This window comes from Kogia breviceps, chromosome 3, assembly GCF_026419965.1.
Source record: "Kogia breviceps isolate mKogBre1 chromosome 3, mKogBre1 haplotype 1, whole genome shotgun sequence".
NCBI lineage: Eukaryota > Metazoa > Chordata > Mammalia > Artiodactyla > Physeteridae > Kogia > Kogia breviceps.
The window spans coordinates 28,815,378-28,937,894 of record NC_081312.1 but is presented as its reverse complement, the minus strand read 5'-3'; the positions used below and the strand labels follow the sequence as shown (position 1 = coordinate 28,937,894).

The following is a 122,517-nucleotide window of genomic DNA, read 5'->3' as shown; positions in this document are numbered from 1 at the left end:
GCAACAACGAAGACCCAATGCAGCCAAAAATAAATAAATAAAATAAATTTGTTTAAAAAAAAAAAGAAATCTCAGAGAATTTAAGTCACTCACCTAAGGTCGCATAATTAATAAGCAGCAAAATATTTGGACTCAGGTATGTTGACTTCCAAAGCCAGTGTTCTGTTCACTACTCCACACTGCACAGCATCCTACAGTTGTGGGCCTTTCACAGTCACAAAAGCCTTTCGATTTAGATTTTTTAAAAACAACCAAATTGAGGTACAATTAACATACTATACAATTCACCCATTTAAAGTATATGATGCAATGTTTTTTCATTATATTCACAAGGTTGAACAATCATCACCACAATCTAATTTTAGAACATATCTGTTCCCCCAAAAGAAACCACATTAACAGTCAATTCCTATTTCCCTTTCCAACTCTCCCTCCCCCATTCCCACCTCTCCCAGCCCTAAGCAGTCACTAATCTACTTTCTGTTTATATAAATTTGATATTTTGTAATCTACTGCAGAGGAGGCAAGAATATACAACGGAGAAAAGAGAGTCTCTTTAGCAAGTGGTATTGGAAAAGCTGGACAGCTACATGTAAAAGAATGAAATTAGAACACTCCCTCACACCATATACAAAAATAAACTCAAAATGGTTAAAATGCCTAAATATAAGACATAACACCATAAACTCCTAGAAAAGAACATAGGCAAAACATTCTCTGACCTAAATGGCAGCAATATTTTTTTGGACCTGTCTCCTAAGGCAAAGGAAACAAAAGCAAAAATAAACAAATGGGACCTAATCAAACTTATAAGCTTTTGCATAACAAAGGAAACTATCAACAAAATTAAAAGACAACCTATGGACTGGGAGAAAATATTTGCACATGATGCAATTGACAAGAGGTTAATATCCAAAATGTACAAACAGCTTATACAACTCAATATCAAAAATAACCCCAACCCAATCAAAAAATGGGCAGAAGACCTAAACAGACATTTCTCCAAAGAAGACATTCAGATGGCCAACAGGCACATGAAAAGATGCTCAGCATCACTAATTATTGCAGAAATGCAAATCAAAACCACAATTGGGCATTACCTCATACCGATCAGAATGGCTATCATCAAAAAGTCTATATAAAGATGTTTAAAAAAGAAAAAGTCTATAAAAAAAATGCTGGAGAGGGTGTGTAGAAAAGGGAACCCTCCTACACTACTGATGTGAATGTAAATTAGTGCAGCCACTATGGAGAACAGTATGCTGGTTCCTCAAAACACTAAAAATAGAGCTACCATATATCCAGCAATTCCACTCCTGGGCATATATCTGGAAAAGTTGAAAACTCCAATTTGAAAAGACATGTGCACTCCAATGTTCATAGCAGCACTATTTACAATAGCTGAGACATGGAAATAACCCAAGTGCGCATCAACAGATGATTGGTTTAAGAAGGAATAGACAAATAAAAAAAATTTGTCTATTCTGGAAATTTCATAAAAATGAAATCATACAATATGTGATCTTTGGTAACTGGCTTCCTTCACTTAGCATACTGTTTTCAAGGTTCAGCCATGCTGTAGCATTTATCAGTACTTCAGTGTATTGATTTATAATGTGTTAGTTTCATGTATACAGAAAAGTGATTCAGTTATACATATACATTCTTTTTCAGATTCTTTTCCATTATAGGTTATTATAAGATATTGAATATAGTTCCCTGTGCTATACAGTAGGTCTTTGTTGTTTATCTATTTTGTATATAGTAGTGTGTATCTGCTAATCCCAAACTCCTAATTTATCCCTCCCCACCCTTTTTCCCCTTTGGTTACCATAAGTTTGTTTTCAACGTCTGTGAGTCTATTTCTATTTTGTAAATAAGTTCATTTGTATCATTTTTTTAGATTCCACATATAAGTGATATCATATAATATTTGTCTTTCTCTGTCTGACTTACTTCACTTAGTATGATAATCTCTAGGTCCACCCATGTTGCTGCAAATGGCCTTATTTCATTCTTTTTTATGGCTGAGTAGTATTTCCATTGTATATGTGGGTATACATGTATATGTGTGTATATGTATATATATATATATATAAAATCACATTTTCTTTATCCTTTCATCTGTCGATGGACTAGTACTTCACTACTTTTTATTGACAAATAATATTTTATTGTATGGATACACCAAAGTTTATTCATCCATCAGTTGATGGACATTTGGGTTGTTTCCACTTCTTGGCTATTATGAATAATATTGCTATGAAGATTCATGTTAATTTAGGTTTTTGACAGTTTCAAAAGTTAGTCATTGTAATTTTTTGTGTCAAAAGCAATAATTTAAGTGTATACATTAAAAACCTACTGTATTTTTAAAAATTTCATTTTGGCACTTCGTTTTTAAAAATATAGCTGAAGTCTCAAAAAAGTTAGGGTTTCCCTGGTGGCGCAGTGGTTGAGAGTCCGCCTGCCGATGCAGGGGACACGGGTTTGTGCCCCGGTCTGGGAAGATCCCACATGCTGCGGAGCGGCTGGGCCCGTGAGCCATGGCCGGTGAGCCTGCGCGTCCGGAGCCTGTGCTCCGCAACGGGAAAGGCCACAGCAGTGAGAGGCCCGCGTACCGCAAAAAAAAAAAGTCAGAGTATCCAGCTCACTCTTGACCTCTGAGAGGCCCTGATGCTGCTGCCTCCAACAAATGAGCCTCTTTTATCCAGTAAGAATACAAACTCCTCAGAGTCAGAAAAACTGTCTTACACTTCCTGGCACAGCCATGATGCCTAAATACAATACATGCATTTGGTAACTATTTGCTGACAGTATAGCTCTTCCAGAAAGGATGCGAAGGAGTGGGAGGATAGATAACCAATGGGAAGTTGTGGGATGGGAGAGAATAAATTCTAACGCAGGTGTTTTCCTTCTGACCCACCACCCCCTCTTTGCTGTTAGTCTGGCCAGGAAGATTTCTGTTGATGTAGTTCACTAAGGGATGCTAACTTAGATGGAATATGCAAACTAATAAGGACATGAATCTTTGTTGAAAAATGGAAAATTTCTCTAGATCTCGACCAAGAGAAGGTCAGCATAGTGTTTCTCCCACAAGCTGGGCCAAACAGAATCTTCCTTTGAAAGGAGAAGAGGCAGCAATCCCTTGTCTAATCAACCTGTGGAGTTAGCGAAGGTCTGTGGCAGAAGAAAGGAGACGAAAAATGGAAAGAGGAGCAATGGAAAGGAGACAGCCAAAACGTTCTGTGCGGGAAGACTCTACAACTGCCTCAGTCTGGAGGGACAGGCAAGGATCTCTGGAATATTTTGTCATTATAACAGTTTATTAATATGAATAGATACAGCTAGAAAGCACAAGGGCAAGGAGAATGGATGACCTGCTTTCTTTATTGTGAAGCAACAAGTGAACCGATTTGGAAACACAGGAGGAAAATGGAGCTGTCGCGGAGCCCTGCCGAGTTCCTTCCTCCAGCTTTTCTCCTGTCCTTTCCCCCACCTGGAAGATCTTCCCTTCTCCCCTCACTCTATCTAAGGCTCATGCTATCCCTGAGACCCATGACTACTCCAGCGCCCTTCTCCCCTGGACTCCTACAACACATCTGCTGTGTACCCCACAATGCCTACTAGATTAAGCATACTGTCTTTCAAAGGTTCTTATATGTGTGTTTTATAGAACCCTCTGTACACTCCTCAAAGACAAGGGCCATTCTGCTGCTTCTGCTACATCTCTCAGAGTGCCGAAGGCCTAATAGACCCTCTGTTTGGCCTTGCTGACTGACTGAAGGGTTCCGTTCAGGCTTCTTGTTCCTGCCGGTGATGCAGAGAGCACAGTAAAGTCCTTTCATTATGAAATGACAAAGTCAAAGTTAGAGGGGCTGAGAAAGTACTCACACAGAATTATTTATTGTCTCAAATGTCTCATGGCAGCCAGATCTCAGAATCTTCAGACTTGATAGATGTGGAAATAATTTTGATGTATGTGATGGTGCTTTTTGGATTAGTATTTAACTTGGATGAAGTGTGTAAATTAATAAATAAAAACATGGGTTACATGAGTCAGGAAAAGGGAAGATTTTCTTTTACATACTTAATTGATATCCCCCAAAGTTCTTTTTTCCCCCATGTTCAATAGCTGCTAGGTGTTCATAGTGGAAATTATTGCTTTTTATATTTCTGATCGTAACAGTGCAACCAGAAGAGAGGATCTGCTTGGGGGAGAAAAATGGAGAGAGAGATTCATATTGGCTTTATTTTATTTTATTTTATTTTTGCGGTATGCGGGCCTCTCACTGTTGTGGCCTCTCCTGTTGCAGAGCACAGGCTCCGGACGCGCAGGCCTAGCGGCCATGGCTCACGGGCTTAGTTGCTCCGCGGCATGTGGGATCTTCCCGGACCAGGGCACGAACCCGTGTCTCCTGCATCGGCAGGCGGATTCTCAACCACTGCGCCACCAGGGAAGCCCATATTGGCTTTATTTTAATCACTGAATGTCCCAAAGCTATTTAGGGTGTAAACAGCAATCAATATTTAGGAAAGAAAGCTGGATGCACACTACTATGAGTTCTGGATCTTTCCTCTTCCATGGCAATTTTTTGGGTATTGTGTGCTCTTACAGGATCCCAGCTTAGGATACAGATACAGTTTGTAACTCTCCCATGATGACTTAATCTTTTAAGCATTAAGTACATTAAGGAGGCTCATGAGAATTGCTAATCTGCCTTGTGAAATTGCAGCAACGCTTCTTAGGGATCTAAAAGTGTTCACACCCACCCACGCAGTACAAGGTGGAAAATATTGTACTAGCTCTGTTTTCTTGTAACAGTCCAGTGACATGGCTTCCTTATTGCCTTCTGGGCTGCAGTTAAAGAACTTGCTCTAGAACAAGGCTAGACTTGTAGATAGAAAACATCACTTAAGATTTTCTTTCCTAGACTGATGGGATTCTAGTTTGGGTTTCAAAGGGCTCTTTGTATAGCTTACAAAAGATTCTGGGTCTTTGAATATTTCTATTCTAGTAAAATTTGGAGTTCTGATCTATATTTAGTATATGACTTTTCTGGGTTATGGAAAAATATGGACTGTCACCTAATGTGATGTCAATTTTCTTTAACCCTCTGTGTAAATGGTGCACATTTAAAGAGCCAGGTTTACTGTTAAACAGATTTTTCTTTATAAACACAATGACAAAGATATTACACAACATCAGTTAAAGAGAAGAATGTGACCAGGTCCACTGCTGCCTGTGTCTTGAAGGAAGAGAAGGGGTCATCCTAGAAATAATGTCCTTTCCTTCTAGGGGAAGAGGACATGACCCTGGAAAAAACTTGAGTTTTTACTTAGCTAGAGATCTTGGTTGTCAGATCCAAATGGTCCCATCACAATCCTTTTTTCCCCGGCAGTGCGTAGATCTTTGACAAGTGATGAATGACCTCTGCTTCTTGTGTCTAGGCCCAGGACTGGACTCTGTGACCAGGGATTTGGTGTGCGGGGCCTCACAGGCTGCAGAGAGATATTAACATGTGAGCACATGTGCAAAATGTGGTCTCATGTGACAAATTCCAAAGAGAAAGCCTCTTCAGCCATGGTTTTATCAGAATAGCTCTGTGAACTGCCATAATAAATAAAAGAATAGAATCTATGAGTCTAAGACCTGCCTCTTTTGATTGCAGTCAGCAGCCTAATGTGGAGAATATGCCTGAATTTCCCACCCAAGGCTTGGACCTCCACATGGTGATCTTTAGGGTTAGCCTGTGTTTTCTATGTCTTTATTAATATGTAGTAGTAGCAGCAGCTATGGGAACTGTAGTAGCAATGACTAAACAGCTTTATTCTTCATGTGTGCTAAGGTGGATTCACTCAGGGTGACACACTCAGGTGTGTCCCCCCTGGGGATACAGCGCTACTCTATTTTCACCTTATAAACCAAAGTAGTGATGGCCACGGTTGAGTTTGTACCTAGGTTAAACCGTTCCCAGGAATCTAGGCTGTTCTAATGTTAATCTAGGTTTCTGTATTACTCTATGGAATAGTAAGAGAATTATCTATCTCATTCTCAAATGCGTTCTTAGCTTAGGGCCGAAGTACAAATGGAATCCCATTTACTAAATGTCTAAATATTTAAACGTTATAAATCAAGCTAGCGGGGATTTCCCTGGTGGTCCAGTGGCTAAGACTCCAAATGCAGGGGGCCCAGTTTGATCCCTGGTCAGGGAAATAGATCCCGCATGCTGCAACTAAAAGATCCCGCGTGCCTCAGGATCTTCTAAGACTGGGCGCGGCCAAATAAATTTTTTTTTTTTTTTTTTTTTTTTGCGGTATGCAGGCCTCTCACTGTTGTGGCCTATCCCGTTGCAGGGCACAGGCTCCGGACGTGCAGGCTCAGCGGTCATGGCTCACGGGCCTAGCCTAGCTGCTCTATGGCATGTGGGATCTTCCCGGACCGGGGGCACGAACCCGTGTCCCCTACACCGGCAGGCAGACTCTCAACCACTGCGCCACCAGGAAAGCCCTAAATAAATATTTTTTAAAAATCAAGCTAACAGGGCTTCCCTGGTGGCGCAGTGGTTGAGAGTCCGCCTGCCGATGCAGGAGACACGGGTTCGTGCCCTGGTCCGGGAAGATCCCACATGCCGCGGAGCGACTGAGCCCGTGAGCCATGGCCGCTGGGCCTGTGCGTCCGGAGCCTGTGCTCCGCAACGGGAGAGGCCACAACAGTGAGAGGCCCGCATACCGCAAAAAAAAAAAAAAAAAAAAAAAAAAATCAAGCTAACAAACTGTTTTTTAAAATATATATATATTTATTGACTTGGCCGCACCGGGTTTTAGTTGTGGTATGCGGGATCTATTTCCCTGATGAGGAATTGAACCCAGGCTTCCTGCATTGGGAGCACAGAGTCTTAACCACTGGACCACCAGGGAAGTCCCCAAACTGTTAACTAAAATACATACTATCACCTACATTGACAAAAAGACCAGGTTTGAATTTGGAATTTTTGCAGTCTTTGGAGCTCCTTACTAGAATGTGGCAGTGCAGGAAAACTGCATGATAAATAAATGCACCATGTTTTTCTTTTGTGATAGGAATCAAGCAAAATAGAATACATCAGAATTGTGTATTTGCAGGGAGCAAACCTGTAGTGGTACTACAAATGGTGAATTTTTTAAAAATTTAATTTAATTAATTTATTTTTTGGCCATGCTATGAAGCATGCAGGATCTTAGTTCCCCAACAAGGGATGAAACCTGTGCCACCTGCAGTGGAAGCATGGAGTCTTAACCACTGGACTGCCAGGGAAGTCCCTTGTGTATGTATATATCTTCCTCCTTCATTAAATAAATAGGAAAAATTTTATTATGATGTCTAATGAATTTAATGGGATTATTTCTGATTTTTTATATTGGGTTGGCCAAAAAGTTCATTTAGGTTTTTCCCATAAGATGCTAGAAAAACCCGAACGAACTTTTTGGCCAACACATACTTGCCTATTCTTTAATTAATCTCAAAAGCCTAACCCCAAAGTTTGATATATGCCCACTTACATATATGCAGAAAGAACACCATGCCTTGTATAATGTTTCTTACTTCACAAATAACTTACAATTGCAGCTACATATTATATTGTATTTTTGCTATTTAAGTAATAAGAACCAACACATTATTTATTATCTTGTTTTTCATTACTTAAAAAATTGAAAAAATCAATTGTGATGGGCCATATCATTTTAATTTTAACTTTTAATTTTGACGTTCAAGATGTATTTCTCTGTCAATTACTTGTATTATATTCTTTGAATATTATACTTGAAATGAAAAATGAAGTCATAATAAAGAGTAAGTCTCACCTGCACATGAATGTTTGTAGCAACTTTATTCATAATCATTAAAAACTAGAATCAACCTTCCGTAGGTGAAATGAAAAACAAACTGTGGTACATCCATACAATGAAATATTGTTCACCAACAAGAAATAAGCTCTCAAGCCACAAAAGACTTGGGTGAACCTCCTTGAATATGTATTGTGAAACAGGTTAGCCTGAAAAGGCTACCTATGTATGATTTTAATTATATGACATTCTGGAAAAGGCAGAACTACAGAGATAAGAAGATCATTGATTGTCAGTTGTTTGAGGGGAGGAAGAGAGGATGGAAAAGAGGAAGCACAGAAGATTTTTAGCATGGTTAAACTATTCTGCATGATACTGAAATGGTGGATACATGGCATTATGCATTTGTGAAAACCCGTAGAACTATACAGCACAAGAATGAAACTTAATGAATACAAATAAAAAAAAAATCATTTAGGTCAGGGAATCCCAGGAAAAACCCAGACTATGACAAGAGAATATAACTGTGACCTCAATTTAAATACATATTTTTGTTACAGACAGTGTTATGATGATGAAAAATATGTTCAAGCATAAACATATAGTATATTAGAATAAAATTCTGTCTGGAAGTTATTTCAAAATGGAAATGTAAGCTTAAAAAAAGATTAAATTTTCAACTTCAAAGAAGAGCTTGTTTATTTTATAATTTTTTAAAATGGATGATGGTAGGTATCAAACTGTTATAGATTTAGTTGGATGCATTTTAAAGTAATGTAACAGTTTTAATTTAAAATATCAATATATATAAATGCTGTACTATGTAGATGTTAGAAATTAAACGCTTTGTGTCTATTTAAACTTAAAAAAATGTGTGATGTCAATGAAAAAAGGTGAAGAGGTGACATAGCTTTTCACAATTCTTTTAAAGCATACATGAGCAAAAGAGTTGGAAGTTCAACATCCTAGACAGCATCTTATATGATGTACTGCAGAACTTGGCAGACTTCTGTTAAGGGCCAAATATTAATAGTATATATTTTAGGCTTTGTGGGCCTGATGGCCTGTGTCAAAACTGCTCAGCTCTGCTATTGTAGTATGAGAGTAGCCACAGACAGTTTGTAATGAATGAGTGTGGTTGTATTCCAATAAAATTTATCTGTGGGCACTGAAATTTGAGTTTTGCACAAATTTTATTTCAGAAAATATTATTCTTCTTTTGATGTTTTCAACCATTTAAAAATATGAAAATCGGGGCTTCCCTGGTGGCACAGTGATTGAGAATCCGCCTGCCGATGCAGGGGACACGGGTTCGTGCCCCGGTCCGGGAGCATCCCACATGCCGCGGAGCGGCTGGGCCCGTGAGCCATGGCCACTGAGCCTGCGTGTCCGGAGCCTTTGCTCCGCAATGGGAGAGACCAGAACACAGAGGGGCCCGCGTACCGAAAAAAAAAAAAAAAAATATGAAAATCATTCTTAGTCCACAGGGTGTGTAAAAACAGGAGTCAGGCCAGATTTGGCCTGAGAGTTATAATTTGTTGATCCCTAATTTACAGTAATTTGGTAAAATAGTTTTACAAATTAGTGAGTCAGTAGTCTCAAAGTTAGACTGTAATCTGTCTCACATTTGCCAAAGCAAATTCCTATATCCTTGAGGTCTTAAGCAAAATTATTCAGAAATGTATAAAGTTAAACATGAAAGTTCTTCTATTGCCAATAATGCCATTCCCCAGAGGCAACCTCTGACTTCAGATATTCAACCGTGCAGTCACACACACAAATACAACATATGTGGTTTTAAAGAAACTATATATAAATGTATATGGATTTTTTTAAAAAGGGACAACATATATATTGTTCTGCAATTTAATTTTTCAGTTTATAATACATTTTCAACAAGAATTCTTGAAACTTAGTCGACAATTGAGTCATTTACAATTTTGAAATGATAAGCAATGAGCATCTGTATATATCTGTCTCTATCTCTCTCTCTATCTCTGTATCTATATATGTTTGTACACATGGGTGAATATTTCTGTAGGATAGATTCCTAGAAGCAGTATTACTGGATCAAAGATATTCACATTTTTATGTTGATGAAGTCATCCAAAAGTTTATCCTAGGGTTTCTCAACCTTGTTACATTTAGGGCCAGATATTTCTTTGTTGTGGGGCTGTACTGTACATTGTAGGATGTTTAGCAGCATCTCTGGCCTCTATGCATTAGATGCCAGTAGCATCTCCCCTGTTGTGACAACCAAAACTACCTCTTGATATTGCCAAGTGTCCCCTGGAAGGGAGGGGGGGCAAAATCATCTTGAGCTAAGAATCACTACCCTGGACACTTGTTTTTCTTTTTTCTTTAATTTCTTTTTCTCCCTATCCCCCTTTCAATAACTTATCATGTTATCCTTCCTTCAAAAAGGAAAAGTGCTTAAAGGAATTTGTGACTTAGTATATATCACCCCTCTGTTATGGGATAAATTGTCTCCCAAAATTCATGTGTTGAAGTTCTAACCCCCAGTACCTCAGAATGTGACTGTATTTGAAGATAGGGTCTTTAAAGAGGTTATTAAGTTAAAATGAGATTGTAAGAATGGACCCTAATCTAATATGACTGATGTTCTTATAAAAAGAAGTTTTAACAAGAATTGTACAGAGGGAAGACCATATAAAGATTGGGAGAAGGCAGTCATCCACAAGCCAAGGAGACAGGCCCCAGAAAACAGCCCTGCCAACACCTTGATCTCAGACTTCTAGCCTCCAGAAATTGTTGTCTGAAAATAAACTTTTGTTGTTCAAGTCAGCCAGTCTGTGGTACTTTGTTATGGCAGCCCTGGCAAATTAATACGCCTTCCCAGTGTATTTGAATTTTAAATAAAGAATGAATGAGAGCTTCCCTGGTGGTGCAGTGGTTGAGAGTCTGCCTGCCGATGCAGGGGACAAGGGTTCGAGCCCCGGTCCGGGAAGATCCCACATGCCGCGCAGCGGCTGGGCCCGTGAGCCATGGCCGCTGAGCCTGCGCGTCCGGAGCCTGTGCTTCGCAACAGGAGAGGCCACAGCAGTGAGAGGCCAGCGTACCGCAAAAAAAAAAAAAAAAAAAAAAGACAGAAAAAGGCAATGACTTACCCAAAGGTATAACTATCTAACAATGGGATTTGGTGGGGGAGATAACTTTTCTGAGAGGATTCAGATCATTCTATGTAGATTTAAACATGGGATTGGCTCTATTCAACCTCTTTTCTACAGCAGCTTCTCTGATGAACAATTAGTAACTTCTATAATCTCAATGTCAAATTTCTTTCATTAAACAAAGATAATATCAATTCAAAAAAATAAGAGCAAGGCAAGCAATGATTAGAGATCAGAAGAAATGAAATGAATTAGGGAGAGTGAAGTTTGTTGTTTAAAAAAACATTATATATGTTTTTCTTTTTTTTTTTTTTTGGCCATGCCCCACAGCTTGCGGGATTTTAGTTCCCCAACCAGGGATGGAACCCATGCCCCTACAGTGGAAGCACGGAGTCCTAACCACTGGACTGCTAGGGAATTCCAAAAAAACACTATACTTTTAATTGCACAAATGATATGTACAATGTAGAAAACCCAGACCATGCAAATATGCAAAGAAGAAGAAAATAAAAATCACCTGGAATCCCACCATCTAAAGACTCTCACTGTTAAATATTGTGGCATAAAAACTCCCAAACTTTTTTCAGTAGTACGTATATATGGATGGATGTATAGATAGATAGAAATACACATACCTATCAACACACACATATATATCTCCCAAATGGGATCCTACCGTAATACTTATTTTGTCTGCTTTTTTTCTTTTCTTTTTTTTTTTTTTTTTTTGCGTTACGCGGGCCTCTCACTGTTGTGGCCTCTCCTGTTGCGGAGCACAGGCTCCGGACGCGCAGGCTCAGCGGCCATGGCTCACGGGCCCAGCCGCTCCGCGGCACGTGGGATCTTCCCAGACGGGGGCACGAACCCGCATCCCCTGCATCGGCAGGCGGATTCTCAACCACTGCGCCACCAGGGAAGCCCTGCTTTTTTTCTTATTCAGTGATATATTGAGAACATTATTCCATGTCAGTAAATGTATTTCTTTTTCTTTATTTTTTTTGGCTGTGTGGGGTCTTCGTTGCTGTGCACGGGCTTTCTCTAGTTGCAGCGAGAAGCGGGGGCTACTCTTCGTTGTGGTGCGCAGGCTTCTTGTTGCGGTGGCTTCTCTCGTTGTGGAACACGGGCTCTAGGTGTACAGGCTCAATAGTTGTGGCGCTCGGGCTTAGTTGCCCTGTGGCATGTGCGATCTTCCTGGATAAGGGATCGAACCTGTGTTCCCTGCATTGGCAGGCGGATTCTTAACCACTGCACCACCAGGGAAATCCCAGTAAATATATTTCTGAAAATGGTTATCAATAGCTGCTTTTGTTGAACTAAGTAGAGCCACAGGAAAATGATGAAATTAAAAGTAAGTCAGTCTCCAAAAGGTGTTTCCCAGTCACAAGGGAAACTAGAAGACAGATAGCAACAACATTCTTTACTTGAGGAAATCACAAAATGTTGAAAAAAGAAAAGGATGAGGTCACAGGAAAGACTAAGAAGAGGAGATATTGTACAGGATGTGGAAAAGACACATTTACAGCTCTCATCTAGCTAAGCCCAGTGTTTCCCAGCTTTGCCAGCAGAGAAGCATAGCTCATCCCCCCAGTTCACTACAGGATGTGTTCCACTGCCTGTTGAAAACCGTTCCCTTTGAAAAAGCAATGAAACCTCCCAGTGACATCCTTGACCTGCCCTTTGCAACATTTCCCTGGGGAATCTGATATCAGGGTCTGGCCAGCACACACAGCCTGTATGTCAATTAGGAAGAGGGCTCCCCCTCTGCTGGCCCTTCCTCCAGACACTGCAGCCCTAGAGTAGGGCACAGGACTTTTGAGGATAACATCGGTTGGTTTTAGACCCTACTCTGGCCCTTGGCCAGGTAACTTTGTGCAGAGCGATACCTCACACGATGGCCTTGACTGAAACAGTCCCACTGACCATGTAAACTTCCACAGGGCACAGGCAAAAATAATCTTAATCTTCCCATCCCATGCTGTCAGCCTGGCCAATTCAAGAACTTCTCTGACTCCCCCACTCCTAGTTTCTCTGAACTAGGCCAGAGGCACAAAAGCCATCATACAGGTCCTTGCTCCATAATAATAAATTATAGCCACAATTTTTTAAGTGTTTAGATCTGTACCAGATCCTGTGCTAAGTGCCTTGCATGCATTATTTTATGCTCACAACAAAACAATATTTTCTCCATATATCTATGAAGAAGTATGTTCAATGACTATTCCTACTTTACAGATGAGATTACCGAGATCTGAGAGAGTAACTTGACTGAGCTAATGCCACAGATAATGAGTAGCAGGGACTCAATTCTGGTTGGTCTGCTTCCCACAAACATTTCCTGTGCATCTTCTCTGTGAAGAGCAGTGTGCTAAAAGCAAGAGAAGGAGGCATAAGGAAGTCCTTTGCTTGAAGGAGTTTACAGTTTAGGAAGTTTAAGAAGGAATCTGACAAATATATAATACACCAATACATGCACAATATGCTAAAGCAATGTGAAAGGGCCAAAGTTCTCCTGTGACTAGGGAGATGGGAGAGCCTTTGGGGAGGAGATGGAATGTGAAATGGGTTTTAATAAGGGTATTATTTTAATTTAAGATTTGTTTGATGTGGACCATTTTTTTTAAAAAATCACAAACATTTATTACTTTCCCCAAAGCAGTTTGCAACACATTTGGGAGGCAATGTAGAAGGCCCACTAGGTAGAATTAAAAGGCTTCTTTCTTTCCTTTTTTTTTTTTTTTTGAAATATAGTTGATTTACAAGGTTGTGCTAGTTTCTGGTGTACAGCAAAGTGATTCTGATATATACATATTCTTTTTCAGATTCTTTTCCATTATAGATTATTACAGGTATTAAATATAATTCCCTAATTCCCTGTGCTAAACAGTAGAACTTTGGTGTTTATCTATTTTATACACAGTAATGTGTATAGTAATCTTAATCTCAAGATTCTAATTTATCCCTCTTTGCCCCTTTCCCCTTTGGTAACCATATGTCTGTTTTCTATGTCTGTGGGTCTATTTCTGTTTTGTAAATAAGTTCCTTTGTATAATTTTTTTTAGAATCCACATATAAGTGATATGTGATATTTGTCTTTGTCTGACTTACTTCACTTAGTATGATAATCTCTAGGTCCATCCATGTTGCTCCAAATGGCATAATTTCATTCTTTTTTATGGCATATATATATACACACATACACCACATCTTCTTTGTCTATTCATTTGTTTTTGGACACTTAGGTTGCTTCCATGTCTTGGCTCTTGTAAATAGTGCTACTATGAACATTGGGGTGAATGTATCTTTTCGAAATAGAGTTTTTGTCTTTTCTGGATATATGCCCAGGAGTGGGATTCCTGGATCCTATGGTAACTCTATTTTTAGTTTTTTAAGGACCCTGCATACTGTTCTCCATAGTGGCTGCACCAACTTATAGTCCCTCCTACAGTGTAGGAGGGTTCCCTTTTCTCCACACCCTCTCCAGCATTTATTATTTGTAGACTTTTTTTTTTTTTCCGGTATGCAGGCCTCTCACTGTTGTGGCCTCTCCCATTGCAGAGAACAGGCTCCAGACGCGCAGGCTCAGTGGCCATGGCTCATGGGCCCAGCCGCTGCGCGGCGTGTGGGATCTTCCCGGACCGGGGCACGAACCCATGTCGCCTGCATCGGCAGGCGGGTTCTCAACCACTGTGCCACCAGGGAAGCCCCCATAGACTTTTTGATGATGGCCATTCTGACTGGTGTGAGGTGATACCTCATTGTAGTTTTGATTTGCATTTCTCTAGTAATTAGTGATGTTGAACATCTGTTCATGTGCCTTTTGGCCACCTGTATGTCTTCTTTGGAGAAATATCTATTTAGGTGTTCTGCCCATTTTTTAAAAAAAGATTTATTTATTTTTATTTATTTATTTTGGCTGCACTGGGTCTTAGTGGCAGCACACGGGATCTTCGTTGCAGTATGTGGTATCTTTTAGTTGTGGCATATGGACTTCTTAGTTGTGGCATGCATGTGGGATCTAGTTCCCCGACCAGGGATCGAACCCAGGCCCCCTGCACTGGGAGTGCCAACTCTTACCCACTGGACCACCAGGGAAGTCCCTCTGCCCATTTTTTGATTGGTGTTTTAGTTTTTTTAATATTTAGCTGTATGAGCTGTTTGTATATTTTGGAAATTAAGCCCTTGTTGGTCACATCATTTGCAAATATTTTCTCCCATTATGTAGGTTGTATTTTCGTTTTGTTTATGGTCTCCTTTGCTGTGCAAAAGCTTATACGTTTGATTAGGTCAAAAGGCTTCTTTCTTGAACTGAAGTTTCTCTACTTTTGATCAGGTCTCTTGTTTTGAGTTCCAGAGAGTATGGCAGGTGAAACCAGCAACATTGTTTCCCCCATCAAGGCCCAGTATAAGCCCACATGTTGAGCTGCCTGGAGAGTTTGCAATTTCTTTCTTTTTTTTCTCTTAATCATTATTGGAGTATAGTTGCTTTACAGTGTTGTGTTAGTTTTTACTGTACAGCAAAGTGAATCACCTATATGTATACATACATCCCCTCTTTTTTGGATTTCCTTCCCATTTAGGTCACCACAGAGCATTGAGTAGAGTTCCCTGTGCTATACAGTAGGTTCTCATTAGTTATCTATTTTATACATAGTATCAATAGTGTATATATGTCAATCCCAATCTCCCAGTTCATCCCACCACCACCCCCATTTCCCCCTTGGTATCCATAGGTTTGTTCTCTATGTCTGTGTCTCTATTTCTGCTTTGTAAATAAGATCGTCTATACCAATTTTTTCAGATTCCACATATATGTGTTAATATACGATATTTGAAAGTGTTCCCTGGGGAGGCAAAATTGCCCCCACTTGAGGACCACTGTAATAGACCATGTGAGATATTAAAAGGGTAGATGTGACACCTGGGTAGGGGTAAAATCTAAATGGTTTCTCAAGGGTTTGGATAGGAATGTGAGGAAGAGGATTGAGAGATCAAACAGAACCACAGAAAACGTCCTAGAGCCCATGTAGTCTAACCTGCTCATAATTGCTTGCAAGGTTGTAAACTCTTTGGGAGGGAGTTTGGTAAAACCTATAATAATCACAAAAATTATCTTGCCCTATAATAATCACAAAAATTAAATTGACCCAGCAATTCCATTCCTGGTAATCTATCATAAATGATTCAAGTGAAGACAAGTAATCTTTATGTATAAAGCAACAATAGTTACATAGGGACAGTGACCATGTGCTCGACAATTGCACCCTCATGCCTACCACAGTGCCTGTTAATGAGAGGCCCAGATCTAAGAAGTCGATTTAAGGTTCAGAGGAGGTGAGTTTGAAGATTCTGGAGAGAGAAGTTGTAGCTAATAAAACAAAATCCCAGAGCGGGTGGGAAGGGCAGTTACCAAGAATACAAGAATGGCCCCGATTCCCCTGAGGAGGCACAGGTCGGCCCCCTCCCCACCCCTGCTGCCTGAGTGAACTGGCTTGACGAGGGACCAAAGTTCCCCTGGACCAAGACGCTGCGCGCAGCTTCTTCCTAAACATCATGGGCAGCTCGGAGAGAACACGTGGGACTCAGAGTTGGTCTCCCGCAGCAGCTCGGGGACGCAGGAAATTTCTTGGATGGACGCTCAACTGCCACCAAAAAGAGTGAGGGTATCGCTCACCTCTGCATCCCCGGTGTCTACAAGAGCGCCTGGCATATGGTCACCTGTCAAGACCTTCTGAAGTAGGATAACACTAGACGTGGACTCTAAAAAGAATCTTAGGCAGCCAGTCTGTATAGTGAAGCTCCTTTGAGTCACTTTGACTGGAGAAACTTGGGTCACTTGGTTAAGCACAAGCCAACCATTGTGGCCTTAGGATACAGGATTCCACTGATGCTCCAGGCCTTCCACGGTCTGGGAGCATTCACTGTGTTCTGCAGCACTTCTGGAGACCAAGTGGAGTCCCAGCACAGGATGGTTCTCCAAAGGAAATTCAGTGTCTTTCGTTGGGGGCGGGGGGGGATGGCCGGGATGGATGCTGGGCAGGTAGAGTCAGCATATGTTCACTGAATATGGAATTATTAAGTCAGAAAATATGCCTTTCCAGTTTAATTAAGAAGTAGCCTTGGAGATGAACTTGAAGTTTGAGCTAGATGGAAGTAGCAAAGATGAAGGGAAGAAAAAGGAAAGTGTGCATTTATTTGCAGGTTGATCGTGTCCTCTGAAAGGTTAAGTCCCATGAAGGCAGGTGACAGTCTGTTTCATTGTCTTGTTTATGATTGTTACCCCGATGCCATCGCAATGTCTGTCACTTACTAGTCAGTAAACATTTGTTAAATTAAAAATATAAAATAAAATAAGAATACAAGTAGAAAAGTCTGTAGCTTCATTTTCAGAGAGAGAGAGCAATGACTGAAAATTTGTAATGGAGAGAGGAGGAAGGGAAGTTAGGCGGAGGAATTTAGGGCTTCAATCAGTCTGTAAAGAGACCCAGGTGGACCGAAGTTTGAACCTAGAACTTTGCCTGAGGGCATTCCTTGAAACCAAGAATTGTGCGCTTTCTCATACAAAGCTGCTGGGGAACATGTTTTTCAGAAACGGGGACCTCCCGAGGAACACTGCAATTTGCAGTGTTAATGAAGGAAAAAGTTCAGTAGCTTTCTATCTCCCGGAGTCCCTGGCAACTTGATTTGTAAACTGCCCCCTAAATATGGAATCCGCGTTAATTTGGCAGGGACTACGCCGCTCTAGGGGGAAGCCATGCATTTAATTAACTTTTTTTTTTTGGAGGTACGCGGGCCTCTCACTGTTGTGGCCTCTCCCGTTGTGGAGCACAGGCTCCGGACGCGCAAGCTCAGCGGCCATGGCTCACGGGCCTAGCCGCTCCGCGGCATATAGGATCTTCCGGGACCGGGTCATGAACCCATGTTCCCTGCATCGGCAGGCGGACTCTCAACCACTGTGCCACCTGGGAAGCCCTGAATTAATATTTTGTCACGGGGCCAGCCGGAGGCGCCGGCGGAAGAATGGTGGGCGGGGACAACCCAGAGGCGGCTGGAGGCCTACCCCCTTCCCAGAGTACACTGCGGAAGCCGCCTGTCTGAGCCGGCTTCTCGCTATCTCCCGCCGGGCTCGGGAGAGGGTTGGACCATGGACGGGCTCCGGGCTAGCGCTGGGCTGCTGAGGCGCGGGCGGTTGAGGCGCCGGCGCCAGCCACAGCCACATAGCGGGTCGGTCCTGGCCCTGACCCTGAGGCCCAGGAAGATCCGAAGGCAGCTGAGGAGAAGTGTCGCGTCCCGGATAGCCGCGCTGAGGGCCCAGGCGCTGCCGAGCGAGGACTCGGAGGACTCGAGGGTGGAGTCGATGGTCGACGATCCCAGGGACACACCAGCTGGAGGGGCGGCGGCCCTTTCGGATGTGACCCGGCGGGAGCCGTACGGCCACCTCGGGCCCGCGGAGCTGTTAGAGGCCTCGCCCGCATCCCGCTCCCTGCAGACTCCCCGCGCCCTGGTGGAGGCGCAGACCCTGCCGGCGCGCTTAGTGGAAGCGCAGACCCCGCCGGCGCGCCTGGTGGAGGCATCCGCCCTGCCGGCACGCCTGGTGCAGGCCTCGGGCCCCCCGCCGCGCTTGGTGGAGACCTCGGCCGTGCTGTGCTCTGCCCAGCACCTGGCGGCCGCCCCGTTGTCCGTGGCTCCAGCGACGCTGTCTGGGCCGCAGGGGGAAAGCGCGGGCGGGGAGCTGCCCTGGGATTCCCCGCTGCAGCGCGTCTTGGCTGAGTTGAACCGCATCCCCAGCAGCCGGCGGCGCGCGGCGCGCCTCTTCGAGTGGCTCATCGCGCCCATGCCCCCCGACCATTTCTACCGGCGCCTATGGGAGCGCGAGGCTGTGCTGGTGCGGCGGCAGGACCACACCTACTACCAGGGTCTTTTCTCTACCGCCGACCTGGACTCAATGCTGCGCAACGAGGAGGTGCAGTTTGGGCAGCACCTGGACGCCGCGCGCTACATCAGTGGGCGGCGCGAGACCCTGAACCCACCCGGCCGCGCCCTGCCGGCCGCCGCGTGGTCCCTGTACAGGGCTGGCTGCTCCCTGCGCCTCCTCTGTCCGCAGGCTTTCTCCACCACCGTATGGCAGTTTTTGGCTGTGCTCCAGGAGCAGTTTGGAAGCATGGCAGGCTCCAACGTTTACCTCACGCCCCCCAACTCGCAGGGCTTTGCCCCCCACTACGACGATATCGAAGCTTTTGTGCTGCAGCTGGAAGGTAGGAAACTCTGGCGGGTCTACCGACCGCGGGTTCCGACCGAGGAACTAGCCCTGACATCCAGCCCCAACTTCAGTCAGGACGACCTAGGAGAGCCGGTGCTACAGACGGTGCTGGAACCTGGCGATTTGCTCTATTTTCCCCGAGGCTTCATTCACCAAGCCGAATGCCAGGATGGAGTGCACTCTCTGCACCTGACCTTGTCCACATACCAGCGCAATACCTGGGGCGACTTCCTGGAGGCTGTACTGCCTCTGGCAGTGCAGGCTGCAATGGAGGAAAATGTGGAGTTTCGTAGAGGACTGCCCCGAGACTTTATGGATTACATGGGGGCCCAGCATTCGGAGTCTAAGGATCCGCGAAGAACTGCTTTCATGGAGAAAGTGCGGGTCTTGGTTGCCCGCTTGGGACACTTTGCCCCAGTCGATGCTGTGGCTGACCAGAGAGCCAAAGACTTCATCCACGATTCTCTGCCCCCTGTGTTGACTGAGAGGGAGAGGGCACTAAGCGTTTATGGGCTCCCAATTCGCTGGGAGGCTGGGGAACCTGTAAACGTGGGGGCCCAGTTGACAACAGAAACAGAAGTGCACATGCTTCAGGATGGTATAGCTCGGCTGGTGGGTGAGGGAGGCCATTTGTTTCTCTATTATACAGTGGAAAACTCCCGAGTTTATCATCTGGAAGAGCCCAAGTGCTTGGAGATATACCCCCAGCAAGCTGATGCCATGGAACTCCTGCTCCGCTCCTACCCAGAGTTTGTGAGGGTAGCGGACTTGCCCTGCGACAGTGTGGAGGACCAGCTATCCTTGGCGACCATGTTATATGACAAGGGGCTGCTGCTCACCAAGATGCCTCTAACATGAACTAGGTACTCTTTGATTGCCAGAAACAAGACAGTAGTGATTCTCTCCTACCACCACCACTTTTTTGGGGGAAGAAATTCGTTCTTACCTTAATAACCATCACTGTGCTTACATTTACCTTTATGACTGCTTCAATGTCACAGAACTCAGACAGTCTTCTAGGAAACACCACCTCATCTAGGCACAAAAGTAAAAGCAGAAAAGTTGGAGGTGGAAGAAGGAGCTTTTTCTGAAGTAACCTTGATTCCTGATCATTTGAGAGTACCAACTTCATCATCATCCTCAGGCTTCCGTGTACTGTGTGGCATTTGCTGTGTTACTCTGCTTGAGACATTAGAAGTTTTTATTTGGAATTTGCATCCTTCATATGAGTTCTCTTTCATCAGTTTGGGGGGAGGGTTGGGGTCAGTATCCTGTTTGTTACTGTGAGTTTGTGTGAATGTTAGAAAAGTTATTAAAGTGCCAGAGAATGTTTTCCTTTTTCTGGGGCTAGATTATTATGTGGCATGGTTTGAAGAAATGTGGGAGGAGGGAGGAGGTCGATAGGGAAAATCAACAGCTGAGGTGAAAGGTAACTTGGGGCGGTTGTAGGATTGGGGCCAATTCTGCAACTTTGGGGGTAATTTATTCATTTTAATCATGTTACTCAAACCCCAAACAGCACAATCCTATTGGAAAAGTTATGAGTATATTATGTTTTTAAAAGTGTATTATGGTTTTGCTCAGTGCTTGCTTGCATCAGTGGCTGGCACTGCTCCCAAAGAGACAGAATGTCACCTAGTTGTGCTGTCATAGGCCTCAGTCAGCCAACTGGTAGCAAGCTGGCCATGAGGGAAGGCTGGTGTTCAAGTTACTTTCCACTCTCATTTTTTTCTGGCAGTTGGAAGAAACTTTCCCAAATCTGGCAAGTGAATATTCTCATGGTTGGTGGAAAAGAGCCTGGTGTACCAGAGAGAGCACTGGACTTGGAACCAGAAGACCTGGGTTTGGGGTGGTGGCTGGTGGGCAGCTGGCTGAATGACCTGAGGCTGCTGCTACGCCTGGGCACACTGATTTTGTAAGTATGTTTTGGTACAGCTTGATGTCTACACCTCATCATTTAGGTTGTATCTGGAACTTTTAAGATCCTTTCACCGTAACTGATAGGTTGAGTTATATAAAGCTGAGAACTTTATGAAATCGTTTTTTTTAAAGTTGCAAAAGTGTAGATGTACGTATAATCTCACTTTCCAGAGGTAATATTACTATTCAAGGTTAAGCTTCAAGGATTTTTCTGAGTGCTTAACCAGACATACAAAGGCAGTTTTTTGTTTTGTTTTTCTAAGGCATCCTTTTTTTGACCTAACTTTCAAATTGGTTCAGACAGAATTACATTATTCTTTTTTTAAGGGGCAGATAGCAAATCAGAGCCTGGGGGAGGGGGACAAGGAAAAGATAACAGAAGGACTGAGAGGATGGTGGCCAAGAAGAAAAGAAAGTGTCCTTTCCTGGCTCTCCCTACAGGGCTCACAACTAAGTCCCCAAACATCCAATCCTGGAAAAGGCTTGTTAAAGGAGTCAAGGCATAGGATTCACCCCTAGAAAACTTACCCTGAAAAGTTTCTTGGAGAAAAGTATAGAATTTCAGTGGTTTTTGCCCCTGTTTGGGTTGCATGGAAACACGTTTTGCTTCCTCCTTCATTTTTCCTATGACTGTCTCAATCTTGAATATTTTCTGTATCAACAGTTCCTTTTGGCTTAGTGTTTGAATCTGAATCAGAACAAATGTTGAAAAAAACAACTCTACTAGGCTGTAAATCATCAAAAAGCGTTAATAAAGTAGCATTGCATCATGCTTATTAGTATTAGGTGGTACATAAATGCCTGAACATTGTTTTCTGGTGATATTGGTTGGACATTTTTCATATCTGTTATTGAAAAATTTACTTTAGCTTTGTGGGCATGATGAAAGGAATCTGCTAAGAAATGCTTGCTTGATGTGAAATTGGTTTTGTGAATTATATGAAGAATCTTTTGCCTTTTTAAAGTTCTTTTCCCTTGATTTCTTCATTTCCTCTAACAGCTTTGAAAAATTAGAACCACCTGTTCAGCTAGAGTTCCTTTGGTGAAAGAGCCCAGATTGGGAATTAAGGAAAGTTTAGAAGGAAAAAGAAAATCTGGGGACTTACCTGGTGGCGCAGTGGTTAAGAATCCGCCTGCCAATGCAGGGGACATGGGTTCGAGCCCTGGTCTGGGAAGATCCCACATGCCACGGAGCAACTAAGCCTGTGCGCCACAACTACTGAGCCTGTGCTCTAGAGCCAGCGAGCCACAACTACTGAAGCCCGTGTGCCTAGAGCCCATGCTCCTCAACAAGAGAAGCACCGCAATGAGAAGCCTGTGCGCCGCAACGAAGAGTAGCCCCCACTTGCAGCAATTACAGAAAGCCTTGCGCAGCAGCAAAGACCTAACGCAGCCCCCCAAAATTAATTAATTAAAAAAAAAATCTAGGGGGCCAATTCCAGTCCCTCATTCCTTCTTTATGCCTATCTGCAAAAAAGAAAGAACTTGGGTTTAGAGGATGGTGGTGAAAAAAAGGGAAGGAAAGGAAACAATATTTCAGAAACAACTGATTTTGAGGACTACTTGATAGGACTAAGGGGATTTTTGCTTTGTTTTACTTTTTACTAGTAGGATTTTATAATCGTATCTTGCACAGATGTATTTTATAGCTTCAAGTGAGATATTGTATCTGGGGCTGTAGAAAGTATTTCTGTGTTGGGGAAGAGGGGCTTAGGGGGTAAAAGGGGCCTGAGGAACTCTTGAGAGCCCTGAATTTTTTTCTCGAAAACAAAGCTTGTACTTATCTACCCTGTTCTTGACCTTCTGAAGCATTTCTTGGTTTCCTTCATTTTCTAAGTTGAGTATCTTCATTGCATGGTGAATTTCTCTGAAAGGTAAGAAGGACTTCTTAGGTTGTTTTTCCTATCCTTAAAGCATTGAGGTGGAAAATACAGGACTTGGAATCAGACAAGAATCCTAAGTTCCAATCCTAACTGTGCAGTTTTGCTGAGCTTTATTTGCAAAAATGGTATGATGCTTAGCTTGTAGGGGTGTTCTGTAGTTTTTGAGATGATATACTTGAAGGTACTAGTAGATATTATTTATTGAACACCTTTATGACAGGTACTAACATGTGATCTCATTAATCATCACCACAGACCCATAAAGCAGACTGCCGTCTGCATTTGATACATGGAAAAATGGGCTCAGAGAATTTAAGTAACTTACCCAGACTCACAGAGCTAGCACATGTCTGAGCTGGGGTTCAAATCCCGTTTTTTTTTTTTGTTTGTTTGTTTGCGGTACGCGGGCCTCTCCCGTCGCGGAGCACAGGCTCCGGACGCGCAGGCCCAGCGGCCATGGCTCACGGGCCCAGCCGCTCCGCGGCATGTGGGATCTTCCCGGACCGGGGCACGAACCCGTGTCCCCTGCATCTGCAGGCGGACTCTCAACCACTGCGCCACCAGGGAAGCCCCAAATCCTGGTCTTTTTGATGCTAAAGCCTATCGTCACTAAGTAGGCACTTGATAAATGTTAGTTGAATAAAAAAAACCCACCTGGGGGCTTCCGGAGCCTGTGCTCGGCGACGGGAGAGGCCACTACGGTGAGAGGGCCGCGTACCGCAAAAACAACAACAAAATAAAACCCACCTGGGATGATGAACAAGTACGTAAACTGCATGAGCTTGACTTTTAATCTAATTCAGGCCAGTTTTTCTGTTACCCACTTGCTAAGTAGATGAATGGCCCAGGTGAGCCTGTGCTTTTTACAGCCATGAAGCAGCCTGGAAAGGCAGGCACATACTCTGTTAACAAGGTTGGGAGAGCTGGCAGTACAAGAGGTCATGGCAGGAACCCGAGGGTTAGTGCTTACTTTAGAACAGCATCATGGTTCTCTAGGAGCAGCACGTCTAGGAAGGTGTCCCTGACTCGGTCTCCTTGAAGTTTGAGGGCTAGGATGCTACGGCAAGCCTCTAGTCGTACACCTGGTGATGCTTCATAGTGGATAGCCCAGAGCAGGAGGTCTGTCAGTTGGGGACTCACGTGGCCAATTTGTCCCAAAGCTGCAGAGATTAGAGGGCAGCGTGTTCCACTGTCACTTAAGATTGAGTTTGCTATATCCTAGCATCCAGAAATGGCCTTATTAATAAATAATAATAATAAGGTATAGGCAACCACTTGCTAAAGTAAATATTGCAAACACTAAACTAAGTATTTTGTCTTTACCTTCCCTTTTAGATGACAATTACCATTAGAATTTTAGGAATGGGTTAGAATAGGACATTATCCCCAGAGAATTCCCAGAAGGGGGGTATTCCATGCCATCCTTGTCCTTTAGGATGTGAGAATATACTAATTTACCTATTTATCTAGGAATGAGATATGGGATAGATAACTCAGAAGACCAGCCTAGTCAAGGCAGGGTGATGGGGAAAGAAGGCACAATTACTTTGCAGCTTAACCCAGGGCTGATTCTTATAGGGACCTGCCAGACTGTCAGAGAGAAACAATGCCAAAAATCCCTAAAAAGAAACTCTAGGAAATTTGAGGGCAGGATTTTAGGTTTGTAGCAGTCTTGAATCTGGTCTGACTTTTACAGAGTCCTATGGTTGAAACCTCCAGAGAAAGCAAGTATATCTAACAGTGGATACCTACTTGGAACTCATACCTAATTCTTTTGGCAGGGATTGTCTTGTCAGCCCTTTGCCTTAACACGTTTGACATAGACCTAGATGCCTTAACTAAAAATTAAAAAGAACAAGAAAATAATCTTTAATTTCTCAGGCAAGGAACTTCTGAGAAGCTGAGATTATCCCCTCCCTTACACTCTATTCTCTTCCTAAAGAGATTCTGGGGATCATCTATACTAAAATATGGGAAGGTATTAGAGGTGGAGGAGCTGGGGCCACTCCTGTAATACCTCGAATGGCAAAGGCCTTGATTTTCCAGCAGGGATCTGTCTGTATGAGATTCAGAAGGCATTCAAGGACCTGGGATGGATAAAAGGCAGTGCTGAGTAGAGAGAATCAGAGCAAGAATGAACCAGAGACAGGGACCTCTCTTGTCTAAATGTGCTTTAACTGGAAAAGTGGCCTTCTATCAAATCTAGTGAAAAAATGAGCTGGAGTCAGAAGTACTGGCTTAGGCACATAGCGTTCTTATCTCCTATCTGTAGATTGATTTTCTCAGCTCACAGATCTATGGCCATATAGGCTTCTTTTGAATACCTCCATCAGGTTTTCCATTAATAACTAGGGATTATAACTTGATTCACTGGAGTTGATCCCTAAGCCTATCAGCACCCATGTAATGAGAAGCTAGTTAACTGAGGTGAGAACAGGATTCACGGGTGTGCTCTAAAGTGAAGTCTAGGCTGGCTTGGAGCTAAGTGTGGTCCTAACTGTTGGTGTGGCCTATATATCTCCTCACCTTCCTGGTTCTGATCTCTCATTCTGTGTCCCCACAGAATGGTGAGTATACTAGGTACAAATGAAGCACAGGGTAATGCCCTCTTGGGTTAATCAGGTAAGATGGGTACATGTTTCCCTGACTCACCATATTATCATGGATCTGCAGGGCACCAGCAGCCAAACAAGCTGCCTGCCGAACTGCCGTGAAGTCATCTGAGAAGCAGTTCAGAAAGCTTGGGAGAAGTTTGGCGGTCATGAGCTTGAGCCCACGAATCAGGGAGAGGGCTTCCACACGCTCCTGGAAGTTTCCTTGGCCCAGCTTGACTCTGTAAGGCACAGTTGCTTCTATTTTCCCTCCTTAAACTTTCGGTCCCTCTCCGTACGCCCACCTCCAGTGCCCTCAGGATAAAATCCAAGTTCTTTAGGCTCTCCATTATCCATTCCCACCCTTTCCTACTTAGCCTTATGCACATTAATTTAAGTTTCACCAGGTAGAGAGACCCCAACTGTTTTATTTACTTGAATCCCTGTTACCTAGAGTATGCTAGGCGCTAAACTATGTTGAATGACTGACTAAAGGAAACTTTAAACATGGATCTCTTGCTACAGTCAAGTTCTCTTCCCCACTGCCCTCACATGTGCCATGTACATTTCTGTATTTGGCTCCCAGTGTGGAAGGTCTTACCTTCTCTCTGCCTATGTAGTCTTACCCATCCTTCATGAAACTTGACTTTGCTAGGCACTTGTGTATCTTGCCTGTATAATCAGAATCCTGTCATACATTTGAACTCTCAAACATCTAAAACAGTGCCTAACACCTAGTGGGCATTCAATTAATGATTCTTCCCTTAGCCACATTGTTAGTGTCTGAAGGGGCTGTTAATGTTTTATTTTATTAAAAAAAAAAATTCTGCAGTGGGATCTATACAATGCTGAGCAGACAGAGCAGCTCAACAAATGCTGGCTGGCTGGAGCCCAGGCTCCCTGAACACTTTAAGAATAAAAAAGCTTCTTTCTCCATGTTGACAAGGTCTTACCTGATTGTGTCATGCACCTCTTTCCCAAGGCTCATTTGCCCCAGAGCTTGGGCAGCTGCTTGTCTCACTTTCTCATTCCAGTCACTCAACATCAGCTGGATCAACTTATGTTTCATATCCTACACATAGGTGTAATAATTAGCTACCATTTATTACCAAGTCAATTTTGTACTTGGCACTGTGCTAATAAGTATTTTTACCCATCACATAATCCTCCCAAACAATCCCATAAGGCAGATATTACCATTTATAGGTGATAGAATGGAGGCTTAGATTTCTTGCCCAAGGTTAACCTGTTGAGTGCTGGAGCCAGGACTCAGACCCAGGACTGTTTTTGAAGTTTATGCTTTATTTATTCATAAATTTATTTATATTTATTTATTTATTTGTTTATTTATGGCTGCGCTGGGTCTTCGTAGCTGCATGCGGGCTTCAGTAGTTGTGGCTCGTGGGCTCTAGAGTGCAGGCTCAGTAGTTGTGGCGCACGGGCTTAGTTGCTCCGCCGCATGTGGGATCTTCCCAGACCAGGACTCGAACCCGTATCCCCTGCATTGGCAGGTGGATTCTTACCCACTGCGCCACCAGGGAAGCCTGAAGCTCATGCTTTAAACTACTATATTATATCGGGGCCAGCATAATCTGTATTTGAGACTCTTAAAATTTGAAAGTGATACATTAGTAGGGTGACCAACTCATTCCAATTTGCCAGGGACTTTTCCTGCGTTTAGTACTGAAAGGGGAAGGGACGAAGATTACTAGTTGGTGATTATGTAATGTGCCCAAAGCTATTGTCCCTGCCTGAAACATCTCCCTTTTCCACCCCTATCTGATACCTGTTTTCCTATTCTTTTAGGATTGAACTCAAAAAGCATCTCCTCAGTGAAGTCTTCTCTGCCTTCTGTAAGCAATAGGAAATCCCCATAATACTTTACAGCTACTTCTGTTATAGCTATTTACATGTAACATTTACCAAGACGTGTTATCTTTGCATCCCCAATGATAGCATGCTGCCCAGCATGTAGGATGTGGTCAGAAACTGCTTGCTTACTGAATGAGTGAAATGACTGATGGACATATTGCTTAACCCCAGCAATCTGATGTGAAGTTCTCATCTTTACCCCGCCCCCTGCTTGCTCTGCATGGCTTTTTACTTTCAGTTGGCCATCCTGAGTAACAAGTGCTGAGGAGGTGAATGTGCAAATTAATCAGACGTTGTTAAAATGGTATTGTTAAATGCAGGTTCTGATTGAATTGACCCGAGGTGAGATTTTTCATTTCCAGCAAACTCCCAGGTGACACCTATGCTGCTGGTCCAGGATTAGCAGCAGGGCACTACTATGGCAGTCGAGGCAGAATTAACCCAGACTAGAATTATACTGCTTACACTGAATGGCCAGGTTTTGTGCTTCCCACATCAAAATGTGAGGGTCAAGAGGGAGGGTGCTCTCTTCTCGTGGGAATGGCAGTGTTCTGGGCCATTTTGGAGTTACTCAGTGTTCTAAGGAAAAGATAGTGGCACATAGGAAGAAGGGAAAAAATCCCATTTGGACAGCTGAAGTTGATTTTAAAATAATGGCAAGAAGGAGGTAAGGTGAAAGCCTAAATGATGGTCAGGGTTTCCCATGCCTGGAAGTCTTTTTTTCAGTTCTGTCCCAAGTCTTGCTCAGCTGACCCACACTCCTTCCTTCACAGAACTTTAACTGATAGGTTCACCCCACACTAATCTCTCTCTGAAAAGTTTTGAGTACATTACATTTATCACTTGTTCTTGAATCATTTGTGTATGTTAGTCTTGTTACTCTAATGTCAGGTTTTTGAAAGTAGGGACAGTACTGACTGATACTTATAAAGTACCTTGATGTGGAGGCAATGTCAAATTACTATAAAAGTTTCTAAACTTTTCTCTTTTTTTTTTCCTCGCTTACTTCATTGTAGGTAGGTTACAAACAGTTTGTGGACTGCCACCAGGCTGTGAAGCAGTGGCTTAAGTAACAGAACAATATGCTGGCATTTGAAGAGAATTCTGGGTTAGGAGTAAGAGGTGGCAATATGGGAACAGAGATCTGTTTGGCAAGAATGGGATACTAGATAGCAGCAAAAAAGTGGAAGAGCTCCCTAGCTCAGTTTTGCTTAGACTTTCTGTCCTGGAAACACAGGAAGAGAAGGCTTACCACACTGACATTTCCACCAATCTGGGAGAGAGCTCGGCAGGCTACAATCCGGTCTTTCCACTGATGGCTATTCAGCTCCACGGCAAGCATGGTATGTATCAGGGTCTGAGGAAAAGGAAGACGTGTATGTATATCCATGATCACTTTTAGAGATGCTGGAAGCTTGAAGAAGTTATATCCTAACCTGGCATCCAGCATAGTTACTGTCACAAACACATGAGATGCCCGTTGCTAGCAAAGGAAAGAGTGGGTTTACAATGGGGCACTCTTCCATCCAAGCCAACTGATTTCTGGGGAACAAATCAGGGAATAAAATACAGATTTAGTAATCTGAACAGAAAATTCCTTAGTTTAACTATCTTTCCCCCCAAAATGATTTGTATATGCCTCAATCTGTGAGTTTCACATTTCTACTGGAAGTAAACAGAGTTGTAGGTCTGTGTGGTTTTCAATGGTAAACTTCTAGCAGAAGCAAATTCTGCATATCACAACTTTTCTTGCCTACACAGTTAGAAACCATTTGCAGCCTACTTTTCTCACCTTTCTCAGCTAGCTGTTGTCACTTTTCCTTGTATACACCCTGGTTCACCTACACTTAGTCCGGTTTTACCTGTGCTTGAGATTATCCCTACCCAACCACCTGCATTTTCAGTTCCTTACATGCACCGACCTCAAAGACCCAATTGTTCCCCCCACACTTGGTTTCTTTCTCTGACCCTGTAATGGACACATACTGTCTTCCCAGTCAGATGGCTCAGGAGCATACAAGACTGTTGCTCAGTGTCCTCATTCTTCTTGTTAAACAGCTGATGGAGGATCCTCTTAATCACGGGGTAAGTGGCAGCACCTTCCAGAGCCAGGCACTGAGCTGCAGCCCAGCTGTCCACGCTATTACCTGCCACAGTGGGGTGAAAAAGGAGTCCAGAATGGAGATCTCTTCTCCCCACAGAGAGAGCAGCCTTTGGGTTGGTACACAAGGCTGCTACCTGCCTGATACCTCACTGCCCTCTGCCCACTGTCTCGAAATTCAATCCCTTATTTAAATCACATTTAAATGGATTGTATCAAGGTTCTAAATATAGACTGAAAATCCTAACCTGAAAAGTCAAATCCTAATGTTTTTGTTAGGTAACAGCAGGAAGGCACTTCTGGCCTGGGTGAGAGATACAGTTGTCCCTCTCACTAGAAATTGGGAAGTCTGGAGTGGAGGCTTCCTTAAGACAGATGAATTAAATTGTTGAGTATCTCCATGCCGAAGGCCAAACTGGTCAGCCAGTTGTCCTCCACCCCTGCCGCCACACAAGGAGCAGGTACATCTTTCAGACAGAGCATTTGGGCACCTTGGGCCTATCATCTGACAGAACCTTATTGCTTGTATTACTCCAACAATGCTTGTGGACAATGCCTGTAAGTTAATGTGCAAAAATGGAAGCAAGATGTGTTCAAGTGGTGATTTAAAAAAATTTTAGGACGTATTCTTTAATATTATTACATTATCTTTTCAACTGAAAATCTGGTTGTATGAAAGGGGACATGGTTTCTGTTCAAATGCACCTAGGAAACGTTTAGCCCAGGTACCACTAGGTGGCAGTGTACCTATTTTGTAAAGTATCTGGGAAGAACAAATCTCTGAGTATCTAATGGAAGCCCAGACCCAATACAGTAGACATCATAGAGCATGATGGTGGAGAGGAAAGGATTAGGAAAAGCTGATGGTGAGATGTCCTCTCTTTACCCCATATTTCCAGGTCAGAAGTAACAAGGAGTTACTCACCCTTCAAAAGGGCAGTCTGCATGATTTCCCGGGCAAGAAGATTATGTGACTGTATGGCATATTGGCATACTGCTGCTGCCATCCGCACATTGGCATTCTTGTCACAAAGAGCAGCCTTTAGCGGGGGCTGTAGAACCTCTGGCAAGTCCTGGATAGATGGAGCTTTGATGGTTTCCTTGTCTGTGATCAAAAGAAAGCCAGTAAGAGGGTGCTAGCTAGACCCTTTTCTCTGAAACACAGCTTTTTCCTGTAGTTACATGGTGGCCAACCTCAGTCTCAGTTGAAGATCCTTACTGCTTCTTAATATAGAGTTTAGCTGAGCCCCTACAATGGGCAGGATTTTAAGGCTGACTTTTGTGCTGGGTATTCCTTTATCATCTGGCCTCTACAGAGCTGTATTCAAGCCAAAGGAGAATGTTTCCAGCTAGTCTATGGTGACCATCACCATTAGTTTTAGTGGTGAAAATCAACCTATTTATGTATTTTTGTATTTTTAATAATAATAGCAAATATATTTAGGTAGTGCTTTGCTGCTTATATAGTGTTTCATATTCATTATCTCATTCAGTCTTCTAACCCTCATTGAAGTAGGCAAGGCAGGTATGACTGCAGAGCTCACCTGAAATATGTGTATTGCAGGAGTCCTTTTAGGTTTAACTAAATAGTCTCACAAGACTATCACAGGCCACACATGGCACTAATCTTTGGAAGGAAATAGGATGGAAGCATAGTTTGCCAACAGGACAGCATCAGGCGTTCCTTTTGGCAAGAGTTCTTGAGGTTTGTCTAGCATTCCATGGAGCCTTCTGGGGACAGCTCAGGAGCATGGAATCGATCCTCAGGTATGTGTTATGTTCCACCAGAGTTATTATCTCTCTCTTTTTTTTTTTTTTTTTTGCAATACGTGGGCCTCTCACTGTTGTGGTCTCTCCCGTTGTGGAGCACAGGCTCCGGACGCGCAGGCTCAGCAGCCGTGGCTCACGGGCCTAGCCGCTCTGTGGCACGTGGGATCTTCCTGGACCGGGGCATGAACCCGTGTCCCCTGCATCAGCAGGCGGACTCTCAACCACTGTGCCACCAGGGAAGCCCTATGTCTTTTATATAACAACTCCATAGATATAATTCCAAGGTCCTCAAAGGGCATGCTTTGATAAGCTACAGCATGCATGGGAGCCCAAAGGATGGTGCCTCCTTCAGGCATGTATATTTCACTTACAGTTCTTCCCAGTCCAGATGTAATATATCAGTCAGGGTTCATTTTTATCATAAGAAATGTTGCCTACAAAGATAGTTCCTACCCATATCAGGTTATCGAGACAACAGGTAGGCATTTAACTAAAGCTCATTTCTCAAGTAGGAGGGGAAACTGTTTTGTTAACCTTTTGTCCACAACTAGTTTCATTTTATAGATAAGGAATTTGAAGTTCAGAGAGGTTAACTGACTTCCCAAGATGTAGCAGAGCTGGTTCTATAGCTAAGGTTTTAGAATTTCTAATCTGTCCTTTTTGCTACTACTGTGGGCCACTGTACCATCTGTTAAGAATGGGCTAGGTGGAAATATGTACATTTCAGGGGAACAGATAGAAGTCAATTATTTCAAGAAATAAAGAGTAAGATAATTTTCTTTGGGAAGTTGTGGGGAGGAAACAAGACAAATCAAAATCTAGACACCCAGGAAAGGGATCACATGAAAGGGAATGACAAAGGTATTCTCTAATGTATGTGGAAGATTTGGGGATAAGATAATATCTCTTGCCACATATTGAAGGTTTTCTCTATGTGCCAGGGACTAACACACATCATCCCATTTAATACCCAAGGAAATAAGCATTTAAAATAAAGAATGTGTACATGTGGAAGCATATAGTAGGCACATCAAACCAAGTCTGGGTGGTGGGGCAGGGAAGACTCCTCAGAGGAAGTGATACCTTAGTTGAAAATTGAAGGGCATGTATAGAAGTTAATCAGGTAAAGAGGGAGAGGTAGAGTTTCCCAGCAGAGGGAGCAGCAAATTTGAAAACCTGGAGTTAAAATGCCCATATCTGGAACTCAGAAGACAGGAAATACGTGAAATGAAACTTTAAAAACCTGACAACTTTGTAGAGATAAAATTAGTTCCCACCTCTAAGAAGTTCCTTGTTTGGTAGAGATGGCAGAAAAGTAAACAGACAATTATAACAGAATGATAAATGCTAGGGCAGAATAATATCAGGATGCTACCAGACTTCCCTGGTGGCACAGTGGTTAAGAATCTGCCTGCCAGTGCAGGGCACACAGGTTCAATCCCTCGTCTGGGAAGATCCCACATGCCGTGGAGCAACTAAGCCCCTGTGCCACAACTACTGAGCCCATGCGCTGCAACTACTGAAGCCCATGTGCCTAGAGCCCATGCTCCATAAGAGAAGCCACTGCAATGAGAAGCCTGCACGCCGCAGTAAAGAGTAGCCCCTGCTTGCTGCATCTAGAGAAAGACCTCACGCAGCAATGAAGACCCAGCGCAGCCAAAAATAAAAAATAAATAAATAAAAATTCTTTTTACAAGTATGCTACCATCAGCAGAGAAGGAAGAAGTATCAGCCCAGGCTTCTCACAAAAGGTGGTATCTGAGAGGGCACTTGGGGGTTAGTAAGAGTCAGTTGGTTTTATGTCCTTTCAGCAGCATTTTATAGTTTCTGTCATCTGGGTCCTGTGTCTTGTTAAGCCAGCTCCTTGGTAGATTACAGTTCTGGTTCTTGTAGATGGGAAACTTTCCTTTTTAACTGCTTATTGCTAGCAAAGAAAAAACTATTGACATTTCTTTTTCAAAAGATTACAGACCATTGGGAAAAATGGCCAAGTCCTTAATTCATTTTACAAGGCTAGTAAAAACTAAAACTTGATAAAGATAGTATAAACAAACACAAAACTACCGATTTCACTTACAAATATAGTAAAACATTCTAAAATATTAACAAATCAAACCCAGTAGAGTAGTAAAAGAAAGATCCATTAGGATTTATTCTAAGGGTTTAACAACAGAATTCATTATATCCACAAATTAAAGGAGAAGAAACTAGAAAATGGCTGGTAAAATTCAACACTCATTTTTGTAATAAATAGAAAAGCTCACGTTTGTTGGCATATGTTTGTAAAAGCATAGGGAAAGTGGTGGAATGCCAAACTAAACATTGGTTACCCTGGGGAATGGCATGGGGGTGGGATTGGAACTGGGAAGTGAGTTGGGGGAAGGTACTCACCTCTTTTTTTTTTTTTTTTTTTGTGGTACGCGGGCCTCTCACTGCCGCGGCCTCTCCCGCTGCGGAGCACAGGCTCCGGACGTGCAGGCTCAGCGGCCATGGCTCACGGGCCCAGCCGCTCCGCGGCACGTGGGATCCTCCCGGACCGGGGCATGAACCCGCGTCCCCTGCATCGGCAGGCGGACTCCCAACCACTGCGCCACCAGGGAAGCCCTTTTTTTTTTTTTTTTTTTTCTTTTTTTTTTTTAATTATTTTGTCTGCGTTGGGTCTTCCGTTGCTGCGTGCGGGCTTTCTCTAGTTGTGGCGAGCGGGGGCTACTCTTCGTTGCGGTGCACGGACTTCTCATTGTGGTGGCTTCTCGTTGTGGAGCAGGGGCTCTAGGCACACGGGCTTCACTAGTTAAGTGGGCTCAGTAATTGTGGCTTGTGGACTCTAGAGCGCAGGCTCAGTATTTGTGGTATAGGGGCTTAGTTCCTCTGTGGCATGTGGGATCTTCCTGGACCAGGGATCTAACCCATGTCCCCTGCATTGACAGGCAGATTCTTAACCACTGAGCCACCAGGGAAGTCCCACCTCTTTTTATACTCCTGTGTGTTGACTGATGACACTTTATATTTCTTTCGTAATAAAAAAATGTTTAGGAAGCAGAATCTGTAGAATTTGTTGGTCGGTTGTGGGAAGAGGAAAGATTTTATCCAGGATGACTCCTAGGGTCCTAGCTCAGGAACTGCGTGGATTGTGGGGATGCTGATTGCGATGTGGAATGTGGGGAGGGGTCTATGGAGAGGGTGATGAGTTCAGTATGGGACATGTCGAGTTTGAGATGTGCTGTCAAAAGAAGAGCTAAAATGGAGTCAGGAGAAAAGTGTGTGCATTCACACACACATACACATATACTTTTTGGCTATTATGAATGGGATGTCTCAAGGTAGAACTTACTTGTAAGCTACTGAGCATCAAAGGGTGATGAAATTTGTGCAAAAAGCACTAGACTAGAAGTCAGGAATTTTAAATTCATCTCTATTGCTGATAAGTTGTGTATATTCAGGCCAGTCTCTGGGTCTTGGTTTCCATTTTGTGAAATGATCTCAGATAAGCTTCAGGGTCCCTGCCAGTTCAAAATTTCTATGGCTCTGTGAATTGCTTATATTCTCAAGCAGTCCCATTCTGGCTCTCACCTGAGTCCCCCTGGCTGATGGCAATACGGGGCCATTCTAAAGCAGCTGTGGCACAAGTGATGATGGCTTGGATCCGGATGTCATCGTGGATGTCCACCAAGCTCTGCAGCAGGCCCTCTATTGTCTTATGGTGCCACTCGACGACTATACCATGAGGAGGAAAATTAGAAGAGAACCACCTGGTTAGGGCTAGATATTGTGCTTCAGGTAGGTGACAAGAAGTCCCCTTCCCCTAGGACAATTCAAGCAAAACAGCTCAGAAGAATAAAGGGCTCCAGAGATGGAGTCCTGTCCTGAGGGAAGTTATTTCTCTGATGATCCATGTACCCTCTTAGGTAGTTCCCAAACAAAACTCCTAATCCCATCCTATATATATATTTTTTTGGGGGGAGGGGGCTTAAATAACTCTTTATTGTTATCACTTGGTAAATAGTTAGGTACAATAAAACACAGTGGTTAAGGGTACTTTGTTGTCAGACATACCTGGTTTGGAATCACAGTTACTAGCTATGTGACCCTGGACAAGTTACTTAACCTCACTGGGCTTGAGATTTCTCATTTGTAAGATGAGAAAAATGCTGGAACCCATTGTATTGAGTTACGCTGAGTGTTAAATGAGTTAACTGGACAAAGTGTTTAGCAAAATGCCTGCAGGATAATAAGGGCTCACATATTAATGACTGTGGTTATCATTAGTTTTCCTTGACTTCTGGGGCTCTTCCATCTGGCTTTCAAGGGCTTCTTCCTTTTACTGCTAACTGCTCTCTTTATAGCTTTGGAGCTTTTTTTTTTTTTTTTTTTTGTGATACGCGGGCCTCTCACTGTTGTGGCCTCTCCCGTCGCAGAGCACAGGTTCCAGACGCGCAGGCTCAGCGGCCATGGCTCACGGACCCAGCCGCTCGGCGGCATGTGGGATCTTCCCGGACCGGGGCACGAACCCGTGTCCCCTGCATCGGCAGGCGGACTCTCAACCACTGCGCCACCAGGGAAGCCCCTTTGGAGCTTTTATATCAGTGCTCCCACCACCTGTTGATGCTCCCTGCTGGTAGCTTTTACTCAGAATCTCTTTTTCAACCCTTTTTTTTTTGTTTACCTGAACCAGTTTATGTGATGGACCACCTCTCTTTTTCCTGCACTAACTAGTTTTTCATGTTCTGAAAGCCAGCAGCCCTTGAGTCCTCAAATCTTGCAGCTTTCAGCACTCCTTACTGGGCCCTTCCTCTGTCCCAGGCACTCAGCCTTCTATTCCCATATCGCTGAAGGCCAAGTAAATATATGATAATCCCAAATTTACAATGAATTTTGGAAAAGGGTTGTATATACCACAGCCAACTGAAGTTTCTTTTGAGCACTGCATTTCCATTGCTTGGGCAGCACATTTCACCCTTTCTTTCATGCATCATTTATTGAGTGTAAAGTTTCAGAGGTCAGTAAGATAGGGTCTCTGCCTGTGAAGAGTTCTCAGCATAGTGAGTTTCCACGAATTCCTGATGTAAAACCTGCCCATGCAAAAAGTATCTAGATAAATGAAACTGTCGTTGTGTGAAAAGCTCTTATCTAGTCTAACCTTGATGAGGCAACCAGATTTTTATGTTTCACAAGAGAGGGATGGATTTTCAAAGATTGAGAAACACTAGTCCAAGGTGAGAACCTCCTCCTTCACAAATAACATGCTGATATGTCAGGACCCCCACCCGCCCCACCCTCTTCACTCACTTAGAGCCCAGGCCATCTTCCATTCCTGCAGCATCCTCCGCAGGACCACTAGTTCCCAAGTCACATTCTCCGTCAGTGACTCTGCCTGCTTCTTCAGTCTCCTGGTCTTCATGGGCATGTCCTCCTCACCGACCTCCAGCAGCAGATCCTTGGCCGGTATGGGCAAAGCTGTCCAGCGTATGGCTCCTTTCAAAGGCCTGCAAGCTGTGTGGGGCAGCAGTATGAGGTATTCTGCCCACTGCCCTAAGCGTGTGCTCCCAGCCAGCATCACATTCCTATTCCTTGCTAGCACTAAGGCAAAACAAAACTGTCAAGAGCCAACTTTCCTGTGATTATGTAGGAAACTGAGTACAAGTCCCATAGGGAGTTACGACAAGTCCTGACTACAAACATGATAAAGCCATGATGATGGGGCAGAGAAATTTGGGGAAGAAAAGTTGAGATACATATAAGCCTTTTTATAAGTTTAATAAATCTTTAGGAATATAAATATGTTTATATGTAACAACATTTGCTCATAAAATTCAATATTTGATATATTGCCATTTAAAGTAGAATGTAATTGGCCATTAATTCCTAATTTATTAAGTTTTCTTTTTAATGTTTTTAATTTGGGAGGAGGAATGGTGCTATAAGCTGCTAAGTGTTTACAAGTGCCTTGCTGTAGGAATGATTAGTGTCTCAGTTACAATGAGGCAGCTGAAGCCCTGGAAGGTGACTTGCCAAGACCCAACCCAAGGCTTTGCTACATGCTTTCCTCACTGCTTTATAATGGTAGCCCTCAACAAAGGAGGAGGCTGTGTGAGTTTGGTGGAAGCTGCCCTCACCTGCCGTCCTTAGCACCTCCTCTGCTCTAGTGGCTATTGCCTCTAGAGCCAGGCAGCACTAGAGACAGAGGTTTGGGGCTGGTGGGAAAAAGAATGGTTCACTACTGCTGCTAGTTTCTGCACACCAGGGGGCCCATCTGAACGGTGACATTGCAAAAAAAAAAAAAGAGTCATGGGGAATGGAGACATAGTCTCTGGAGGATGGGCACTTTTTGTTTCATAAGTTTATTTCTTGGTTAACTCCTTTCCCTCTACCTTTCCTAACTTACAGAATGAAGGATGATGTACTCATGAAACAGAAATTTGAAACACAGGTTGATTTTAGAGCCTGAAGCAGGTATGGGCCTGAGAATGGAGTGGGAGGGTAGAGCCAGCCCAAGGAAAAAGGGCAGCGTGATGTACTTCCTTTGGAAGCACTAAGGTGGGATCTGTCTTATTAGTAATTACTGGCCCTAAACTACTTGGTTACAACTAAGTTCTGTCTCATTTCAGCTGTATGGGCCACAAAGGCTTTTCCTGTTACAATTAGTATTTTATAATTTTATGAGATGATTTTTAGTTAGTAGGAAGGGAGTCCCCTAGATGCTGGTGGTGTCCCAGCCTATGAAACAGGGGCCTTAAAGAACTAACCCCACTTCCACCTTTACCCCCATTATCAGCTTCCTACTTACATGGTTCAGGAGCTGGCTGGGAAGTCCACCTTTCTGGGGTTTCAGGGAAGACCTTAGATAGCTGCTTGTTGTATCGATTGAGGTTTTCCAGGAAAATTTGGTCTCTCTTTGCACCAGTCTGGTGGATGATCTGGACTTTATCTGTGAACAGGTAAATAATGAGCCCCTAGAACCCGCCTCCTTCCTCTCTTCCTGGGTTTTTGGTCACCAGGATCAGACCCAATTTCCTTTTGCCCTACTCTAAGCCTGTAGGACTCATGACTACCATGCTCTGGGGGCATCCCTTGAAGGTGACTGTTGCTTGGAAGTATGACCTGGTGGCCTCATAAAAGCCTGGAAGCCAAGTCAGAACCTAACTTACAGGCATTGTCCCCTATAAAAAGCTAGATACTAATGAAGGGTTACCTAATTCATCTCTTATCGGTCATAAATACCTTTGTCTGAATAATTTTGTTAAACATTTTAAGAAGACTTTCAGTTGAAAGCGGTTTCGGAACAAGATGGGGTTAGGGAAGAATAAACAGCTTGTTGGAACATGCAGTTCTAGATTGTGTATCCTGGAAGCCCAGGCATCTAAAGGATAGCAGGATGGAAGGGGAAGGTAGTGGACACTCATGGGTATTGGGCAAGAAGCACTGTATTTCTTGTCTACTTAAAGTGCATTTTTGTTAATATTGTTTTACAAATAAGGTATGTAAGGCTCAGACAGCTTATATAATTTGCTGAAGGTTAGTAGGAAGGGGCTAAGCCAGGATTTAAGCTCAGATCTCCAGAGCCGGTGATTGTTTTTTCCAACATAGCACCTCATTGGGGGAATTATCTCAGTGAGAGAAGGGAGAACAGAGAAGAGGTAAGTTGTTCCCAAAGCTGAATCTTGCTTACTTTGCAATCCTACCCCCACTACCTCTTTAGTAAACATAAAGGGATAGAGAGAGGGGAAAGAGGAAGAAGAATTTCCTTCCTATCAGATACCTACCCCTTGTCCCCGGCCCCCACCCCACAAACCCCCCCAAAATCTCCTGTGCTAGTAACTAGGAGGTGTTAACATGAACACTTGGTTCATCCAGGGCCTCTCATCCACACCCATGACTGTTTTATCCCCCAGCTACCTTCCACCTCCCTGCTCCATGTCCCCCTCGGCCCCCACTACAGGGCCCCAGCTCCATTACCAAAGTAAATCTCCTGTTCAAAGGTGTTGTCTGTGGAGTAAGCAAACTTTCCAGCTCGGGGATTCACCTGTCGGAGGTGGCTCTGCCTTGGGGGCTGGTAGATGCTCCCCTTTCCATCGATGTCCTCAGCAGTCTTATTGATGCCAGGCATGCTTTCAACTGTCTGCACTTGCGGCAAGTAATTGGGCAGTCTTGGAATGAGTGACATGGGGAGAAAAGGGGGGACAGGTAGCTTTAAAACTGGTGCCCTTAGAGGGTGCATGGACTTGGGGAAGGGAACCCACCTCCTACATTACCTCACTTTACCTATTTATGTGTGTGGTTATTTAGTGGACAGACTGGAAGCTCTTTAAAGGATAGGTCCATGTCGGTTTCATTTACATTGTATTCCCAGCACTTTGCAGAGTGCCTGGAAAGTGGTGGCAATGCAATTTATATTTGTCCAATAAATGAATAAATAAATGTTTCCACTTATCTTTAGTTCACTTTTAGGAATCAGGGATGTTATAGCTCCAGTCTTCCTTCCAGTTATAAATGAAAAGGAAGCAACGTGAGAAACGTGCAGTAATCCTCTTCTCTAAGCTTGTTTAGTTCTCCATCCTGCTGCCAGTCAGTTTTCGAGTCAGTTGACACACTGGCTCCTTATTCATACTGAGGCAGGACCGAACCTCACGAGGTCTCTGCCTTCCTCACTCCCACCATGGATTTGTTTCTAGGAGCACCTAGATAGTACCTGGAACAGCAGAATGGCTCAGTCTGCTGGGAAAGGCTGAGAAGCCATTCCTTTAAAGGCAGTCGTTCTCAGCTGGGAGCAGCTTTGTCCCTCAAAGGGACATGTGTCAATGTCTGGAGACATCTTTGGTTGTCACACCTGGAGAGTGCTACTGGCATGCAGTAGGCTGCTGCTAAACATCCTACAGTGCACAGGACCAGCCCCACAACAAAGAATTATCCAGCCCAGCACGTCAGTAGTGCTGAGGTTGCAGAACCTTACTTTGTGGAAATCTTAGCAGGTTGGTGGTGGAAAACACAAAGGTTAATGTGACAGTGTGTTCTGAAATAAGGAGTGTGAGGCCACCCAGGAGTCCTTGAAGGGGAGCCAGGGATTCTCAAAGGCGCGCCCGAGGCCCCAGCCAGTCTACCTATAATAGACAGGAAGCAGCAGCTCTGGCTTCTTTTCTTCCTGGGTAGGCAAAACGACACTTCGGTCCTCAAATTCTGCTGTCTCTTCTTCCTCCAGCTGTTTCAAGAGCTCCAGGTCGCTGGAGGAAGTGAGCTCATCCCGGATGTGGCTCCAGTCGTATTGCTGGTGCAAGAAGCTCTGCCACTTACTGGGGGACACCCCAGCCCTCAGAGGATGCTTGTTCTGGATCCATCGGGCAGTGCGCTTGTTAAGCTTTTCCAGCACGACAGCCTGCCATGCTCTGGCCTCCTTCTCAGGAGGGAGAAGCCAGGTTTCCCTCTCCTCCAGGTTCACATCTGGAGAAAGTGACAGATCCAGCATGTCTAGCTCGCTGCTTGGATGCAGATTGAGACCAGATGCTTCCTGGACTGCGCTTGCTGGCTTTGATTTCTTCAGCTTCTTAAGATTGGCAGAGCTTTCCGCCTTCATAGCCCGGGAGGTGACCCTTGTTGAGGGACCTGAAAAATCCAAGAACTTGAAGCTGACGGGCTTCTCAGGTCGGGGCTTCCTGACTTGGGGAGGCTGGATGATGCCATCTGCATCATAGAGATGGTCAAAGCTGTTTTGGCAGTAAGGAATGCTGGCCAGCCCTCGCTGCTGCACCACCTCCTGAGAAAAGGTGAGGTTTGCAGCTGCCTGTTTCAAATATTGGTTCTTGAGGTTTGCACAGTGCTGCGGGCTGGAGTGGAAGACTGGAGGCACACTGGAAATGGAGGCGCACTCCTCCTTGTTTCTTGGTTTTAAGTAGGAGAAAATCATGCCCCATCCCAGCCGTGGGGGGAGTGACTGACGGAAATGCTGGGAGAGAAAGGTCTTTCCCTTCTCGGTCTTAGTCATTGTTTCCCAGCAAATGCTTTGTTCCACACTGCCTGGTCCAGAGGAGGACCTGGAGGTATGACCAGGCACCTGTTAAGGGGATGGGAAGAACTGGTGAGAGCTCTAGGTCAGTAGAAATTGGCAGCCCATAGCAGTCAGTAAGAAAAGAACTTGGAGAACAGGTAGGGGAGGGGGGAAGCCATGGGAGTTAGAAAGACAAAAGAAAGAAATGCTGCAACATTTGAAATGGTCTTTGTTCAGACCTTTGCTTCCAGTTTTCACATTTGTCCCAAAGCTCAGACCCTCATCTCCTTATGAGGGATTACTGCTTTTCAGCAGTATCCCAGGTTTCCAGTTTTTCCCCAAAAGTTGCTTTCTCCCTGTTCAAAGAACTTACAGTGTAAAGTTCAGACAACTCAGCCTGGCATTCAGGGTTCTCCCTGAGTAGGACCCCAGTTTATGACCTTGTCCTGACATGTAACCTCTCCTCTCGACTCTCCTAGCTCTTCTCCGGGTGTTCTTCCCTCCACAAGTAGATCTTCCTTCTGTGCCATCTGAAGCCTTTCTTCCATACTTGACACAAATCCTGTCCATTCTTCCAGGCCCAGCTCAATTCCTGCCTATTCTGTAACTCTTTCTTGACCTATCCAGGCCTCCGTGTCATACACAGATTTACAGATCACTCCTAGTCCATTCCAGTTATTCTAACTTTTAACCCTGTGACACCTCACATAGTTAAATATTTGGCTCCTTAACTGTCTGTTGTCCTTCAGAGTCACCCAGTACTTTTCCATATTGTTACATAGTCTTCATTGTTAAAATGTTTTACAGCTACAGAATATTTTATCAAATAAGGTATGTCACCTTAGCTCTTAATTATCAGGCAAGTTGTTTCTAGGTTTTAGCTAGCATGGAAAACACTGTAGAGAACAAATGCCTGGAGTTAGTGCTTTAAAAAAATTTTTCCTTCTGAAACACTTCCTTGGCCTAATAATGATAATTGACAATTATGAGTACTTTGCTAAGGGCTTTACACTGGGATGATATTATGGTCTTTATTGCCTGTGGGAAGAAGCTGAGGCTCAGAGAGGTAGGTAAATTACTTCAGATCACATAGGCCATAAGTAGCAGAGTCAGGCTTCAAAGTCAGCTGTCAGATTCCACCCCAGAGCCTTAACTTCTGTGCCACACTGGCTTTGGCTCCCTACCACTCATTTTGCTGGCCTTGCCATTCCCAGGGACAGGTGACACTGCCCCCCCACCTCTGGCCCAGGCATGAAGGTGAGACCATTATTTTGTTGTGCTTAGTACCAACTCCTGCCTTTCCTGCCCTGTGCACAGGGTACCCCTTAAGCCTGGATCTGACTCTTCTCTCTCTCTTTCACAACACCCAGAACAGTACCATCTCTTTTTAGGGCTTGATTTACTCCATTGTCTTCTGTGTATTAAATCTGTCCTCTTGGTGTGTCTTTTTGTTAAGGGTCAGCTTTTACCTAGATGTCACTAGGCCAGAATTAATGACCTAACTCACATTAAGTCACATGATTAATGTGATGTCCCTCCAGGAATTTTTGCACATAAGGTTAAACTTAGTTGTTCCGTCTCTTCACGATCACGAAGACAACATGGCCCCCGGGCACTGAGTATTTTAAAAGTCAGACTAAAAAAATTAGGGCAAGGCTAGAGGGTGGTCACAAGGTGCTGTTTTTCTTTTAACAGTGTCTACTCTCACTGGTTGAAAATGAACTGCGAGATGAACACAATATTAGTGTCCTCCTGCCTTGTGTATTGCCTAATAGAACATCTTATTCTTAAAATATCAGTGTGTCAGCATCTTGCTCCTAAGTCAGGGCGTTTTGAGCCTAAACACTGGAAAAGCAGAATGAGGACGGGTTTCACCCTAAGATGACTATGTATATGGAATGATTTGGGATGTCCCCAGATATATGCCCTTTAGCCTGTGACATACAGAATCTTTGGTTACAATGCTATCATCACAGAAAGAATACCATGTTATCATTATCAGTTATTATACATTCTCAAGGAATAGTTATCATCATCTAAGATAATGGCTTGTTGAAAAAGGATGAAACACATGATAGATATGTTTTTGTAAAGGAATTGGGACAGGACAAAATGTTCTAAGGTCTGGTCAAAAGAGGTCTGTCCTGGACGGACTTAGAGTCAGAAGACAAGTGTCAGGCCAGGTTTTGCACTTCCCAGCCATGTTTAAATGATTTAATATCCCTGATTTGCCTTAGTTTGCCAGTCTGAAAATAGAGTCTGATACCTGTTCTAATTTAGTGTTGATATGAAGCTCAAAATTAGGGAACATGTATGAAAGTTCTCTGCAAGCTGCAAAGTATTACATAACTGTGAGGAATTGTTATTGATTTAGAGCCTGGAGTATTGTCCTTAGAAGGCAAGTCTCTGGGGCCCCATAGGTAGATGCACTGGACACTTAGGGAAAAGTTTAGGAATACTGGGGCCCTAGGCAATTAAGAGAGGGAAGAAAAGACCTACAAAGAGTTTGGAAGCTCCATATTATCCAAACTTAAATGTTACTTGGACTAACATTGAGGCAGGGTCCCCTCCCAACAAACAGCCCTTAAGAACCAAAAGCAGAGTAGCAGGTTCCAGGTGCTTTTGTGCACTGACAGCATGAGAAATTGAATAAATTGCATCCTACAGTTATTCAAACCTGGCATAACTGCAGATCAGGCCCTGTAATCTGGTAAATAGCAACCACCAGATTATCTCTTGCACTTCTAGGAACTTGGCTAGACAGGCAGGAGTGGGGCTGGAAGGTTTATGCCACATGTGTCCAGTTAAAACCTGATATAAAAATCCAGACTCAAAATGGATGCTATCTCAGAGGTTCCAAATTTAGATCCACTTTTCTGTTTATCTTCCCAGTCCCCTACCCTCACCCCCTGCTCTGTTGCCTTTATTCTGCAGAAATAGTTGAAGTGGGCCAAATAATGCATACTGAAAGGAGAAATATCTTGTTTTCCTTCTGTTACTAAAGCAGTGGAAACTGCCACAGAAGAAAAGGCTGTATACCTTGGCACAGTATCTTCTGAGAGGTTTTTTAAAAAAATATTTATTTATTTAATTTACTTTGGCTGTGCCGGGTCTTAGTTGTGTCATGCGGGGTCTTCATCACAGCATGTGGGATCTTCTTAGTTGCAGCACTCGGGATTTTAGTTGCGGCACGTGGACTTCTTAGTTGCGGCAGGTGGGATCTAGTTCCCTGACCAGGGATGGAACCTGGGCCCCCTGCATTGGGAGTGTGGAGTCTTATCCATTGGACCACCAGGGAAGTCCCATCTTCTGAGAGTTTTAGACAAGTAATACACTCTGATCTACACCCACAGATTCTGAAGTTCTGAGGAAGGGCCCAAGCAGGTACAGTCAGCTTCTGTGACAGTGCTTGTTAGATACAGTTAAAGGACCTTCTGCATCAAGATCACCTGGGAGGGGGGCTTCCCTGGTGGCGCAGTGGTTGAGAATCCGCCTGCCGATGCAGGGGACACGGGTTCTTGCCCCGGTCCGGGAAGATCCCACATGCCGCGGAACAGCTGGGCCCGTGAGCCATGGCCGCTGAGCCTGCGCGTCCGGAGCCTGTGCTCCGCAACAGGAAAGGCCACAGCAGTGAGAGGCCCGCGTACCGCAAAAAAAAAAAAAAAAAAGATCACCTGGGAGTTTGTTAAAATGCAGAATTCCTGTGTCCCACACTCTAGAATATTGATTCAGTAGGCTGCAAGTGAAGCCTGGAGATCTTCATTTTAACAAGCTCTCAGAGGTTTTTATACATATTAAATTTAGAGAAGCCATAGCTCCAAAACGTATCTGTCGGATTTGTGAAGGAAGTTTGGTTAGTGGGGAGAGTGGGATCAGGGAACACAGCCTCTTAACCTGGCTTATTTCAAATATCCTCTGCTGCCTCTTTCATTTTTTTTTTTAAGTTCAGTATTTTTTAAATTAATTAATTAATTTATTTTTTGGCTGTGTTTTATTTTTATTTTATTGGAGTATAGTTGATTAACAATGTTGTGTTAGTTTCAGGTGTACAGCAAAGTGATTCAGTTATACGTATACATATATCTATTCTTTTTCAAATTGTTTTCCCATTTAGGTTGTTAAAGAATATTGAGCAGAGTTCCCTGTGCTATACATTAGGTCCTTGTTGGTTATCTATCTATCTATGTATTTATTTATTTTTAGCTGCATTGGGTCTTCGTTGCTGCCCACAGGCTTTCTCTAGTTGTGGCGAGCGGGGACTACTCTTCGTTACAGTGCACGGGCTTCTCATTGCGGTGGTTTCTCTTGTTGCAGAGCACGAGCTCTAGGTGCACAGTCTTCAGTAGTTGTGGCACGTGGACTTCAGTAGTGGTGCACAGGCTCTAGAGCACAGGCTCAGTAGTTGTGGCACGCGGGCTTAGTTGCTCTTTGGCATGTGGGATCCTCCCAGACCAGGGCTCGAACCCGTGTGCCCTGCATTGGCAGGTGGATTCTTAACCACTGCGCCACCAGGGAGGTCCCTGCTGCCTCTTTCTTAAGAGAAAGTTCCCTTCATTTTTTTCCCCCTCTACTTTCTTTTTTCTTTCTTTCTTTTTTTCTTTTGGCATGCCCAGTGGCTTGGGGGATTTTAGTTCCCATACCAGGGATTGAACCTGGGCCACAGCAGTGAAAGTCCTAACCACTGGACTGCCAGGGAATTCCCTCCCCTCTACTTTCTAATTCCCATTCTTTGCCATGCACTCATACGGATATACTGCTGTCTCATGACATTACTCTGGAAGTGCTGCCATAAAGATAATCTGTTACAACTCTTTTATATTAGGTTTCAAAACTAAGGTCCGGAGAGCAGACATGTGCCTAAGGTCACAGTACTGCTTAGTACCTGAAGCAACACACTAACACTTTGACACTTAATCCAAAATATTTTCAACTACTTCTGTCTGCCTCTCATCATTCATCTGATGCTAATAAGCTCCTTTCACATACTGATGAAGCAGCAGTGTTTTGAAATTACCTTCAAAGTGGCTTCCCACACACAGTCTTCAAAGGGAAGCAAGCTTCTTCCATCTTAAACCTTCCTTAAGTGTTTTAGGTTCCAAATCTGCTTATATTGGTTACTAGGCAGCCACCTCTTTAGAATTCCATGAGTATACTCAGAGAACCTGTGGGTTCAATCAGGAGTATCTTCAGCTATTTATTAAATTTCCTTCTTTGTAAATTGAGCTTTGGAAGTTGCACTGTATTTACTGATTGGTGGCAAACTGGATTTCTTGGTCATCCTTTGAAAAATAAATCTCTAGGTCTATGCAGCTCAATGTGTCCCCCCCCCCCCCCCCCCCGCTGCCCCATTCGTTCATAAGTCCTGCTGAGAAAGAGACAGAGCAAGGGAACACACGAACACCCAGCTCTGGCATGCTTCAGACCACCAGGTTGATAGAACAAACGGTAAAGCAGAACGAGTGTCTTTGGGACCTTTCCCATTCCCCTTTCATCTCTGCCCCTGCTTAATCTCCTTCCTTCACACAGTTCAGTTCCATCTCCCCTGCTTCCCAAACTTTGGCTAGGTTGTCAGCCAATAACACTATTTTTTTTTTTTTTTTTTTTTTTTACAAGGGGACTCTTCAAGTCCTATATTTTTAATAATAAAATTCTAGGCCTACAGAATACTGGTCTTCAGGCTTCCCCTTGTGAAAAGAACTAATTTGTCCTGACAGTAAAGAAGATTTCTGGCCATAAAGTTCTGTCTGTCTTGTTGATCTGGGGCTGTGCTATTCAGGTGGTCACCATCTCTTGCTGACCAACCTAAGCACTAACTTTAGTGCCCGAGCTCAATTTGTGCTCAGACCCTGGGTCCCTCACAAAAGAGTGAAAGGACATGTTCTCTGCGATGAAATGAATGAAAGAATTTAAAAATTAAATATTAAAACACTGGTTAAGGCTCCTCAAGAAATTAAAATTACCATGTGATCCAGCACTTCCATTTCTGGGTATATACCCAAAGAATTGAAAGCAGAGGCTCATACAGATGTTTGTATGCCCATGCTCATAGCATATTCACAACAGCCAAAAGGTGGAAGCAACCTAAATGTCCATTGATGGATGAATGGATAAACAAAATGTGGTATATACATACAATAGAATATTATGCACCTTTAAAAAGGAATAAAATGCCGATACATGCTACATGTATGGGTGAACCTGGAAGACATTATGCAAAGTGAAATAAGCCAGATGCAAAAGGACAAATACTGTATGATTTCACTTATCTAAGGTACTTAGGATAGTCAAATAATAGCTCCAGAAAGTGGAATAATGATGTCCAAGGGGCTGTGGTGGAGAGGGAGGAATGAGGAGTTGTTTAATAGGTACAGAATTTCAGTTTGGGTGATGAAAAAGGAGATAGGGTTAAAGGTTGCACAACAATGTGAATGTACTTAGGTAACTATGCATTTTAAAATGGTAAATTTTATCTTTGTATATTACCACAGTTTAAAAAAACCAACCCTGTTTAATTATAAAAGCCATGTGTTTTTTGGTGATAGAAATTCTGCACAAAGAAGAAAATTAGAACTACTCATGGGGGCTTCCCTGGTGGCGCAGTGGTTGAGAATCTGCCTGCCAATGCAGGGGACACGGGTTCGAGCCCTGGTCCGGGAAGATCCCACATGCTGCGGAGCAACTAAGCCTGTGAGCCACAACTACTGAGCCTGCGTCTCTGGAGCCTGTGCTAAGTAACAAGAGAGGCTGCGATAGCGAGACCTGTGAACCGCGATGAAGAGCAGCCCCCACTTGCCGCAACTAGAGAAAGCTCTCACAGAGAAACAAAGACCCAACACAGACATAAATAAATAAATGTTTTTTTAAAAAAAACTACTCATGATACCCCAAAGCCTAAGAGACAACAGTTTAGGGTAGCTTTCTACTAGTCTTTTTTTTTTTTTTTTAATGTTTATATATATATATATATATATATATATATATATATATATATATATATATATATATATTTAAGTTCTACAAACTGTTCTCTACCTGCTTTCAATGTCATGAAAATTTCCTCATTATATTCTTCTGCTATATCATTTTTAATGGCTACATCTCTTCTGTTGTATTACTGCATCACAATTAAATTGACTAAACCAAATTTATGTTGCTAGTTTCTTTTTCCTCTATTAAAACAACGATATGGTAAACATTGTTATAGCCAAATATTTACACACATTTATGAATGTTTATTTAGGCAGAGTTTCTAGTAGTGGAATTGTGAGTCAAAGAGAATGCATCTTTTAAATATTTTTAACCAGGTTGCTCTGAAAAGGTCATGCCAGTGTATATAACCACCACCAACAGTATATGGATGTCTGTTTCCCAAATCTTCTCAACTAGGACATCATCATGTGAGAGACAAAGCATAATGGTTCAGAGCACAGGCTCTGGAATTGGATTGCAAAGGTATAAATCCTAGCATTTCCACTTTCTAGCTGTGTGATCTTTGGCAAATCAATTCACCTCTCTGGGCCTTAATTTTCTCATAAGGTTCTTGTAAGGATTAAGAGTTAGCTATTATTATTTACCGTCTTTAGTTTGAGTCTCTTGTGCACAAAATACACTGTGAAGTATTCCACAGAACCAGTACAAAAGTAATTAGAGCTAAAGGGAGTTGCGTGATTAATGACCAGCAGGACAGGAGAATATTTGAAACTAGGTAAAAAGTCTTGTCTGGGAAGCTCGTGGGGGTGGCCTTATTAGGAGCAGAGGCAAACAAAGGTTTTGTGGGCTTGAAGTTATACAATTTGCAGGTTTCTCTAATAGAAAGGATATGAATTCATGAATGTAAAACAAGTACAAGGCCTTGGAAGGGTCCTGCAGTTAAGTCTGATGAAAAATTCACCACTGGATGGAAACCATAGCTTATGAAATAGTGGGAAAAGGTGAGCAGTCCAGGGCGAGAGGGAGATAACTTTTGCCTAAATGGAGCAATATAAGAGTCCAGATAACAAAATAACTACTATTACCTCATTTGGCTGTTTTTACACCCATAAGGAATGAAAGTGAGGTCACACAGCTAGTAAGATGCCAGGCCCCTTAGTTGTGGAATGGTGTGTAAAAATAATCATAATAGACAAATAACATACAAGCAAAACACCATGGTGCACATTTTCTTTTTCTTTTTGGCTGTGCTGCACAGCATGGAGAACTTCCCCTAACAGGGATTGAACTCATGCCCCCTGCATTGGAAGGGCAGTGTCTTAACCACTGGACCGCCAGGGAGGTCCTTTTTTTTTTTTTTTTTTTTTTTTAATGGTGCACATTTTAAAAGAAAAGACCTATGATTATTAGCTGATGTGAATTACTCAACAAAGTGACAAAACTCAATTCCAGTACACTCCTCTGGCTATTAATGTTATCGAACATAAGTCCATGTGCCTGACGCACAGTGAGGCCAAACAATACCAAAACGTTGGAGTTTGGAACAGAGAAAGGATTATTGCAGGGCCATGCAAGGAGATTGGTGGCTCATGCCTTAAAAATCTCAAACTCCCCTAAAGTTTTCAGCAAAGGCCTTTTATAGGAAAGGTGGAGGGGGCGTGGTTGTTGCAAACTTCTTGATGTTAGATCCTTTTTTTAAAAAAAAAAATTATGTATTTATTTAGTCTGCGCCGGGTCTTAGTTGCGGCATGCTTGCGGGATCTAGTTCCCCGACCAGGGATCGAACCCCGGCCCCCTGCATTGGGAGCGGGGAGTCTTACCCACTGGACCACCAGGGATGTCCCAGATCCTTTGTTCTTGAGGTCAGGTCAGTTCAAGGTCAGGTAAAGATGTTCTCATAAATCTCCACCAAATGTTATTCTCTGTTCCGGCCTGAAAGGGCAAGGTCCCAAGGCACAACTTTCACCCTCAGGGCCGGGTCCCCAGACCCTGCCCAGCCGTCATCACTGAGGGAGCAAGATGTCCAGGACTCTCAACTGGCCCTCAGGCCGCCCAAAAGGCGGGCGTCAGGTCCCACAGACTGCAACCCAGGCCGACTACCGCTGCCATTAATTATGTCGCAGAGACGGGCATGGGGGAGAGGTTCACCACTGCCTCAAGGCCTGGGCCCCGCCAGTGGGCAGCCTTGGCAAGGGCTCTGAAGACCTACAGGACACAGCCCCCAGCCTGTCCTGGGGCTCCCCAGCGCACCTGCTGGCAGGAGGCTGCGGAGGGCCTGGAGGGCCCCAGGGAGAAGGCCGTGATCTGATCCACCTCTTACCTCACTCTCCGCTGGAGGACCACCGCCGGTCGGAAAGTTGGAGCAGGACCGCTAATCGCCTCTCTAACCTTCCCGCTTTGGGGTTCTCACGGTAACCGGTCGCCCAGGGTAACTGCGTGCAGCAACGGCTGCGCGCCAAAGGCTGCTCGTTGGCCCGCTCCACCACAGGATCCCGGGCAGGCTGAGGGGCTCGGTCCCGCCGAGGGGCTGGCGTTGCCTCAGCTGCCGTCTGCCTTAGCAGCTGGGCTGGGGGCGGGGGCAGAAACCGGGGTCGCCCCGGTCGGCCCGGGGCCCGCGTCGGAGCCAATTGGGCGGCTGGCTGCAGGAGGCGGTGGCGGCCGCACGCTCCTACATCATGGAGGCCCCGGGGTCCGGCCTGCGCGCCCTGCCCTATTACATTAATTTTGGAGACTGGACACTGTTAAGTGCCAGGTTCCTTCAGGGGCAGCCCAGTCCAGCCCACACTGCACGAGCCAAAGAGCTTTTGAGAGGCAAAACTAGGAAATTTTTTCCCAACATAAAGTTCCTGTGTGTCTGCTTTCGCTCTTGCTTTTAAAGGTCGGCCACTGTTTGGCAGGACTTGGAGGCCCTCCGAAGAGTTATAGCAGGCTGCTCGGCCCCATTAGGCCTTAGGCTGCAGATAGGCAGCCTGTCGCTAGAGGGACTCTAACTAGTTTCTAACTTTCTTCACAGCCCTCTGCAGTTGACCCGAGATCTGAAAAAGGCGCAAAATGGTGGTCTCATTTCCGGCTCTCTTGCGACCCTTCCGACTCTGTCGATGGGACCCGACACCCTGGGCGCGGTTGGCAGGGCCTACAAAGCTGAGGACCGGTGACACAAACTCTTGGGCCCCTGCCAGGATGGCGGTGACAGTGACGCTGGAGCCTGCAGGCCGCTGCCGCTGGGACCAGCCGGTGCGCATCGCCGTGCGCGGCCTGGCCCCGGGGCAGCCGGTCACGCTGCGCGCGTCCTTGCGCGACGAGAAGGGCGCGCTCTTCCGAGCCCACGCGCGCTACTGCGCCGACGCCCAAGGCCAGCTGGACCTGGGGCGCGCGCCCTCGCTGGGCGGCAGCTTCACGGGCCTCGAGCCCATGGGGCTCCTCTGGGCTCTGGAGCCCGAAAAGCCCTTGCTGCGGCTGGTGAAGCGGGACGTGCAGACGCCCTTCGCCGTGGAGCTGGAGGTGCTCGATGGCCACGACCCGGAGGCGGGAGGGCTCCTGGGCCGGGCGGTGCACGAGCGCGACTTCCTGGCGCCGGGGGTGCGGCGCGAGCCCGTGCGCTCGGGCCGGGTGCGCGCCACGCTCTTCTTGCCGCCGGGTAAGCCCCCTGCTTCCCTGTTTGTCTTGTCTGTGAGAGAGAGGCACTAAGTAGGTAGCTCCCAACATTCCGAAGGTCTGTGGGGCCTGAAAATTTCGAGGAGACAAGAATGGAACGTAAGGCCGGCTGGGGAGGTGGCTCTGCTGCTCCAAGACAGAGGTCAGAACGAAGACATTTCAAGGAAAGGGTAAAGACAGTTGTAATTAAAAAAAAAAAAAAAGTATAAGGAGTTTCCAGTTTTTAAAGCTTTCTTTCTAAAGTTTCTCAGTTTTACAACTTTGCTTCTAACTCCCAGAGTATATTAAGATTTAAGAAAATTACCGTGAAGGAAGAAGTCCTCTTGCTATCCACTGGAAATCTTCTGAATTATTGGTTAATTTTGCCATTACATAAAAAGCAACAGGCCAATGAAAAAGTTAAAAGATGCTTACCCTGATTAGGATCAGGGAAATGCAAAGTAAAACTAAACACTACACTCAACACCCTCAAAATTTATAAGTCTAACATTACCAGTTTTTGACCAGTATGTGGAAGAAAAGGAACTTCCATACACTGCTAAAAGGAACACAATTGGGGCTTCCCTGGTGGCGCAGTGGTTAAGAATATACCTGCCAATGTAGGGGACACGGGTTCAAGCCCTGGTCCGGGAAGATCCCACATGCTGCCAAGCAACCAAGCCTGTGCACCACAACTACTGAGCCTGCGCTCTAGAGCCCGTGAGCCACAACTACTGAAGCTTGCGCTCCACAACAAGAGAAGCCACCACGTTGAGAAGCCCATGCACTGCAAAGAGTAACCCCTGCTCACCACAACTAGAGAAAGCCTGCCAGCAGTATCAAAGACCCAACACAGCCAAAAATAAATAAATAAAATAATTTTTTAAAAAAAGGAACACAATTATTCATCTACTCTGAAAAAAATTGCTTTTACTTAGAACGTTGGCTGTCATTCTACTCCTGGTGCACCAATAGGTATTTATGTTTGTAAGAGCAAAAACAACTGGAAACAGCCTAAATGTCCATCAGCAATAAAACTGATTAATAAATTGAGGTATATTTATAGCACAAAAGTGATTGAACTATAGTCACAAGAATCAAGGGACTTCCCTGGTGGTTCAGTGGTTAAGAATCCGCCTTCCAATGCAGGGGACGTGGGTTCGATCCCTGCTGAGGGAACTAAGATCCCACATGCCGCAGGGCAACTAAGCCCGCGTGCCACAGCAACTAAGACCCCACGCAGCCATAAATAAATATTTTTTAAAAACCAAGAATCAAAATGGATGAACCTCAAAGACAGTGTTGACGGAAACATCAAGTCCCCAAAGAACACTTTCAGTATCATTACATTCAGATAAAATTCAAAAAATAGGCAAAATAAACAAAATGCCATTTAAGGAATACTTACAAGTAGTAAGACTGTAAAGAAAATCAAGAGATTGATAAAATTCAGAATAGTGGAAAGTAAGGGAAGGGGAACAGGTACTGACAGGGCTTTGATGGTTAGTACTGAATTATTAAAGTTCGTATAAAGTATTTGCCTTATAAATAGTCCTTAAACTTCGCACATTAAATACAAACTTTTAATGTAAATAGTGAAAATGTGACATAACTAGACATACACAGTAGGTAGCTTTTTGAGTCTAGCGTAATGTATTTGAGATTCATTCCTGTTGCTCCATATATCAGTAGTTCCTTCTTCTTGTGTCTTAGAAGTTTCCCATTAGATGGATGTGGCACAGTTTGTTTATTCTTTCGCCAGTTGGAGGACATTTGGGTTTCAAGTCTTTGGAGATTAAGAATAAAGTCACTGGAAACGCTTGCATCCAAGTTTAAGTTTTCATTTTTCTTGGGTAAATACCAGGGAGGGAGATTGCTGGGTCATAACCTAAGTGTATGTTTAACTTTATAAGAAACTGTAAGCTGTTTTCCAAAGTGATTGTATCATTTTGCATCCCCACTGTTGCCCTTAAAAATAAAAGTTAGTCATTTGGCTAACAAAAATGGGTTAATTTGGGAATAGCAGAGAATTGCAAATTGGAACAAGCAAGCTAAGGCAAAAGCCATAGGCAAGTGCAACAAAGCAAAGAACGCTATTTTATAGAGAAAAAGGAGGAAGCTGGGAGGGGTTGTTTTGAACAAAAGTCCATCAGAGAAAAGAGAGTTTGGGATAATGGTGATTTTTCATTGCTGAGTTGCTATGGTAGTCAGTTTCTTGGAGGGGAGGCCATTTACATCTTTTGCTGTTGGGGCCTGTAGTTGATGATTCTTTCCTGTTGATGATCCTTCTGTTGTGATCTGTAATTGACAATTCTTCCTATAATTGACATGGAGTGGTACTGCAGGAGAGCTCCCTAGTTCTGTCCTCCTTATTCCATTGTAGTGAGGTTTCCCTTCATTAGTTTTCACATTTCTCCCTTTTAATCACGATCTTTCTCCAAAACCATCGATGATCAAGAATCACGGGAGTGGCTTTTTGTCCTTCTGTGTCAGGAAGGACCTTTCCTGGGTGTCATGTCCCTTGTTAGAGGGCAACTGCACAGAGTGGAAACCTATTGAGGTCACATTTGAGTAACAAGGAGGGGTAGGAGGGAGAACTTTCAGGAACTTTCCATCTATAGTCCATATTTCTCAAGACCCTAAGAACTAGAGATCATCTCTTTTGGTATATATCATTTTTATAGAGGTTTCACAGGAAACAAGTATAGAATCAAAAGTAACATGACAATTCCAAATTGTATGATGGTTCTAAACCAGGATCCTAGGCCTGAAGATAGCCAACTGAACAAATATTTATTGGCACTTATTCTGATTTTGGGGAGAAAAGTTCTCCCTACTGAGGCGAACCCAGAGCCATGGATGCCTCCTGGAAGTCCCCATTTAAAGCAACCGGGAAACCAAAATAGACTAGTGAATACAACAAAGGCACAGTCAATCTAAAACAATTAACCAAGTGCATTCAGGAAGGTACAGTGCAGGCATAAACATGAGGCAACAGCTAATGAACCTTTCATGAAGATAGCAAAACTTCAAAGACATTTAAAAACAGTATTCTTACCTTAAAAGAATCATTTGTAACCAAATGTGTTATTAGTGGCATAGCATGTGAGGTTTCAAGTTCAGTTACCCTGAATTTGGATAAGAATCCAGAGTCAGTTAATAGTCCAGATGAAAAGACTAATGTGAATCCTGAACTTTCTAACAGTACTGGCCCTGACATCTTAGCAAAACTGTCTGGTCAGATGTCATGTGCTTCAATTCTGGGAAATCTTTACTTTCAGGTCATCCTATGATGTGAGGTCCAGTGAGGGTTTGGTGCTTTTATTAGATGTATCATGTGAAATGAAGAGTCTGCTCTCTGAAGTTTGGCAGCACAAGGGTTGATTAGCAGTACTTGAAAGGGGCCTTCCCAGTGGGGTTAAAAAAGTCTTTCTGGAGGTGTCTTTTTCAAGAGGAAATCTCCAGAATACAAGGTATGATGCTTAAGGTCTTCATCTCCTGGGATTGCTCTGTGACAAGATTGCTCTACCAAAGCATGATTATTTTTAATGGAAGCAACGAGGTCTTTACAGTATGAAATATACCTCCTTTTATCAGCTGTGAATCAAAAGAGGCTGGGGCCAGGTGAATTGGATGTCTTGGGACTATCTCAAAGGGTGAGAGTTTATGAGTTCCAAAGGGAGTGAATCTGAGATTTAGAAGGACCAACAGCAATGCTTTTGGCCAAGGTATTTGGAGGGTTTGTACGAATTTTGCCAATTGAGTCTTTTTTTAAAAAAAATTTATTTATTTGTTGGCTGCATTGTGTCTTAGTTGCGGCACTTGGGATCTTTGTTGTGGCATGCAGACTTCTTAGTTGCAGCATGTGTACTGTTAGTTGTGGCATGCATTCGGGATCTAGTTCCCTGACCAGGGATTGAATCCCTGCCCCCTGTATTGAGAACGCGGAGTCTTACCCCCTGGGCCACCAGGGAAGTCCTGCCAATTGACTCTTTGTTGTTGTTGTTTGTTTGTTTTTTTGGCTGTGTTGGGTGTTTGTTGCAGGCTCTAGAGCGCAGGCTCAGTAGTTGTGGTGCACGGGCTTAGTTGCTCTGCGGCATGTGGGAATTTCTGGTAAGACCAGATTGTTGTTTTATATAGGGGCCGGGTCATATGAAAAAATTTGGAATCCAATTTTGACAGTTGACAGCTAGCCTGAGAAAACCTCATAATTGGCACTTAATTTTAGGTTTCGGGTAGTACAGGATGCCCCAGATCTACTTGGAACCAAATGTAGTCCTTCTTCCATAATCAGGTGTCCTAAATATCCAACTTGCATTAGAGCAAACTGCAATTTTTCTTTGGAGACTTTGTGTCCCTTGAAGGCCAAAGTTTTAACAGGTGGATGCTGTCTTCCCATGAAGAGTTTGTTTTTTTTTTTTTTTTCCTGAGGTACGCGGGCCTCTCACTGTTGTGGCCTCTCCCGTTGTACAGCACAGGCTCCAGACGCGCAGGCTCAGCGGCCATGGCTCACAGGCCTAGCCGCTCAGCGGCATGTGGGATCTTCCCGGACCCGGGCACGAACCCGTGTCCCCTGCATCGGCAGGCAGACTCTCAACCACTGCGCCACCAGGGAAGCCCCCCATGAAGAGTTTTGAGGCGAGCAGAGAAGCAAATCATCTGTGTATTGTGACAAAGTAGAGCCTGCAGAAACGTTCCTATCACCCCAATCAGCTTTCAAGACTTGTGAAAAGTAGGAGGGACTCTCTGTGAAAACCTGGGGCATTACTGTCCAGGTGTATTGCCTTTCTTCCCAAGTGAAAGCATGTATTGGCTAGGCTAGGCTCGTCAATTAAAATACTAAAGAATGCACTGTATAAATCAGTTACAGTGAAAAAGTTGCTGGGACTAGATGTCAGTAGTGTGTGTGGGTTAGGAGCAGCAAGGTGTCAAGGGGTGACAGTGTTTATTGCTTCTAAGTCCTGGACAAACCTCCTGGCCCAGCCATTGGGTTTTCTCACAGCTAAAATAGGGGTGTTCCAGGGACTAGTACAGGGGATAATGAAGCCCTGAGGATTGTAATCCTCTATTATGGGTTTGATACCTTGCAGGGATTCTTTATTTCTAGGGTACTGATTAATTTTGGGAGAGGTTTTGAGAGATCTGTTTGAATGTTGATAGGAGTTGCACTGTGGATTCCTCCAATATCACTTGAAATTTTGCCTGTAAAGAGGATGATGTCAATCAGGACAATTGATCAGTGTCTCCCAGATTCAGTTACCGTGCCATCAGTAATGGCGCCAATAAAGGATGTCAAAGAGTCATTTAATTCACTTGGTTGGCTATTTTGATTGCTACTGTCAAATTCCAGAATTATTTCCCTGTTGTGGGATAGAGAAATTCCAGTATAAGCCTTTTCTGAGTCTCAGCCTAATAAATGAATAGGGACAGAGAAACTCAGGAGAAAAGGGTGTATATCTGTCAAGGGCCTATACAAAAGGGAATAGGTTCAGAGACGGGAACTTCTTGAGATTCATTAGAGAGCCCCACAAATTGAACTATTTTAAAACTCCAAAGCAGGGGCTGCTTTATAGCAGTGGGGTTGAGCATGGAGAGTGTAGCTCCGGTGTGTCATTAAGGACAGAGAGAGCTTCATCCCCAATCTGGAGAAATGTTTCTCCAAGTGGATTAAGAAGGAGGGTTGGGAAGGGCCCCTGTAGTTCCTCAGAGCCCCGTCATTGGAAATTAGGAGGACATTGGAAAGGCTGGCTAGAGGCCAGCCTTTAGTGCTGGCCTTTAGTGCTCTAGCCTCCAGGCACCTGGAGCACTAATATTTGTAAAAATCTTTTACAATATCTGGGCTCTTTGCAATAATAGAAAAAACTAGGAGGGATTTTGCCTGTTTAGGGGACTTCATTTGCCAGAATTGAAAATTAAGAAGTCTAGTAGTCTTTCTTTTAGGTGACTCATCTAGGGTGCGAGTGAGATGATTTGCCAGATTAACTGAATCTGGAGTGGACATAGTTTCCCATTCCACCCTGCTTGTTTTAACTAAAAGAGGAAGATCCTGGCTCAGCACATAAATACACATAGAGTCAAAGGCTACCTGAGTGGATTCACCATGTGAAGGAAGACCAGAATTTGCTTTGAAGACAATCTGAAATCAATTCTACTAGTCATGAACAGGTTCATCAGATTTTTGTGTGTGCAAGCCTGAATTTTGCTCCAATCAGTAGTTTTAGGAAAAGCTACTGTAATTGCTCGGTAGAGATTTTCAGCAAGTATTCTAGCATTTTGCCAAAAGTTAGGGGTTTGTTTTTCCAAATCCTGTTCAGGATGTTCTCATCGGGGAAGCTTCATCCAGCATTTGGGTTGACCCTCACCAACAAGCAGGTGGACTAACTGATAGAAATCTAAGCAACCAGCTTGGTAAGTTTGAATAACTGTGTTAAACTCTTCAGCCAACCTATGAGGGTCCTCAGTTACTTTAAAAACTCTTCAGCTATGGCTCCCAATTTGGCTTTAGTCCAGGGAACATAAGAAATTTGGGGTTGGGGCTTCCCTGGTGGCACAGTGGTTAAGAATCTGCCTGCCAATGCTGGGGACACGGCTTCAGGCCCTGGCCTGGGAGGATCCTACATGCCGCAGAGCAACTGGGCCTGTGCGCCACAGCTATTGAGCCTGTGCTCTGGAGCCCGCAAGCCACAACTGCTGAGCCCACGTGCCGTAACTGCTGAGGCCTGTGCACCTGGAACCCGTGCTCTGCAGCAAGAGAGGCCACCGCAGTGGGAGGCCTGCGCACCGCAACGAGGAGTGGCCCCCACTCACCACAGCTGGAGAAAGCCTGCACACAGCACCAAAGACCCAACACAGCCAAAAATAAATAAATTTATTTAAAAAAAAAGAAATTTGGGGTTGACTTGGGTCCTCAGAAGACATAATTTTACAGGGGCAGATTCTGATAGGTTCAGAGGAGGAGGGAGTAGAGAGAAGTTCAGGGAAAAAGGGAAACTCAGCGAGAGCATTAGAATGGGGAAACTGAGGCATAGAGGAGGTGGAGGCAGTGCAGCAGGGAAGGAGGGGAGTGGCATTAGAGGTGGGGCCTGAACACAGTAAGGTGGCTGCCATGTGCATGGAGTCAAAGAAGGGGAGAGGGAAAGAGAGGCCTCAGAAGACTTTTGACTTCTTTAGTTTGTTTGCCTCAGTTAACTTAGAAATTGTAATTTGCAGAGAGGTAATTTTACATTCCCAATATTGTTTGGAAGCCTCAAAATGCCAATTAAAATGGGTGTCCAATTCAGTTTTAAGAAAAGTAAGTAGGACCTCCCTGGTGCCACAGTGGTTTAGAGTCTGCCTGCCAATGCAGGGGACACGGGTTTGAGCCCTGGTCTGGGAAGATTCCCACATGCTGTGGAGCAACTAAGCCCATGTACCTCAACTACTGAGCCTGTGCTCTAGAGCCTGTGAGCCACAGCTACTGAGCCCATGCACCACAACTGCTGAAGCCCCGGCACCTAGAGCCCGTGCTCTGCACCAAGAGAGTAGCCACCACAGTGAGAAGCCCGTGCACCACAATGAAGAGTAGACCCCGCTCACCCCAAGTGAAGAAAGCCCACGTACAGCAATGAAGACCCAACACAGACAAAAATAAATAATTTATTTTTTAAAAAAGAAAGAAAAGTAAGTTTGGGGAGCTCAAAATTCCCCATCATGTCGATTGGTGTTCTAAATTATGTTTCTTAGGGCTGTCCATTTAGTTAGAAATGCACATGAGGAGGGACCAAAGTTTTTAAACATAAAACCAGCTGGAGTCCCAGAAGCGGGGTCATCATCAAAGCATTTTGATGACTGGGATCCCATTTCTTAAAGGTTTTTCTCTAGAGCAAAAAGAAAAATTCCTAAACAGCACAGTCCCAATAGGAATAGCCCAGTTCCTAAAGAAATCAGACCCAAGGCTAAAGGAATAAAGGACAAAGCCTTTTTTAAAAAAATTGGAGTATAATTGCTTTACAATGCTGTGTTACTTTCTGCTGTACAATGAAGTGAATCAGCTATATGTATACCTATATCCCCTCCCTCTTGGACCTCCCTCCCACCCACCCTTCCCACCCATCTAGGTTATCACAGAACACCGAGCTGAGCTTCCTGTGCTATACAGCAGGTTCCCACTAGCTAGCTATTTTACAAATGGTAGTGTATTTATGTCAAACCTAATCTCCCAATTCATCCCACCCTCTCCTTCCCCCGCCCCATGTCCACATGTCCATTCTCTACGTCTGCATCTCTATTCCTGCCCTGCAAATCTGTACCATTTTTCAAGATTCCACATATGTGTGTTAATATACAATATTTGTTTTTCTCTCTGGATTACTTCACTCTGTATGACAGACTCTAGGTCTATCCACATCTCTACAAATGACCCAGTTTCATTCCTTTTTATGGCTGAGTAATATTCCATTATATATATGTACCACATCTTCTTTATCCATTCATCTGCCATTAGACATTTAGATTGTTTCCATGTCCTGGCTATTGTAAATAGTGCAGCAGTGAACATTGGGGTACATGTGTCCTTTTGAATTATGGTTTTCTCAGGGTATATGCCCAGTAGTGGGATTGCTGGATCATATGGTAGTTCTATTTTTAGTTTTCTGAGGAACCTCCATACTGTTCTTCATAGTGGCTGTATCAATTTACACTCCCACCAACAGTGCAAAAGGCTTCCCTTTTCTCCACACCCTCTCCAGCATTTATTGTTTGTAGATTTTTTGATGATGGCCATTCTGACCTGTGTGAGGTGATACCTCATTGTAGTTTTGATTTGTGTTTCTCTAATAATTAGTGATGTTGAACTTCTTTTCATGTGCCTCTTGGCCATCTGTATGTATTCTTTGGTGAAATGTCTATGTAGGTCTTCCACACATTTTTAAAATTCGGTTGTTTGTTTTTTTGATATTGAGCTTCATGAGCTGTTTGTACATTTTGGAGATTAATCTTTTGCCCGTTGCTTTGTTTGCAAATATTTTCTCCCATTCTGCAGGTTGTCTTTTCATCTTGTTTATGGTTTCCTTTGCTGTGCAAAAGCTTTTAAGTTTAATTAGGTCCCATTTGTTTATTTTTGGTTTTATTTTCATTACACTAGGAGGTGGGTCAGAAGAGATCTTGCTGTGGTTTATGTCAAAGAGTGTTATTCCTATGTTTTTGCCTAAGAGTTTTATAGTGTCTGGTCTTACATTTAGGTCTTTAATCCATTTTGAGTTTATTTTTGTGTATGGTGTTAGATAGCGTTCTAATTTCATTCTTTTACATGTAGCTGTCCAGTTTTCCCAGCACCACTTATTGAAGAGGCTGTCTTTTCTCCATTGTGTGTTCTTGCCTCCTTTGTTATAAATTAGGTGACCACATGTGTGTGGGTTTATATCTGGGCTTTCGATCCTGTACCATATTTCTGTTTTTGTGCCAGTACAATACTGTCTTGATTACTGTAGCTTTGTAGTATAGTTTGAAGTCAGGGAGCCTGATTTCTCCAGCTACATTTTTCTTTCTCAAGATCGCTTTGTCTGTTTGGGGTCTTTTGTGTTTCCATACAAATTGTAAAATTTTTTTGTTCTAATTCTGTGAAGAATGCCATTGGTAGTTTGATAGGGATTGCATTGAATCTGTAGATTGCTTTGGGTAGTATAGTCATTTTCACAATATTGATTCTTCCAATCCAAGAACATGGTATATTTCTCCATTTGTTTATGTCATCTTTGATTTCTTTCATCAATATTTTATAGTTTTCTGAGTACAAGTCTTTTACTCCTTTGTTATGTTTATTCCTACGTATTTTATTCTTTTTGTTGTGGTGGTAAATGGGATTGTTTCCTTAATTTCTCTTTCTGATTTTTCATTGTTAGTGTATAGGAATGCAAGAGATTTCTGTGCATTAATTTTGGATACTGCAACCTTACCAAATTCATTGATTAGTTCTAGTAGTTTTCTGGTGGCATCTGTAGGATTTTCTATATATAGTTCATGTCATCTGCAAACAGTGACAGTTTTACTTCTTTTCCAATTTGTTTTCCATTTATTTCTTTTTCTTCTCTGATTGCCATGGCTAGGACTTCCAAAACTATGTTGAGTAAGAGTGGCGAGAGTGGACATCCTTGTCTTGTTCCTGACCTTAGTGGAAATGCTTTCAGTTTTTCACCATTGAGAATGATGTTTGCTGTGGGTTTGTCATATATGGCCTTTATTATGTTGAGGTATCTTCCCTCTCTGCCCATTTTCTGGAGAGTTTTTATCATAAATGAGTGTTGAATTTTGTCAGAAGCTTTTTCTGCATCTGTTGAGATGACCATATGGTTTTTATTCCTTAATTTGTTAATATGGTGTATCACATTGACTGATTTGTGTATATTGAAGAATCCTTGCATCCCTGGGATAAATCCCACTTGATCATGGTGTATGATCCTTTTAATGTGCTGTTGGATTCTGTTTTCTAGTATCATGTTCAGGATTTTTGCATCTATGTTCATCAGTGATATTGGTCTGTAATTTTCTTTTTTTGTGATATCTTTATCTGGTTTTGGTATCAGGGTGATGGTGGCCTTATAGAATGAATTTGGGAGTGTTCCTCCCTCTGCAGTTTTTCGGAAGAGTTTGAGAAGGATAGGTGTTAGCTCTTCTCTAAATGTTTGATAGAATTTGCCTGTGAAGACATCTGGTCCTGGAATTTTGTTTGTTGGAAGATTTTTAATTACAGTTGCAATTTCATTATTTGTGATAGGTCTGTTTATATTTTCTAGTTCTTCCTGGCTCAGTCTTGGAAAATTGTACCTTTCCAAGAATTTGTCCATTTCTTCCAGGTTGTCCATTTTATTGGCATAGTCTCTTATAATCCTTTGTATTTCTGAGATGGCAGTTGTGATTTCTCCTTTTTCATTTCTAATTTTATTGATTTGCTTCCTCTCTCTTTTTTTCTTGATGAGTCTGGCTAAAGGTTTATCAATTTTTTTTATCTTCTCAAAGAACCAGCTTTTAGTTTTATTGATCTTTGCTATTGTTTCCTTCATTTCTTTTTCATTTATTTCTGATCTGCTCTTTATGATTTCTTTCCTTCTACTGACTTTGGGTTTTCTTTGTTCTTCTTTCTTTGGTTGCTTTAGTTGTAAGGTTAAATTGAGATTTTTCTTGTTTCTTGAGGTGAGATTGAATTGCCATAAACTTCCCTTTAGAACTGCTTTTGCTGCATCCCATAGGTTTTGGGTTGTCGTGTTTTCATTGTCATTTGTTTCTATGTATTTTTAAATTTCTTCTTTGATTTCTTCAGTGGTCTCTTGGTTATTTAGTAGCACACTGTTTAGCCTCCATGTATTTGTGTTTTTTACATTTTTTTTCCTGTAATTGATTTCTAATCTCATAGTGTTGTGGTCAGAAAAGATGCTTGATATTTCAATTTTCTTAAATTTTCCAAGGCTTGATTTGTTACCCAAGATGTAATCTATACTGGAGGATGTTCCATGTGCTCTTGAGAAGAAAGTGTATTCTGCCACTTTCAAGGTGGAATGTCCTATAAATATGAATTAAATCTATCTGGTCTAGGGACTTCCTTGATGGCACAGTGGTTAAGAATCTGCCTGCCAATGCAGGGGACATGGGTTCAACCCCTCGTCCGGGAAGGTCCCACATGCCACGGAGCAACTAAGCCCGTGCACCACAACTACTGAGCCTGTGCTCTAGAGCCTGAGAGCCACAACTATTGAGCCCATGTGCCACAACTACTGAAGACTGAGCACCAAGAGCCCATGCTCCGCAACAAGAGAAGCCACTGCAATGAGAAGCCCATGCACTGCAATAAAGAGTAGCCCCCACTCGCCGCAACTAGAGAAAGCCCTCATGCAGCAAAGAAGACCCAACGCAGCCAAAAATTAATTAATTAATTAATTTAAAAAAAACCTATCTTGTCTATTGTGTCATTTAAAGCTTGTGTTTACTTATTTATTTTCTGTTTGGATGATCTGTCCATTGGTGTAAGAGGGGTGTTAAAGTCCCCTACTCTTATTGTGTTACTGTCAATTTCCCATTTTATGGTTGTTAGCATTTGTCTTATGTATTGAGGGGCTCCTATGTTGGGTGCATAAATATTTATAATTGTTATGTCTTCTTCTTGGATTGATCCCTTGATCATTATGTAGTGTCCTTCCTTATCTCTTGTAACAGTTTTTGTTTTAAAGTCTATTTTATCTGAAGTATTGCTATTCCAGCTTTCTTTTGATTTCCATGTGCATGGAATATCTTTTTCCATCCCTTCACTTTCAGTCTATATGTGTCCCTAGGCCTGAAATGGGTCTCTTGTAGCCATCATGTATTGGGGTATTGTTTCTGTATCCATTCAACCAGTCTGTGTTGAGTCTGGTTGGAGCATTTAATCCATTTACATTCAAGGTTATTATCAATATGTATGCTTCTCTTACCATTTTCTTAATTGTTTGGGTTTGTTTTTGTGGTTCTTTTTCTTCTTTTGTGTTTCCCGCCTAGAGAAGTTCCTTTAGCGTTTGTTGTAAAGCTGGTTTGATGGTGCTGAATTCTCTTAGCTTTTACTTGTCTGTAAAGCTTTTGATTTCCCTGTTGAATCTGAATGAGATCCTTGATGGGTAATCTTGGTTGTAGGTTTTTCTCTTTCATCACTTTAAGTATATCCTGCCACTCCCTTCTGGCCTGCAGAGTTTCTGCTGAAAAATCAGCTGACAATCTTATGGGGATTCCTTTATATGTTATTTGTTGCTTTTCCCTTGCTGCTTTTAATATTTTTTCTTTGAATTTAATTTTTGTTAGTTTGATTAATATGTGTCTTGGTGTGTTTCTCCTAGGGTTTATCCTGTATGGGACTCTCTGTGCTTCCTGGACTTGGGTGACTATTTCCTTCCACATATTAGGGAAATTTTCCACTATAATGTCTTCGAATATGATCTCAGACCCTTTCTTTTTCTCTTCTTCTTCTGGGACCCCTATAATTCGCATGTTGGTGCGTTTAGTGTTGTCCCAGAGGTCTTCAAGATTGTCTTCAATTCTTTTCAGTCTTTTTTCTTCATTCTGCTCCTAGGCCGTTATTTCCACCATTCTGTCTTCCAGCTCACTTATTCATTCTTCTGCCTCAGTTATTCTGTTATTGATTCCTTCTAGTGTATTTTTCATTTCATTTACTGTGTTGTTCATCTATGTTTGTTTAGTTCTAGATCTTTGTTAAGCATTTCTTGTATTTTCTCAATCTGTGCCTTCATTCTATTTCCAAGACTCTGGATCATCTTTATTATCAAACTGCTCTGAATTCTTTTTCAGGTAGGTTGCCTATTTCTTCTTCATTTATTTGGTTTTGTAGGTTTTTTTTTTTTTTTTTTGCGTTACACGGGCCTCTCACTGTTGTGGCCTCTCCCGTTGCGGAGCACAGGCTCCGGATGCACAGGCTCAGCAGCCATGGCTCACGGGCCCAGCCGCTCCACGGCATGTGGGATCTTCCCGGACCGGGGCACGAACCCGTGTCCCCTACATCGGCAGGCAGATTCTCAACCACTGCGCCACCAGGGAAGCCCTGGTTTTGTAGGTTTTTACCTTGTTCCTTCAGCTGTGACATATTTTTTTGTTGTCTCGTTTTGTTTTTTTGGGTTTTTTTTTTTGGTGGGTGGGATTGTGTTCCTGTCTCACTGGTTGTTTGGCTTGAGGCTTTCAGCACTGGAGTTTATAGGCTGTTGTGTAGAGCTGGGTCTTTGTGCCGAGATGAGGACCTCTGGGAGACCTCACTCTGGTCAATATTCCCTGGGGTCTGAGATTCTCTGTTAGGCCAGTGGTTCAGACTTGGAGCTCCCATCGCAGGAGCTCAGGCCGGACCCCCAGCTCATGAACCAAAATCTTGCAAGCTGTGTGGGGTGGCAGAAAAAGAAAAAAAAGGAACAGAAAAATAACAAAGAGTAAATAATAAAATTAGAAAACTAAAAGAGGGGCTTCCCTGGTGGCGCAGTGGTTGAGAATCCGCCTGCCGATGCAGGGGACACGGGTTCGTGCCCTGGTCCGGGAAGATCCCACATGCCGCAGAGCAACTAAGCCCGTGAGCCATGGCCGCTAGGCCTGCGCGTCCAGAGCCTGTGCTCCGCAATGGGAGAGGCCACAGCAGTGAGAGGCCCGCATACCGCAAAAAAAAAAAAAAAAAAAAAAAAACTAAAAGATATGTTAGAAAAAATAAAAATATAGATGAAACAACAACCAGAAGGTAAAACAGAACCACAATAGCAAAAAAGAGAGAAAAAAAAAAGGCCTTAGCTGGGGGAGGGGGGCAGGGTTTAAGCAACAGTGGGGTTTAGGTGGTGGATAGGGCCTATGCTTAGGACCCAAAGGGCTGGAAAAGGCCCTGCGGGGGTGGGGGGTAGGGCTTAGGCAGGAGGGGCCCAGCAGTGCCTCTGGCCTTGGAGAGTGGAGGACCAGTCCAGGACCCCACAGGCTCCCTGGGCCTGAGTGTGTGTGTGGTGGGGAGTTAGGTGCATTCCCCCCCATCCTCCAGTCCCAGAGTGTCCATCCCCCATTGGCCTCTCTTTTTCTTCCCCCCTCCCTCCCTCTTATGCCCCTAGGACACACACAGCCGGAGGGGGCCCCGGAAGGCAGGGGACCAGATCCAGAAGCCCAACAGGCTTCCTGGGGTTGAGTGGGTGAGAGAAACGCCTCCAGTGTTTCCCCTGATCCTCTGATCCTGGATGGCCCCTCCCCACCGTCAGTCTCTCCTCCTCTTCCCCTGTCCTCTCTCCCTCCCACACCCCTAGGACCCACCTGGCCAGAGGGGGCCCTAGAGAAGGAGGACCATGCTTGGGAGTCCAGCAGGTTTTCCAGGGCCTGAGTGGGTGGGGGAAATGCCCTCTGTGCCTCCCCTGATCCTCCCATCCTGGAGGGCCCTTCCCTGTTTGCCTCCCCTCTCCTGTCTCCACCCCCCCGCCCCCCCACCTCCTGTGCCCCTAGGACCCACGTGGCCTGGAGAGGGCCTCGGAGGGTGGAGGACACGGCCTGGGAGCGCAGCAGGCTTCCCAGGGCTGATTGGGCATGGGAAACACTAGGCTCGCTCCCCTCATCCGAACCCACAGGGTCCCTCCAGGCATGGGAACCCCTCCCCTCTCCCAGCCACCCCTCAGGGGCGCTGGTCCTGTCGGGGCTCCACTTCTCCTCCCCCCCCACTCCCCCTCAGTGTCCCAAAGCCTTTAAATAGATCCTGAATAAAGATTGGAGAGCTCAAAATGCAGAGTGGAGCTTGAAATCCAGGAGAGACTTACCCTCAAACTCCAGGGTCAGCTAGAAGGCAGCAAGCTCAGTGGGCTCTGTGGGTACTGGCACCTGTGTCCTCACCAGCCTGGGAGTTTTGTGGGGTCCTTTTTGGATCCCACTTCTGAACACCAAGTGATGTTGACCTTAAAAATAAAACAGTGGTTTTACCAGCAAAAATGGGTTAATTCTACAATACCAGAGAACTGCAGTTCAGGACAAGCAAGCCATAGCAAAAACTATAGGCAAGTCCAACCAAACAAGGAGAGGAATGTTGTTTTATACAGAAAAAGGAATTTGGTAGGGGTTGTTTTTAACAAAAGTCCATTGGAGAAAAGTGACAGTTTAGGGTGATGGTGATTTCTCATTAGCTGAATTGCTGGGGTAGTTGATTTCTTGGAAGGGATGCAATGTACATCTTTTCTTGTTGGGGCCTGTGATTGATGATTCTTTCCTATTGATGATTCTTCTGTTGGGATCTGTACTTGACAATTCTTCCTAAAAATGATGTGGAGTGGTACTGCTGAGAGTACCTTCTGTCCTCTGGATCTGTTGTGAGGTTTCCCTTAATTAATTTGACATCACCAGCAGTGTGTGAGGGGTCCAGCTGTTCCACATCCTTGCTAGCATTTGGCATTGTTGATTTGGGGGCGGGAGGGTGGGAGAGGGCAATGATTTGCTGTTTTCATTATCTGTAAACTATTATTATTTTTTAAAATAAATTTATTTTTTTTCGGCTGCATTGGGTCTTCGATGTTGGGTCTTAGTTGCTGTGCGCAGGCTTTCTCTAGTTGCGGCGAGAGGGGGCTACTCTTCATTGCTGTGCGTGGGCTTCTCATTGCAGTGGCTCCTCTTGTTGCAGAGCTTGGGCTCTAGGCACACGGGCTTCAGAAGTTGTGGCACACGGGCTCAGTAGTTGTGGCTCGTGGGCTCTAGAGCGCAGGCTGAATAGTTGTGGCACATGGGCTTAGCTGCTCCGTGCTATGTGGGATCTTCCAGGACCAGGGCTCAAACCCATGTCGCCTGCATTGGCAGGCAGATTCTCAATCACTGCGCCACCAGGGAAGTCCCTTTAAATTATTTTTAATCACAAAAATAGTATATGCTCTTTGTAAAAATCTGTGGGGCTTTGAGGCCCCAGGTATAGTGGGGAATGTGGGTTTAGCCTATGCCACAGTCTGGATCTTTGAAGACCAGAGCCATTCAGCATTTCTGATTGTCAACAGAATACTCTGACATCACCAAATGGGTAAAAATGGCTTTTGACGCCACTGCAAAGAGTTTCAAGTAGTTTAGTTTTGTGTTTTGTTTCTTCCCAAGGACCTGCACCCTTTCCCGGGATTGTGGACATTTCTGGAACTGGACGTGGCCTTCCGGAATATCGAGCTAGTCTGCTGGCTGGGAAGGGTTTTGCTGTGATGGCTTTGGCTTATTATAACTATGAAGACCTCCCCAAGAGCATAGAGAACCTCCACCTGGAGTACTTTGAAGAAGCTATGAACTACCTGCTTAATCACCCTCAGGTTGGAACTTCCTCTAATTTTTATGTTCTGCGTATCAGTTCTCCTTCTCTTAAATGGTCTTGGTTTTCACAGAACTTGACAAATTCATGACAGCCCTTCCCTGCCCCCAACACACACTACCTTTCATAGTCGCTTTTCCCAGACAGTTTCCATGCAATTAGATGTTACCGTAATAGATTTCCTGCTAGTAAAGATGTCCTCGTTGGAATTATGGAATTTTAAATGCCAGTATTTTATACTATTTAATTACAAGCCCAAACACATTGAGAACCCTGGGTTTGACACAGGAAGTAGAGGAAAAGGGGAAGGAGATCAGTGTCTCTAGTTTAAATGTTTGTGTTTAATAAACCTCTCCTCCATGTGCCCCTCTGAGAGCAGAGGATTCAGTTTTAAAGAAGAACGTGGTGACAAAGAACCTAGGTAGTACGGAGCGTTTGGAGGGCTCAGGATATCAGAGGATTAGAAGATAAACCTTGCTTATTTTATAATTCAATCAGAGCTCAAGGGGGATGGAAGTGCTGGAGCTCTTAGAAAATGTGATGGGGTGTAGTGGAACCAGCACAATATGTTTGATAGAGAAAAGTTACATTTGAAGTTTGATTTGGCCACTTAACTAGCTTCATGAACTTGGGGCCTCCGTGATGACAGTAATATCCCATTCCGAGTATCTTTATGAGAAATAAGTGGCTGAAAACAGTTAAGGGTGCCCTTGTAGAAACCATGACCAAAAAAAAAAAAAAAAAAAAAAGTGCTGTTGAGAGGTCAATAAAAAGGTATTTGTAACAGAAGAGTTTGGTAATTGACAAGAAGAGTCCTTATGGAATAGGGCAAACCCAAATTACCCTGGAGGGGATTGAGTAGAAAATGAAGAAAGAAAATAACTACAAAGTTTTCCGCAAGTTTTGCTGTGAAAGGGAGTAGAAAACTGCGGAAGAGTGGGTTTAAGCTCAAAGGATTGGTATTAAAATGTAAGCGGTACTAGAGCTTGGGGTACACTGATGAGGGGATGATCCAGTAGAGAAGAAAGTTATGAAGGAGAGAGAGAAGGAGGAAGTAATTGCAGGAGCAAAGTCCCTGAGGATGAGAATAGATGGGATCCCAAGCACAAGAAGAGGGTGGCCTTGAATTAGAGATACTTTGGAAACAGGAGGGAAGGAGGAGAGCTTGATTCATGTAGAACTAAGTAGGCTTGGAAGGGAAAATTGAGGACAAGTTCCTACCTGATGGATTCTATTTTTAGTGAAGGGGAATAGGGGTTAAAGGGGCTTACAGAGGTAGGAGACAAGGTGGAATGGCCTTTTGGAGAAGTGGAAAGCAAACATCAGGGAAGCAGGATTGAGGGGCAATATGGATGCTTATTTGAAATTTGTGGTCATGACATGAAAGTAAGATCTGTCTGCACGAGCGTATATATTTTTTTAAAATTAATTAATTTATTTTTGGCTGCGTTGGGTCTTTGTTGCTGCATGCAGGCTTTCTCTGGTTGTGGCGAGTGGGGGCTACTCCGTTGCGGTGCACAGGCTTCTCATTGCCGTGGCTTCTCTTGTTGAGGTGCATGGACTCTAGGCACGCAGGCTCAGTAGTTGTGGCTCGCGGGCTCTAGAGCACAGGTTCAGTAGTTGTGGCGCACGGGCTTAGTTGCTTCACGGCATGTGTGATCTTCCTGGGCCAGGGCTCAAATCCGTGTCCCCTGCATTGGCAGGCGGATTCTTAACCACTGCACCACCAGGGAAGCCCAACAAGCATGTATGTTTTTCTCCAGCAGTGTTCATTTGCACAAATGCAGGCCTGGAGGAAGTGAATAACAGGTGTATTTAACTGAGGTTAGCACTTTTCTAGGCGAGTAGGACCAAAGGGAGAGAGGTATTAAGGGAGTTAGGAGTGTTTGCGGGGGAGCGATAATAACGATGAAGCTTGAAATCTAAGCTGGATGAGGTGGGTAGTGAGAAAATGAGAGAGGTACTGATAGGGAAAAAATGGTAGTCAGGGTCTCAAAGAGGTGGGAGTGGGCAGTACCAGAATTGCTAAACTGGAGGTAAATAAGATGGTGATTAGAGAGTAGAATGCTTGAAGCTGAGATTTTGGAGATGATGCACTTATTGATGACTTGGTTTAGGTTATGACAGTGGGAGTATGTGTCTGAGGTCAGGGAGAGAAAAAGATCATGGGAGGTTTGGAGGTCAAGGAACTGAGATGCCAAAGTATTTAGTTGTCATCCACATGGTTGAAGACACCAGGAATGGTGATGAAATTGTGGAAAGCAAGGGAGAGAGGAAGGATAAGTCAGTATCCCAAGGCTGCAAACCCTGATAAGTGGGAGCCCAGATCCACGCTCAGTTCTAACCGACTCTCCAGTCCAGGCGCTACTCACCACACTGCACTGTTCACAGACTCATTCTCCTTTTCCCTTTGGTCTTTTCTCAGGTAAAGGGCCCAGGGGTAGGGCTGCTTGGGATTTCCAAAGGAGGCGAACTCTGCCTCTCCATGGCCTCGTTCCTGAAGGGCATCACCGCGGCTGTCATAATCAATGGCTCTGTGGCCAGTGTTGGCGGAACCTTACACTACAAGGGTGAGACACTGCCGCCTGTGGGTGTCAGCCGAAGTCGATTCAAGGTGACCAAAGATGGCCTGGCAGACATTTTGGATGTCCTGAACAGCCCTTTGGAAGGACCTGATCAGAAGAGCTTCATTCCTGTGGAAAGGGCTGAGTGTGCCTTCCTGTTCCTTGTGGGTCAGGATGACCACAACTGGAAGAGTGAATTCTATGCTAACGAGGCCTCTAAACGCTTGCAGGCCCATAGTAAGGCGAAGCCCCAGATCATCTGTTACCCAGGGGCGGGACACTACATTGAGCCTCCTTACTTCCCCATGTGCCGGGCTTCCCTGCACACCTTGGTGGGAAGTCCTGTCATCTGGGGAGGGGAGCCCAGGGCTCATGCCAGGGCCCAGGTGGATGCTTGGCAGCAGCTCCAGACTTTCTTCCACAAACACTTGGGTGGGGAAAAGGGGACAGTCCCAGGAATGCTGTAATCGTTTATCCTGGGAACAGCTGCCACAATTAGTGTGTATGTGTAGGTTTTTTCTTTTTAATAATTACTTCAGTGTTAAAGTGAACGTACCAAGAAATTTTCAAGATATTTATAAATTACATACTTTCTTAGTTGTTTGGGAGGAGAGTGATTCTACAGAAAACACAACAGATGGAGAAAGCATGCCCTTTAATGTCTAACAACACATAACTGACAAGGCTTTAGCTCTGAAAGGAAAAGAGTAATACTTGGTACACAATTAGTGCTCAGTTATTATTTGAATAATTTATTATTGATTTTGTTTAATAATTAATTTATAAATAAATGATTACCTACTGTGGAAGAAAAGCATATAAGGTATCAAAAATATTATCAGATCTGAGTTTCTAATTTAAGAATGGAAGTGAACATCTTAGCTGTAAATTACTAGTTATAGAACTACTTAGATGAAAAAAAATTACTAAAAATTTTCAAAGCAAGTATGATTTTAGTTCTTTGATATCTTCTCCTTGAATGAGTAAGGATTCTCCTCATGCAAGTGTATTTTAAGTTATTTTTGTGTCTTCACATATGGACCTTTGTGATCTAGTTATTTTGAAAGCTGGTAAAACATTTAGATGAATTTCATAAGTGACTTTAATAATGATTAGTGTGCAGATAAATGATTCAGTTTTGCACCACTTGATATAAATAGTTCCATATTAAACTTACTAAACTTTTCTAAAGCTTAATGTGTTTAAAATAAAAAACACCTTAATTTGTGATATGGTGTTCTGGTTCCTCAACTTTTTTCAGTAAAGCAATTCCTGACAGGTGTTTTTTCTCGAAATTCAAAAATAGTACAGAACTCTTTTTGTTTTGCCAGCTGTTTCTTTCCTCTATACCATTGTGAGGCAAGTGTCATCTTCATTTTACAGATGAGGAAACTGAGACTCGTTACCTGCATGGAACCTCTAGAGCTGGGGCCCCGGCTCCCCACATCAAGTTTCTTCTCTCTTGAGCCCATCCATGCCCTGTACAGGGCAGCAGCCCCAGCCACAGGCAAAGGAAGTGGCTCGTCTTTCTCCTGCCTAAGTTCTCAGGGGAGTTCCTGGACTTGCAGTGGGGCAGTAGGGGTATTTCAGGGAACTGTTGTTGAAAGGGTAGATCTGGAACCGTGTTTAAACCCTTGACATAGTAGTATGGTTTTGCGGGAGCTGACAGACAACTCAAAATGCCTACACTCCTTCCCTTGATTGTTAACAATGTGTATGTGATTTGCCCTCCTCTTCCTCTTTCCTCTCTTTGTATCTCTCTTTCCGCTACTTTCTGTAAACAGCGTCTTCCGTGACACTTGAAGGAATCGCGCCATCTATCAAGCTGGAGTGTCAGGCTTCTCTAGATGCTGATCGTGAATGATAAAAGGCAGAAGCAGCAGAAATTTGGGGGCCAATTAATGACGAATTTAAATTGTAGACCATGTATTTCAAAAGACACAAAGATTATTTCCTCTTTAAATTCTCTTGAGTAGGAGGATCTAAGAAAAGGGGAAATAGAGACACCATAGGCACGTGTTCTGGAGGGGAGAGTGAAACTACATACTATGATGTGAAGATTAGAAAAGAATTCAGAGTGATAGTGGCTTTTGATATGGGTCTTAACTGATAGTATCTCTTTTTCTCTGAATCTAGAGTAATAAAAATTCATAGAAAACTTGGAAAATAGAGAAAATTATTCACTAGAAAAGGAGTTGCATATAATCCATTCACTAGAAACTAGCACACTTAACATTTTAGAATATTTCCATTTTCCTCTAGGCTTGTTGTTGTGTGTATTGAGTTTTTACTCAATTAAGTGTACATCCGTTTTACCTCAGTATTGTATGATGTTTTTCTTACCATGTTATTATATTCTTCAAATACATGACTTTTTAAAAACATTGATATGTATTCCATTGATTGGTGCTACACCCCTTCATTTAACCAATCCCCTATTGTTAGCCCTTGACATTGCTGATAGTTTTTCTTTATAAAGTCCGTTCCTATGGTGAAGGGACATATACATGTATAAGTCTTTGTGTGTCACTGATTATTTCTTTAAGAGAGATTCTTTGAAAGGAAATTACTGGGTCAAACTTCTGAACAGTATTATGATCCTTTACTATGCATACCAGAAACAATCAACTACACCATCAAAGACACTGTATGAGACAGCCATGTTGTCAATACTGGTGTAATGTGTGTGTATAGATGTGCGTGTGTCTAATTTTTATAATTTTATAAATTTTATAGGTTGAAAAGAGAATCTCATATTGTTGTGCTTTTTTGTTGTGGTGGTGGTGGTTAGTGAGGTTGAACATTTCCCTCTCTTATTGGGAAAATATTTGTATGCCTTTTAATCTACATTTCCCATTCCTTTAGAATGTTCACCTGTTTCTTCATGACCTAGAGCAGCATTTCATTATGTATTTCAGAAGTAGATAATTCTAATATATGTTGGCAACATTACCTTGTTATTTGCCATTTAAACTATGTGTATGTGTGTGAATATATGTGTGTCAGGTTTTGCAAGATGGACTTGATGATGGAAGGTGGAAATGATAAGAAATATGTGTACTGGTCTCTGCCTGTACCTTTCTCCCAACTTCTAGCACAGAGCTCCTAAACCCTTGTAAATTCCTAACTGATAAAAGCACTAGTAGCATCTTTTGTTCTATCGAGGCGACTCTGGGTGGGCTCCTGGATGGCTCCTGGATGGGGACTGGTAACCAGAAAGACCAATCCATGATTAGAAGCTTGGAATTTTCAGCCATCTTGCCCCATTCCCCAGAGGAGAGTGGGGCCAGAAACTGAGTTAATAATTGATCATGCCTATGTGAGGAAGCCGCCAGAAAATCCCAATAGTATGGGGTTTGGAGAGCTTCCAGGTTGGCAAACACTACCACACAGGCAGGGTGATGCAACCCAACTCCACAGGGACAGAAGTTCCTGTAGTTGGGACCCTCTCAGACTTTGCCCCATGCATCTCTTCATGTGGCTGTTCCTCTATATCCTTCGTGATTTCCTTTAATAAGGTAGTTGATGTAAGGGTTTCCCTGAGTTCTGCGGGCTGCTCTAGCAAATTAGTTGAACCTGAGGAGGGGGTTGTGGAAACCTCTGATTTATTGCCAAATCACACAGAAGTTGTGGGTACCCTGGGGACCTATTACTTGCAATTGGCAGCTGAGGAGGGGTGAGAGCAGTTTTGTGGGACTGAGCCTTTAACCTCAGGGAATTGACACCGTCTCCAGGTAGATAGTGTTAGGACTGAATTAAATTGTAGGACATCCAGATGGTTGTCTCAGAAATTTGCCTGGTGTGGAGAAAAAAACACATGTGGTAACCAGCAGTGTCAGAAGTGCAGTGTTCTGTGTGAGTAGTAAAGGAGACACACAGAAAAGAAAGACACAGAAGAACTGTAGGTTTTTCCTTATATACAGAAGACATTTTAGGAAGTCAAAATAGCAGGCTCAGTGGTGGAAAACTCAAGTGTGTTCAAGTATAGTTGTCCATGTTAGAGTATAGGGTACACATAAAATAGTGGTGTGTAAACACTACAAAAGGAGGAGAATGCTATGTGATAGACAGTCTTAAATGTGTTTAATTGTACAGGCAAAGGGAGACCTTGAAGATTGGTAAGAAAGAGGGTGATATAGTTGCCATTGTACTTTAGAAAAAGAATATGGTATGAAGTACCCACATGGACACTGTTGCAATAGTGAAGGATTCTATTGCAATGGCTTATGGGAAGAGTGGACCCTTTCTATCTTACACACTTTATAGGATCTCAAAATTTCTTGATACTTTCTAGTTAAAACTAGAAGCTGTAGGGAGTGAGGAGGACTGTTCCTTTTCCTAAAAGAGGTTTCATTCTGAACAGTACTTGGACACCAATTCTGCATAGACATCGTTTGGGTCTGGAGAAGCTCCAGGGGTAGGAACTAATCAAACCTCACTTTAGGAGAGGACAGTGCTCTTCAGGCTTCTTCATCCATTTAGTGGCCATTGACTGGACCACATCTAGCTAATCAGACTCCCTTGACATCATCTGTTACCTCAACATCATCCCTTTGTTTGTGCTCTATTTCAATACTTGTTACTATTTGAATATCAACAAAATTCCTACTAGGAATGCATGTGGTTTTACCTTATCTCACCTGTGTAGGGGAGGAAAAATTTTACCTATACTCTTTTGGAGTTTCTGACCAGGCTTGAGAATAAAATTGACATAAGACAGATTAACAAGAGAAAAGAATACTACGGTTTTTTTTTTACATGTACATCAAGGTCTCAACAAGGAAATGAAGAGCCCAAGAAGTGGAAAAACCGAAGTATTTATACAGTAGTTTGAAGAGAATGCAAACTGTGGAAAAGTAAAATATACGGGGAAACTAAAGGAAGAGAAATTATTGTGACAGTCATGTGCAGAATTCTCTCAGCCTTGACTCCTATTTCTGGTGATAAGACTGAACTTTCCTCCCGTATAGGGAGGCACCGCTCACAAGGGAGTCTTCTCTTCTGCTTTCAAGGAAAAGATGGGGGATAAGTGTCCTTCTTGAGCCTGCTGTTTTTCAAGTACCGTTAGCTCTAGTCAGTATGCCAAAGTGACATATTTTGGGGTGGCATCCGCTGAACCCTTCACCTGAATTGTTTCCACAGTGTCTCTTATCCCCACTTGACTTTGAGAACTGAAGATAAACTGAGGGAGAATTTTCATCTTGCCGTGAAATACTGTGTGCTTAATTTCTTCATGTTTCCTAACATGTTTTTTTCTAATGGCAAATTCTGAGTTCAAATCTAAAACACGAGTCTTCTAAAAGTTAACCTCTAAATTCCTTAATTGGTCCCACTAATAGTCATAATTCTTATTAGTCCCATATTTTCCTTCTGTAAATTCTAAAAAATTCCTTTCTTGTTCTAACTTCTAGAAAGCCACCAATACCGTAATGGGTCTCCTCCACTGCTCTCAGGGATGTTGTCAAGTACTTACCCAGCAAACATTACCCCTCCTCCTGGTATAAGACTTCCGGATTTTCATTCAGGAATGGGCCATCCTCTGCAGCTATGGGCATCAGGGAAAGCTAACTCCACCCTGATGACAAGGGCAATGATGGTCATCCCTGTTGGGTTTAAGTCAATCTCAACATTCTATCCAGGGGAAAGTATGTAATTTAGGTGAGATACTTGGAATTCTGGATTTTTTCCCTCCCATTAAACATGAACGAAGATGCAGGAAACCCCAGTTATTCCAGCAGTCACCATGTGACACTGTGATTGTCAGAGCAGACAGAAGGAAATCGTTCTTGGTGTCATCATTGAGCTATCGGATCAATCAAATATGAAGCCAGACCTATTCCTGACTTTCTGTCAAATAAATTTCCTTATATTTTTAAAGGCTTTTTTTTTAGCATGTTTAGGTTCACACTAAATTGAGAAGGACAGAAATTTCCCATAGACCCCCTTCCCCCACATATGCACAACCTCCCTCACCATCAACATCCCACACCAGAACGCTACATTTATTACAATTGATGATGCTACATTGACCCATTAATATTACCCAAAGTCCCTAGTTTACATTAGGGTTACCTCTTGGTGCTGTATGTTCTATGGGTTTGGACAAATGTATCATAACATGAATCTACCCTTATTGTACCATACAAAATAGTTTCACTGCCCTAAACATCCTCTGTGCTTCATCTATTCAACCCTCCCTCCCTCCAACCTCTGGCAACCACTGATCTTTTTACTGTCTCCATGTTTTACCTTTTCCACAATGTCACAGAGTTGGAATCATACAGAATGCAGCCTTTTTAGATTGGTGTCTTTCACTTAGTAATATGCATTTAAGGCTCCTCCATGTCTTTTCATAGCTTGATAGCTCATTTTCTTTTTATTGCTGAATAATATTCCACTGTCTGGGTATCATTTTTGCCCTCACCCCACTGGTAGAACTTAGTCATCTAAACCTACAGAACTACAGAGGAGGCTGGGAAATATTATCCTGTTTTCCAGGAAAGAGAAATAAACTGGTAGTGTTAATTAATTTAAAAGTGTATTCAGGATGGTTGTGGCATTGGGAACCAGTCAGACTCTTCTGCAAACACATCCTAACTGAGCTACAGGCCCCTGGGACACTTAGCCCCAGGTAATACTTGAGACCACACTTAATAAAATGTGAAGAATCTGGTTAGGGAAGCTTTCTACTGGTAAGTATATAGGCTTAAGATCTCCACAATAGACAGGGGATGGGGGGAGGAGGGGGTGGACAGGAGAAAAGGCAGCTCTGACCAGGGAGGGGACTATACTAAATAAATATCTCCAGTTTAAGGAGAAATGAGTAAAGTCCTCCTTTTTTAATAGGGAGGTTGTCCCCTGTGAGTCAGCATGTTCAGTGACCTGAAATTAAGCCTAATAGTGACATTCACATACCCCACACATTTATATAGAACCTACAGTCACTTCCCATTCAGGAGAAGGCTGCTGGGGCAAAAAACTTCTACAACTGCAGAAGAAACATGCAAGCTATGTTAATCAGTGAGTCTAACCCTTCATTTGTGAATATAAATGGACCATGAGGAAAAACCAACAGCATGAACCATAAGGACCACATTGAGCAAATAGAACCACTGACCCAAGAATAAACACAGATTATCCAGGGAACCATATACAACTTAGAAAAAACTCTCACTGACATCCTCAGATATGATATTTGAGAATATTTTATCAGAAAAGAAGAAAAAGGTCCAAGTTTTAAAAATCAGAGAAAAAGAATTTATTGGAAATTACAAATATGATTGCTAAGATACACAATTCAGTAGATGAGCTGAAAAACAAAATGGACACGACGAATAGGCAAATTAGGGATTCGGAAGGAAGACTTAAAATCTCTCACAATTTGCTGAAGCAAGAGGTGGGAAATGTGTGAGAAAAAAATTAAGGCATAGAAGATTATAACACATACTCTGCTCTACTAGCAGCAATGGTCTTGGTTTTATTTATTTATTTTTTAAAATTTTTTATTTTTTTCGGTACGCGGGCCTCTCACTGTTGTGGCCTCTCCCGTTGTGGAGCACAGGCTCCGGATGCACAGGCTCAGCGGCCATGGCTCACGGGCCCAGCTGCTCTGCGGTATGTGGGATCCTCCCGGACCGGTGCACGAACCCGTGTCCCCTGCATCGGCAGGCGGAGTCTCAACCACTGCGCCACCAGGGAAGCCCAATGGTCTTGGTTTTAGATTAACAAATTTACAAAACAGAATAGGCTTCACCCAACACCAAGTTTACTTAGATTTAAGAATTCAGAATAAGAGAAGACACAGCCACAGTATAAAGTCATTATGCACTCAGGATGCATGTGGTCACACAAGATGAGGCTGAGTATATGTAGACAACTTCTGGCTTCAGATTAAAAGGCTCTATACAGAAATGAAGAGAAAGCCGTTAAAAATGTCCAGTTGTGTATTGAAGAATTAACACTACCAAACAAGAGGGCTGGTCATTACCCTTGGCTACTAGAAGGTGATCTTTAGGCTTCTGGAATGTTATGCCTGAAAGCAGTATCTTTGCTCGGGGGCCTTGGGTCACAGTGGATGATTTAGGGTGGGGGCTGCCCACACCTTAGGGTAGGGACTGGCCACACCAGAAAGACCGATAGTGTGATTTAGAGCGGGGGCTTTGGGTGTCAGTCCACCTGCAGACTGAAGACTGAGATCAACCATGTGGACAATCAATCAATCATGCCTACGTAATGGAGCCCCAATACAACTGAACAGTGGGGTTCAGGTGAACCTCCTGGTTGTGCAAATTACTGCACATCAAGGTCAGGAGAGTAACACATCTTGACCTCACAAGAGAAAACAACATGAGCTCCATGTTAGGAACATGCCTGTACTCTGCCCTATACACATCTTCCCGTGGCTGATTTTCATATGTATCTTTTCTTGTAGGAAGCCATAACCAGGGATATGGTAGCTTTCATTGTGTTCTGTGAGTCCTTCTAGGAAAATTATTGAAACTGGGGGTAGTTTGGGGAACCCTTTCCTCACCCAAACTTACTATTGGTGTCAAAAGTGAGGGTGATCTTTTTAAAGAACTGTTCCCTCTAACTTTGTAGTTCACCCCAAACTCCTTGCACCAATCATAATGAAGTGGATAATTTATCTTTTCTTTGGCAGCCTAGCATCTGAACCCCCTTTCTAAGTTAGTCCAGTTTCCTTAGTCTTATGAGACTTGCTGGGATACAGAGCCCAACTATCACAACAGAATTTAGAAACAGCATTAAGGCTAGAGATGGTTGGTAGTGACAGAAAATCCCCCCCAAAGTGGGTTAAACAAGATAGAATTAATTTCTCCTTCACAAAAATTGCAGGTGAGGGGCACAGGGCAAGGATTATTTTCTACTGTGTCAGGCACCCCAGCTCTGCTGTCCTTACTAAGTAGCTTCCACATCATGGTATAAGGAAAGCTAGCTGCTCCAGCTCCATCTATCATGTACGATTCCAGCCAGCAGGAAGGAGAAAGGGGCAGGGGAAGGGCACACTATCTCCCTTGAGAATACTTTCCCAAACTTTCACAGTCTACTTCTGCCTCTATGCTATTGGTCAGAACTTAGTTACATGACCACATCAAGCTGCAAGGGAGGTAGGGAAATATAGTCTTTATTCCTGGTAGTCACGAACTCATAAAATATGCAATCCAACAAGACATCAGAATAGTCACAGACATTTATATACCTAACAATATAGTTTTAAATACATAAAGCAAACATTTTAGAAATACGATAAGAAACTTAAAGTTCTACAATAATCATATACATATTTAAACTCTCAGAAACTGACAGATGTAAGGTAAGCAATAAGTAAATCTCTATATATAATATGAACTACATAAATAATAAATTTGATTAGCTAAGATAGAGCAAGAAAAAGAGTAGGGAACTTTGCTCCCAACAGACAGATAATACATATTCTTTTCAAATACTATTGGAATATTTATAGAAGTTGACAATGTACAAAACATTAAAAGATTCAACAAAGTCTCAATAGTAGAAATGATGCAGACTTTATTCTCTAAATACTACACAAGGAAATCAGAAATAAACAAAAAGTTACAATCCACTTGGAGCATTAGCACCTTTCTGGGAGAGATGAAAAGTGGAAGTTTAAACATTTGGGAAAACACAGGGGTTGCTAATACCTCTATCTTCTAAAGTCATAGATTTAATTGAAAAGTGATGAAATAAGAAATAAATACTTAAATATATTATTTAAAATTATAAATGAAGCCAAAAGAAGAGCCAAAAATACTAATACATTTATCAAAAACTGGGAGGAAGAAGAAAGAGTAAGTAAAATGTTCATGAGACAGTGAACAATTCTAAAATGGAAAAATTAAGAAATAGAGAAAGAGGGCTTCCCTGGTGGCACAGTGGTTAAGAACCCGCCTGCCAATGCAAGGAACATGGGTTTGAGCCCTGGTCTGGGAAGATTCCACATGCCGCAGAACAACTAAGCCCATGCGCCACAACTACTGGGCCTGTGCTCTAGAGCCCACAAGCCACAACTAGTGAGCCCACATGCCACAATACTGAAATCCACGCACCTAGAGCCCATGCTCCACAACAAGAGAAGCCACCCAATGAGAAGCTTACGCACCACAATGAAGAGCAGCCCCCGCTCTCCGCAGCCAGAGAAAGCCCGTGCACAGCAACAAAGACCCAATGTGACAATAAATAAATAAATAAATAAATAAATAAAATAGAGAAAGAGGCATAGTGTCTAATATAATGGAGGTAACCATAAAAAGAAGTGAAAACAGAAAATAGAGATAGTTAAAAGAGGTTGCTCAAAGAACATGAGACTTTGTGACAAAGGAGGGAAGGAAAAGAAGACTTCTGATTTGCATTTTAAGTTCTTTCCTATGCTTATAATTATTACAATGTGGAAATTACTTCAGAAAAAATTTCAAAATTCAATTTATACAAAAGCTGCTTCTAAAAACTTGAATTAAAAAGGAGCTAAAGGGGGCTTCCCTGGTGGCGCAGTGGTTGAGAATCCGCCTGCCGATGCAGGAGACACGGGTTCGTGCCCTGGTCCGGGAAGATCCCACATGCCGCGGAGCAACTAAGCCCGTGAGCCATGGCCGCTGGGCCTGTGCGTCCGGAGCCTGTGCTCCGCAACGGGAGAGGCCACAACAGTGAGAGGCCCGCATACCGCAAAAAAAAAAAAAAAAAAAAAAAAAAAAAAAAAGGAGCTAAAGGAAGCTAAAAACTATCTTTAAATTATGATGAAACAATAATGAAAATACAGTTAACCCTTGAATATCAAGAGTTTGAACAGCATGGGTCCATTTATACATGGCATTTTTCAATAAACCCACTCTTGGTTGAATCTGTGGATGCAGAACCACAGACAAAGATGGAAAGCTATAGAGTTATACTCAGATTTCTGACTGCATGGGGGGTTGGTACCTCTAAACCCTGAGGTGTTCAAGGGTCAACAGTACTGCATATAAAACCATCACACATGTAGCCATATTGGTGTTCAGAGGAAAAGTATAGCCCTAAATAAACTTATTAGTATATAATAAAAACAAAACAGAACAACTAATCATTCAACTCAATAAATTTTTAAAAATGTAACCTTATCAATGAGAGAAAGAAGGCACTGATAAAAAATAAAAGCAGACACTAAAGACATAGAAACAGGAAGCAACAATAATATGAAAAATGAAAAGGGTGATCAGAGTTAAAGTACAATCAGCCATCCAAATACATGAGTTCTGCATCTGTGGATTCAACCAACTGCAGATCAAAACTATTCAGGAAAAAAAATTCCAGAAAGTTCCCAAAAGCTAAACTTGAATTTGCCATGTGCAGGCAACTATTTACATAGCTTTCACATTGTATTTACAACTATTTGTATTATATTAAGTATTATAAATAATCTAGAGATGATTTAAACTATATGGGAGAACATTCATAGGTTATATGCAAATACTATTCCATTTTATATAAGGGCTTGAGCATCTGCAGATTTGGGTAACCTTGCGGGTCCTGAAACCAACTGGATACTGAGGGACAAGTGTATTCTATAGTCTTTGTCATATTTGAGAGAAAGATAAAGATACTAACTGTCCACTCTGTTAACATTTCAAGAGTAGTCATTAAAATAACAGTTACCTTTTCAAAAATTCAAAAGTAACTACTAAGAGAAAAGAATGTTTAATTACAAATGAATTGAAGAGAACCCAATAAAAAAAAGAAAACCTCATCAAATCCAAAAGAGGGCAAGAAAGAAATACAAAAGAAGCATAGAGAGGGCTTCCCTGGTGGCGCAGTGGTTGAGAGTCTGCCTGCCGGTGCAGGGGACACGGGTTTGTGCCCCGGTCCGGGAGGATCCCACATGCCGCGGAGCGGCTGGGCCCGTGAGCCATGGCCGCTGAGCCTGCACGTCCGGAGCCTGTGCTCTGCAACAGGGGAGGCCACAACAGTGAGAGGCCCGCATACCGCAAAAAAAAAAAAAGAAGCATAGAGAAAATACACAATAAAATGGTAGAAATATCTGAATATATCAGTAATCACAATAATTATCTATGGATCAAACTTCCCTGTTAACATAAGTGGATTGTGAGACTGGATTTTTTTAAAAATTAACTGTGGCCATTACTTGGAGATATACCAGCTACTTAAAAATATTTTTTAAAAAATTAAAAAGGGAAAACAGAAAAGGCACATCAGGCAAATACAACAAAAAATAAAACTTGTGTTGCTGTATTAACACCAGTCCAAATGAGCTCAAAGCAAACAAGTATTATTATAGATAAAGGAGACCATGATGATTTTTTAAAAGTTCAATTCACCAAAAAGATACAGCAACTTTAAACTTGTTGCGCTTAATAAGATCACTTCAAAATATAAAGGATAAAAGTATTTGAAGAAAATACAGGAAATTTATCTTCTAAATCTGAGAGCACTTATGTTTGGGTTTTCTCAAAAGCAGATCCTAAAACTACAAAACATTGCTGAATAAAAATAATGAAGACCTAAGAAATGGAAAGACATCCCATTTCATGGATCAAAAGACTTAATATTAAGTCTGAGTTAACTTAGTCTATGTTAAGATGGCAGTACTCCCTATTATGGGCTGAATTGTGGCTCCCCAAAATTCTTATGTTGAAGTTCAAATCCCTAGTACCACAGAATGTGACTGTATTTGAAAATAAGGCCTTTAAAGAGGTAATTAAGGTAAATGAGGTCATATGTGTGGGCCATAGTCCAATATGACTGGTGTCCTTATAATAAGAGGAGATGAGGATACAAATATGTATGAGAAAATACCATGTGCAGATACAAGGAGAAGATGGTCATCCACAAGCCAAGGAGAGAGTCCTGGAACATACTCTTCCCTCATGGCCCCCAGGAAAAAAGAAAGTGCTGACACCTCGATCTTGATTTCTAGCCTCCAAAATTGTGAGAAAATAAATTTCTGTTGTTACAGTCACCCTATCTGTGGCTGGCAGACCTGGCAAACTAACATGCTCTGCAAATTGATCTACAGATTCAATGCAATCTCCATCAAAATTCCAGCTGGCTTCTTTGCATAAACTGATAAGTTGATCTTAAAATTCCTATGGAAACTCAAGAAACCCATAATCTTGACAAAAAAGAATAAAACTGGAAGACTCATAATTCCCAATTTTAAAACTTACTAGAAAGCAACAGTAATTAAAACAATGTGATACATACATAAGGACAGACAAAAAGATCAATGGAATAGAAATGAGATTCCAGAAATAAATCCTTACATTTACAGTCAGTTGATTTTTGACAAGAAAATTCAAGGGAGAAAGAATGGTCTTTTCAACAAATTGTGTTGACACAACAGGATATCCATATGTAAAGAATGAATTTCAATCCTACCTCACAGCAAACACAAAAATTAATTCAAAATGTATCAAAGACATAAATGTAAGAGCTAAAACTACAGAAATCTTAGAAGAAAATATAGAAGTAAATCTCTGTCACTTTGGATTAGATAATGGTTTGACATCAAAGTATAAGCAACAAAAGAAAATATAAATGAATTGGACATCAAAATTGAAAACCTTTATGCATCAAAGGATACCATTAAAAAATTGAAAAGGCAGCTCAAAGAATAGTAAGAAATATTTCCAAATCACATATATGTTAGTGACTTGTATCTAGAATATATAAAGAACTTTTAAAATTCAGTACTAAAAAGCAGCAAGGGAAAAGCAACTAGTAACATACAAGAGAACTCCCATAAAAATGTCAGCTGACTTTTCAGCAGAAATATGCAGACCAGAAGGGAGCAGCATGATATATTTTAAATGATGAAAGGAAAAAACCTACAATCAAGAACACCCAGCAAGGCCATCACTCAGATTTGAAGGAGAAATAAAGAGTTTTAAAGACAAGAAAAAACTATAAAAGTTCAGGACCACTTAACTACTTTAGAAAATAATGTTAAAAAAAACTTCTCTAGGGCTTCCCTGGTGGCGCAGTGGTTGAGAGTCTGTCTGCTGATGCAGGGGACAAGGGTTCATGCCCCAGTCTGGGGGGATCCCACATGCCGTGGAGCAGCTGGGCCCGTGAGCCATGGCCACTGAGCCTGTGCATCCGGAGCCTGTGCTCCGCAACGGGAGAGGCCACAACAGTGAGAGGACTGCGTACCACAAACAAACAAACAAACAAACAAAAAAAACTTATCTAAATAGAAAAGAATAGGCCACAACTAGAAATGTTAAAAGTATGAAAGAAAAAATGTCATTCATAAAGGCACAGTAAAGGTACAAGTTCAACCACTAATAAAGCAAGGTTAAAAGACAAAGTAGTCTGGGCTTCCCTGGTGGCACAGTGGTTGAGACTCTGCCTGCCACTGCAAAGGACACAGGTTCGAGCCCTGGTCTGGGAAGATCCCACATGCCGCGGAGCAACTGGGCTCGTGAGCCACAACTACTGAGCCTGCGCGTCTGGAGCCTGTGCTTCGCAACAAGAGAGGCCGTGATAATGAGAGGCCCACGCACCGCGATGAAGAGTGGCCCTCGCTCACCACAACTAGACAAAGCCCTCACACAGAAATGAAGAGCCAACACAGCCAAAAATAAATAAATAAATAAATTTATTTTTTAAAAAAAAGACAAAGTAGTCAAATCACCTAATATATCCACATTAAGTAGTTAAGATACACACAAAACAAAAGGATATAAAATATGTCACAGGGGCTTCCCTGGTGGCGCAGTGGTTGAGAGTCCGCCTGCCGATGCAGGGGACGCGGGTTCGTGCCCCGGTCCGGGAAGATACCACAAGCTGCAGAGTGGCTGGGCCCGTGAGCCATGGCCACTGAGTCTGAGCGTCCGGAGCCTGTGCTCCGCAACGGGAGAGGCCACAACAGTGAGAGGCCCACATACCGCAAAAAAAAGTCACAAACAGTAAACAGTGGGGTGAGGTGGGGAGAGTAAAAATGCAGAGTGGCTAAAATGTGTCTGAAATTAAGAGATCAGAAACTTAAAATAATCACATATATATGTAGATTTCTATAAATAAACCTCCTGGTCCACACAAACAAAATTCTATAAGAGATACACACACACACAAAAGAAAGGAATCTAAACATAACACTAAATATAGTCATCACATCACAAAGGGAGAGAGAAAGAAGAAACAAAAAACAACTACAAAAACCAACCAGAATACGATTAACAAAATGGCAGTAAGTACACACCTATCAATAATTACTTTAAAGGTAAATGGACTAAATGCTCCAATCAGAATACATAGAGTGGTTGAATGGGTAAAAAACAAGGATACAAAGGATCATACAAGATAGCTACAATTATATGCCAATAAAATGGGCAACCTATAAGAACTGGATATATTCCTAGGAAATACAATCTCCCAAGGCTGAATCAGGAAGAAATAGAATATATAAACAGACTGATTACCAATAATGAAATAGAGTCAGTAATAAAAATTTTACCAAATAGTAAACAAAAGTTAACACCTATCATTCTCAAACTATTCCAAAAAATTGAAAAGTTCAAAGTAAGGGTTTCCAAACACAGTCTACAGGCCAGTATCACCCTGTTAAAACCAGACAAAGACACCACCAAAAAAAAGAAAATGACAAGCCACTATGGCTGATGAACATAGATGTAAATATCCCAAACAGAATATTAGCAGGCTGAAGTCAGTGATACATTAAAAAGATCATACATCACAATCAAGTGGGATTTATCCTAGGGATGCAAGGACAGGTCAGTATCAACAAATCAATCAATGTGATATCCCACATTAATAAATTGAAATAAAAATGACATGATCATCTCAATATATGCAGGAAAACCTTTTCTCTCAACCTCCATTTATGATAAAAACGCTCAACAATGTAGGTATAGAGGGAACATACCTCAGCATAACAAAAACCATATATGACAAGCTGCAGCTAATGCTGCATCATACTCATGTATGATGCAACATCATACTCATGTACAATGCAACATCATACTCATGTATAATGTAACATCATACTCAGTGTTCAAGAGCTGAAAGCTTTTCTTCTAAGATCAGGAAACAAGACAAGGATGCCCACTCTTTCCACTTTTATTCAACACAGTATTGGAATTCCTAGTTACAGCAATCAGACAAGAAAAAGAAATAAAAGGCATCCAAACTGGAAAGAAAGAAGTGAAACTCACTGTTTGCAGATGACATGATACTATATACAGAAAACTGTAAAGATGCCACCAAAAAAACTATTAGAACTTATAATAATTCAGTAAAAACAGTTTCATCATACAAAATAATTTGGGGATTGACATGTACACACTGCTGTATTTAAAATAGATAACCAGGACTTCCGTGGTGGCACAGTCAAGCCCTGGTCAGGGAAGATCCCACATGCCACGGAGCAACTAAGCCCTTGTGCCACAAATACTGAGCCTGTGCTCTACGGCCCACAAGCCACAACTACTGAGCCTGCATGCCACAACTACTGAAGCCCGTGGCCTCGTGTCTGTAAGCCACCGCAATGAGAAGCCTATGCACCGCAACAAAGAGCAGCCCCTGCTCACCGCAACTAGAGAAAGCCCACGTGCAGCAAGGAAGACCCAACGCAGCTAAAAATAAATAAATAAATAGATAGATAGATAAATAGATAACCAACAAGGACCTACTGTATAGCACAGGGAACTCTGGTCAATATTCTTTAACAACCTAAATGGGAAAACAATTTGAAAAAGAATAGATATATGTATACGTATAACTGAATCACTTTGCTGTACACCTGAAACTAACACAACATTGTTGATCAACTATACTCCAATATAAAATAAAAATTTTAAAATTAATATACAGAAATCTGTTGCTGGGCTTCCCTGGTGGAGCAGTAGTTGAGAATCCGCCTGCAAATGCAGGGGACACACGTTCGATCCCTGGTCCAGGAAGATCCCACATGCCGCGGAGCAACTAAGCCCGTGTGCCACAACTACTGAGCCTGTGAGCCACAACTACTGAGCCCGCATGCCGCACACTGCAACAAAGAGTAGCTCCCACTCGCCGCAACTAGAAAAAGCCCGTGTGCAGCAATGAAGACCCAACACAGCCAAAAATAAATAAATTTTTTTAAAAAAGAAATCTGTTGCTTTTCTATACACTAACAACAAACTATCAGAAAGAGAAATGTAAAAACAATCCCAGTTACAACTGCATCAAAAAGAATTAAATACATGGTAATAAATTTAGTCAAAGACATGAAAGACCTATACTCTGAAAACCATAAGACATTGAGGAAATAAACTGAAAATGATAAAAATAAATACAAATACATACAGTGCTCATGGATTGGAAGAATTAATATCTTTATTTTTAAAAATTTTTATTGGAGTACAGTTGATTTACAATGTTGTGTTACTTTCAGGTACTTTTAAAAAATAATTAATATCCTTAAAATGTCCATACTACCCAAAACAATCTACAGATTCACTGCAATCTATCAAAATATCAATGGCATTTTTCACAAAACTAGAACAAATAATCCTAAACTTTTAATGGAAATACAAAAGACCCTAAATAGCCAAAGCAATGTTGAACAAGTAGAACAAAGGTGGAGGTATCATGCTCCCTGATTTTAAACTAAACTACAAAGCTACAGTCATCAAAACAGCATGGTACTGGCATAAAAATACACACATAGATCAATGAAACAGAAGAGAAAGCCTAGGAATAAACTCATGCTTATGTGGTCAATATACCTATAACAGAGGATGCAAGAATATACAGTGGGAAAAGGTAATCTATTCAATAAATGGTATTGGAAAAACAGGTCAGCTACCTGCAGAAGAATCAAATTGGACTACTTTCTCACACCATATACAATAATAAACTCAAAATGGATTAAAGACTTAAACATAAGACCTGAAACCATAAAACTGGAAGAAAACATAGACAGTATGCTCTTTGTCATTGGTCCCAGCAAATTTTTTTTTTAAGTTCACTTAAAAAAAATTATTTATTTATTTATGGCTGTGTTGGGTCTTCGTTTCTGTGCGTGGGCTTTCTCTAGTTGTGGCAAATGGGGGCCACCCTACATCGCGGTGCGCAGGCCTCTCACTATCACGGCCTCTCTTGTTGCAGAGCACAGGCTCCAGACACACAGGCGCAGTAATTGTGGCTCACAGGCCCAGTTGCTCTGCGGCATGTGGGATCTTCCCAGACCAGGACTTGAACCCATGTCCACTGCATTGGCAGGCAGATTCTCAACCACTGCGCCACCAGGGAAGCCCAAGCAAATTTTTTTTATATATATATCTCTTCACACAAGGGAAACAGAGCAAAAATAAACAAATGGAACTATATCAAATTAAAAAGCTTTTGCAAAGAAAAGGAAACTATCAACAAAATGAAAAGGCACCCTATTGAATGGGAGAAGATATTTGCACACAATATATCTGATAAGGGGTTAACAGCCAAAATAGACAAAGAACTCATACAACGCAACATGACAAAAACAAACAGCCTGATTTAAAAAAAAAAAAAGGGCAGAGGACTTGCATAGACATTTTTCCAAAGAAGACATACAGATAACCACCAGGCACATAAAAAAGATGCTCAACATCACTAGCCATCAGGGAAATGAAAATCAAACCCACAATGAGACATCACCTCACACTTGCAGAATGGGTATTATCAAAAAGACAACAAATAACAAGTGCTGACTTGAATGTAGAGAAAGTGAATCCTCATGTACCACTGGTGGGAATATAAGTTAGTGCAGCTGGTCTGGAAAACAGTATGGAGGTTCCTCAAAAATAAAAACAGAACACCCATACGATCCAGCAATTCCACTTCTAGGTGTTTTTTCCAAAGAAAACAAAAACACTAATTCAAAGAGATATATGCACCCCGATATTCACTGTAGCAGGATTTATAATAAACAAGATATGGAAGCAACCTAAGTGCCCATGAATAGATGAATGGATAAAGAAGACGTGATATATGCATGTATATATGTGTATACACACACACACACACACACACACACACACACACATATCTTACTGAGCCATAAAAAAGATTGAAATCTTGCTACTTACAATACATGGATGGACCTAGAGGGTATTTTACTAAGTGAAATATATCAGACAGAGAAAGACAAATACCATATGATTTCACTTATATGTGGAATCTAAAAAACAAAACAAAACAAGATAGAAACAGACTCACAGATACAGAGAAGAAACATGTGGTTGCCAAGGGGGAGGGGGGAGGTGGTTCTGTGAAAGAGGCAAGGGACTTTAAGGTACACACTTCCATTACAAAATACTTGAGTCACAGGGATGAAATGTACAGCATGGGGAATATAGTCAATAATATTGTAATAACTTTGTATGGTTAGAGATGATAACTAGACCTGTGTACATTTTGTAACGTACAGAAATACTGAGTGCCTATGTTGTACACCTGGCACTAACATAATGCTGTAGGTCAATTATTCTTCAATGTTTAAAAAATGGGCAAAAGATATGGATACCTCACCAAAGAAGATATACGGATGACAAGCATATGAAAAGATGCTCAACATCATATGTCATTACAGAACTGCAAATTAAAATTAACAATGAGATACAACTACATACCTATTAAAATGACTGAACTCTAAAATACTGACAAAATTAAATGCTGGAGAGAATATGGAGCAAGAGGAACTCTCATTTGTTGCCGGTGAAAATGCAAAATGGTACAGCCACTTTGGAAGACAGTTACCTATTTCTAACAAAGCTAAACATAGCCTCAGCATATGATCCAACAATCACTCTACTGTATAATAAATGTTACTCAGCAATAAAAAGAAATGACATATCAGGTTTCAGAAAAACATGGTAGAGGCGTAGGTGCATATTGCTAAGTGAAAGAAGCTAATATGAAAATGCTACATACTGTATGACTCCAACTATATGATGTTCTGGCAAAACTACACCTAAAAATATCAGTGGTCGCCTGGGGATGGGAGGAGGGGACGAACAGGTGAAGCACACAGAATTTTTAGGTCAATGAAATTATTCTGTATGATACTGTAGTGATGGATACATGACATTATGCATTTGTCAAGTTTTACAGGCCTACCTCCGAGATATTGCAGGTTTGGTTTCAGACCACTACAATAAAGCAAATCACACAAATTTTTAGGCTTCCCAGTGCATACAAAAGCTATGTCTGGGGCTTCCGTGGTGGCACAGCGGTTGAGAATCTGCCTGCTAATGCAGGGGACATGGGTTCAAGCCCTGGTATGGGAAGATCCCACATGCCGCAGAGCAACTAGGCCCGTGAGCCACAACTACTGAGCCTGCGCATCTGGAGCCTGTGCTCCGCAACAAGAGAGGCCGCGATAGTGACAGGCCTGCACACTGCGATGAAGAGTGGCCCCCGCTTGCCACAACTAGAGAAAGCCCTTGCACAGAAACGAACAACACAACCAAAAATAAATACATAAATAAATAAGTTTTAAAAAAGTGCTATGTCTACACTGTACTGTAGTCTATTAAATGTGCAATAGCATTATGTCTTAAAAAACAATGTATACACCTTAATTAAAAAATAATGCTGCTGAGAAAATAACGTTGTTAGACTTGCTGGATGCAGGGTTGCCACAATCCTTCAATTTGTAAAATACTCAATATCTGCAAAGGGCAATAAAAGGAGGTATGCCTATATAACCTAACTTAGACTTCGGTTAATAATAATGTATCAATATTGGTCCAGCCACTGTAACAAATATGCCACACTAATGAAAAATATTAATAATAGGGAAAATTGTGTGGGATGGGAAAGTGGGGATATGGCAATTCTCTATACTTTCTGTTGAATTTTACTGTAAAGTTAAAACTTTTTCAAAAATAATGCCTATTAGTATTTTAAAAATCAAAATTTATCTTAAACAAGTGGTTGAAGTGGGAAAATAATACAAAGTATATAACTTTTTTATTTCAAAAAGCAAACAAAGAACAACAGAAAGAATAGTACCGTAGCATGTCCACACTCCCATATACGTACGCACTTTAAACATTCAGAATCAAAATCTAGTTGGATGCACTCATTGGGGGAAAGCAGCAAATGAACAGAGAAGACTCTATCATTCACACTGTAAACGTTTCAGTATTGCTTACATCTGCTTTGGAAAAAATGTTATTTCCTTTAAAAAGAATTTAAAAAGCAGGATGCAAACCTATGGCAAACATCTCATGAGAAACAAAACACTGCTTGGGCTCAATCTCTGCCTCTACAAAATCAAACATGACATTTGGCTTCCCAATATTCTTCTAAGACTTTCACATACACTATCACCTTTTATCTCCATATAGGAGACTTTCATCACATTACACACAAGAACTCTTAAACCCCAAAAGATATAAACTTACTTAAGACTTCAGAACTAGTCAGTGCTGAACTCAGAGGTAGAATTCTAATATATTTCACTGCATTGCTGCTGCTCACTGTTGAGTTCCACGTTTGGAGTTAAGTCATGGTTCTGACAGTTATGAGAGGCTAATCCTCAGCAGCTTAACATTTTCCAAGCCTCAGGTTCCTCCTTTCCAATATTTGAAAAATACTCCCAGTGTTTTATAAACTTGTTAAATTTTGTATGTATAACAGGTGGGACATTGCTAAAGAGTAGCCATTACTATACTACATACAAAATGCTGGGCATCCCTGAACATTATATCTATATTGCTTCTAACGTGACATTCAAAACCTTGACATTTAGTATCTACTAAGGCCGAACATTCTTTTTTTTTTGCGGTACGCGCGGGCCTTTCACTGTTGTGTCCTCTCCCGTTGCGGAGCACAGGCTCCGGATGCGCAGACTCAACGGCCATGGCTCACGGGTCTAGCTGCTCCGAGGCATGTGGGATCCTCCCGGACCGGGGCACGAACCCGCGTCCCCTGCATCGGCAGGTGGACTCTCAACCACTGCGCCACCAGGGAAGCCCTTAAGGCCAAACATTCTTATTCTCTATAATACTCCTAGTATTATACTAGTATAGTATAATATAGAGTATCCTAGTATAATACTCCTAATACAATTCCACTCCTAGGTATTCACTCCACCGAACCGCACATACATGTCCATCAAAATGGACACATGTTCACTGAATGCTCAGAGCACTATTCCTGAGAGTCCTAAACTGAGAACTACCAAATGTCCATAGGCAATAAAATTGTCAAATACATTTACTATCACAAAATGAAATACTATTTGGCAGTGATAATGAACAATCTACAACTACACCCAACAAAACGATGAATCTCACAAACGTAATGAATGTTGAGCGAAAGCATACACTGAAAAAGGCACACTGAAGTATTCATCACCACAAAATGCAGAGTTGGGAAAAACCAGCCCGTTTTGTTGGACTTGGAGGAAGGGAAAGTGACTGGAGCAGAAATGAGGGTGGCTTCTGGAGAAGTAATGATGTTTCTGGATCCTTGTGCTTGGTTACCCCAAGTATGTTCGGGTTGTGAAATTCATTAAAATACACACTTAGAATTTATGCACTTTTTGTGTGTGTATAACTCATTAAAAGTTAGGGGAAAAAAGGTTGTCCTTTTCCACGGAGAGGCTGGAATTCTTGGTATTCTGCCTAAAGTCATTCAGCTCTGGTTTCACCACAAATCCATACCCAACAAGTTTCACTCCCACGGGGGAGAGGTTTGAGAAGAGGCGTATACGCGGGCGGGTTGGGCGCCACAGCCGTACAGCTGGACATCGCGGTATGCCCCGCCCTGGGCCTAGAGAACGAACGACCTGGCACTTTTACCTCAGTCGAGTCGGGGCCGCGACCGTGCGCCGGGGATGGCGGTGACAGTGACGCTGGAGCCTGCGGGCCGTTGCCGCTGGGACGAGCCGGTGCGCATCGCCGTGCTCGGCCTGGCCCCGGGGCAGCCGGTCACGCTGCGTGCGTCCCTGCGCGACGAGAAGGGCGCGCTCTTCCGAGCCCACGCGCGCTACTGCGCCGACGCCCACGGCCAGCTGGACCTGGAGCGCGCGCCCGCGTTGGGCGGCAGCTTCGCGGGGCTCGAGCCCATGGGGCTCCTCTGGGCTCTGGAGCCCGAGAAGCCTTTTTGGCGATTTCTGAAGCGGGACGTGCAGACTCCCTTCGCCGTGGAGCTGGAGGTGCTCGATGGCCACGACCCTGACGCCCAGCGGCTCCTGGGCCGCGCGGTGCACGAGCGCGACTTCCTGGCGCCCGGGGTGCGGCGCGAGCCCGTGCGCGTGGGCCGGGTGCGCGCCACGCTCTTCCTGCCGCCGGGTAAGGCTGGGGTGCTGGGACCTCGACAGCATGCTCCCTGGGCTGCCTTGGTTTCTGATACCGCCTCCCAGGGAGTTTGGCTTGGGAGCACGGTCAGAGAAGCGGATGTTGACTAAATCAGGGACCTGACAGCCACACTGGAGGCTTTTGATATGTTCCGCACTGTGCTACGCGTTTTGCTCGCATTATCTCATTTAATCTCTATACTATCCCAATGAGGTGGATACTGTTATTATGCAGATTAAAAAAAAAACGACTGGATGGGATCGGTAGGTTCACTTTGCTATTACTAACTACGTTACAGATCTCTACAGGCATCAGCTGATCGCTTTTACACTAAATGATGACGGTCAAGGAATCTATTGCCATGTCTCCCTTCTGTAGTGTCCTGGGTACACTGGGCCCCTTACCCACTTTTTCATGTTCCTCTCTACCACAGATCACTTTTCAGACTTCACTGCCTTCCTCACCTGAAGCCTCGCCTGATATTTCTTTTTCTTTCCTCTAAGTAGACATCTGAACCAAAAATAACGCCAAGGGTTGGTGCAACACAATATAAAGCTTTGTTCTGATTCTTAACTCTGTGTCCAATCCTGTAACAGAACACTGCAATTCAACACTGTTTAAAAGGTGAAATTCCTCCTTCCATTATGCAGTCGTTAGACTTTGTTACCCTCCCTTACAACTAAAGATTCTTAGAACCTTGGAGATAATTTGGAACTTGTGTCCCTTGTCAATAATGACTCAGGAAGCCATTTCTTTTGATTCACGGAAGCCCACTAAATACTTTAGAAAGCTCTCTAAAAGGAAAGAAATTTCTTTAAATTATATAATACCTTCTCTTTATAATATTACCTTCTCTAGGACCAGGACCTTTCCCAGGGATCATTGACATCTTTGGTGTTGGAGGAGCCCTGTTGGAATATCGGGCCAGCCTTCTGGCTGGCCATGGCTTTGCCACATTGGCTCTAGCTTATTGTGACTTTGAAGATCTTCCCAAGAAATTCGACACCATACACCTGGACTACTTTGAAGAAGCCCTGTGCTACATGCTTCAACACACCCAGGTTCTCCTAATGTCCTTTATCATTCTCTCTAGAACTACCTCCAGAGAGGGTGTCACTTTGCACTCACTGTGCCAGGTGCATTGATGCTGCTCTATTCTTCTTTCACAGAGATTTCTTCTACTCCACTTTCTCTGTCAGATGGATTAATATTTCAGAATTCACTGTAAAATTCATGTGATATTTTATTTTAGGGAGTTATGTAGTAATATTAAAATTTCTTTTGCAAGTGGAGTTTCTAAATTTTTAGCTTTGCATGCTTTTTTTTTTCTCTTTTTTTTTTTTTTTTTTTTTTTTTTGCGGTACGTGGGCCTCTCACTGTCGCGGCCTCTCCTGTTGCGGAGCACAGGCTCCGGATGCGCAGGCTCAGCGGCCACGGCTCACGGGCCCAGCCGCTCCGCGGCACGTGGGATCTTCCCCGACCGGGGCACGAACCCGCGTCCCCTGCATCGGCAGGCGGACTCTCAACCACTGCGCCACCAGGGAAGCCCTGCATGCTTTTTAATCTCTATTTTTCTGATAGCAGAGTGTGTTCTCAGATTTTGATCAAAACTTGTCCACCCGTTTCATAAGCTTAGAACCACTCAGTTGAACTCTGAAGTTTTACTTTGTTTCTATAAAGTTAATCATTTGTCAATATATATTTAGATGGGGTCTGATGAAAGGTTCACTTCTTGGAACAGAATCTGGTTCCACACAGATGCCCAGGAACATTGATGCTTTAATTCAACCTGAATGAAGCTCTGAAATTGACAGGCTCCAATGACTCAGCATTCTCTAGTGGATGACTCTCTGGAAGTTTGCAACCAATTCCCATATTTGCCAGTGAGTTCAAGATTTGTTTGCCGTGTGTCCAGCAAGAGAGTCCCTACATGGGAAGAAACTCTGTCAGCTGAGGTTGAGTCTCTTGTGGCCAATTCACAAATTAAAGCTAGCAGCATCTCTAGTTGCATTTAGAGAAACATTTTTCTGTTGGGTAGGTTCTTGACTTTTGACTCTTGTCCCTTCTTTTCTTCCAGGTAAAGGGCCCTGGCATTGGACTTCTGGGCATTTCTTTAGGGGCTGATATTTGTCTCTCCATGGCCTCATTTTTGAAGAACATCTCAGCCACAGTTTCCATCAATGGATCTGGCTTCAATGGAAACAAAGCCATATACTACAAGGAGAATAGCATTCCACCACTGGGCCATGACCTGAGGAGAGTGAAGGTAGCTTTTTCAGGCCTCCTGGACATTGTGGATATAAGGAATGATATTGTAGGGGGATGTGAGAACCCCTGCATGATTCCAATAGAGAAGGCCCAGGGGCCCATCCTCTTCATTGTTGGTCAGGATGACCATAACTGGAGGAGTGAATTATACGCCCAGATAGCCTCTGAACGGTTACAGGCCCATGGAAAGGAAAAACCCCAGATCATCTCTTACCCTGGGACTGGGCATTACATTGAGCCTCCTTACTTTCCCATGTGCCCAGCTTCCCTACACAAATTATTGGACAAACCTGTGATCTGGGGTGGGGAGCCCAGGGCTCATTCTAAGGCCCAGGTAGATGCTTGGAAGCAAATTCTAACCTTCTTCACCAAACACCTTGGAGCTTGCCCCAAATTGTAATTGGTCTGTTATTGACAGGAGAGATTCAAGGTCAGATTTTAGTGTTTAAGAATCTTATGTGAATCACTTGTCCCCTGGATAACATTAAATTCATGTCATTGGTATTAATGCTATATTTTAGGTTACTTTTTTGAGATTAATTTTGTCATTAATTTTTCTAATATAACACATGCCTATTGTAGAAGATTCAATTAGAAGTATATAATACTAAATAGTAAAAAGTTATCACCACTATTAAAATTTGTGTTTTTGTCTAGATTTTTTTACTTAACACTTTGAGGCACAGATGAAATTTAAAGCTGAACAAATACTGGGCTACTTTTTCCATCACTGGGAGAGAATGGCCATTCAGTGTTTGCTACTGGTTCAACTACTGGTAGCAGGGTAGAATTTTCATTGGCTAAAATATACAGAGAAGTATTGATAGAAGGAAAGCCAAACTGAACTTTTTTTCATGGAGATTAGAGAAGAATCCTCTGAGAGGAGTTACGGTAAGAAGGGGAGCATCTGGCTCTGGATGGTTAAGTCAAAACTCTGTTCCAAAGGTGACTGCCTATGAGCTATTTTCCTTTTTGCTTCCTGGCTCTAAGAACAGACTTTGGAAAATCATACTGTGACATTCTTAGAGGCATCATCATCACTTTCTCTGACATCAAGGCTACAAAGTATTGTGTAAGTGTATTTGAAGAGATAATGGCTGAGAATTTTCTAAAGCTGACAAAGACATCAGCCACATATTCCAACAGCACTATGTCTTCGTCAGCTCAGGCTTCTATAACAAAATACCATCGATGGGGTGACTTAAACAACAGACATTTAGTTCTCACAGTTCTGGAGGCTGGGAAGTCCAAGATCAATGTTCTGGCAGATTCAGTTCCTGGTGGCGCCTCTTCCTGGCTTATAGACGGCTGCCTTCTTCCTGTGTCCTTACCTGGCAGGGAGAGAGAGAGAGCTCCAGTTTCTCTTCCTCATTTCATAAGGACACTAATTCCATCATGGAGCTTCACTCTCATGACCTCATTTAAACCTGACAACCTCCCAAAGGTTCTACCTTCAAATACCATCACACTGGGGTTTCGGATTTCAACATATGAGTTTTGAGGGGACACATTCAGTTCATAACAACCATAAACCTCAAGCAAGTTAACCATATTTAACACATCACAGAAAAATTGTTTGTGGCAGTTTCATAACATAGAATTTATAACATAAATTCTTTGACATTTCTGCCACCAAGAGGTGGGAGATCTATGTCCCCTCCCCTCAAATCTGGATGGGTTTCTGACTGCCTCAGTTAGTGGAGTACAGTAGAATTGATGCTTTATGATTTCAGAAGGTAGGTCGTAGAGGCCATGAAGGTGATCCCACCTTGTATGCTGGGAACACCTGCTCTTGGAGCCCTGAGCCACCCTAAGAAGTTTTACAACTTTGAGGCTGTGATGCTGTGAGGAAGCCCCAAATACATGGGGAGGCCAACTGTAAGCTCTTCCTGTAAGAGTCCCAAATGAGCTCAACCTTTGAGTCATCTCAGCCCAAGTACAGGGATGTGACTGCAAAAACCTCAAGATGATTCTAGCCCCCAGCCATTTGAGTCTTCCCAGTGAAGGCTTTAGATATCCTGAAGCAGAGAAGAGTTGTCCCAGTCAAGCACTGTCCAAATTGTAGATCTGTGAACAAAATATTGTTTTATGTGACTGTGTTTTGGGGGGCGTTTCAGTTATCTATTGCTTTGTAACAAACCACCCCAAAACACAGTGGCTTAAAACATTAACCATTCTCGGACTTCCCTGGTGGCGCAGTGGTTAAGAATCCTCCTGCCAATGCAGGGGACACGGGTTCAAGCCCTGGTCTGGGAAGATCCCACATGCTGTGGAGCAACTAAGCCCGTGCGCCACAACTACTGAGCCTGTGTGCCACAACTACTGAAACCCACGCCTAGAGCCTGTGCTCCACAACGAGAAGCCACCACATTGAGAAGCCTGCACACCACAACAAAGAGTAGCCCCCGCTCTCTGCAACTAGAGAAAAGCCCACACACAGCAAAGAAGACCCAATGCAGCCAAAAATAAATAAATAAATTTATTTTTTAAAAAACATTAACCATTATTTTTCTCACTCGCATGACAAGTTGGTATTGGCTGTCAGCTAAGATCTCAGGCAGGGCTGTGGTTCACAGGGTCTCAGTTCTCTCCATGTGGGCCTTTACAATGGCTGATTGGGCTGGGTTCCAAGAGTGAGCATCCCAATGTAGCAAAGCTGAATTGTATGGCATGTTTTTGACCTAGTCTTGGAAGCCACATAGCATCACTCTTGCTGTACACTACTGGTCAAGGCAATCACAAAGACCCACCAAGTTCAAGGAGAACATAGAGGCCACCTCTCAAAAGGAGAGTGGAAAGATTCTAGAAGAGCAGGTGGAATGGGAAACATTGTAACCACCTTTGGAAAATCTGCCTTCTAGCCACAGTGGTTCACATTCCTCCCACCTGTAAAATATGGTCATCCCTCCTTTAAAGCCTGCCCCCGCCCAAAGTCTCATTCCATTATAGCATCATGCTCAGGCTCAAAGTCTAAGATTGTATCATTTATATCAGGTCCAGGTGCAGATGAAGTTCCTCAGGTATAATTCCTTGGGTATAGCTCCTTGAGTATCTTTCTTCTCAATCTGAAGATCTGTGAACTAAAGAGACAAGTTAGCTGTACACACACACAGACATCCAGAATACAATGGTAGGCAGGTATAAGATAATTCTTACAGATATTCCTGTTCAATAATGGGGAATATGGGAGGCACATGACACTCACTGGCCCGTAGCCATTCTGAAATCCAGCTGAGAACATGTTGCCAATTCTTCCATTGGTGCTCAGTTTACTCTGAGTTGTTCTCTGTAGCTCTTGGTTCCACCCTCTGAGTTGAAACTTATATTTCCCATAAGAAAATTAAATTAGTAAAAAAGCCTCCTGGATCTGCTTCCTGGATGAAAAAGATGAGGCATCCAAAGATCTCTTTTTATTTTGCACTGTCTCTATCTCTTTTAGTTCAAACGCATTGTGCTTCCACCAGAACCATTCTCTTAAGAATTATGTAGGTTTTCTAAAAAATATCAGTGGGGTTCACTTCCTTAGACAATACACCACGACAAATCTGTTTGAGATAGGAACTTTTCTATCTGGGGCTCCTTGGGAGAATGCTGCAGGCAAACATCCTTAAGATTCCCATCAATTCTGATATTTAATAGACAGGATTTGTTAGGTACACCTTAAAATCTTTAGAGGACCTTTGTCATGCTGTAATGTTCTATGAAGCACAACCTTGAATCTTTGAGGTCTTTACAAAGTCTCTCCCACAGACCTACCCTAGGTTTGACTTTGCTCTGAGGTCCTGTCTTAATTACAGAATAATTTACCATCTGGAGAAGCTGGAAAGGAGAAACAGTATTATTGTCAAGATTGGCAAGTCCCGGTTGCTTCCTATTTAGCAGTTCATTCTTAGCTCACCTCTTCCTCTCGTATATTTTGTCATAGGCAGCAAGCGGAAGCCAGGCGGCACTGTCAGTACTCTGCTGGGAAATCACTTTAGCTAGATCAATGAATTCATTAGGTATATTTACCCTTTTTCACATTACTGCAGGTGTCAGTGTTGTCTCTAGCTTCCAATAAATTTATTTTACTTTCCTTTAGGTCATCAATAATGGCCTTCATGAGTCCCTTTAGGCTTTCACTAATAGTCTCCCTGGAACCCTTCCAATTTCTACCTGCCACCTAGTCCTAAAGCCAGTTGTGATTCCTGTGCATATGAATTTCTCCACAGGCTGCTTGAGCTTCCTCACAGCATGATATCTGGGTTTCAAAAATGAATGGTCCAAGAGAGGAAGGCAGAAATACATGGCCCTTTTATGACTTAGCTTTGGAAGTCACATATCATTGCTTCAGCTGTACTCTACTGGTTGAAGCAGACACAGAGATATTAGGTGCAAGGAAAATGTGTATAGACTATCTCCTGATAGGGGAATGGCAAGTTTCTAGAAGGGCATGTGAGATGGGAGTTATTTGTCATAATCATCTTTGGAAAATGCAATCTGTCCACAGAATTGTTTGTTACGTAGCAAAAGGAAATGGAACACTGCAGAAAAGAAAGACAGATTAAAAATTCTTACCAGCAACCACAGAAAAAAGTCAACCTTCAAAGAAGCAGCAGCAAGTCTAACAACTGACTTCTCCACAGCTATGATGGAAATCAGGAACCATTGAAAAACGTTTAAAGTGTCAAAAGAAAACATATGATAACCTTGAATCCTATTCTAGCAAAATAGATTCTTAAATATGAAAGTATATATTGTTCATAAAATTGATTGAAAAAATTTAACAGAATCACAATAGTCATTTTCAGAAAAATAGAAATCGAGAGAATTACTATAGCATACCTGCAATAAAGGAAAAACTAGGGTGTTCTTCAAGCAGAATGAAGATGACTCAAGGTGGAAATATGGAAATGAAGGAAGAAATGGAATATAATGAAAAAGGTTAAATATGCATATAAATATTTACAAATAACATATTGCGGGGTTTAAAATACACATAAAAAATGCTTGATATAATTTCTGTCCTCTTAAATTTGTTGAGACTTGTTTTCTGTCCTAGCATGTGACCTATCCTGGAGAATGTTCCATGTGCACTTGAAAAGAATGTGTACTGTGCTGTTTTGGGGTGTAATACCCTATCTATTAGGTCCAACAGGTCCATTGTCTCTTGGACCCCGTGGCTTGTGAAATCCCAGTTCCCCGACCAGGGATTAAACCCGCGCACCCAGCAGTGGAAGTGCTGAGTCCTGGACCATCAGGGAATTCCCCCATTGTCTCATTTAAGATCACTGTTGCCTTATTGATTTTCTATCTGGATGATCTGTCCATTGATGTAAGTGGGGTGGTAAAGTCCCCAACTATTATAGTATTATTGTAAATTTCTCTCTTTATATCTGTTAATATAGCTTTGTATATTTAAGTACCCCTGTATTGGTTGCATATACGTTAACAAGTGTAATATCCTCTTCTTGTACTGATCCCTTTATCTTTGTCTTTTGTTACAGCCTTTATTTTCAGGTCTAGTTGGTGTGGTATGTGTATCACTACCCCAACTTTCTGGTCGTTTCCATTTGCATTTGCATGAAATATCTTTTTCCATCCTCTTACCCTCAGTCTGTGTGTGTCTTTAGTTCTGAAGTGAGTCTCTTGTAGACAGCATATAGATTGGTCTTGTGTTTTTTTTTTTTTAATCCAATCAGCTATGTCTTAGGAGCATTTGGTCAATTGACATTTAAAGTAACTATTGATAGGTAATGTACTTATTGTCATTTTGTTTCTTTTTTCCAGTTGTTTTTGTATTTCTTCTCTGTTTATTTCTTCTCCTTTTACTTTCTTTCCTTGTGGTTTGATGATTTTCTTTAGTAGTGTGCTTGTGTTCCTTTCTCTTTAGTTTGTGTGTATCTATTGTAGGTTTTCTCTTAATATATATTTTTAAATTTATTTATTTTATTCATTTTTTCATTGCTGCATGCAGGCTTTCTCTAGTTGAGGTGAGCAGGGTCTACTCTTCATTGCAGTGCGCAGTCTTCTCATTGCAGTGTCTTCTCTTGTTGCAGTTGCTAAGCATGGGCTACAGGCATGTGGGCTTCAGTAGTTGTGGTGTGTGGGCTCAGTAGTTGTGGCGCATGTGGTTAGTTGCTCTGTGGCATGTGGGATCTTCCCAGACCAGGGCTCGAACCCATGTCCCCTTTATTGGCAGGTGATTCCCAACCACTGTGCTACCAGGGAAGCCCCTCTATTGTAGGTTTTTCATTTGTGTTTACCATAGGTTTCATATATGATAAACTATATCTAAATCTACTTGTTTTGAACTGGCAGTCATTTAAGTTCAAATACATTGTAAAAGATCTACATTTTTTTATTCCCCTCACCCATATTTTGTGTTTTTGATGTCATGTTTTACATTTTCATGTTTACCCCTTAACTGTTCGTTGTAGTTATAGTTGATTTTACAGTTTATTGTCTTTGAATCTTCATACTAGCTTCTTTAAGCAAGTGGTTAATCTTCAGCTCTTACTTCATATTTTCCTTTCCTAGTGGGATTTTCCCTTTCCTATGGAATCTCACTTCTTTTCCACTTAGAGAGGACCCTTTAACACTTCTTTTAGGGTAGGTTTATTACTGATGAACTCTTTTTCTTTTTGCTTTTCTGAAAAGTTCTTTATTTCTCTAATTCTAAACAATAATCTTGCTGGGTAGAGTATCCTAGGATGAAGATTTTTCCCTTCTGGCTTTTTTTTTTTTTTTTTTTTGTAGTTCACAGGCCTCTCACTGTTGTGGCCTCTCCCGTTGCGGAGCACAGGCTCCGGACGTGCAGGCTCAGCAGCCATGGCTCACGGGCCCAGCCGCTTCGTGGCATGTGGGATCTTCCCGGACCGGGGCACAAACCTGTGTCCCCTGCATCGGCAGGCGGATTCTCAACCACTGTGCCACCAGGGAAGCCCCCTTCTGGCATTTTAAATATGTCAATCTCTTCTGGCCTGCAGAAAAAAATCAGCTGATGGCCTTATGAAGTTTCCCGTATATATGACTCTTTGTTTTTTTTCTTGCTGAGTTTAGAATTCTCTCTTTAATTTTTTCCATTTTAATTATGATATGTCTTAGTGTGGGTCTGTTTAGGTTCATCCCTCTGTGTTTCCTTTACCTGAATATCTGTTTCCTTCTTCAGGTTTGGGGATTTTTCAGCAATAATTTCATTAAATACATTCTAGATCCCCTTCTCTCTCTCTCTCTCTCTCTTCTCCTTCTGGAACCCCTCCCTATAATGCACATTTTGGTATGCTTGGTGTTATCCCAAAGATCTCTTAAACTATTTTCATTTTTTTAATTGTTGTTTTTTTTAAATGATAGAGCTGGGATTTTATTTTATTTTGGCTACACTGCACGGCTTGCAGGATCTCAGTTCCCTGACCAGGGGTTGAACCTGGGCCATGGCAGTGAAAGCCCAGAATCCTAACCACTAGGCCACCAGGAAACACCCATTAAATTTGTTTTTCTATTTGCTGTTCTTCTTTGGTGATTTCCATTATTCTATCTTCCCAATCACTTATGTGTTTTCTGTATCACTTAATCTGTTATTCATTCCTTCTTGTGTGTTTTTTATTCCAGTTAATGAACTCTTCATTTCTGATTGGGTCTTTTTTCTATATTCTAGTTCCTTGTTAAAATTCTCACTGTGTTCATCTATCCTTTTCCCTAATTCAGTTAGAATTTTTATTTGACTTTGACTTTTTTATCTGGTAAACACAACGTTCCAAAATCTATGGGATTCAGCAAAAGCAGTTCTAGGATGGAAGTTTATAGTGATACAGGCCTTCCTGGAGAAACATGAAAAATCTAAAATAAACAACCTAATGTAAAGGAATTAGAAAAAGAACAAACACAGCCCACAGTCAGCAGACGGAATAAAATGATGACGATCACAGAGAAAATAAATAAAATAGAGAACAAAAAAATTAGAAAAGATCAATGAAATGAACCAAGAGCTGTTTTTTTGAAAAGATAAACAAAATTAATAATCCTTTAGCCAGGTTCATCAAGAAGAAAAGAGAGAGGATCCAAATTAAAAAAATAAGAAATGAAAGAGGAGAAATAACAACCAATAACCACAAGACAATACCATAAATGGTTATAAGCCAACAAACAGAACAACCTAGAAGGAATGGACAAATGTCTAGAAATGTACATTATGCCAAGACTGAATCAGGAAGAAAAAGACAACTTGAAAAGACCAATCACTAGTAGTGAAATTGAATTTGTAATTTTAAAAACTCCCAGCAAACAAAAGTCCAGTACCAGATGGCTTCACAAGGGACTTCTATCAAACATATAAAGAACAGTTTATACCTGTCCTTCTCAAACCATTCCAAATAATTGAAGAGGACAAAACACTCCCAAAATCATTCTACAGGGCCACCATTACCCTGATTCCAAAACCAGACAATGACAGTACAAAAAAAGAGAATTGCAGGCCAATATCTTAGATGAATATAGATGCAAAAATCCTCAATGAAATGTTAGCAAATTGAATCCAACAATATATAAAAGGATCATATATCCCAGTAAGTGGGATTTATTTTAGGGATGCCAGGATTGTTAAATATTGGCAAATCATCAGTGTGATATACTACATTAACAATAAGAAGGATAAAAATCATATGATCATCACAATAGATGTAGAAAAATCATTTGACAAAATTCAATATCCATTCATGACAAAAACTCTCATCAGTGTTGGTATAGAAGGAACATTTCAGAAAATAATACAAAGACCATTTATGACAAACCCACAGCTATCATCATACACAACAGTGAAAATCTGAAAGCCTTTCTTCTAAATTCAGGAACAAGACAAGGATGCCCACTCTCGCCACTTCTATTTAACATTATGTTGGAAGTCCTAGCCACAGCATCAAAAAAGAAAGAGAAATAAAAGCATCCAAATTGGAAGGGAAGAAGTAAAACTGTCACTATTTGCAGATGACATGATGCTATATATAGAAAACTCTTAAAACTACTGAAAATTATTAGAATTAATAAATGAATTCAGTAATGTTGCAGGATACAAGATTAATATACAGAAATATGTTGCTTTTCTATACTCTAATAATGAACAATCAGAAAGAGAAACAAAACAACCCTGCTTAAAATTACATTGAAAAGAATAAATTGCCTAGGAATAAACTTAACCAAGAAGGTGAAGGACCTATACACTAAAAACTATGAAACATTGATGAAGAAAATTGAAGATGATACAAAGAAATGGAAAGATATCTTGTGTTCTTGAACTGAAAGAATTAATAATTAAAATGGCCATACTCCCCAAAGCAATCTACAGGTTTAATGCAATCCCTATCAAAATACCCAAGACATTTTTCACAGAAGTAGAATAATCCTAAAATTTATATGGAAAAGCAAAAGGTCCTGAATTGCCAAAACAATCTTGAGAAAAAAGAACAAACTTGGAGGTATCATGCTCCCTGTCTTCATACTATACTATCAAGGTACAGTCATCAAAACAGCATGGTACTGGCACAAAAACAGATATATAGATCAATGGAACTGAATAGGGAGCCCAGAAATAAACCTACACACCTATGGCCAATTAACCTATGACAAAGGAAGCAAAAATATACAATGACAAAAAGATAGTCTCTTCAATAAGTGGTGCTGGGAAAATTGGACAGCTACATGTAAAACAATGGAATTAGAACATTTCCTCACACAATATTAAAAAAAAACCCTGAAAGTAGATTAAAGACTGAAATATAAGACCTGAAACCATAAAACTACTAGAAGAAAACACAGGCAGAACACTCTTTGACATAAATCATAGCAATATTGTTTTGGATCTGTTCCCTAAGGGAAAAGAAATAAGAGCCAAAAGAAGCAAATGGGACCTACCTAAACTTAAAAGGGTTTGCACAGCAAAGGAAACCATCAACAAAACAAAAAGGCAACCTACTGAATGGAAGAGTATATTTGCAAATGATATGACCAACAAGGGGATTATATCCAAAATACACAAACAACTCATACAACTAAATATCAAAAAGAACAAAACAACCCAATTAAAAAATGGTCAGAAGACCTGAATAGACATTTTTCCAAACATTATGTAGAGATGGCTAACAGGCATATGAAAAGTTGCTCAACATTGCTAATCACCAGAGAAATGCAAATCAAAACCACAATGAGATATCACCTCACACTTGTCAGAATGGCCATCATAAAAAGACTACAAATAGGAAATGTTTGTGAGGATGTGGAGGAAAGGGGACTCCTGTACACTGTTGGTGGGAATGTAAATTGGTGCAGCCACTATGGAAAACAGTATGGAGATTCCTCAAACAATTAAAAATAGTTCTATCAGATGATCCAGCAATTCCACCTCGGGGTATATATCCAGAAAATATGAAAAAGCTGTGGTCCAGGGTCTATGTTGCATGTCAGTCCAATCTAAAGTCAGATGAGTTGGACTTGCATTTGAAATTGTGACCACTCACAACACCCAGACTGCCTGAGGTTGAAGGGTTTTACATTACTCTCATTTAAACGTGAAAATTAGACACTATGGCATTAATATTAATGAGATACATTACTAAGAATCTGTGGAGCATGCTGAGAGTTATAACTGTGGTTTTCTGGTTTGATTTTCTTTTTCCTCAGAGTAACATCAAAGCCAAGAAAGATAGTTTTACCTGTATGATACAATGTAAATATGTATCTAGACTGATTTTAAATGTGTTTCTTCATGAATGCTTCATTTGGACCCAGAAAGTCTGTGTTACCTGTATAAGTTGGTATTATTTGGGCACTTTATATTTTTCTAAGAACATGTTTTGGATCCTGTACACTAATCATAAGTTTCTGTTTTAAAAAAATTATTTTAAAAAATCAAAACACTAATTTGAAAAGATACATGCACCCCAATGTTCATAGCAGCATTTTTAAAAATAAATTTATTTTATTTATTTATTTATTTTTGGCTGCATTGGGTCTTCGTTGCTGCGTGTGGGCTTTCTCTAGCTGCAGCGAGCGGGGGCCACTCTTCATTGCGGTGGCTTCCCTTGTTGCGAAGCACGGGCTCTAGGCGTGTGGGCTTCGGTAGTTGTGGCTTGCAGGCTCTAGAGCACAGGATCAGCAGTTGTGGTGCACGGGCTTAGTTGCTCCACGGCATGTGGGATCTTCCTGGAACAGGGCTCGAAACTGTGTCCCCTGCATTGGCAGGTGTATTCTTAACCACTGCACCACCAGGGAAGCTCCATAGCAGCATTTTTACAATAGCCAAGATATGGAATCAACCCTGGAATCAACCCAAGTGTCCATGAACAGATGAATGGTTAAAGAAGGGGTGGTATATGTATACAATGGGATACTACTCAGTCATAAAAAAGAATGAAGTTCTGCCACTGGAGCAATGTGGATGTACCTAGAGAATATTATGCTTAATGAAATAAGTCAGACAAAGACAAATACTGTATGTTATCACTTATCTGTGGAATCTAAAAAATAAAACAAATAAATGTATATAGCAAGACAGAAACAGACTCACAGATACAGAGAAAAAACTAGTGGTTACCACTGGGGAGAGGAAAGGAGGGAGAGGCAAGATAGGAGCATGGGATTAAGAGATACAAACTGCTATGTATAAAATAGATAAGCAACAAGGATATATTGTACAGCACAGGGAATTATAGCCATTCTCTTGTAATAACTTTAAATGGAGTATAATCTATAAAGAAATTGAATCACTACGCTGTAAACCCCTGAAATTAATGTAACATTGTAAATCAACTACATTTCAAAATAGATAGATAGATAAATAAACAAATAAAACACATAGAATAAATAACATATGTAGGAGGGCACAAATGGATCTGAAGTGTTCCAAGATCATTGCATTTTTCAGAACGTGGTAAAAATACTGATTTATATTAGATATTAATAAACCAACAGAGACATATTACAATAAGCTAATAGACAAGGCAAATGGGATATCTTTTTTTAATCCAAAGGAAGAGAAAAAATCATACAGAACAAGCAGGATGGAAAATAAACAATAGAGTTGTATATTTAAACTCAAGTAGATCAGTAATTACATGAAATGTAAATGGACTATATACTCCAAAAAAGGACAATACAAAAGGTTGATTATCCTGGGATGTTTAATTCTGTGCTCTTAAAAAAAGGTATTAGGACTTCCCTTGTGGCGCAGTGGTTAAGAACCTGCTTGCCAATGCAGGGGACGCTGGGTCAAGCCCTGGTCCAGGAATATACCACATGCCGCGGAGCAACTAAGCCCATGTGCCACAACTACTGAGCCTGTGCTCTAGAGCCTGCGTGCCACAGCTACTGAGCCCCCGTGCCACAACTAGTGAAGCCCATGCGCCTAGAGGCCATGCTCCACAACAAGAGAAGCCACTGCAATGAGAAGCCCGCGCACCACAATAAAGAGTAGCCCCCACTCGCCACAACTAGAGAAAGCCCACGTGCAGCAATGAAGACCCAACGTAGCCAAAACTAAATGATAATTTAAAAAATAAAAAAAATCTTAAAAAACAGAAAAAAGGTATTAGATCATGTATAGTATTGATTTCCTATCAGAAAATTTAAAATGGACACCTTAACCTCAAGTGGCAGCAGGGACCATACCATGCAGGATATAAGGTAAAAGTATAAGATAAAAGAATTATTATGCTTAAACCTTGTTCTAAGATCTTATCATGGATAAATAATGAAATCCAATCTCATTGAAAATTAGTCAGTTTAACCAATCTGTTTAAGCTCTGTATCTCCTATGTATATTCAACATTGATTTATATTAGGTATTAATAATATAACATTCACTTTGTCAAGGTGAAACAAATTTGCTGAGTACCTTGTTGAAAAGAACTGCAAGGTAAGAGAAAGCTTTTATTCTCTATTTCCTTTCCCGGTGTTGCCTTCAACCATCCAACTTCATTCAAATATTTATTGAAAGCTTACTATGTGGCAGGCAGAGGTCTAAGCTCATGGTAAAGATGAACAAAGATAACAAAGTCTTTGCTGTCAGAAGTATTTATCCTGGTTTGGAAGTCAGAAAATAAAATGATAAATGCTATGAAGAATAAAAAGCAGAAAAAGAATACAGCATGATGAGGGAGGTAATATTTTAAATAAACTGGTCAGGGAAGGCATATATGAATAGGTCATCTTTGAGCAGAAACCTGACTGAGGATGAGGGAGAGAGTCGAGCTTCAGGCTGAAGGAATGGTGGAGGCAAAGAGCACAGTGGAAGCATGTGCTTGGTCTTAAGCCACGCGGGTGAGGGAAGGAGGAGTAGAAAAATGAGGTCAGAGAAGTAGTCAGGGGATCCCTCTGATTATGGGAAGACACTGGGGAATTGAAAATAACAAATTGGCAAGATGTAAATTAACCTTTAAAAACACCATTCTGGCTTCTCTATGGAGAAACTGTAGGCAGTGTTAGCACTGAAGTAGTGAGGCCAATTGGGAGGCTACTGTAGTCATCCAGATGAGAGATAATCATTTTGGAGTAGGGTGCTAGCAGTGCAAGTGATGAAAAGTGGTCAGATGCAGGATACATTCTAAAGTACAGCAGCAGAGTTTGCTGATGGGTGGAATATGGGATGGAAAAAGAGAACGCAAGAATGACTCCAAGTTTTTGTTTTTGTTTTTTTAAATTCCTTAAACTAATGGATGAATAGTGATGCCATTTACTGAAACAGAGAACCCTGGGGAAAGAGCAGTCTGGGGAGAAAAAAGTCAAGATTTCTATTTCTGTCATGTTAAATTTTCCTATTGGACATCCAAATGAAGAGGCCAAATAGGAAGTTAGACCTACAAGTCTGAATCTCAAAGGAGACATGAGAGCTGGAAATATAAATGTGGGAATCAGCAATCAGGAAACTGGAAGATGAGTGATAACAAAAATCTGGGATGTAAGAGGATCAATGTTGATTTTACATTAAAATCCACCATGAATTCTGGCTAACAAAAATACATTAAACCCTGACATATAAAAATGTATGGGCTTTTTTTTTTCCATGTGAGGTACCTGAATCAATTCTCCCACTGTAAACAACTAATACTCCTGGATAAAATATCTTCTAAAAGCATTTGTCAACCTGCCAAGAAAAAAAAGTTCTCAGATCAGGGACTGAGTAAAGATGGGAATGTTAATGTAAGCAGAGCAAGGCAATTTGTTTCCTGAGAGCATTTGCTGAATCCCAAATTGATGTATTAATACATTTCATTATACAATATCAATAAAATCACATTAGTGATTACACACTACTGATCTCATTTTTAAAAAAAGTCTAATGGGCTTCCCTGGTGGCGCGGTGGTTGGGAGTCCGCCTGCCGATGCAGGTGATGTGGGTTCGTGCCCCGGTCCGGGAAGATCCCACATGCCGCGGAGCGGCTGGGCCCGTGAGCCATGGCCGCTGAGCCTGCGCGTCCCGAGCCTGTGCTCCGCAACGGGAGAGGCCACAGCAGTGAGAGGCCCGCGTACCGCAAAAAAAATAAAAATAATAAATAAATAAATAAGTCTAAGTATCAGGAAGCTATCAAGCTCACAGTGGTTGATAGGCAGGTTTTTCTCTCGAAAAGTCAAATTTCATCATTAATGACAAAGTTGTTTTCTTTGAAGCAGCAGGCTAAGTTCACTTTTGGAAAAATATCTGCCAAATACTCAAGGCTTACTGACAATAGTTCGTCAATCATTCTTTCAAGTAAGTTGGTGTCTGTGAAAAAAGTGGCTAGTTCAGCTCACAACTCAATCACATAGGTGCTTTTACTTAAGATAACTGTCATATTCCTGTTGCAGCAGAAGTGCTTTATGTGTACTTCTCAATTTGTCAAACAATATTTTAAAAACATGTATTTAAGGTAAAGATTTAATAAAACTTTATTAAAAGATTTATTAAAACTTTATTAAAGATTTATTTAAAAGATTTATTAAAACTTTATTAAAGATTTAAAAGATCTAATAAATTTTACAGCTTCATCAAGGAATTCCTAATTGTAACTGGCTTTTTTCTTTTCTTTTTCCTGCTAGTGCATGGTGGTGAGGAATGCATGACTACCGGTACTGTTTGTTATACTGCCCTTATTAATGCTAAAGCAGCAGCAATTTTACCTGTCATTGCTTTTGCAACATCAGTACAAATGTTAACACAGTGAAAAAGGCACATGTCATCTTAGTATTACTATAAAATAGTTCTGATCCGTACCCTGGGGTCTCCAGACCAACTTTGAGAATATTTATCGTAGAGAAACTCTTTGTTTATGTACCAGGAAACAAAAAGAATATTCCTAGCAGTACTGTTTGTACTAGCAAAAAACTGTAAACTATCAAAATGTCTATTAACAATAGAATTGATAAATAAATGGACTATTCATAAGATGTAATATGATGAAGCAGTGAAAATTAATGAACCGCAGTGACCCAACACATAAAATAGATGCGTCTCAGGAAAAATATTGCATAAAAAAAGCAAATCGCAGAAAAATAATTTTTTTTTTTTAACTATGACACCAAAATCACAGGCAAAACAGTAAATAAGTTGGGTATCTTTAAGATAAAAAACGTTTGCCCTTCAAAGGACACTGTCAACAAAGTGAAAGATAACTCACAAAATGGCAAAAATATTTGTAAATTCTGCATCTGATAAGGGACTTGTATCTAAAATATACAAAGAGGGACTTCCCTGGTGGTCCAGTGGCTAAGACTCCACAGTCCCAATGCAGGAGGCCTGGGTTCAATCCCTGGTCAGGGAATTAGATCCCACATGCTGCAACTAAGAGTTTGCATGCCGCAGCTAAAGATCCAGCATGCCACAACTAAGACCTGGCACAGCCAAATAAATAAACATTTAAAAAATAAATAAATAAAATATACAAAGAACTCTTACAACTCAATAATAAAAAGACACATAACCTAATAGGCAATGGTTCTTTTTTTTTTTTAACACCTTAGTTGGAGTATAATTGCTTTACAACGGTGTGTTAGTTTCTGCTTTATAACAAAGTGAATCACTTATACATATACATATATCCCCATATCTCTTCCCTCTTGCATCTCCCTCCCACCCTCCCTATCCCACCCCTCTAGGTGGTCACAAAGCACCAGCTGATCTCCCTGTGCTATGCGGCTGCTTCCCACTAGCTATCTATTTAACATTTGGTAGTGTATATATGTCCATGCTGCTCTCTCACTTTGGCCCAGCTTACCCTTCTTCCTCCCCAAGTCCTCAAGTCCATTCTCTAGTAGGTCTGTGTCTTTATTCCCATCCTGCCCCTAGGTTCTTCAGAACCTTTTTTTTTCTAGATTCCATATATATGTTTTAGCATATGGTATTTGTTTTTCTCTTTCTGACTTACTTCACTCTGCATGACAGACTCTAGGTCCATCCACCTCACTACAAATAACTCAATTTCGTTTCTTTTTATGGCTGAGTAATATTCCATTGTATATATGTACCACATCTTCTTTATCCATTCATCTGTCGATGGACAGTTAGGTTGGTTCCCTGTCCTGGCTATTGTAAATAGAGCTGCAGTGAACATTGTGGTACATGACTCTTTTTGAATTATGGTTTTCTCAGGGTATATGCCCAGTAGTGGGATTGCTGGGTTGTATGGTAGTTCTATTTTTAGTTTTTTAAGGAACCTCCATACTGTTCTCCATAGTGGCTGTATCAATTTACATTCCCACCAACAGTGCAAGAGGGTTCCCTTTTCTGTAGGCAATGGTTCTGAATAGACATTTCCCCAGAGAAGATATACAAATGGCCAATAAGCACATGAAAAGATGAACAATATCATTAGGCTTCAGGAAAATGCAAATTTAGCCAGAGTGAGATACCACTTTATACTCACTAGAATGGCTACAATAAAAAAAAGAAGAAAAAGTGCTGGTGAGGGGGTGATGAAATTGGAACCCTCATACACTGCTGGTGGGATTGTAAAATGGCGTAGCCACTTTGGAAGCCTTGCTTTGCCTCAAAAATTAAACACAGAATTGCAATATGACCCAGCAATCCCATTTCTAGTTATATATCCAAAACAAATGAGAACTGCAAAACACACAAAAACTTAAAATACATGACTGTTCACAGATGCAATATTCCTAGTAGCCAAGAAGTGGATACAACTCAAATGTCCATCAGTTGATGAATGGATAATTGAAATTTGGCATATCAATATAATGGACTATTTAGCAATAAAGAGGGAAGGAGGTATGATACATGCTATGACGTGGATGAAACTTGACAGCATTACATGTAAAAGAAGCTAGTCACAAAAGACCACATATTTATGATTTCATTTATTAGAACTACCCAGAATAAACAAATCTACAGAGACAGAAAGTAGATTAGGGATTACCCAGGACTGGAAATAAAGACGGTTGTGGGGAAATGGAGGTGACTACTAACAGGTACTGGGATTCTTTGGGGGATGATGAAAATGTTCTGGGATTAAGTAGTGGTGATGGTTGTACAACCTTGTGAATACACTAAAAACACTGAACTGTACACTTTAAGTAAATGAGTTTTATGGAATATAAATCATACCAAATAAAGATGTTATTTTTTAAGTAGAATGCACTCATAAGATTTGCATACAGCTAAATAAAAATTAACTTTGACCAAGTGAAAATAATGTTTTCATTTATGTAAGATTCAAAAGTTGGCAAAACAAAACAACATTGTTTAAAGATACAAATGTAAGTCAGAGCAGTACAAGACACCATAGGAAAACTCTGAAATCACCTCCTCCCATGGACGTAGCAAATTTACAGCTACCATTGGAATACTTTTCCTCTGAAAAGGACCTGAGAACATGCACCTCCAAAACAAAAGACAAAGTTACATAAAAAATGGTAGAAGAGGCACAGACGTGGCCTTACCTGGAACCTCACCCTAGATGCCGTGACCCCACAATAAGGAGGGATCCCATAAATACAGAATTCTCCCTCAAGGTGTGAATGGACTGTGCCGCACATCAGGCACCCTGACCCTGGGGGCCAGCATTGGAAAGACGACCCCCACCCCCGAAAAAAATCTGATTTTGAAACTCAAGTGGTACTAAGACCAGGAGAATCATAGAACCATAGGGAACAGAGATCCCACTCTTAGAGGACTCTCGTACAAACCCACTGGCCCTGAGATCCAGCACAAAAGCAACAGATTGAAAAGCGCCTAGACCATAAGTGAGGTAGACCCACTTACTAACTTTAAAGTGGCTGACAGCAAGACAAGAACCTGCAGTGTCTTTATCTGGGGACAGAAGCACTAGTGGACACCATTTTTGCAACCTCAATCTAAGTTGCTGGTGATGAGCCTACAGGCGCCATTTTTGGTGCCCTTCCTCTAGCCTGCTAGCACGGGAGGGCATGCTCTGCCCACCTTGCACTATAACCAGTCTGGGAGAGCACCCCACCCTGTGCAGAACCCCAGGTGCAACGCAACCTGGCAATTGTCCTGCGCTCCGCACACAGCAGCTGAGCCACAACTGGCCTGGGAGGCACCCTGCCCTGAGCCCCACCCAACCCGCACAGAGACAGAGCTGCAACCCTCTCTGCAGAGTAGCTGAGCCAAAACTGGACCAGGCAGAACCCCAAGCCCTGCTCACCCCAGGCAGCGGACAAGTCACAACTGCGCCAGCAAGTGTCCACCTTCCCCTGACAGCAGCTGAGCTGTCATCAGCCTGGACAGGCACCCCAAGTTCCATCCACCGCATGCTGCAGCTCAGCCGCAACTGAATTGGGCAAGTGACTTGAACCCTGCTCTCCCCGCACAGTGGCTGAGCCACATTTGGCTAGGTGAGAGCTCCCAGCCCCGCCCTATGCAACGCTGTCACAGCCATCAGACTCAAGCAGCCCACACAGGTGATGCCCATAGAGTGCCTGGCTCTGGTTGTCAGGGGAGACTGTGCTTCTGGACCACACAGAACAGCTCCTACCCAGGACCACTCTTTCAAGAGTGAGGGCGCTAGGCATTTCGCCTAATTACATGTAACACTGAGAGGCAAAATGAGGAGACAGGAATTTGTTCCAAACCAAAGAATGAGGCAAATACCCAGAAAAAGACCTTAATGAAGTTGAGATTCAAAAAACTGACCTGATAGTTTAAAATAATGGCCATAGGCAGGGGCACAACACCCCTTTATTTACAGGTGCAAACATCACCAGCCATCAGAACTGGCACCGAGAACAGGAGCGAGGCCGAGTCGTGGCAGCTTGGCCGCAGGGGCAGCACCGTGTGTGTTCGTGCGGTGTGTTTCCACGGGGCACGGCCTGGTCCCGGGCTCACGCTGCCCCCCTGGGTCACCAGACCACCCCACTCCAGCGATCCCCAGCCTGGCCAGGGGCAGTTAAGAATCTGCCTGCCAATGCAGGGGACACAGGTTCAATCTTTGATCTGGGAAGATTCCACATGCTGCAGAGCAACTAAGCCCATGTGCCATGACTACTGAGCCTGTGCTCTAGAGCCCGTGTGCCACAAATACTGAGCCAAGGGCCGCAAATACTGAATCCAGGTGCTGCAACTACTGAAGCCCGGGTACCTAGAGCCCATGCTCTGCAACAAGAGAAGCCACTGCAATGAGAAGCCTGCGCACTGCAATGATGAGTAGCTGCAGCTCACTGCAACTAGAGAAAGCCCAAGCGCAGCAATTAAGACCCAATGCAGCCAAAAATTAAATACATAAATAAAAATAAATAAAAGCAAAAATAATGGTCATAAAGATGCTCACCGGGCTTCCCTGGCGGCGCGGTGGTTGAGAGTCCGCCTGCCGATGCAGGGGACGCGGGGTCGTGCCCCGGTCCGGGAGGATCCCACATGCCGCAGAGCGGCTGGGCCCGTGAGCCATGGCCGCTGAGCCTGCGCGTCCGGAGCCTGTGCTCCGCAACGGGAGAGGCCACAGCGGTGAGAGGCCCGCGTACCGCAAAAAAAAAAAAAAAAAAAAAGATGCTCACCAATCTCAGGAGAATAGATGAACAAAGGAAAACTTTAACAAAGAGAGAGAGAAAATATAAAAAGTACCAATCAAAGGTTATAACTGAAAAATACACTAGAGAGGTTCAACAGCAGAATGGATGAAATAGGAGCATGAATCAATGAGATGGAAGACAAAGCAATGGAAAACACTCAGAGCAGAAAAATGAGAAAAAGAATTAAAAGAAGCAGGGATAACTTAAGGCATCTCTGGGACAACATCAAGCAGAATAACATTTGCATTACAGGGGTCCCAGAGGGAGAGGAGAGAGAGAAAGGGCCAGAAAAAGTATTTGAAGAAATAATGGCTGAAAACTTCCTCATGTGGGAAGGAAAGAGACATCCAGGTCCAGGAAGCCTAGAGGATTCCAAGTAAGATGACCCCAAAGAGAATCACACCAAGATACATTATAATTAAAATGGTAAAAGTTAAAGAGAAAGAGAGAATCTTAAAAGCAGCAAGAGAAAAGCAACCTATTATGTACAAAGGGAACACCATAGGTCTATGAACAGACTTTTCAGCAGAAACTTTATAGGTCAGAAGAGAGTAGCATGATATACTCAAAGGGCTGAAAGGAAAAAACTGCCAACTGAAAATTCTCTACCCAGCAAGGTTATCATTCAGAATTGAAGGACACATTAAGAGTATTCCAGGTAAGCAAAAGTAAAGGAGTTCATCACCAGTAAACTGGCCTTTCCGCAAATGTTAAAGGAACTCCCCTAAGCTAAAAAGAAGAGGCACTAATTAATAAAAAGAAAACACATATAAGTAAAAATCTCACTGGAATATGTAAATAAATAATAAAGGTAGTAGATCAATCACTTATAAAGGGCAAAAGACAAAAGTATTAAAATTAATGAAAATACCATAGTTAAGGGATACATTAAAAGATGTAAAATGTGTCATCAAAAATATAAAACATAGGGGGGAGTAAAAATATAAAGCTTTGGAATGTGTTCAAAATTAAGTTACTATCAAATAAAGACTGTTATATACATAAGGTGTTATATGTGAACTACATGGTAACCACGAAGAGAAAACTTATAGTAAATACATAAAGGAAAATGAGAAAGGAATCTAAATGTAACACTAAGAAAACAGTCAAACCACAAGGGAAGAGAGAAAGAGAAAAAAGGAACAGAGAGGAACTACAAAAAGAACAAGAAGACAGTTAACAAAATGGCAGTAAGTGTATAACTATCAATAATTACTTTAAATGTAATGTATATTTGCCAATCAAAAGATATAAGGTGGCTGAATAAAAAAACAAGACCCTTCTATATGCTGCCTACAAGTGACTCACTTCAAACACAAAGACACTTACAGACTGATAGTGAAGGGATGTAAAAAGATGCAATGGAAAAGAAAAGAAAGCTGGGGTGGCAATAATTATATCACACAAAAGAGACTTTAAAACAAAGACTGTAACAAAACAAAGAACAGTATATGACAATAAAAGTGTCAATCCAAAAAGAGGACATAACATCTGTAAATATTTATGTACCCAAAATAGGAGCAAGTTATGTATTGGGTTAGCCAAAAAGTTTGTTCATTTTTTCCCATAAGATGACTCTAGTAGTGCTTAGTCGTCTTTAACTTCATTTGAAACAATTCTGTTAGATTTTATTATGACAGCTGACATATCAGCATGAATTTAAAAAAACCATCAAAACTGGTGAATTTTTGTGTAGCCATTTTAATATTGAAGATGGAAGAAAAACAACATTTTTAGCATATTATGCTTTATTATTTCAAGAAAGGTAAAAACCCAACTGAAACACAAAAAAGATTTGTGCAGTGTATGGAGAAGGTGCTGTGGCTGACTGAACATGTCAAAAATGGTTTGTCAAGTTTTGTGCTGGAGATTTCTTGCTGGACGATGCTCCATGGTTGGGTAGACCAGTTGAAGTTGATAGCAATCACATCGAGACATTAATTGAGAACAATCAACGTTATATTATGCGGGAGATAGCCAACATACTCAAAATATCCAAATCAAGTGTTGCAAATCATTTGCTCCAGATTGGTTATGTGAATCACTTTGATGTTTGGGGTCCACATAAATTAAGTGAAAAAACACTTTTTGACAGTATTTCCACATGTAGTTCTCTACTTAAACGTAACAAAAACATTCCGTTTTTAGAACAAATTGTGATGGGTGATGAAAAGTGGATACTGTATGAGAATGTAGAATGGAAGAGATGGTGGGGCAAGTGAAATGAACCACCACCAACCACACCAAAGGCCGGTCTTCATCCAAAGAAGGTGATGTTGTGTATACGGTGGGATTGGAAGAGAGTCCTCTGTTATGAGCTCCTTCTGGAAAACCAAAAGATTAATTCCAACGGGTACTGCTCTCAATTAGACCAAATGAAAGCAGCACTTGACGAAAAGTGTCCGGAATTAGTCAACAGAATACGCATAATCCTCCATCAGGATAATGCAAGACCACATGTTTCTTTGACGACCAGGCAAAAACTGTTACATCCTGGCTGGGAAGTTCTGATTCATCCACTGCATTCACCAGACATTGCATCTTCAAAATTCCATTTATTTCAGTCTTTACAAAATTCTTTTAATGGAAAAAATTTCAATTCCCTGGAAAACTGTAAAAGGCACCTGGAACAGTTCTTTGCTCAAAAAGATAAAAAGTTTTGGGAAGATGGAATCATGAAGTTGCCTGAAAAATGGCAGAAGGTAGTGGAACAAAAGGGTGAATATGTTGTTCAATAAAGTTTTTGGTGAAAATAAAAAATGTGTCTTTTTTTTTTTTTTTTTTCGGTATGCGGGCCTCTCACCGTTGTGGCCTCTCCCGTTGCGGAGCACAGGCTCCGGACGCGCAGGCTCAGCGGCCATGGCTCACGGGCCCAGCCGCTCCGCAGCATGTGGGATCCTCCCAGACCAGGGCACGAACCAGTGTACCCTGCATCGGCAGGCGGACTCTCAACCACTGCGCCACCAGGGAAGCCTCGTGTCTTTTATTTTTACTTAAAAACCGAAAGCACGGGATTTTGGATACAGGATCAGACATAATGCAAATTCCTGGAAACTTCAATCAAATGGGAAAGACTAAGTGTTCAAGGATATGGAAGAGCAAGCATCTGACTGAGGTGGGCAGGTTTTACTAACCCTACAAGTTGGACACAGAGGACCAAAGGAATCCTCTAGGGTGGTTTTATCACTCCCTGGTATTTTAACTTTTTATTTTGCAATAATTTTAGACTTACAAAAATGTTGCAAAAATAGCCCAGCTATACTCTTCATCTTGATTTCCCTTAATGTTAATATCTTCCATAACCATAGTACAAATATCAAAATCAGGAAGTTAACATTGATACAGTACTATTAACCAGGAGATGATTATTGAAATTAAGTTATTGCCATCTTGGAGAAAGAACATACTCAAATGGATAGATACTGTGTGCTAAAAACAGAAACGTGGCGCTCTGTTGTCCTACCAAATGGTAATAGGAAATAGTACCAGGCCCAGGATCATCAGTGAAACCACACCTATGATACTGGAATAACTGGGAGTCTGTTCCCACCTCCTGCCTCTTTCCCCTTTAACTCTCACTTGGAGTTATCAGAAAAGCGGATGGATCTGGGTGTTGACTGAGAATTACAGAAAACAATGAATTTTGTGTTAACTATGGCTGACATTGTTTCTCTATAGGAAGAGCTTTCTAAATCATCCCTGACTGAAATCCTTTTATTGATTTTACAAGCATTGTTTTCAATCCCAATACGTTTTAAATATCCACAGCAGTTTGCTCTCACTCTGCAGCCAGCGATTTACCTTTACAGTCTTGCCTCCAAGATATTTCAATTCTCTAACATTTGTCATAATCTGTGAAGGTGGGATTTAAACAGGTGTCCTAAACCTGATTCAGATAGTAAAATTACTCATTATATTGATGGCATACTGGTCAGAGGTGACTCAGAAGCAATTGTTTCTGAAACTCAGCCTTTCCATACTGAATTTATAACTGGAAGGCAGTGTGCTATTAAACACAGAAAAGTTCAGGAGTCCTCTCAGAGAGGAACCTTTCTGGGAGTGTACTTATCTGGGATAACCACAGAAATTCTACCCTAGATCAAGCAAAAGCTTTCATCCGTGCATGAAGTCCCTACCCCTAAAATAGAGGCACAGAAATTAATTTTTATGTTTAATACTGAAGATAGCATGTCACATATCTGGATATTAAGCTACAGCCACTTCATCAAGTCACTAGACAAGCACTGGAGTTTGTAAGAAGCCACTCCTCTCTTATGAAAGCAAAGTGTATTCTTTTTTTAAAAAAATTAATTTTTGGCTGCATTGGGTCTTCATTGCCGTGAGCAGGCCTTCTCTAGTTGCAGCGAGCGGGGGCTACTCTTCACTGCGGTGCGTGGGCTTCTCATTGCGGTGGCTTCTCTTGTTGCAGAGCACAGGCTCTAGGTGTGCAGGCTTCAGTAGTTGTGGCACGTGGGCTGAGTAGTTGTGGCTCACGGGCTCTAGAATGCTGGCTCAGTAGTTGCGGCGCATGGGCTTCGTTGCTCTGCGGCATGTGGGATCTTCCCGGACCAGGGCTTGAACCCATGTCGCCTGCACTGGCAAGCAGATTCTTAACCACTGCACCACCAGGGAAGCCGCAAAGTACATCCTTATAGCAGCTGATTCTTTTGCAGATGATGGGTATCCCCTGGTGGTTAGCCTCCATAGTACCTACTTCTTCCATGGAGTTCCTATGGAATTCTCCAAAGTAGGGCAGTTTTGAATGGCCCAGCTTAGGCCTCCTCCTTAGCTGCTTTTCCCTCATGTGCCTGGGAGCCATTTCTGTGCCTCTTCACAGCAACCTGGGCATCAGGGAAGGGGAAGGAAGAAGCCATCTTTCTCCCTGCCTTTCTGAAATCTGAGGGCAATTGTGCTGGTGGCTGTAGCAGCCCAGGTCAATTTTTGTAAGCTGAGTGTTCCTAGATTAAGGAAAGTCTGTAACACTTGAAACCACAGGTATTTAAAATATGCTGCCATAGTTACTTCAGGAGATGGAATGGGGAAAATTCATGGAACTCTGTGATCTGGGGCCTAGTCTCATGTCTTTTTCTTCAGTTTATTAGTATTTATTGAGCTTCCATTTCCTGGACATCTTCTACGTGCTCCACCCACTCCCTTCTGTACACAGGTAGGCTGAGCTGAATGGCTGTGTTCAGCCAAAGACAGGCACTTGCAAGACACTGAAGGGCAGGAGGAGAGTGAAGTCAGGTGTTTATTCCTCCCACTCTTGCCACCTCACCACAGGTTGCCTGCCTCCCTCCATGAAGGCTACAGCTCCTGCACGCAGCCCTCTCTCCTTCAGCCTTCAGGCCCAAGGTTCTGCATCAAACCGTGCTGCGTTTGTTTTGTTTATCCTTGCCTATGCCTTTGCAAATAGTCCCTTTATGAAACTCTGTTCCAATTACCCAGTTTGAAAGAGCCACTTGTTTCGTGCCAGAACCCCAATACAACTCAACACTGACACTGGGACTTCCCTGGTGGCGCAGTGGTTAAGAATCTGCCTGCCAATGCAGGGGAAACGGGTTCAAGCCCTGGTCCAAGAAGATCCCACATGCCGCAGAGGAGGTAAGCCCGCGTGCCACAACTACTGAGCCCGCGCTCTAGAGCTCGCGAGCCACAACTACTGACCCCACGTGCCTAGAGCCTGTGCTACGCTCCGCAACAAGAGAAGGCA

At 42.3% G+C, this 122,517-nt stretch overlaps 4 protein-coding genes and 1 long non-coding RNA gene across 15 annotated transcripts; 3 read left to right on the top strand and 2 right to left on the bottom strand.

Moving 5' to 3' along the window:
• Positions 1–5,212: 5,212 nt before the first annotated feature.
• On the bottom strand, positions 5,213–51,526 carry HEATR4 (HEAT repeat containing 4). 5 transcript variants are annotated; one of them, XM_059055944.2, is made up of 16 exons: positions 40,448–41,390; positions 39,306–39,496; positions 38,137–38,277; positions 36,639–36,842; positions 34,923–35,066; positions 30,508–30,687; positions 29,468–29,628; positions 28,734–28,838; positions 26,563–26,681; positions 25,671–25,851; positions 25,036–25,105; positions 23,989–24,178; positions 22,924–23,002; positions 21,664–21,823; positions 20,192–20,250; positions 5,213–5,502 (listed from the first exon to the last, which is right to left on the bottom strand). In XM_059055944.2, exons 1-16 carry the CDS (start codon positions 41,323–41,325, stop codon positions 5,344–5,346), a joined length of 3,021 nt encoding a protein of 1,006 aa, XP_058911927.1. In that variant the 5' UTR covers positions 41,326–41,390; the 3' UTR covers positions 5,213–5,343. The 5 variants fall into 5 exon arrangements, 4 of the variants coding, with proteins under 4 accessions (XP_058911927.1, XP_066884275.1, XP_066884274.1 ...); XR_010839497.1 differs by lacking the exons at positions 5,213–5,502; positions 20,192–20,250; positions 22,924–23,002 and adding exons at positions 23,766–23,899; positions 50,579–51,526 and having other exon boundaries at positions 21,810–21,823; positions 40,448–41,394; XM_067028173.1 differs by lacking the exons at positions 5,213–5,502; positions 20,192–20,250; positions 21,664–21,823; positions 22,924–23,002 and adding exons at positions 23,659–23,899; positions 50,079–50,190; positions 50,579–51,526 and having other exon boundaries at positions 40,448–41,394.
• RIOX1 (ribosomal oxygenase 1) lies at positions 17,877–20,547 on the top strand. Its single transcript, XM_067028175.1, has one exon. It carries the CDS (start codon positions 18,100–18,102, stop codon positions 20,071–20,073), a length of 1,974 nt encoding a protein of 657 aa, XP_066884276.1. The 5' UTR covers positions 17,877–18,099; the 3' UTR covers positions 20,074–20,547.
• LOC131751918 (acyl-coenzyme A thioesterase 1-like) lies at positions 20,388–73,751 on the top strand. Of its 7 annotated transcripts, XM_067028180.1 has the most exons (12): positions 20,388–20,477; positions 20,954–21,130; positions 25,692–25,853; positions 27,416–27,462; positions 28,498–29,566; positions 30,482–30,648; positions 37,737–39,479; positions 40,546–41,107; positions 51,272–51,895; positions 68,473–68,675; positions 71,100–71,288; positions 72,622–73,751. In XM_067028180.1, the coding sequence occupies exons 9-12, from the start codon at positions 51,310–51,312 to the stop codon at positions 72,874–72,876; spliced, it is 1,233 nt and encodes a 410-aa protein (XP_066884281.1). In that variant the 5' UTR covers positions 20,388–20,477; positions 20,954–21,130; positions 25,692–25,853; positions 27,416–27,462; positions 28,498–29,566; positions 30,482–30,648; positions 37,737–39,479; positions 40,546–41,107; positions 51,272–51,309; the 3' UTR covers positions 72,877–73,751. The 7 variants fall into 7 exon arrangements, with proteins under 7 accessions (XP_066884281.1, XP_066884277.1, XP_066884279.1 ...); XM_067028176.1 differs by lacking the exon at positions 72,622–73,751 and having other exon boundaries at positions 71,100–72,615; XM_067028177.1 differs by lacking the exons at positions 20,388–20,477; positions 20,954–21,130; positions 72,622–73,751 and adding an exon at positions 22,961–23,009 and having other exon boundaries at positions 71,100–72,615.
• On the bottom strand, positions 65,395–94,460 carry LOC131751956 (uncharacterized). The gene is made up of 3 exons (XR_009334372.2): positions 94,059–94,460; positions 67,164–67,298; positions 65,395–65,768 (listed from the first exon to the last, which is right to left on the bottom strand). It is a non-coding gene; the product is annotated as an uncharacterized lncRNA (long non-coding RNA).
• LOC131751922 (peroxisomal succinyl-coenzyme A thioesterase) lies at positions 93,985–97,464 on the top strand. Its single transcript, XM_059055890.2, has 3 exons — positions 93,985–94,550; positions 95,415–95,617; positions 96,634–97,464. The coding sequence occupies exons 1-3, from the start codon at positions 94,094–94,096 to the stop codon at positions 97,222–97,224; spliced, it is 1,251 nt and encodes a 416-aa protein (XP_058911873.1). The 5' UTR covers positions 93,985–94,093; the 3' UTR covers positions 97,225–97,464.
• The last annotated feature ends 25,053 nt before the right edge of the window (positions 97,465–122,517 follow it).

Excerpts from the sequence above, each read along its gene's own strand:
- RIOX1 (XM_067028175.1), top strand. The coding sequence starts at position 18,100 with ATGGACGGGCTCCGGGCTAGCGCTGGGCTGCTGAGGCGCGGGCGGTTG.
- HEATR4 (XM_059055944.2), bottom strand. The coding sequence starts at position 41,325 with ATGACTAAGACCGAGAAGGGAAAGACCTTTCTCTCCCAGCATTTCCGT. Across the intron at positions 38,278-39,305 it reads TGAACAGGAGATTTACTTTG|ATAAAGTCCAGATCATCCAC; the intron begins GTAATGGAGCTG and ends ACCTGTTCACAG. Across the intron at positions 20,251-21,663 it reads TCTCCAAGAAACTTTTCAGG|ATGAGGTGGTGTTTCCTAGA; the intron begins GTAAGTTTTCTA and ends TTTTGTGCCTAG.
- LOC131751922 (XM_059055890.2), top strand. The coding sequence starts at position 94,094 with ATGGCGGTGACAGTGACGCTGGAGCCTGCGGGCCGTTGCCGCTGGGAC. Across the intron at positions 94,551-95,414 it reads CACGCTCTTCCTGCCGCCGG|GACCAGGACCTTTCCCAGGG; the intron begins GTAAGGCTGGGG and ends TACCTTCTCTAG. Across the intron at positions 95,618-96,633 it reads ACATGCTTCAACACACCCAG|GTAAAGGGCCCTGGCATTGG; the intron begins GTTCTCCTAATG and ends CTTTTCTTCCAG.
- LOC131751918 (XM_067028178.1), top strand. The coding sequence starts at position 51,310 with ATGGTGGTCTCATTTCCGGCTCTCTTGCGACCCTTCCGACTCTGTCGA. Across the intron at positions 51,896-68,472 it reads CACGCTCTTCTTGCCGCCGG|GACCTGCACCCTTTCCCGGG; the intron begins GTAAGCCCCCTG and ends TTTCTTCCCAAG. Across the intron at positions 68,676-71,099 it reads ACCTGCTTAATCACCCTCAG|GTAAAGGGCCCAGGGGTAGG; the intron begins GTTGGAACTTCC and ends GTCTTTTCTCAG.